The sequence below is a fragment of the Gymnogyps californianus genome, chromosome Z, assembly GCF_018139145.2.
Source record: "Gymnogyps californianus isolate 813 chromosome Z, ASM1813914v2, whole genome shotgun sequence".
Taxonomy (NCBI): domain Eukaryota; kingdom Metazoa; phylum Chordata; class Aves; order Accipitriformes; family Cathartidae; genus Gymnogyps; species Gymnogyps californianus.
This window is the reverse complement of record NC_059500.1, coordinates 64,942,925-65,055,757: the sequence shown is the minus strand read 5'-3', so window position 1 is coordinate 65,055,757 and position 112,833 is coordinate 64,942,925. Positions and strand designations below refer to the sequence as shown.

Here is a 112,833-nt window from a genome sequence, read left to right as displayed (position 1 = left end):
ATCTTTAGAAGATTTTACCAAGTTGAAGGTACAACTTGCCATATCTGACTAAATGCTGTAAGATGTGGCAGGTGGAAGTTAAAGCCGCAGCAGTCTCAGGCTTGCATTTTATTTGTAGCTTGGAAAGTAGTGATTAGAATAGCTTTTTAGTACCTATTAGTTTATCAAGTACAACATCTCAAATTAGTTCTAAAAGAATTAAGAGTGTTTGTATACAGAGTGTTTATCAGAACACATGAGCTTTCCTTAAATATTTTGAAAAGAGTATTCATCTTTGTGTAATTTGGGATGGGTGGGAAGAGGGTTGATAATCAGTCTGGTTTTCTGAATAAACCTTGAATTAAAAGTAAAACTGAAATGTGGATAGGTGTGCACACTTGCAGTATCTTTTCAGTGCACATGTTTGTTGATTTACTGTTTAATTACTCTGTTCCCTGTAGATACTGTCTGCATCTTGTTTTTCCATGCAGGGACTTGCTTGATTTATTTCCTCATGTTTCTAGGTAAAAAGAGGTTGCACAGAACTTCTGCTTGAACTTGCCTGCATGCAGTCCTGAAGTATAGTATCTCTTTGTTTTGAAAGACAGTGGCATTATGCACTGAGCTGCATTCTTCCTATTTTTTTCTGCTTCAGCTACGTGTAAATGTGCCGTAGGGTATTGAATTTATCAAAAGAATTAACCGAAATAAGACAAAAAAAGCAATAACCAGCTGACTTTACCAATGTAATAATTGGTAGTGCATTAAATAGTGCATGCATAAGTCTGGAACCCATGGTAAAGGCTCTCTGAAACATTTGGTGGCACACATTTGTGCTTGAAGTTCCCTTTTACAACAGTCCATAAATAAACTTAAAACATAGTACTGTTCAACACACACTGTATTACAAAAAAGGCAGACTTTTTTGCATTTCCGTTACGTGGAAATGTTTATTTCTTACCTGTGCATTCTACAACTTCAGTCTGTTTTTCTGCATGTTCAGAACTGCCCCTTTCCTAAGGGAATAAAACCTGCCATTTCTTTCATTTAAATAGTTTCTGAAGGTGGTAGGAGTTGTCACAAGCAAATGTTCCATATTGTTAATTTTTTTCCTGCTACATCATAAACCCCAAACCCAACAAAAAAACAATCAACAAAACCTGTCCCTAGAATGGTAATGAAATAATTTTAAGAGGAAAATAAATCATGTTTACTACTTTTTATGAGAGGGTGAGAAATTGAAGAACCAAGTCTGATGTCACATAATTTTGTCTGATTAGAAGTATAGAATGCCCATTGAAAAGAGAGTGAGGGAGAATTAGGATTAAGGAAAATGGAAAACTTCAGGAATAATCTTTGCAGAAAACTACAGGTCCTTCCTGAATATTCTGTTTTTCTTTAAGCCTCTTGTGACTCTTTAAATGCATGTTTATTTCATTCTTATTCTCAGCTGGAGGAAAACACTGACAAGGGAGGTTGGGGTGGGGAATGAACTGCACTGTCAGGTGCCTCTCTGTTACTTTTATTCCTGCATTCGGGTAATTTTATATTTATATGGAGAATGTGTTGAAAGTCTTACTGGGAAATAACTGTGTTACTACCTTCTTCACTCAAGAGAGTCCTGTTGTCCTCCAGGTGGCAGTCAGGATGAGCGTTCTGAGCAGGTTTCACTGAACTGATTGAAACCCGAGAACAACGTACCAGTAATTCCTTTTAGAATCTCCTACTCCCTACAGTTGTGCTAACCTCAGGTCCTTGAATGCTCTTTCCTATCTTTACCTCTATGTTTATATAAAAAATGCTGTTTGTATTGGAGTGTAGTTCAAGATTAAGCTGGGGGTTCTTGACAAGCTAGTGTTGCAAAATGCCATCAAGCCTTCCTTTCCTTCAATGGTACTTTGCTGCTTTTTCTTATTTCTGTCACATTGCAATAGTAACACACTTAATGCAGTGCCTAAACTTTTTTCGTCGTGAGTTTCTCATCAGAGTCTGAGAGTACTGCAGTCATGAGGGTGAAAAGGAAGGAAAGTCTGTAGAGGTGACTTGGACAACTTCATTTTGACACTGGATCCTGATCAGAACAGCAGTTCTAGGAGTGGCAAAGAGTAAGTAGCAGAGAGAACCTTGTACAAGTGCTAGCTTTGATAGACAGACTTTCTCTGAAACAAGCTCTGCCTCCATAACTAGCATAAATACCAGTCCCTGTAGACTTCACCCCTTTTTTTTTTTTTTTTTTTAAAAAGCATTTGGAGCTGCTAGACAGTTGGGACTGGGGAGGCTGGATATTCTGTGAACCAGTGTGTGAGCTTGTAGAATGGAAATGTGCTGGGACAGATGTCTACTCTGATCCTGTAAACCCAGTAAGGATGGTGTATATGGCTGGTTTTTGTTACTAGTCTGTGATCATTGGTGTGATTATGTGGTTTTCTGGACACATGACAGAATTCATCTAGCACTTTGGTTTTTCATTGCTTGTTTCTGGGATGCCTGAAATGATTCTAAAATTTTTTGATACATTTGAATATATGTAAAAAAATAACAACAGTACAAAACAGATGACCCTACACACCGTGATCATCCTAGTGCATCCTACTGCATTGCCACGGTAGGAACACACAAGTTGTTTTTAATATCCTTTATTTTCTGGGACTCGCACCAAATGATAAAAATGTGTGGTTTTGGGTTCCATCTCTTGGATTTCCGCACCAGCTACGTTTGAGTCCTGTACTGATAAAAAGTCTTGATTTTTTTCTCTTTACAGTTACCTGGGTGTACTGTGATACAACACGGGGGTGGGGTATGAACCTCATTGGTGTACAGCTGTGGTTGCAGACAGTAGCATCCTTGTGTTACATGAATGTTCTGTCACTACCCTGTAATTAAACTACATTCCCCCATGTACTTGGTGATCTGGATACAGATTTACGAAGTCAGTCAGGCATGGTGTCTTAAAGGTATGTGGGCATAGTCTCTTTGAAAATAATGATCATGACTCAAAATACTCTGAGGTAATTTAATTCTTACAGATGAGTTACTGGTGTATTAGTACAGAGGAAGGCTAAGAAATTGCACAAAGGACTGAATACTACTCATGAGTAAAAATGAAAGGGAAATGAAAAATGTTTTATTAAGTTTCAGGCTTATAGCAGTTGGGGGCAAGATGATCTCCAGAGTTCTCTTCCAACCTCAACCATTCTGTGATTCTGATTCTGTGAGAACAAATGAAACCACCAGACAAAAACTCAAAAGTTGAGAAGAAGCTGGTAGTTCTGGCACATCACAGGATGACTGTGAACTGCTAGTTGTAAGCAGCTAGGAAAAAAATAACCTAGGATGCATCAGGATCAGGAGGAGGTGAGGGAGCACTTGCTTCTCAGCCTGGCAGGTAATAAATACCATGCTGGGGGAGACCAGCAGGTGCATGCAAGAACAGAGCTGCCATCTAGAGCAGACCTGGGCAGGCTGGAGGAACAGGTATTGTGCAGTGCAGCTTGGACAAATGCTGAGCTCTAATAGCATTTAAAATGATACCTTAGAGAGTCTGAGTACCTTTCTTACTGGGATCATAATGGACCAGCACCACCTGGTGCAGAACACAATCCTTGGTAGTTTTCCAGACCAGACAGGATAAAGCCCTGAGCCACATGCTCCAGTCTTCTCGCTGATGCTTTGGGCAAGAGGTTGGACTCGGGACCTCCTATGATCCCTACTATTTCTGGTAGCAATAGGAGTGAAGGAGGCTGGGGAGAGTCTCTTCTGCATTCAGGATGTGATCATAGTCGTCAGTCTTCAAGAAGAATTGAAATAGTAGTGCATCCAGGAAACAATTTCTAGGGTAGTCAGAGGAACAGAGCAGACAACAGTAGTCTAGGGAAGTGTAGTTGGGAATTTTTTTCCAAGTTAGAGCGAGATTTGATTTTTATGGGACATAGATAAAACAACACTGACAGCAAGTGTTCTGCTTTTGATGCTAATGGGATGGTGGTTTGAGTACAAATGATGTCCAATTCTTGCCACTAAAGGCAAACGTAAATTAGTGGTTTACAGCCTTTGACCTGTAGCTGTTCATGGGCTATGGACTAGTTCTAAGGGATCTGCAGGTAGTAGCTGAGAAAAGCAGGCATTCTGACAGTATATTTAAATTGGCTGATTAAGGGCTGCACCTCCACTCAAAAATTAAGGGTGTAGGAATTGAAGGATTGTAAACAAGAGTTCATACCAACAGAAAGATACAATAGTATGTCCTCAAAACTATTTAATACCAGATTGATTTAAGCCCTTCACAATGTTTTGGCAGATAAGAAAGGAAACTATAGTGAAGACTGTATAAATAGCCTGTTTGAAAATGTCTTTTTAATTGTTGGTAATATGTGTTGGAATTTGCATTCTCCTGCAGATGAGTTTAAAAAATACCAGAGAATGGACCTGTCTCTACTCATCTCAGTCGGGACAGGGAGTAGAAAGCGAGCTCGCTGGACACTGTCAGTGTGTCAGCTGGCTTTATACAAAATCTACGTTCCTTTTTGATTTAAGACAAACTGTAAACCTTCAGTGCTAGGTTGTAATAAGTGGGTTTTTTTCTGCGTTAGCCAGTTCAGTAGTTTGACCGTGCTGTTTAGCAGTTCCAGGGAATTCCCTGGTGGCACGAGAGGGGGATGTTGTGATGTCTGTCACAACTTTGACCTCAGTAACACCATATATGGATGGGTCTTGGTCAGATGTGGATGTCTGTACATGGTCCTGTACATTAGAAATTGTCAAAGATTAACATACTGTTTAATTCTGTCATTGCAGATTTTACTTTCTGTGACTATTATTGTGTGTGTTTAGTTTCAGTCTTTGGCAATGACATGTCTTATAAACCCTGTGTTATTTGTGATTTTTATGGCATGATTGTTTCCATCTCTTAACTGCAGTAGCCAGTAAGCAACAGTGGAAGAAATCATATGCCTATGGAATGTGGACTGAGGATGTAGGAGTCTTAAATTTAAGCACATTCTCTTCAAATTTATCTGATCTTTGTATTTTTTCTGATTAACTTAAGGAAAATATTGGAATCAAGTGGGACAGTCATTCTAGGCTATAGTTCAGTAGTGCTTGAAATATTAAGTGTTTTTCATTTTATGCTGGTTTTCTTCAAAGTAACTGTATAGTACAGTCTTCGGCACCTCTGAGTGTAATGAGCTTGGCTTTTATTTCTTTTTATTAAGCAGAAATTAAGTGAAAATATTATGGTGAGGAAGGGTACTTAGAGGAACTACTTCGTGTTCAAGACGAGGGAGTCAGCTCTTTGTTCAGAGTTGACTGGACAAATTAATTGAGAGCCAAACACTACTGAAAATACCTGTCTTCCTCTTTATGCTTCTAAGTATTTGTAGAAATCTGACTCATCTGTCACAGCCTGATTTCCATATATAAATGAAGAATAATATTTTCTTTGAAACTCACCATAAATGTGCCCTGTTGCCTGCTGGTATTGTCTGAGAAAACTATGGACAGTGGCTGTAGTTGACTGATTTTAGTGTACTAGCTTGTCACTGTTACTGCAATGTAATACTATCAAGCAGGATTTCCTTGCACTGTTCTCTTTCCCCTCCTTTTTTAACTGAGTCAGCTAAAATAGGTTTTAGTATCTAATCCTTACTGAATAGCTCCCAACTTTAAAGAATGCTATGTTTTGCTCTTCCTCTACTATTCAAAGTGAGCTATGGACATAGTCACAGGAGATGGAATGGTTGCTTACAAAGATTTTTTCCCTGGAAAGTTGAATGAGGTTTGAACTGAAAGAAGTTGACTCAATTTTGGCCTTTTGGTGCACTTCCCTTTTACCACTAGTAGCAGGGAGGTGAAAACAGGCAACTGACTTACCAATAATTCTCTGTCTTGAGAAACTAAAAAAGTCCAATCAACCAACTCACTCTTTCCACTCCCCCTGCTTCAAAATGCTGTTTTTCTCCCTTTAAGACCATTATCATACATCAGTTGAAACTGTGAAACTACCCCTGCAGCTCTATTCCATGGGCTTCTCAGTCTAAACATACCAGTCCTATAATAAATTATATTAAAGGAGAGACGTGTTTTTCCTCAGGAGATTCTGTATTTTCAGGTCATATGCAGCATACTCAAATGTACTAAGTAAAAGCTATCGTACTTCACCGGAATGAATGAATTGCTTAGCATGCACTATAAGCTTTTTTGTAGCAGTTGGTTGTCTCAAACTTAAGAGATCACTTCTAGAACTGAACACACTTGCTTTATTCACATCTACTGTCTAGACCGGTGAATATGTAACCCACCCTGACTGAATCACTTTGGGAATTTTTCTTGTGCACAAAGACTGGAAGTACAATATATACAACTTAAGAATAGAAAGCAATGGTTTATTGGAAGGTGTAGATAACTGGTAGCATGTTAGTCCTAGCTAAGTGTTAATATGCCCTTCATAAGACATCTGATAAGTCATGAGGAAGAACCTGACCTCAAACCAGCAACAAAAATGCCCAGTGTCACCAGGTAAAGACTTGTTGTCCTGACTCCTTGGGAGGTACAATTATAGGTATCCAGATAGGGAGGGAGGAGCTCAGATCATTCTTTGAATCCTTTATGAGAATTTCAGAGACTTGGAAATAAGTAATTTGTATCAGAGACATTTCCTAAACTGTTTGTCCTGTCCAGAAATGTGATGACTTAGCAAGTACCTGCAGAGTCTCAAATTCAGGTTGGTCATGCTTGTTTCTGTAACTCCATCTCTCTAAGCTAGGGCTGTTTATTTTTATAAAGAGCAGTTGTACTTCCATATCGTATTCTTCAGTCACCGAGATTTACTTCAGTTTTGCAAGGTTAGAGAATCATTAGTGAAGTGGTTTACCTCTTAATGTTTTCCACTCTTGAAAAGTTTCACAAAGCGCTTCATAACAGCGCCAGCATACTTCAGAAGAAGGCCTGTTTATAGCTGCTACAGTGGCTGGTCCCAAGCTGCCCAGCTGGACAGTCTACAGTCCCTCTGGTTGTTCTAGGTAGAACCCTCAGTGAACTAAAATGTCATCACCAGCAAATGGAGTTCATAGTGCTCACAAGCAGCTGTTAATGACAACAGACACTAAATTCAGCATGTGTCAGGGGTTGCCAAGCAAAATGGCTGTACTTGTTGCTGCTGTGGCTGAGATGCCAGAGTTCTTGCTGAAGTTCTTGGTGGGCTGCTGCTTGTTTGTACCAGCTTACCCTTAGCTTTCTTTCTGGGTGCTGGTCCTTCAGTACAAGGGGGTCATAGCTGAACCTTCTGTGAGTTTTCCTGTACAGACAAGCTGGTTTCAGGATTGGCAGCAAAGCTTCATGTCTGAAGTGCCCTCACTTTTATCAGCATACGTCATCCAGTTGATTTGAGAGGCAGCAGAAAGTAGGATGTATACGAATGTGGTGTGTTGGCCCAGGCTAACAGCCAAACTCCTGCCCAGCTGCTCACTTACTCCCCCTGCTCCACCTCAGTGGGCGAGAATAAGGAGGAACAGGAATAAGAAAGCTTGTCAAGATAAAGACCGATTGCTTACCAATTACCGTTGCAGGCAAAACAGACTTGACTTGGGGAAAACTAACTTTATTGCCAATTAATATATATCTCTCTCTAATTACTGATTGAGATATTGGGAACCAAAAAGACAAACACTGAAACAGAGGGAAAACACCTCGTCTCCCTTTTCCAAGCTCAACTTTACTCCAGCAACTTCTCCTCCCTGCCTTGTTATCGCCGCAGGTTACAGTCACTGCCTTTTAAAGTGGCAACAAGGGGTGTGAGGAGGATTGGGGATGGGGGTGTTGTGGTCAGCATGTAGGGATTTCACTCTGCTCCTTCCTTCTCCCACCTTTCCTTTGCTGTGGCCCAAGTCCTCCACAGGCTGCACAGACTATCTGCTCTGGTGTGGGCCCTCTGTGGGCTGAAGGAAACACCTGCTCCACTGTGGAGCTCCTCCTCCTCTGGCCCTGGTGTTCCCTCTGCTGCAGCTCGCTCCTTTTTGTTCTCTCTCCCTCTGCCTGTTTGGCGTTCTTGCCCTTTCTTAAACACATTTTCCGTGAGGCACCACCAGCTCAGCTAAGGGGCTCAGCTGTGCCCTGCAGTGGCCCTGCTGGGCTGGCTGGAACCGGCTGTCTGGCACTGGGCAGCCCACACCTCTCCTCACCTCTGCAGCCCGTGATACCCAAATCCTGCCACTGCAGAGTATACCCAGCCTGGGATGGCATATGGTGAGGCAGGAGCCACATCGTTTTAAGGTAAGAAAGCTGACAAGTAATGGCCCTGCTGTCTTTTGAGGGCTCAGCAAGGAGCTTTGCTTAGCAGAGATTCAAGAGTTTGCAAATCTGGTAAGTAACACAGTTTGCCTTTGAAGAGGCTATTTTGGCTCTGGGAAGTTTTGTATTTATCACCTGTGTGGTGTTGTGCTTCCTACCCTTTAATTGGGAGAAGTGCGGTGCTTTTGCACGTATCGCCTTTGAAAGATGCTGGCTCCAGAAATAGCGTGAATCTTTCCAAAGCTGAACGTAGTGTGTGTGGGAAGAGAGGAATATGTCTACGATAAGCTGTGAGAAACTAGCTATCAACGGAGGTGGTGGTTGCTGCGGCTCTCCCTGCGTAGCGAGCCTGTCAGGAGTAACTCGGGCTGGTTGTGGTTGTCGTTGGGAGTCTCTGCTTGCTGTGGTCTTGGGAGGGAAGATTAGAGGAAATGGCATCTTGTAGTCCTGCTATTAAAGCCACATGGGATTTTCAGTAATTCACTTAGTCTGTACAAATGGGTTTAATTATGTTTCTCTGCCTTTGTAAGTAGTAAAAGGTTTGGGAAGCTTGAATTACCATACGATGATGACATTTTAAAAATTTCTGTAGTAAACCTAGAAAAGCAGCACTCTGGGGATAAAGCGTCCGTTCTTTGCCAGCGTTTTAACAGATTGCAATTACAGCTGATGGTACAGTGTTGCAATACTGTGAAGGAAGATGTGACAGGAAGGAAGGATTGCATAGTTCTCTATTCTGAAATGGATAACGGCTTTGTGGCCTTCTTAGGAAAACGTGTGATTCTTTTCTTGAGGAATAAATCTTCTCCAGAACAGAGATTAAGAAGATTCACAAATAATTACACTTAGCTGTGAAAACATTTCTGTGTATATTAAATGTGGACAGTTGCTCACTGCACAGCATAGCAGTTGGCACATTTCTTACCCCTTCTGTTAGGTTTGGACAGTTTGTAGGTCTGCCTCTAAAAAACTATGTCAAAGTGGCAGTTGTTGCACGTTATTGTTGCTTATTGAGTGATAAGGTAGTCATAAGCTTGGCCGATATATTGCATTGAAACTAAGGCTATAGTTACAAATCAACAATTTAACAGCATGGTTTTGAGGGTGCTGCTGCTGTGGAATTTTTATGTTATCCTAAAATGAAATTTAAGAAGGACATGGTTTTTTTCACCCCTTAAATGCAGCCTTGCATGGAGGTTGATGCTAGTAGATTTCTGATGACAAGTTATTAACTGAAAAACAGAGTTGTGTATACTCAGAAATTGTTAACAGAATCTGACTGTTTTCAGTGGGCTTTCCCCACACGCAAGCTAAATCAGTAGGGAATAGAAGGACACTCACGGTTTTTATTTATGTGTGGTTCTGTAATGGCTTAAGTCAATGAAAGTCAGTACCCAGCCCCTCCTCTTTACATTTAGGGGAATGAGGTGGTTCAGGTCATTGGCCCAGGAAAAAATCAACCTAAGTAGTGATGTAGGACCACGTTAGCTTATACAGGGTCTTTTGAGCACAAGTACTGGCATAAGATACAAGTCAGGAATGTCGATGACGTAAAGGAGGGACTGGGGCAGTGCCAGCTTTTGTTGGCTTGCATTGCTGTGGAATTGTACCTTTTATAAACTGACAACAATGCATCTTCATATGCAGAAGAAAGTTGTATCCTGCTGCTGACAGGAAAAAAAAATATTCTTACAAAGATAGCTTCCATTATATGGTATAGCTACACAACTACATGTATTTGGTGACCTTGTAAAGCAGTCAAGATGTGGCTCAGTTTGCAGAGTAACTTTAAAACCACGCTATGTATCTCCTATGACATTAACCTGCCAGGTCTGACGTCATAGCAATTGTAATGTTACTGTGCAAGGAAGCTGTAGGTTCTGAAGCAGTTAGAATTTCCAAATGTGAATACAAACTATTTTATTTGCTGTTGTGTATATCAGGAAAGCCTTTTTTCAAAGATGTGCTGCTGTCCTTTCAGTAGTTAGAAATATAAGATAGATAACACTTAAGAACTATGTTTCTATATAACTACAATAGTTTAAAAAAGCAATCTAACTTCATATATTTTAATGTTAATCCTTTTTTTAGCCACAAAACCTGTCCGCAGAAAATGTGGTATGGCTACCTTTGAACTTCTGTAAAAATAAATTCAAGTCTCAATCAGGTGGTCTTTTGCAGGCTATATTAACATTAGCATTAAAGTTGACGAGAATGTAAACAAGAAAGACTCAGTATAAGAGTCTTTGGTTTAGAAACCAAAGATGTAATGTTTTTATGCTTCCTTTCGCAATTACATTATGATTACAAGTTTATAGGAAAATCAAGTTATGCCTTTGGTATTGGAATTAGTCAATACTTTGCATCAAGTGTGGGGAAAGTGCCTGGTTTTCAAGGGAACAGCTCATCAAGATCTGACTGAAGTCTTTGTAGCAGGATAGGAAAAGAAGTATTGCTATAAGGATGGGGGAACCTGTGTAGCTTGGAGAGCCGTAGGCAGAGTGGGAATAGATGGCAAGGGCAGAGCTAAGGCGAGAGTTAGGTTTGATCTTGCTTTGACTAGGCATTTGTGAGGCAAGGTAGCAAATTTATCAGAGTAGCTCAGGCAATGCTACCTTCTCAACATAAGTCACTGCCATGTGCATTGACTTCTTCCTTGCCAACAGCAGCAAACAATGGCTTTTCAGGATGCTGGTGAAATGGTTAACGTGGACACGGCCAGTTTGCTTCTCCTGGTCATTACTATTTTGCCCATTCATACAGATCTCCCTGATTCACTCATTTCTGCCTTCAGTTGCCTGATGATTGGGCTGGCAAGGATGTTTAGCCTAGAACTGCTTTTGGTACATAACTTTCAAATTATTTAAAATTATTGGAAATGGCTGGACAAGTGAGATGTAAATAGAATTGTCTTACCTTTTTTTTTTTCCTTCCTTAAATGAGAATCTGACCAAGTTGTCCCTGAAATTTTGATATGTTTTGTTTCTTTTCTTGTGCAATTCTGGTACTCACGTATCTTTGATTTTTAGAGGTTTTGCATCCCAGTTGGATCAAAAGAAGATGTACGTGCAGCTCAATGTGGCAGCGTTTTTAAGTGCTCCTTGAAATTACGGTTCCAAATGCCTGAGGGTTTCCTCTGTGTGGATGATTTTTAGAAAATGTTACTGTCTCATGTTTTAGTGGTTGTTGGGGGGGGTGTGTGTCCCCACTTTTCTTAAGATATCACTGGGTCTTCAGCTATTTCATGGTTAAAACCAACTTTGTCAGTTCTTGAAGTAAAATTCTGTACGTGTTTTCCATCAAACCTGCTTTCATCAAGACTGCGCGATTAAATGCTGCAAGGTCAATTTGCAGACTGGCCAGTGAAAATGCGCCTCATTTTCCCACTTAACTACACAATTCTCTGTTCTGTGCCAAAGTGTTAATTTTTTACAGACACACTGTAATTATACAGTGATTAGTAACTCTATAGGGTGTGGTCATAGATAATACAGAAGATAAATGCTTTTCAAAACTGAGCTACTGTAAGGTAAGAATTAAATGTGCAATGAGGTTCCAATTTTTAGTAGTAGTTCTGCAGTGTCCTGTCTCATCCTGCCAACAGGGACAGTGCAAATGCCTCCCTTCAAGAAGAGGTAGCATCTGGGATCAGCCAGTCCTTGGAGCAGCCATCCCTGAATCACCAGCCAAAACAACAGTGATAGAGAGGAATGGGCAATGAAAGCAGTGAGTCTTAGTTTTGTAGGCAGTTTCTTCCCCTGTGTTTCAGGAATAGCAGCTTCACTTTCCTCCCACCCTCAGGACAGAAGAGTTTGTCCTTTTGGAGCATTCAGGTGCAAACTGGATAAAAGCATCTGTAAGCGTGGATATGAAAACACATTTTTGGCATGATTTGTATTATACTCTAAAGGTTTCCTGTCTTCTGTGGCAAATCACTTTTGATAAATCACATCACCTTTTGTGGTAAGATGTTTTTTCCCTTTACTACTAAATCATTACAAATGGTGGTAGCTGGAACAGTTACTGCCACTTTCATTAAGTGCCCTGTGCATCCTGGAATCTCCTAAGTGCTACAGCCCAGTCCATACCAAAACATTTAAGACTGTGGGAGCTTTGATGTAAGGATGTAAGTAGTCCTGAGGCAGTCAGAAGTATGACTCAAGGTTTTTAAAAGTTAAGCATTCATTTAACTGTTTTGTTAGGTCTGGTGCAACTTTTCATCAGTTCGAAAGACTGAGCAGCCATCTTTCAGTAAGTCAACAAAAACAATGTATTAATCTGTCAGCACAGGCAGCTATTGGACCAAGTCCAGAATACAGGTCCAAATAATTAAAAAAAAAAAATAAGGGCCTAGTTCTGCTGTTTTTTTCATGCTCAGTAAAGAAAAAAAAAATCTGGTTTGTCAAGGCGAGTTTAGGTTACAGTTTGGGTCTGTTTCTGTTGCATCACTGTCCTGGTTTCAGCTGGGACAGAGTTAACTTTCTTTTTAGTAGCTGGTACAGTGCTGTGTTTTGGATTTAGTGTGAGAATAATGTTGATAACACACTGATGTTTAGTTGTTGCTAAGTAGTGCTTATCTTAAGCCAAGGACTTTTCAGTTTCCCATGCTCTGCCAGCAAGCAGGTGTGCAAGAAGCTGGGAGGGAGCATAGCCGGGGCAGCTGACCTGAACTAGCCAAAGGGGTATTCCATACCATGGAACGTCATGCCCAGTATATAAACAGGGGGGAGTTGGCCGAGAGGCGCAGATCGCGGCTCGGGAACTAACTGGGCATCGGTCAGCGGGTGGTGAGCAATTGCATTGTGCATCACTGGTTTTTTTTCTCTCCCTGCCCCCCCCCCCCCTTGTTATACTCCTTTTCATTACTATTATTATTATATTTCATTACTATTGTTAGTATTATATTTTACTTATTAAACTGTTCTTATCTCAACCCACATGTTTTACTTTTTTTTTCCTTTCCTCCCCACTGTTGGAGATATGCGAGAAACAAAAAGGATGCTATTTAGTTAACGAGGCATGACCTTGAGAAGAGAAACAAGATGACACCATAAGTCAGTGGGTAAAGACATACCAAGATAAGCACAGGGGCAATCAAAGAGCTACTTGAACTGTGAGTGAACTATCCTAATTAACATACTAGAAAACCCACCCTTGAGTAGGGAGAGCCCCCTACCAACAGAAGCCCCTTCCTCACAGAATATGCGCAGTAAAAAAGGAGGACACTGCGACTTTAAGTGGAGATGAGACTTGCGAGAACCAATAGGAACGAGAGTAACTAAGCAAAACTGTAAAAATACTGATAACTGTTGCTTGAAAGGTATAAAATGCTTTACCGTGTGTTAACCAGGTATGCTAGCTTTGGAGTTACCACCTAGCACCCATCTCTGTGCAGACATGAAATAAACAAATATCTCGGCTCTGTGTGTTAATCGGCTTTTTTGCACACCGGGTGAAAGAATCCTGATTTTTGGGACACCACCCCCCCACTGGGAGGGGGGAGGGGGAAGCGGCTGCGTGGTGCTTAGTTGCTGGCTGGGGTTAAACCATGACAATCACATTTCTGTTTTATGTGTTACCTAGTAGTAAAATAAATGGAAGTTTTCAAAATATTGGTATACATGCTAATGTATTACAGTACTTACGAATAGCAGAGGGAATTTAGAAACATCAAAGCACTTCACGGTGCAGCCTTATACTGAGGTCGCAGATGATGGGGAGGCGGCAACATAATTCAAAAAATAAAAAGGAAATCAACAGGCTACCAGGCTGAATCTGATGATTAGCTGAAGAGGGTGAAGGCTAACGAGTGCTCTGAAAGTTGGAGTGGGTGCTGAGCTTGTGTGTTCAAATGGCTGCTGTGAGGGAAAGAGGCATGTAGAAACACAAGCTGGACAAGTCACGGCAGTAGGAAGGAGTCAATGAAGTGGGCATCAGCCCACCAACAGCTTGGCCTGAGACATAGGGCTTGTGCTTGTGGGATTTTGCTCTCAGCTGGCCTGCTCATTTACAGACTGGGATCAGCAGTGAGACATTGGATTTGATAGTTGTGGTAGGCAAAAAAAAAAAAGAGAAGCTTAAACTGTGAATGCTGATAGGTAATTACCACACGTAATTGTGGTGTGTGTGCAGGGTGAGGGTCTCAAACTGAGCTTTTGAACTCTGGAGTACAAACCTGCTGCTTGCTAGGTACAGCTGCGTGGGCTGCTTGTGACTTCTTGTAACACCTGAACTAAAGGGGCATTTCCTGAATCCTCCCATTAACGAATACGCATGAACCAGTGAGTAGGCTGATCGTGCTTTCTGCTTTGGCATGTGGGCTATCACATCGGAAAGCCAGGGGCTTGGGGATGGGAAAGAAGGTGAACATCCTGCAGGGAGAAAGATCTTGGAAGTGGGGAGAGATCCTGGAGGTGGGAGAGATACATGGAGACAAATGCTGGGGGAGCTTGGGGACCTTGGCTGGTAAGGTTTGGGGTTGATAATGGTGAGCAGCTGTGGAGCAGGGAGCCAGCACAACCTTCCCAGACCAGTGGCCATCTCCCTGATGGGAAGGGCTGTTGGGCTTGAGTGAGTGAGATAACCGATTAGGGTGACAGCTCAGATGTCACTGGTTTTAAAATAAATCTCTGTATCCAGATCTACAGCTTGTCTTGCCTGTGGTGCTAGTGTAGGATAAACACATTTATTGTCCATTATGGATCTCTTCCTGAATTGGGACCAAGACCTCTGGATGACATCTGCATTGATTAAGATATTAAAATGCAGTATCTGTTCTTGCAGAGTGTCTGCTTAGAAAGACTGTCAATGCTTACTGAGAAGCATGTTACTGGGGACTTTGGATTTCCATTTACTAGCTTCACGGTATCTCTCAGTTGCAATATTCCTTCTAATTCTCGTTTCTTTTATTCCTTTTTATGTTGCTGGTGGCTGCAGTTTTCTTCTAAGTCATGAATTGGAATACATTTGTTAGCTTTGAAAGGGATTATAACTTCATTTGTTTCTCTCAGAGTGCTGATGCCCTGAACAATGCATGAGGTGCATATGTGTGTGTGCTCCTCGGTGATGGCTGTTACCCAATATGCTTGTTTCACTGTGCATGTTTATGCAATTTAAAGACATTGTTGAATTGACTCGTCTGCATCAAAATGCCGCTCTGTACATCGTTATATAGCCGGCTGCTTAATGCCCTTTGAAAGTACTGTGAGATTTGTGCCAACGCACCCTAAAAATCCACATCTGTGGGAGCTGCAGGCTGTCCCTTTGCTGGGGGCAGCCAGGCTGGGTCAGCGGCCGCCTCACCCCGGCCGCCGGCTGGCTGTCAGCCCGTGTCCCGCCGGCCGGAGCCCCGCCAGGCAGGTGGGCTCGCCGCGGCGGGCGGGGTGTGCGAGGGGCGGGCGGGAGGCGGCCCCGGGCACGGCGGGAGGCAGCGGTGAGGGGTCCGGCGGCACGGCGGGGGCGGGGGGGGGGGGGGGGCGCGTTGGAGGCTTCGCCCCTCGGTCCCGCGCGGGTCCCCGAGGCAGTGGCTCAGCAGGGCGGGTGGGGCAGTGCTCCCCCCGCTCCGCCGGCCCCTTTCGTGGGGCTCCCGCCGCAGGCACCTCCGTCCCCCGGGCAGCATTTCCCGCGGGCGGCGGGGCTCCGCGCCGGTGCGGAGGCAGTTGGCGTCGCGGGCAGTCTGACACCACTCCCCGGGAGCCCTGGCGCCGGGGGCGGGGGGTTTCTGTCTTTCAGAATTACAGGAAAAAGCGTTACTTGTGCTGAGCCTGGTAACTTCCTATTTTGTTACATCCTTTCGCAGTCGCGGGGAGCCAGAGGTCCCTGTTAGGCAGAACGCCTGTTCTGAAGCTGCGGTAAGTGAAAAGTTTTGGTTGGTTGGTTGTTTTTTTTTTTTTTTTGCAGAGATCCCTCTGCTCATTTTGTTAATATGGAACGTGGGAAAGTGTGAAATTCTTCCCTAGAGTGTTACTCGAGTGGATCTTTACCAGCGGTGATGCGTGCTTGCATTCACATATCTCTAGATGTTCGTCACAGACTTGAGGTAGTGCATGCTTCTGTGTCTCTCTGGGCCAAGCAACTCCTTTCAGTTTCTTTCAAGTCCATAAGACAGTAAGAATTGAAGCTTCCTATTTAGCCGATTGTGTTTGTCTCTTTTTGGGAAGAATATGATACAGATGTTTGGCAGTGGTTTTCTTTGTGTGTGAAATGGTAGGAGTTAGTTCTCAAAATGTTTGCAATATATGCAGTCATCAAAGGCAGTAAAAGCTCTTTCCTAACTGCTGGCTGCTTAAATTGTATTCACTCAGATTTTCTCAAAGTGGCGTATCAGATTTAGATACACTGGCCCCATGCTTCTTGTGTACTTGAACAGTTTCTGCCTCCTAGGAAAAAATAATTTTGCATTACGTTTGTGTACACATCGTTTACATGCACTCAGGCTTAAACTGTGGAAGCTGCACTGAACTTCTCATCTGTAATGGACTGTGTGACTTGTCTTTTGAAGATGATTGTCTAAAATAGTTGAAATCTAACTTCTAGCCTCTGTCTGTGAATTAAGACACTGGGCAAGAGAATGTTTTAATGCTTGAAGAAAGCTTCATGTATTGGGCAAAGGAACAGAATGGTCAGTTCAGATTTTTCTGTCAGAGGCTAATCAGTAACAAAACAGCTCTCAAAAGGGATAAAAACGGGGGAGGGAAGGCTTTAGGTTTATATCATAGAGGTTGCAGTATTGAACATTAAAGATCTTGATTTTTCTATAATAATCATGTAAGTCTGGTAATTTTTTGCATTATTTGGTGCTTGTAGTGAACGTTTTCAATTAAAAAATGCTGTACTGGGAGATCTCAAAACGTGGCTGTTTTTAGTAGGTCCCATGGAGCCTGGTTTCACACTATCGTGCCATGTTTCAGCTAGCGGTTTTGACTAAGATATGAAAATATTGTTAATAAAGTTTATAGTATAGGTAGTAAACAAAAGAAAAACAGGATATATAATCTTTATGAGATGATCTGAATTAGCAGGGTAATATGGCAGTTGTCTTATGCAGATCAACACCAAGATAAATATATTTGGGATCAAAGAATACAGAGGATGCTCAACAGGACACAAAACTCTTGGAAAGTAGTAATGTAAAGACCATTTTAGATGACTGTGTCCTCTGTTGGGGCAAAAAACAGCTAACGTTCTGCTTAGATGTACAGTAATGGGAATAGGAGGTAAGTGTCTGGTAGTGATCTTATGTTCTATAACAAGGTACATGAGGTGTTTAGCATCCAGCAGTGAAAGGTGATAAGGAATAGGTAAAGGTTAGCTGTGCAGAGGCTTCCCTGTCATGTTATACATTCACTGCATTAATGCAATGGAGACTGTAGCTCACTTCTGTAAGTCTAGCTCTGACTATTCAGATATTGTGCCTGCACTTCAGGAAGGGTGTGAAATACTGGAGAACCTTCAAAAGAGGATATAAAAAAATAACCAAAGTAAATGGAAAACAAACCTTTTAGAGAGGACTTAATGTATATTCTTTACACTTATAAGGTTGAGATGAATATGGAGAAGGATATTTGATAGTGGGAGTGTAAGCAAACTTCTTAATCACTGTGAAAAGGAGATAAAATGGTGTGTAGGTATCGTTTATATTCCAAATTAACTCCTAAACCCAAGAAAAAGTGATGCAATAGTAGTATAAGTGCAAAACTCACTATTAGCTGAGCCTGTAATGAGTCTGAGTTTATAATGTTTTTTAGAATATATGATTAAATCTCTTTTTCAGAATGATGTATTATGTGTACAGGTAAGCTGTGGGGTCACAGTCATCTTTTCTGAGTGACAAAGTATGAAAGTGAGGTTTTGCTCTCATTTTGTTCTCTTCCTGTGTCTGTGGGAGCACAGGACTACTTGCATTGTTCTCTGCATTCTTCTAACGCTTGCAGCGCTGCAGTAGGACAGGGATTATAATTATATCCTGCGTTTTGGGGCTGTAGCTGATTCCATGAACAGTCCAGGAAAGTTTTTGTTTGCTTTCTTACAAAACACAGTTTTCTAATATTATAAAAGTGGATGTGCTTTTTACCCTGGAACATCTGGAACTGGTCTTAGTTTAAGAGGCAAGGCTGGACAGGGTGAACTAATGCTCTGAAGTAGTACAGAAAATATTCCTTCTGATTTTCTGACAGGTGTGTATTCTGTACAAACCTCAGGTTAAAACCACCCAAATCTGGCAACTGTAAGAGATTTGGATCTGGCCACCCTCTCTCGATGAGAGTTCTACATTTCTTTAAAGCTCAATGCATGGATCCTCCTGCCCTGACCATCCATTTTTCTCACCTAGTTGCTTGCCATGGCAGAGGCATATTGTTCTCCACCTTTGTTTGAGTGACTGTGCTCAAGGAAGGGGCACAGAGGCAACCATCCTATCTAAATAACATCTTAGTAACCAAAAATGTCTGACACAAAATAATCTCTCAAAGTAGACTCTTGTAACCAAAATAGACTTTGTAGTCCCTCAAACACTGAGCCTAAGAAGGTGGCTCCAAGACCAGACCTGTACATGAAGCCTGTTTAAGCCCTAGCTTGACTGTTTTCTTAGTGAAAAAAGAACAAGGAATGGCAGTGCCACTATGAGAGCTGCAGTTCTCTCTGGTAGTATCACCAACATTCAGTTCTAGTGATCTTGATGGCTTGGCCTTTCTTTTAGTGAGCATTATCAAATTGGATATAATCATGTAGTTAAAATGAAAAAAGTTACCAATATGTAAAAATAAAGAAATTAAATCTAGTTTTGTGTTTGTAGTTTTAAGCTTTTTCCCTAAAAATTAAGTTTTTATTATGAGGTATAATGTATTAATTAGGAAACAAATATTTGTTTTGCAGCTTTTTTATCTAGCTGAGCATTTTATACCTTAAGATATATTTAGAGGCTTGTTATGCTTGTTCAGACCATAATGAGTTATATTCTATTTACTAGATATGGATTAATTATTTTTCTGTATTAGTATCAAGCTGCATTTAGGTAAAAATTGTATTTAAATTCTAATGTACAGCATTTTATATTAAAACATATTAATATTCAATATGCTGTTAAATATTGTTCTATAATAAAAGACAGAGTTTATCAAAACATGTTTTGCATCTGTAACTCTAGGGTATACTAAACAAATTGACTGTTATCAGCAGTTATTAACTGAACTGACCTTTCCTGGTCACTATATCCTTCAGGATTTTGGAACAAAAGTATCTTATCCTTTTGTGCCTATTCTTTTTATTTAGAGACTGAAAGAGGAAAACGGCTTTCCTGCTTTTTCAGTTTCCAGTTGATTTGCAGCTTTTAAAATAACAAGTCATTGAACTTGATGAACACAGCCTTTGTTTCTACTTTTCCTTGCCTGCTATGGCATATTTAGAACAAGTTTCTGCGGTCAAAAGTTGGCACAGCATTTCAAGGGGCTCTGCTCCACGCTGCTCCTTCAGATGTGTCCGTAAGCTTAGTGGTTTCTGTTTTCTCAACAAATGTGTATCGTTTGAATTTATTTAATTTAAGTGATTTTAGTAGATTATGACAGCATTATGTTTTAAGATAGGCTGCCATAATTTCAAATTTAAATAGGTTTATTTTTTAAAAGAAAACAAGCCTAAGTCCTGTTTAAATCAAGTTCTCTTTAAATGTTAAAATTTTAAATCTTATCCTGGTCTGAGGTTCAGCTGACTATTTTTTAGCTCAGTTAAGGACTGTGGGTTATGAAACCAGTGTGCTCAGGATCTTTCACTACAGTGTCTGTCATTTTTCCCATGGATGAGCTTGTCAGTGCATGATTTATAGGGATTAGAGAGCTGGGAAAAGACATTAGCTGTCCCTCACATTTACTGCTTCCTCCAGTATGTTTACATGTCATTCTCTTTTCTGACCTATGTAGAGAAACCTCTGTTTTCCTCTTCTGATGCTCGCTGATACTCACCCTTGATGGAATCCTGACCAATCCTGGAAGCTGATGCTTCTACACCCTGTTATCTAGGAAGGAGACTGAAGTTCATTATTTGGATCGTTTGCCTGAAATGTCCTCTTTCCCTCTAGGATTTGTGTAAACGCTGATGGATTTGAATCTTGGAGTTCTGAAAACTGATGGTTATGGCTTTTCCAATTGCGTCTGTGCATAACGTCGCAGTCGGGTGGCCCAGTGGGGCTCAGCACAGGCTTGGGCTCCTGGCATTCAGCATTGGCTGATCTCGTATAGGGCAAAGTCTGTCTCTCCGTATGGTAGCTGACACAGCAGAGCTGTAGCAATTGCTACTAAAGACTAAATAAAAGACACCAATGGCTATTCAGCTTCTTTCCTCTTTCATAATTGTTAGAGGGGTGTCAGACTTAGTAGGAAAGGATGCCCTGTCAGGTTCCAGCAAAGATGATAGAAATTCTTGAAGATGACTGAGCTTATATTTTATGTAGGCTAAAGGCATACTGCCTTTCCATTTATAGACGTACCATGTTCTTTATTCATGGTGTAACAGCTATACTGCATGCAGAAGTATGAGTTTGTGGGGCTAAAAAAAAAAACCTTAGAATTGGATCTGAATGGAGAAAGCTTTCCTGTTCCAAAATGAGGGAGAAGGGTGATTAAGAAAAAGTCCTAAATAGAGTATGGGAAAAGTTACTTTGGTTAATCTTTTCCTCTGACTTCTTTAAATTTTTAAACCATAGCTCTTCCAAACAACTTACATTTCAAAATGAAAATGGAAAGACAGAGGTTTTGGTATTGAGAAGGCCTTGTTTCATCAACTGTATTACACAATTTTTTATTTATTTAATGAGACCTTCATTGAGATTTGCCCCTTCCTGCAAGAAATCTGGCTTTGGTGAATCAGTTTTTAAAATACTTGAAGAAGACAGTTCTGTTCATGCTATTTGTTTAATCATCAGAATTTAGCTTTTATTAGGTATTTTTAAGCGAAGCAAATCTGAATTTATGATGTGACTTTCACTCAGGAGTGTTCTTCCATCACTTTTACACGTGCAGTTTCTTAAGTGAACAGCCAAAGAGCTATTTACTCACGTACCAGTATAGTGACAACCACGTAAGACATCAGCAGGGTTGTAACCTGCTGAGTTGCTACTGTGGTCTCTGACATGTAGTAACTAGCAGCTGGCATGTCAAATAACCGGTTGCTACTTGGTATTTGAGAAAGTGGAAGGAGGTGCAAGATAGCATCAGGACTGAACCAAATTAACAGCTCATAGCTGGCAAAAAATGTCATGGAGGTCTCTCTCCCCAGTCCTCTCCTCTGTTTCACCGAGATGCCTGTAAAATCATGTAGCAAGTTGCTTACATTTGCTAATGTAGCACAAACACATTTTTTGCTTAGTTTTCTGCTATTTTAGCAAGTGGAAGTGACTTACTGTGTGATGAGCACTAGAAGAGGGGGGAAAAGGTAGGTATGGGTACAGGACGAGGAGCACTCACTGAGTGTGGATGGGATCCTCAGCTATTTAAGCTTTCTGGTGAGCATGTGGAACTAGAATTTTTCAAAGGCTTGTAACTTGGCATTGTGGCCAGATTTGCCATGCCTGATCTTTTAGCGCTGTGCTCCACTGTGGTGGAATGTGCGGTGGTATGTGGTATTTTTGGCACAAGCATGACTCAAAAATGTTTTTATGATTTTCCAATGCTCTTGAGTTCCAATTCCTTGCTAAAAAAGTGTGGGATTGCTGGAGCTAGTCAAAGGAATATGATAAAAAAAAACAACTTTCCTTGTTCTTGGAAATAACTATTTTGGCTGAAATGCAGCCTCTTCTGTCTCGTGTCCCCTCAAAAATAGTGAACCAGCATATGTAGAATATGAGCAGAAACTTAGAGCTTTGCCAAGTTGTAAGCAAAGACAGACAGTGGGAAGTCTTTGATAAACTTAATAGGCTTTTTCCTTTTTTCTTTTTTATATAGCAGATTGTTCTTCATTTCCCTGCTAGAGTTTTTCACTCTTTGAAGTGTTCTATGCTTTAACCAAGGCCATGGTTCCACTCATACTGTCTTTTCATTTTTCTGACAAACTCTCAGCAAAGACCTATGAAATAATTTAATTTCCGGAAGAAGGGTGGCTGCTCCCAGATAAAGTCAGTGTCCGTGTCAACTCATGGTAGCTTTTTTTTCAGCGGATCTTCTATTGAAATGAACTGTTAATTTTATTAAAAACGTTTTGTAGATTGATCCTTTCCCAGGCTGGAAGGGACTTTGCATGTCCTACCTGCGGAGAACCATGATCTTCGTTTTGTTCTTGGTATTAGCTGGTCTTTTTTTTTTTTTTTTTTTTTTTTTGAGTAGTCCACAAAGTAGGAAAACCTATTAGCACTTTTTATTTAGAGCAGTGTAATCAAGTTCAGTATTGACAGCTGCTCTGTGGTGACATTGGTTTTCTCTCTTTTTGCTCGATTCTTTTATAGTTGCATATATTTGAAATTATGCTGCTGCCTATATGATCTGGAAGCAGTTGTTTCTTGACATACTGTTATCTAATCTTATGTCAGCTTTGTTTTTTGTTACTCTGTAGTTATGTTCGGTGAATCTAAGGAAGAAGTCAATCACTACGGGAAATTCTTTAATTAGTCATGGCTATAATATTTAAACTTTGTATTCTATGGTTGATGCTGACAAGTGGAAAGCCTGTGTTTTGAACTATTGGTTTTATTTCATGAAGTCTTTACAGAATACGCAGTGAGCTTTTATTACATGTTGCTAGCAGTTAAGTCTACAGAAAAGAAAGAATAGAGCTTTATTATTTATGGTAAGTACCTTAAGCTCTTTCCTGTAAACAATTATATGTATGCTTATATTCACATGCCACACAGGATTTGGTATTCTCATGAATGAGTATATCCTCCAAGATTAAAGCCATATCCATAGAGCTGTTGCAAAAACATTTTATTTGATGAATAAAATTGTTTACTTTTTAAAGTTTTTAAAAAAATGCTTATGCCAGTGTAGCATCTGTAACTCGTTATTGATTTGTCTTTGGCTTACCATTCCTCCTCTGTCAGATAGTTTTGATTAGGTGCATCATCTTGTAGTGCTCTTGGTTATTTTGCTTGGCTTTGTTGATGTTGATAATCATCTTTGAAGTGTGTTGGTTTTCGGCAACTACTAGTCTCCTAGGTAATGAAGTACTGACTACATCAGTGTTTACCACAGCTGTATAGCAATCATTGGTGTGTGTTCCTATGAAGTTGGTAAAGCCTTTTTTAGAGTTATCATTATGATTTTTCTTCATTTTTGAATGGAATGTAGTTTTCTTGTAGCCATGACTTTGGGACTGATTTTTTTTACTTTGGTATCTTTCTTAAACTTTAAAAAATATAGTTAAAAGAATAAACACACACTTTAGTGCATACAAAATATATTCTTAGCTTTAACAGAGTGGAACTTCTAGTATCTCATCAACATTGCTATGGACTATATTCTAAAATTTAAAAATAACTATCTAAATATTTTTATATCTGCATCTATTTTTAATTCTGCACCTACTGGTGCAGAATACTTGGAACAATTGCTTAAGGTTCCTTGCTTTTACTGCCATCAATAGCGTAATTCATCTTTACTGCTTTGAGAACAAGAACTTACACCCAAGGTAATTAATGTAGTAATAGATTCTCTTTTTGAAATTGCTTTGTTTCTTGTTGGTACACATCTTGATACAGCTGTATTTTAGGAGTGTGTCACTGGGCAAACTCCTCCCTCATTTCTCTTTTTATCCCATGTGCCTTTTTTGGTTTTTTTTCTCCTGTTTTGTACTGTCATAGCCTCAAAGTTTACAAAATGCTTCCTGAGACAGACTGAAAATAATGTTGAAGATGAGTTCTGGCAGAAACTGAGTGGAAAGCATTTTTTTACTATGGTTTTCTCTTTTAGATTGCCGTAAAACTTAGTTTTGCTACAAAATAAGTTTTTGTGGAAGGGACCATAATGTAGGGCAGAACCCCTTCTGCCTGTATCCTACCTATAGATTTCTGTCCCAAACAGTGACCTGGTGCACACCTGCTTCCCAGCATTGTCCGAACCTGTGGGAGGAGGAGATGCCTTGTTTGGTCTGAAAGCTGCTGGTGTACCTGTTCTAGGGAGATAGCACTTGCCTCCCACTTGGAGCCCTCCTGAGATACAGGTTTGCATGGAGAGCTGAAATTCCAGCAGCTCCTCAGATAAATCTGAAAACCTGATGTGAAACAGGGACTCTAACTAACTGCAGCAATAGTAATGCCCACCTTTTGCTTATGAACATAGTAGGTAGAGACACTTGTCCAGTAAGTCGGAATATTGGGCCCTGGGCCCTCATCTGCTGGAGGGGATCTGAAACCTCTGTTTTCTGCAGGTAGATCTCCTACTTACTAGCCAAAGAAGTAGTCTAGCTGGCAACATATTCTGCCCTTCATGTTGCAGCTGGGCCACTTTACAGACAGGGGTTGTCACAGAGAAGGTGGTGAAGCATGGGCTGGATGCGCAGACAGGTGAATTGAAAACTGGCTTAGCAAATGGACCCAGAGGGTAGTGATCAGTGGCACAAAGTCTAGTTGGAGGCCAGTGACTAGTGGTGTACTCCAGTGGTCAATACTGGATCCAATCCTGTTTATCATCTTCATGAATGATCTGGATGATGGTGCAGAGCATACCCTCAGGAAGTTTGCTGATGACACAAAGCTGGGAGGAGTGGCTGATGCGCCAGAGGGTTGTGCTGCCATCCAGAGGGACCTCGGCAAGCTGGAGAAACGGGCTGCCAGGGACCTCATGAAGTTCAACAAGAAGTGTCAAATCCTGCACCTGGGGAGGAACAACCCCAGACACCAGTACAGACGGGGCTGAAAAGCTGGAGGGCAGCGTTGCAGAAAAGGCCCTGGGGGTCCTGGTGGACACCAGGTATAGAACATGAGCCAGCAATGTGCCCTTGTGGCAAAGGAAGCTAGTGATATCCTGGGCTGTGTTAGGAGGAGTGTAACCCGCAGGTTAAGGGAAGCGATCCTTCCCCTCTGCTCAGCGCTGGTGAGGCCATACTTGGAGTACTGTGTCCAGTTCTGGACCCCCCAGTACAAGAGAGACGTGGACATACTGGAGAGAGTCCAATGAATGGCCACAACGATGATTAAGGGACTGGAGCATCTGTCGTGTGGGAGAAGGCTGAGAGAGCTGGGACTATTCAGCCTGGAGAAGAGAAGGCTCAGTGAGGATCTCATCAATACCTGAAGGGAGGGTGCAAAGGAGACAGAGCCAGGCTCTTTCCAGTGGTGCCCACTGACAGAACAAGAGGCAGTAGGCACAGACTGAAACACAGGAAAACATCACTGAACATCAGGAAACACTTTTTCACTGTGAGAGTGACTGAGCACTGGAGCAGGTTGACCAGAGAGATTGTGGACTTTCCATCCTCGGAGATCTTCAAAAGCCGGCTGGACATGCTCCTGGGCAACTGGCTCTGGATGGCTATGCTTGGGCAGAGTGGTTGGACCAGATGACCTCCAGAGGTTCCTTCCAATCTCAACCACGCTGTGATTCTGTGAGTGATGATAACAGTGCCTGAGGCAAGGGGAGATTTTGATTTCTGTCATTTTTCCTCTGGAACCCTAGATTCAGCTGTACCTTTAGAAGAAATCATTCTACTTCTTTGCTTTCCTCCTTCTTACCCCAGAGTTTTGGGGTTTTTTGGCTGCCCAGCAGTTCAGTTTCAAAGAGCAAGCCAGAGAGAGGTGCCTTGCCTTTGCAGAGTGTCCTCAAGTCTGGTGCCTGGGATGCTTAGCTGGGATAAAAACAATGTGAATTCACCCTCTCTCGGGTGGATGATGAGCTGGGACTCTTGCCCACTTCCTGAACAATTGTTTTGTTAGGTGATGATCCACAAGAGATGTGGATCATGCCTTCTGCAGGCTGTTGTCTTCCTTTTCAAAAGAATTCATTCTGCTAAGTGAATCTGCTCAGAAGATGGCTAGGCAGGCTCGATTTCAAGTGGATCTAGATATATTTCTTATCAATTCTTTACACAGTCCTTGGAAGGTAAATTACTTAGGTGGATGGGATTGCCCTCAGAAGGACTTCAGGTGCACTTACCTCTCTCTTCTTTATAGGAAACGTATACACTTGTCTTAGGAAAACTGCATCAAATTTCTCCATCGTGCAGGAACGTAACACTTAGAGCAATACTTGAATGGAAGTGAGAAATGCTGAATAGCATTATTAACTCTTACACAAATGCTTACAAAGTATTACAGGGGCATCTTTACTTGAAGTATATTATTTTTATTTTTATTTTATGACAGCATTTCCTGTCCATAGTTACCAAAAAGGAAATGTTCAGCTGTTTGATTTGGATGTTCGTCCTGCTCTGCAGCTCCATAGCAGGTATGTTTCTTGATTATTAGCACCTGTCTTGCCATAAGAAAGTTTTCCAAAAGGTGACCTTCTCCAAGTGAAATTTCCAAGAGTTCTGAAAATGAAAAAAATGTATTTTAAAAATAGAAGCTAGTAGGTGATTGAATAAGTAGTGTACAGTATAGAGAGAAAAATTAATTATGGCACTCTTGATGTCCTTTTGTGGAATGTTAATTGTGATCATGATAGCCTGGATTTGGGTTTTTTTTGTATTTAAAGTATTAAAAAAGAGGTATTTTAAAACTTACTTTGTTACCTGTTTCCTTGTTGCACAGGATATAGAAGGGGAATCTGCATCTGGAAGTCATATCATAGTTCAGTTCTTGTTGAGTTGTAAAGGCTGGTAACTTTGGAGATCTGCTGATGGAACAAATTAATGTTTGTGTAACACATGAACACTTAAAATGCAGTTAATGTCTGCTGGTTTTGGACTGTTTTAAGTCAAATATTACCTGTTCAGAGATTCATGCAATGACTACTAATGTTCTTATTCGTAATTTTAAGTCACCTAACAATGTGTGACTATTAATTAATTAATTAATTGAAAATGTAGTGGTTCCACAGTCAGTTTAAGGCAGCACAGGTAACTACTGAAGTTGGAAGAGCAGGTAACTCTGCACTCCCTCTGCCTCTCATCTCCCTCTTCTTCTGCTGGAGTGCATGTTTGTGTGGCTAGTTATGAAGCGGTGAGGAATCTGATCTGGATGGAGGATGATGTTATTTTTTGCCAAGCTTTTATTTTTCATCTGTAACAGTTTGCTTTTGGTTCACAACACAGGCATTTCTTCTGGCATGCAAAGGGCACAACATAGGCATTTCTTCTGGCACAGCAGTGAATGAGTGGTTGAGGATTAAAAATGCTTCTTGTGACAACAGTGCCACTTTAAACTGATCAAGTTGAATAGTATGGGTTAGAACAGGAAATCACAAGGACAGATTGAAATAATGACTTTGTGACAATAATTGAAAGTTCACGTGCAATTTATTACATACAACTTAACACACAACAGTAACTTATTATATAATGGTATTTGTGTCTTAAATTGAGGATTACATGGAAGAGGGGTGCATATGTTTGTAGAAGCTTGCACAATCTATGAAACAGTGCAGGTAATTGCTTACAACTGATATACAGTAAAATTTGTGCAGTAGAGTGTAAAATAGCCATTAGTATGACTTTGAAACATAAGGAAATTACTTTGAAACAAAAAGGACACAAAAAGAAACATAGAATGCAATTTGCAGTTAATACACCCAAAAAGGAGAGAATTACCAGAAAACAAGGAAGAAAGTTTAATATTGAATTCCCTTTTATTCCTACATTCTAGCAAAGAAATTCTGTTGGTAACAAGTTGGGTGTTTTTTGGTTTTATTTAACAGATTTATTTACAAAATTTGGCTTCAAGAAATAAGTAGCAGCAAAAAAATAACCAGCTAGCTCCTTGCAGGAATCTAATGGGTGATTCTTGCACTGTTTGATAACTTTGTTGCTGGATTCATTCATGCAGCCTGCTTCTGTTTTCCTTTTACATGCATTTTGTATACAATTCCTGCACTGTATCTGGGAATATAAATTCTATGAGGGGTAAAAGTGCTAATGAAATACTGAAATATATTGCAGTTTAGTTGTAAATTTTAAACTTACCAGTTTGATGTATTTTCTGATATAGTACTTAGTAATGATAACATATAAATGGTATGCATACCTTTTACACATAGGAATGTTTTTTAAAAACAGATTTAAAAGACAAGAGTCTCTTTTCTTCATTTTCAGCTATTAAAAAACATTTGAGTTGAAATTTCTCCATTATTTCTGGAAAGGTATAGAAACATCATTCTTAGATAATACCTATGGTAATATAGTAATTAATGTGAACTGAGTTTCCAAACAGCAATATCTGATTCAAGTGACTAACTGAAAATTTTATTTGAACTCTGTATGAAAAAAATCTAATTAAATGATCTGTAGACAACAAAATAAGTTATCATTTTTCCACTGGTATTTTAAAAGGAATTAGGTTATGTGATATCTTTGATTTTGTTTTTAGATGAAAACTCTGTCAGAGATGCTGACATTTTTCCTTCATCTCCTGAAATTGAAAGAGGATCCACCCTGAAACTATTTTGTGTTCTTGGAAAACGCTACGCACCTCACAGAAATGCAAGCCACATCATCTGGAAATTGAATCATGAATTGATTGCTCAGGAAAACTATAACATTGTGAATGAGACTGTATCTAGTATAACCATCCATAATTTCACTTACAGTAAAGCTCATGTGAAATGTTTCACTAAGTACTTGGGCAAGGAACAACTTTTGGTTCACACTGAAGTTAAATCTGGCTGTAAGTAGAAATGCGGAAAAATGAATTTTAACATTTTTTAATAACTTACTGTAAAAATTTTACTTTTAAAACAACTAGTTGGTTTTTTTTTTTTAAGCTTGTGGCATTGTTTGACGCCTGTATTCAAGTATCTCCTTTTTTTTCTGACATAAAGCATGAATTGCAGGCCTTCCTTACTGACACTGGTCCATAACCTCTCTGACCCTGACTTTTGGCCAGCTGAAGTGGGTGGAGGTTTTCTGTTGAGTTCGGAGGGTACTGGGTCTGTCCCTTTGGTTATGTCTTTTGTCTAGCCTAGCCAACTTTAGCTTTCTCTGGGGAGGATTTCCTTTCTAATCCTCTGTTCCAAAGAAATTATAATTACAATCTCAAATGAAGAAGGTTACAGGATAAATATGTATACAGATTCTCTAATTTATTCAACGGATTGTCCAAATTATACTAACATATGCCTGAGGGTCCCATTCTAGTAAAAAAGCAATAAATGCAGAAAAATACATCTGTGGAATAAAACCCAGCAGAAGATACTGCCTGTCTGCAAGGTTTAGTGTGCCATAAGCTTGTCAATAAAAGAAAGATCTTTTGAGTGGTATATTAGGTGGCACAGAAAAGTACTATTTTGGAGAGAGGGCTTTTTCAACCAGTTTATTTCACTGGACGCAGTTCTCTTCCTTTCAACTCCAATTTCTTCTATCAAGTGAAGAAGTCTGGCTTTAACAAAGAAGTCTTGAAGGGTGTTACATTTTTATGGATGACTTCAGACTATAGAGATTGCAGAGGATTGTTTCCTTTCCGCTATCTTGCTTATAAGATAACAAGAGTCCAGAATTAGTGATCTCTTCACGGTCATATAGATATGTTTCCCAGGAAGTTGTCTTCTGCACTCTGAGGTTGTGCAGGTTCCTCAGATTAGGGGTTTTCATAGGGTATGTGGTTAGGCATTCTGGGAGGGAACCAAGAGGAGTTTTATCTTTCAGAGGATGCCTTTTCCTGAACTTTTGTGCTGTTTCTTTGTTTTCCTCTTACTCTCTGGACTGGCCTTGAGCTACAAGTGTGTTGCGGGGGTATAGTTAGAGGTTCAGGACAATGTCTGTAGTGGTTTGATGTGAGATAGTTAGAGAGTTACTGCAAAAATACCTTCAGGCTCACTTAGTTAAGTACTTCTGAGAAGCAGTTGGAGAAAATCTCCCTGTCCCCTCGGGGGAAGAAAGAGTGGTTTTGATTTTGGTTTTGTGAGGAGTTTTGAGGACAGTAAGAAATTATAAAATGAGGTGCTATGCAAGACACTTAGTGAAGTTTGCCATAATCTGCTTTTTGACCAACAAAATCAGTTGTGCATTAAAGTTACTTTTTTTACTGGACTTTTTTTTAACCTCTGTCATTGTAGTTCCACCAGACACACCAGGAAATATTTCCTGCATTTATTACTTTGATGCTGAACTTACCTGCACCTGGACTTCAGGCAGAGAAACAAATCTTACGACAAACTATACTCTTTACCGAAAAATGTAAGTATAGGATGTATTGGGAACTGGGTTACTAGGGTGAGACCACCAGCTCCCTTCCCCTCATATCCTGGCTTCTGTTTAAAGAAAACCTGGAAAACATTATGGAGTTCAAAGTCATGGCATTTCCTCAGTAAATTCAATTAATTTGGGGTTGGTAATGGTTGAAAAAAGTTACAATCTGATACCTTTTTAGTATGCTGTATAAAGGAAATGAGCATTCTCAACCCAATATTCAGTAGACAAATGTTTACATCAGAATTGGTATTTGCTTGTTTCCTTGAAGTAACATTACTAATTAGATCAAAAGCTGAGTGAACCTAGGTACAAATGGAGAATGGAGGCACTTTGTGAGAGTGTTACCCAGAAGCTTTCTATGTTACTAACTATCCTCGTTTTGGATGGGTAAAAAAGATTACTCGCTCCTCTACTTTAAACAATTCCCGGTTAAAACTATTAAAGCCCCTGTTGTTCTGCTTGACACCAGTAGAGTTTAACCTAGCGACCTTTGGAGTCATAAGGTTTCAGTGAAAGAATCCAGAGTTAGTTCTCCTTCTTGGATTGCTCACATCTGGGGATTTGTATTTGTAAATACAAATTATGTAGTCTCATGCTTTTTAGTGTTTTTGTGACCCCATTAGAGAAGCATAAATACTTGATTCTTTCAATTTCTATTAAATTTTAAATACAATTTTGAAGGCAATAGCACAGATTTTGTCCCAGATATACTTGTCAATCTGTTCTTCATAATAGTGCTGCTTGTAGTGCTCTTTTTCTGCTTGATGGAGACTCTAGGTAATATGGCTTCATGAGGAGTTTTCTAAAATGTCTAAAATTATTCTTGAGAACTGGAAGGAATTCAGACTCCAAAGGAGACATTTTCTTATTGTAAGTTATGCTAGCATATGGTATCTTTTTTGTTTAAATGGTAGGGCAGGAAAACATCTTTAGCCATTTTAGGCTTCCACATGCATTAGGTGGAACTTTCTTACTCCTTCTAGTGTTTCTACATTTTATAACTTAGCTGAGTTTGTGAAACCATAAACTAGAACAACTATTGAAAGTAAGTTTCAAGATTGTTCCTTCCTGCACCAGCACAAATTCTTTAACCACACAGTGAATTGGATTGCAGAACTATTTCCAGTAAAATCTAACCATTAATTTTAATCCAGATAACTCACCAGCTGAGTTTACCATATGACTACAAAAGCACTGGTACAAGGGGGCAGAGAGCTGTGGATGGAAACACAGCTATGCATGTTAGGGAAGGTAGGACTGCTTCCTTTGGCAGCAGTGCAGGCTTACACTAGCTTAAAAACATTGATGAAATACCAGCCTCAAACTGTTCTTTGAGTTACACGAATGATCTGCTTGCTTACTGCATAATATGAAATATTTAACACAGGCCCCATATGAGTTTTTATTTGTTGAAGAATTTCTCTGTGGGTTGGTAAAGTGAAACAGATTTTGTTAGTTTTGCATCCCACACTACTTATCATGAAAGTATATGCTGTAAAGACAGCATATTATCAGTGTGTTCTTTCAGGAAAATCTGTCAAATTTCTATTACCTTGTAATAGCTTGGCAGTGGTACAGTTTGGCTTTTTTCTATATTTAAAAGATGAATAAAAGCTTGTTATCACATGGTTCCACGTGGCATGTATTACTAGCTACATCTATCTGTATTTTTAAAGGAGGTCTTGTGTGGAGTTACATGATTTCACTTCTCTTTGAGATTTTAATCTAAAATAATAATAGCGTGTGGATCCCCCATTAAGTCATTTTTGCTCTTCATTACTGCTCCTGGAAAGTTGTCTTACTAATTGCAATTAAAACTAATTGAGTCTGTGCAGGCTATTTATATGCTTTTGCAGGAGCAGTGCAATTAGGAAAGAGTATTCGTTTGCACAAAGATACCATCAAAGGAGATGTTCACTGGTAAAAATGTCTTGCAACCTCAAAAACATAAATAATAATTAAATAGTAACCCAACAATCGGTTTGAGTTATTCTAAGAAAATCTGCTAATTTCTAACTCCTTTTGTTTTTCTCTTTTGTTTTTTAGGATGACAGAAGGAGGGGTGGCTCTTCCAAATACAGAGGACTCCTGCCAAAGCAAAATGGAGTCATGTTCGTTTTATTATCCAGATACTCCATATAGTAGTTCTTTTTGTTTTCAGGTGAAAGCTGAAAATGTTTTGGGTGAAGCCTCATCAGATTGTGTTCATATACCTATGGAAAAAATAGGTAATTAAAAAAAAAAAAGTAAAGATAAAGCAGTGTATGTTGAACTGACTGCACCTTCCCCAATTCTTTTTCCCTACTTAGAGCATTGTCCTGGTTTTGGCTGGGATAGAGTTAATTTTCTTCTTAGTAGCTGGTACAGTGCTGTGTTTTGGATTTAGTAATGTTGATAACACTCTGATGTTTTAGTTGTTGCTAAGTAGTGCTTATCTTAAGCCAAGGATTTTTCAGTTTCCCATGCTCTGTGAGCAAGCAGATGTGCAAGAAGCTGGGAGGGAGCACAGCCAGGGCAGCTGACCTGAACTAGCCAAAGGGGTATTCCATACCATGGAATGTCATGCCCAGTATATAAACAGGGGGGAGTTGGGCGGGAGGGGTGGATCGCGGCTCGGGCATCGGTCAGCGGGAGGTGAGCAATTGCATTGTCCTTCACTGGTGGGTTTTTTTCCCCTCCTTTTTTTTCCCCTCCTCTTTTTCTGTTATATTCCTTTTCATTATTATTGTTATTATTACTGTATTTCGTTATTGTTAGCATTATATTTTACTTTAGTTATTAAACTGTTCTTATCTCAACCCACGAGTTTTACCTTCTTTCCCAATTCTCCCTATCCCAGTGGGAGCGGGGCGGGGTGGGGAGTGAGGGAGCGGCTGCATGGTGCTTAGCTGCTGACTGGGGTTAAACCATGACAAGCATACAGGTTGGAGAACTCTGAAACAAATTGTGTAATCAAAACTGGTTTACATAGAAGAAAATAATGAAAAAAAAATTTTTCAATATAATAGTTTTGAAACTATTATTTGGGTTTCATTTGGTTTTAAATTGCTTTCAGTTTTGAAGTGCCATCTGATTTTAATTGTTAGCTAAAATTACAAAGTCTCTGAAATTACATTTAATAAAATGTTTCATCCTTCCCAATTTTTTTCATCAAAATTTGTATGCTTCCATTTTAGTTGAAGCAAGTCTCTTGTTATGTTTTAGTTGATGGCCTTTCCATGTAAAATTCTTTGAAGTGGTTGGTGTTACAGCAGCAATTTTCAGCAATTTCGTGGTCTTACTGAGAGGTGGTGAAAAATGATAGTGTGCTGTATTCATACTATGAAATGTCTAACTATAACAATATTTTTTTAAATTGATGTTTGACATATCCATTATAAATTACTAAGATTTTAATTGTTAACAAGTAAAGGCCATATACTCAAACTTTTTGTCAAACTACGTGGTACTTGGACTGTACTTTTGTATCATTGAGTGGTACTAGATGTCAGTGCAATATCTGGCTGTAAATGAATAGTGATATTATAATTTCTCCAGGTCCGCCCATCATTTATCTGCTATTCTACTTTCTGGTTAGGAATGATAAAAAAACACGATTCCCAGGAGCAATAATAATATTTTGTCTATCTCTTGTCCTTCTGTGCTGTGCTGCATTCTCCTCTGTTCATTTTGGTGTAGTTAATCAACAACGCTTTTAACTGAGTATTTTTTCTGCAGCACTTGGTCAGCTTTCCAGCCATATGCTCCTTTACTCCCTGTCTTCAGACCTGCTGTGGCTCCTTATTACTTTCCACATCCTCTGTACCAGCCATCTCTTTTCTCAGTGCTAATCCATTCTTTTCCCATCATCTCCTTCACACTTCTCTGCCCCTTGAATCAACTGAATTCTTCCCTCATCTGCAGTTCGGACTTGACTTTGGCATCCCAGCTCCGCTTCGTTTCTTTTCCCTGCTGTTGTCTCTCACTAGTATTCTTCAGTGCTGATACAGATGAAAGAAATCTGCACATCTGTTTGAGAGTGGGTTTGTCAGCATTAAATCAGTTATGTGTGCAACCTCTCTTACAGATAACTTCCCGTATGTAGAGTTATGTCTATAAAATAGACCATCATGTGAATACTCTGATAGGATGTACATTATTGGGATAATAATTAAGCTTCTTGGAACACACATAAATGGAGCAATTCTGAATTTTTATAGAAGCATTTTCCCCTGTTAATGTTTTTGTTTCTCCATTCTAGAGAAATTTGAACCTCCTGAAATTCTTTCAGTTAAAAAAACCACCGGTATAAAGCAGTTGCTTACAGTCACCTGGAAAATGCCTGAGAAGATTATCCATTCGCAAAATTTAACTTGCCAAGTTCAATACAGAAACTTGTATTCGAACTCTTCGGTAAGCTACATCAATTTTCTTCTGAATGTTAGCTTCTTTGTGACTAATTTCTTAATGTTATAAAAGGCTAAATAGAAAAAAGGCACAAGTAGTTGGAAGTAATCATGAAAACCTTGTAATTTTAGTGGAGCATAATTAGGTATGCGTGGTCTTAAGATCATTGTTTTGTTGTCTAGGATTAATTGTTTTCTTCCTTTTGGTCAATATCTGTTTTGGTATATACCATACTTCTGATTATATTTCTGTGAAAGGCTAAGGGATGATCTTAGGCTAAGGGATTACGCAGTCAAAATATTTTATTTTCCTGTCACATTCTGGTGTTGAAAACAGCATTTAATCCCAACCACAACAGTTGAATCAGATTAAGATGGACTAATGATGCATGAATTTTCAAGTGAATTAAAGTATAAATTTTGCAAGATGGAAAATAGGGGAAGTTATTTTTCTGAGTTTGTCTTTCTGACACTTAAATAGAACTGTTACAGAAAAAACAGTATTTAGTCATTTGCTTCTTTCAGATGGCCTATTCCAGTGCTTCTTAGTATGGAACTGATTCTGTTTGCAGTCTTACTGTTCCCTCTTCCAAATTTAAGAATGGGCCAGGTTCCTTGGCTTGTTTTTTAAGTTCAGTAAACTGAGATGTCTGCCTTGACCTTACTATGTTGTACATTAAATGTGTAATTCTGGGAGAGAAGAATTAATCAGGGTAACTAATAGTAGTCCTCAGAGCTTTAAAAAAGTTCCTGATACTAAAGATGTTTCTAATTAGCATTGTCCTCACATTCTCATGGCAAGCATCTTTACTGTAGATATGACACATTAGTTGTTGGATTCAGGATATAATATTTGGGTTGATCAGATGGGCAGGATGGCTCAGGCCCACCCAGGATATTAGAAACTGTACTAATATTTATTTAAAAGACCCGTTCAAGATGTTTATCCCTTTGGAGTCAAGACACTGGTGTCCTTGTGATGCTTACATGCATATGAGATCCTTCCCAAACGTTGAAAACAGTCACGTTTTTGTGAAGTTACAGCATTATTGTGTATTGTGTCTATTTGTCAGCACCTGCATAAGAAATCACCTGTCTACTTTTTCACTGTCAAATACAGTCTACATCTGTTTTCTTCCTCAGAACTTACCTGCATTTTTCCACAGACATTCTAGAGAAAAAATAGTAGCTGTGATCAGTAAAGACAAAAATTCGGTGAGTTTAGTTCTGTAGGATCTTAGACAGGCATGATTCATAGTTTTGTCTGTAGCCAATCCAGTGGCCAACAGACAGCCTCAAACCATCAGTTAGATATAGGAGCTGTTTTCCTGTCTGTCAGCACATACATGCAAAAAAAAATTGTTTGAGCAAATGACTGATATTTTCTTAACCTTTTAAGCCTTCCTACCAAAACAGTCTAAGTAGTTTGCTGTGAACTGTTTTTACTGAGTGAAAAACAGATGACCTATTTTTCTACTTGCATATCGTAAGTCTCTAATTATAATTAAATATTTGTAACAGCCTTTTGGCAAGTAACTAAAAGCTAGTCTGGGGTGTCTGCAATTCTATGTCAGGTTCTGCAGGAGGCTGATGATAGTTTTGAAGCCCTTTTTATTGCAGGTTGGCTAAAGAGTCTGTCACCTAGCAGTGGTTTGTAGATTGCTGAATTCATTCTTATAGAAGCAGTTTTCTATTTTTGACAGTGAGTTTCTTGAGATCAGAGTTTCAGTTTCATTAGGCAGTGCACTTCCCATTATGGTGTTCAATGGAATGGGTGCCTGCATTTTGTATTGTTTGACAAGAATTTCTTTACGGGTTTTTGGCCCTGTTTTTGTAAATCTACGTGACATTACAGTAGACAGTTTGGGTCGCAGGAGGGAATCTTCCTTACTCTAAAACTTACCTTTGACCTTGTTAGAATTTAGCTAGCTTGAACATTTATTTTAGCGTCTTTCTGTTTCAGTCATCTGAAATTTGAGAGGAGGAGAGTTGTTAATTATTGATTAATTTTTGCAATTTGGAAGAGAAGACATTAATGTTGGTGTAGTGATTACATCAATCCTTCCGTACACAAACGCTTAAATCTTTCTGTAGTTCCTGTTTTCTTCTGCTTCCTGTTGTCAGTCCAGTTGAGTTGATGCATCAACTCCAATTCCTGGTTTTCATGTCTTCTTTCACCTTTTGTTTTGGAACAACAACCTAGCTTCTGAATTCCATCAGTGGGATGTGAGTGGGCTCCTTTTAAGATGAGGAAATTAGTCACCTTGTCATTACTTTTCCAAGAAGATATTGCATCAGTTATTTCTCATGCTCTTGTCTTCCTTCACCATTTAAAGGCTCCATCTTCTTTTTTTCTTTTGGTACCAGAATTTTCTGTGTTTTCATTGGTCTCTTCATTTTAATCATATGCTGATAATCTTTGGGATGACTTACAGCCACACAGTTGTATGGCCAAGAGCTAGAAGACCCTCTAACTCAGAAAAGATGAAACAAGAGAACAAACAAGTACCCAGCTGGCTCACAAGCTGTAGGTGATCACTGTTTCCCCAGGGATGCTTCTGCTATGAGGTGGAACCGTATCCAGGACATTATGGTGATACTGGCTTTAGCAATACCCAGTTGCATCCCACCAGTGGGAACTGCAGTCATCCAAGACCTCCTGTGCCAGCACAGCTGCTCTAGAATTGTGTGTGAGCTGCCCGCAGTTCAAGCCACAGGTTGGTCAGTACAGACCTAGTTTTGGCTCAAGTTTTTCAAACCCAGAGTTTTACAGGAAGAATGAAGATGCTACACAGAAAAATGAAACATGAAACAAGTAATTTTGGGTTTCAGAGGAGTGAGGTGGGAAACATGAAAACTGCATCCTTTGTATTTTTTTAAAAAGTCAGTCATATATCTGCATGCAATTTTATAGCAAATAGTTTTTGTTCATGTATCTACTTTCAGGAATTTGTCACTGTCCCACTGAATTCTACAGAGAAAACAGGATCATGTAATCTCACAGGTCTGTGGGACTCCACAGAATATTCAGTTGCCATTCGGTGTATCAGTGGTGTGTCAGTATTCTGGAGTGAATGGAGTAGAGGGAAAACAGCAAGCACAGAAGAGAAAGGTAGGCTATTTAGTAAGTTTTTCTTTGGTTGTACTTTCTGACATTAGGATTTAATAATGGAAAACTGTATTTTCAGCATATTATCTGTTGAATGTAGAATTCTGTTGTTTAAACAGAACACGTGTATTTTCTTTAAATATAGAAGAGGGAAAACAAAGACGAGCAAGGAGTGGAGGAGATTTGAAAGCTGATACAAAAAAGATAGGGCTAAGGAAGAAAATGGGTGAATAGACAGACAGTGAAGAGAGGAAAAATTAAGAGTATAGATGGAGACTGAACACTGCTAAGTAGGATAGTAGTAGAAATGTGATGTAGCAAGTATGTCCAATAAAATGAATTATAAGTAGAGAAATTAAATTGCCAGTTATAAAACAAGACTAGAAAATCTCTAGAACTTAACAAATAAAATAAAGCAGAAGGAAACTTATGGAAAGAGAGAAGCTGTACTAATTAGGGGAAAAAAGGCACAACATTACACAAGGGAAAACTTCTTTTTAGTAAGTTGCTCTCAGACTGTATTTTTTAAACCTTTTGATTGTTTTTACCATATTACACTATCTTTTTAATATAACAACAAATTTCAAGACATTTTTGTGTCTTTAAATAGCTCCTTCAGAAAAAGTGGATTTGTGGAGGGTAATTGAGTCTTCACACTCGACTGGAAATAGATCTGTACATCTGATGTGGAAGGTATATACTCTTTTTATGAATCGGTAGTCATATTGGTACTGCAGCTGATGTTGCGTTGAAGTATTTTAGTGTTGTAGGACATATAACTGCCAGGGGGTTTTGCCGTCATCAGAAAAAAACTTCACTGAACTAAAGCAGAATTGAAAAGGCTTCTGTTTAGTGAATGGTAGATGAATAGAGTTTTGTAATCTGTGCAGAAAAGAACGGTTTAATTGTGTTCAGATTGCTGGAAAATCTGATTGAAAGTCCTTACAACTGCTCCTAAATAATACGGCTTACCAAAGTTGTGTTTAAATTCACTTTAATCTTCTAGTAGAGCGACCAGAGGCTCTTTGCATTTCAAATCTCAGTATTTGACTTTTGAACCTTTCCTTCAATGAAATTGTTGCAGCTGACTGTCCTGAACATGGGACTGAAGAAAGTACCTTGCTTTTCTACAAATAGTATAATCATTTTGAAATTTGGTCTGTACTCTTTAATACACTATATACTTTTGATTATACAAATAACACTGTGAAACACTTACTACTGCATATTTTTTTAATAGCCATTAAACAGCTTTCCACCTTCTGGGAGAATTCTAGGCTACAAAATACAGTATTTTCCAGAAAAAAATACTGCACTTAAAATGACAAACATCTCTACTGATGAGAAGATTATTTTACTTTTAAATGAAGAGGCATATATCATATCTATTACGGCCTATAACTCTGCTGGAAATTCTCCTGAAGCTATTTTGAGGATTCCACCCACTGATGAAAAAAGTAAGATTTCTCAATATCATGATACAGTTTTCTCATTAACAAAAAAATGATCTTCCTGACATCTGTTTAAGTTCTGTTATAGTGAAAGCAAAATTGTGCTAAGGACTTTTGTCGTAGATCTCTCTCTATATAGAACTGTATTATGTACAAAGCTGTGTAGGCCATTACTTTTACTAGAACAATATTATCTGGTTGTCGTGTTTTGCTATAATATATCAAGTTTTTGTTATAGACGGTTATTGTTGGGGTTTTTGTTTTGTGATATAGTTGTTAAGCTATCAGCACTTTCTGATGTCTTACTAGAATTTCTATTTTGTTACTTCCTGAGGGTTTTTTGGTTTTGTTTTTTTTAACCTTGGGCTTCCCAAATAAATTTACAGTCCCACCCAGTTCTGTCTCATCCATCTACTAGGTCATAAAATTGTTTACCACAGGGCATTATTGCAGTGCACTTAACAACAGTGTTCAAAGATGTGATTAATAGAAGTCCCTAAGATGTGTCAATGGAAGCAGAGAGAGAAACATTGTGTTTATTGTCGTTTCATATGCATTCCCAAAGTACCCCATCCCACACACTGCCAGGGTCAGGAAGCTGGTCTGCTCTAGCACAACAGTTGTGTTCTTTGGCTCTTAAGCTTAATTCTGATATCTCTGAGAACCTTGTATTGCAACATCCTGCTGCGTACCCATGATCCGGAAGAGAGGTTGCATTTGACACACTTGAATCACTTCTCCTACATCAGTTGTTCATAAAATAAGTGCAAGTGTCCTCCTGGAATTGCTCAATCAAATTCCAGTCTAATCAGAAAACTGGATATGTAGATGTGATGTCATCTTGTCCTGGAGGTTGCTGACTACCTCTGTCCACTTCTGTATCCCACAATAAATGTTTTTCTGATTTTTGCATGCTGTGACATGCTCTTTTTTCCCCTACGTACATCTCTTTTCCCTCTGCTTCACCAGGTCTTTTCTCCCTCTGCTTTGCCAGGTTGGGTTTTCACTCAGACTTTCATTACCTCTGTTCTGCAGGTTGATGGTTCACTTTTGTTTCACTGGCATCCGTGACCTTGCTGACTTGATTTACTGTTTTGCTATTGCCTTTGTCATCTCAATCAAAACTTGCTTATCTGCACTACCTGTAAAATTGGTAGTAAATTGGTTTGTAAAATTTTACAAACTGTAAAATTCAGAACCCAAAAGAGAGACTGGTCTTTGATTCTGTATGTGTAAATCTCCTTGAGTATCATCTCCTCAGTCCCCTCCTGCCCCTTTTCATTGTAACAATTTTTGTATGCTTCATTTTGAAGTATTGTGAGTACATGCATGTGAACATAGGTATAAAGTAACTTTTTAAACTTTTTTTAATCTTGACTAAGTCCCATACCTCTTCTAAAGAAGCAGTCTTGGCTTACTATAATTGAATTGTTTTCTTGCTGCAGTTTTTATGAAGATAGAATTGCTGACACTTTCTGTTAAATTTTTAGCTTCTCAGATTATTGAAACAGTGAGGACCTTTACAATGAATGAAGAAGTGGTTGTGGAATGGATAGCCTCCGAACCAGCAGTAACCGAATATGTAGTTGAGTGGTATGAGGAATTGGAGACAGATCCTTTTGGTAGATCATGGCAATATGTATCAAATTCTACAAACTGGAAAACTAACAAAAGTATGTTCATTTATCACTTACAGCTGTAACAATGTACAGATATATATGTATTTATGTATACTAATTTATAGGTAGACCGGAAAGAACAAACAAGGATGAACGCATCCAGCTTTCCTCAGACCATTTTAAAAAATAACACTATTATTACATGCTTTATTGAAATCTTTGCATGTTATTTAATAATAATTTTAACTCTCTCAAATTTTCACGCAACATGGAAGATGGTGTTTGCTTCCATATAAGATTAGGCTACAGATTTCACGTTTAACCACTTCTGTGGCTTGATCTTATGCCATGAATCTTCCAGTAGGGAGGCCTATGACAGATGTACACTATTTTAGCAGAGAAATCTAGAACAAAATTAATGAATTTGAAGATAGGAAACGATCATGTGCCTTCATGTGTGTTAAAGAGAGAGCAACAAACCTGAAGGAGCATTTGAGGGAGAATTCTACTTTAAAATAAGCAAGTGGAGTGATTGGTCAATCTGGCATGTTAAGTATCACATAATCACATTTGTATTATGACCTAAGGCATTTCTAAGAGGTTTCAGTGGCCTTATGATACACTGACAAATAGGTGAGGATCTGCTCACTTTTTTGTTTTAGAGGCTGACTTTTTTTTAACAGATAATCCCTCTAAGTAGTAATGTTTTGGCTACGTGTATATAGTTTCAATGAAAAAACAAACAATGTGCAGAGCTCAAGAGATATGTGCAAAGGCAAAACTGTGAATGTTGATGCACATTACCTTTAGCTAATGAAATGCATCTGCTTTTCTTTATACATTTGGATTTTTTTTTTAGAAACACAGGTATAATGGTGAAAATGTTTAATACGATGTATGTGATAAGTGAATTTTGGATTATTAGTTCTCTGGTTCTCCATTAGTGAAATTAAATTCATCAAATTTGAAAGTGGTTCTTGTTCATATAGGAATCTTTCTCAATCCTACATCAAGGAAAAAGAATTTCCAAAGTTTTCAGAAAACAAGTACCCTGCATTTTCTAAAGTGAAAAGGAACACTCAGTTTGTTAATGATGAATATAGCTAGCTTGCCCACAAAATTTGTCTTAGTGGCTCAGACAACAGTGATTTAAATACTGTTTCTGTGCTACAGTAAAACAAATTCAACAAAAATCTGCTTGAAGTAACATTCAAGAGCAGTTTATTACACATTGAACTGAGATGGGTGAGTCTTGAGCCTTATGCTGAAAATTGCACTATTTCAGCAATTTACTGTGAGGAATAAATGCTGTTTATAGCTGTTCTCAATATATAAAACCCCCCCGACTTTCCTCCTCAGCATTATTAGCAGATCTTTGTTTACCCTAAGCACAAGTCACTTTAGAAATGTCAAGGCAAATTCAGACTTACTGTTATTCAGGCCTGATTCTGGCATTCTTTTGTGGAATTATTTTAAGGACGACATGTGGGCCATCATAACTTTTGCTGGGTTGCAATAGGTGTAAGGGACTGAAAAAGCAGAAGAGAGACGATATAATGCAGGGATCTGCCAATAGCTATTATTGCTGAACAAGCTGCAGAGCTTGAGGAGGAGTGGTCTAGGAAACCCTTTACACTGGTTTCATCCCATGGGCTGTAAAGCCACAGATGTGTCCTCTTGGAGTTGATGAGACTTGCTTGTAAGTAGGGGGTGCACCCTGTTGATTATTTGGCTGCTGGATTGTTCAGAGTTCAAAACTTCACTTCCAGAAGCTTGAACTATGTCTTGAGACACATAAAATTCTACTGCAGAGGTTTCACTTATACAATTGTACTTTTCAGTCAAGCTGGTTAGAAGCAGATCTGCAGTTGGCCTAACTGGAACATCACCGTAGAGTTAAGAGCTGGGGTTCCATTGTGCCTTTTAAGCTGTTTGATGCATGAGACAAAACTCTCTTCTGCAGAGCAGTACACCTAAAGATATGTGAAATGAAAAATATTCCTGGAAGTATCATTTTATACTGGTTATTTGAAAATAAAAACTTTCTCCAAAACCTTAAACTGTTACAAGATAAGTGGCTTCATACAGAGAAGCTGTATAAGGCTGAAGTATAATTACCCATTCAAAGTATTTCTTGTGAAAAATGAGTCAGAAACCAACTCTCTTATGAATACTACTAAATAAAATTCATTGCGTTAAGGGCAGTAATGAGCATTCAAGGCAATATATATATATATTGTGCTTGCTAAAAAGCTGAAGAAAATAGAGGTCTGTAACAGTATATTTAGAACTGCACTGTGATTTATTCTACTTCCATTGAATTAATCTCACATAGGGAATTGTATGTAAATATTCCTTTTTTTCCTTACAGAAAACTTTAAACCATTTATATGCTATAACATCTCAGTGTATCCTCTCTGTGGAAATAAAGTAGCAGCTCCATATTCCATACAAACTTATGTTCAAGAAAAAAGTACGTATTTTAAACTAATAATGTTGTGAAAGGTGTGTTGTAATCTGTGTGTCAGGGTGTATTGTCTTTGAGCAATTTGGTACTGGCATTACTGAAGGAGAGGTGTAGATGCTGAAAAACACCAGGATTCGGGCTTCCTGATTTCTGTTCATAGATCAGCTACTGAATTGTTCAGTAAAGAAAATTTGTATCTTGTGATACAGGTACATAGCTGCTTGAATCCACTCATTTGTTGTAAAGTTTACGTACTGTATACAAAGCACTTGGAAAGAGTATAGCTACAAACATGAAACAGTTTAAACTGGCTATCTCTTAAATATTACAGCTTCAAAGTTATGAGCAATGCACATGAGGTTGTATTGTATGAGTAGAAAGACTTTGTCTAATGTAATGGGCAAAGACTGGGGATGCTGGAGACCCCAGTTGAATCTCAGCTCAGCCAGAGATGTCCTGCATACACAGTGACCTTGCACCTGAGTTCCCCCATGAGTGCATAAGGATGTTTTACCTCTTGATGTCTCTCTGATGTTGTGAGGATAGAGCCTTTTAGTGATCTTGAGGTATTCGGATGCGGTAACGCTGAGAACTATGCAAATGCCAAAATAGATGAGGGGAAGTATTATCAGAAGAAATCATGCATTAAAGAAGGTGAGAAAAGTTAAGGGCTGTATCAGAGCACTAAGATGACATATTTACTTGTACATTTGTTGCCCCTAATGTTACTGGTATGTGTGAAGTAACAAAGATGGACAACATTGCGGTACTTAAACTATTTCATTACTTTTTCTAATTTATAACGCTTCTGTGTAGAGCCATCAGAAGGACCTGTGGCTGACACAGGCATTCCAGGGAAAAATGAAGTTACAATAAAATGGAAGGAGATTTCAAAGGATAAAAGAAATGGATTTATCACTAACTATACAATATTTTATAAATCTGAAGATGGAAAAGAATTGAGTAAGTATACATCAAACATCAACGCTTTCAACAGGGTTGTGACAATCTGGTGTCTGAAGATAGTTATTTTCATAGTTATTAGCACACTTCGTTATTGTATGTTATAAATATATCTGAAAATACTGGTACTAAAATATGGCTTACATGAAGATTAAAAAATTTTTTAGGTTTAATTGAAATGATGGGCTATTCTAGTGAATAGTCCCTGCTTTAATACTACATGTGTATTCTTGCTCAATTTCTTTGTTTTGAACTTACTTTGTACAGCACTGCTTGCTCTCAATTAATCTTTTTTACTATTAGTATTGTACTGCCCATGGTAGTACAGCCATGACTGTTGACCACATCATCCGTTCTGCTTCTCAGATGCAAATCTGATGGATCTCCAGGTGATAAATTTAGTCAGTGTATGGCAGCACTATCATTCCTCTTCCCTTTCCAGACCAGGATGGAAACTCATATATGAGAGGCTTTTTGCAGATTGTTCTCCATTAACAGTAAAAAAATCAAATTTGCAGGATTATGCCAAATTAGAGAGTATTATTTGTCAGATACTTGCCTTTTTCCCCTTTTGCATACGTACTAGTCTCTCTCAATCTTCAAATCTCTCTTCCATCATGACACACCTCTGAAGCCAATAGAAAAAGTCATGACAGAAGTAGAGGCGCTAAAGTGGAGCTAAAATATATTGGAGAGTCATTGATCTTATGCAAATTCATGAATTTGACCCTTGTGAGGGTTCAGTGAATTTATAAGTTCCATGCATGTCCTTGGAAGGATGCCTTTCCCAAGCCCTCAGCTTCTGGAACAGTACAGTGGAACTTCTCTGGTAAAAATGTTTTTACGGTCAGTTTTATAATAAAAGCAAAATAGCAAATGATAGCCAAGAAGCTAAAATAAGCTGTCAAGAAATAGTTTCTTTGGACATAGTTTTTAGACTAATTTCTTCAAATGTGCTTGATTTTCTGTGCTTGGTATTGCTTTTCTGCTCTGGAGGCTGACTGCATAACTTTTGAGCGTATTCTTAATCTCCTGCCTCAGGAGTAGTATCCATACAAGGTGTCAGTATAATCCTATCTATTCAGAACTTCTCTAGCCTAAATCTGAGCAGAATCTTTTATGAGAAATGTTTTGGAGGCCTAAATTTGTTCTTCCTGTATAGTTTATGAAGAATGCTGTTGGATCATTCAGTGCTTCAGAAATGGTTCTTTTTCCTTCTTTGTTTTAGACATCACTGTTAGCAGACACCTAACATAATTTTTTTAAAAAAGATATCAAACTTACAAATCTTGTGTTGTATTCAGTTGCTTCTGGATATCCAGTTTGGAGCCAGAGCCAGAGTATTATTGGTAATTTTTTAAATTAGAAAGAGGAAGCTGATTATTTCTGTCAGATTCAGTCCTCTGCATGCAATTTTTCATGCCATGTTGGTTTCTGAGTAATTTAATGCTGACTGCTTTGTGCAGGGTCATCCTCAAGATGTGCAGTCTCATGTTATGGAGCCATATATCTCCATATTACTTCTAACATAAAGCAGACTGTGCTCATTTTAGGGATTCAGATGAGTTTCTTTAGGAAATTAGTTTTAAATAGCAACTCAAGGGAGTTAAATTTAAATGGCAAAACCCTACTGTACTGATATTTTTTGAGGCTTCTCTGATGTCACATCTTTTTGATAAGAATAGAACATGGAGTTTGTGCCAAGGTGACTTCACTTGATGGCCTTTTAACTCTAGAACTTCACTTTTGCCTCCTTGATTTAAGAGAAACTCAGTTTGCTTAATCTCAGGGCATGTTGCAGCATATCTATTTCCTGAGTGTTTCTTGACTGAACTGAATGATGACATGAGTTGGCTTTGACTTGATGCAACCAGAAAATGTTTTAGTGACTTTAATTTCATAATATGAACATGCTTTTAATACTGTTTGTAGACATAGGATGTTATGATATATACCCTGCTTAAAAAAATTTAAAAGTGAAGCACATCATACTAATTTCAGTAACAGAGAAGGTATTGGAAACGTTGAGTTCTATGAAGAAAAGTATTTTTAAACTTGGAAAAAAATTTCTGTTGATTTTGGCTTTCCTCTGACTTTATTGGGGTGATACCCAGTGCTGATAGATTCCATCCTTTTGGATGATCAGTGTCTAACTGCATGTACTAGAAATATAGTTAAATTTTATGAGCTGCAGAAATATTTTAAGTTCTTAATTTCTGAGCCGAGGTTCCAGGAAATAAGTTCTTAACGCACTGTTTTCAATGATAAAATAAACTACAGGAGATCATAATTTGCTTATCTTTAATATTAGCAAAAAATTGTGTATTTTTAAAAGTAAATACATAATGGTTTATGGTTTTGCCCTAAACTTTTAAGTAGCGTTGATAAACATTGTTTGGTAATTTAAGTTTTCTCTCTTAAAGGACTGATAAGGTCGCTTTGTATTTCAAGTATCTTTAAAATATTTTGTGATCTATCTTCGTAAAAGATGCTAAATAAGTGTACAGTTCTCTGGTACAACACTATTCTGTGTGTTTATTGACACAAATTTTCTCCTAAAAAGATGAAACTGTGAACTCTGACGTTCTGCAATACAGACTGAAGTCCTTACAGGCTAATACGCAGTATACTGTCTATATCATGGCAAGCAATGAAGCTGGTGGAACCAGTGGAGAGCCAAAAATTTTCAAGACTTTGAAATTCAGTAAGTAATATTCCGGGTTAGTTACTACTATTTTAAAAATAGGTTTGGGAGTAAGAAGTATAGGACATTTTTTAGGCATTTGTTGATTTCTTCTTTTTTTTTTAAATTAGTGTTAAACAAAACAACGAAGAATTACCAACACTAGCTGAATTTAACTCAATTTCACTGATCATCTCACAGACTAAAACATCGAGATTAGAAGTCAAACCCCAAAATCTTTATTTTGCTGTCAATAAAGCTGTGGAATACTATGGATGTTTGTGGGGGCAACAGTTTTTATGCTGTCAATTATGGGATGGGATGTCTAACAGTTTATTAAAAAGCAGACATTTCAATCTGAGATACACATCTGTGCATTGCATTGCATCTCGTCTTCTCTTCTGCTATATAAGCTTAACTAATAAATGAGTACACAGGTTGTGGCCAGTGTGTGTGGGGAAATATCTTTTCCTATTTCTTACTGTTTGTTTTAGCCAGATTTTACCAGGGAGGTTGGTATGATGGCTGCAGGTCAGAAGTTCAGACATTTCCTCATTTCTACTTCTGGAAGAGTGTTTTCAATACATACATAAATTGTCATAGTGGTGGCCAAACTGAAATATAAAACAGTGCATGAGCGATCCTTAAACTTGTCATGGGACTTGAAGCTAATTTATTTTTTGCCTGTAAATTCATCTGTTAGTTTGCTACTCAAATGCAAGGTAAGATAGACTATGCTGAGGTCTGGTCTCTATTGCTGTCAGTACCTGCCTCTGGTAGGTACTTAGAAGCTAGCTCAGAAATCTGTGCACTGTTTCAGTCAGAGTAACTGTATTTTTTGTGTATTTAAAACCTATCTCCTGCATTGAATTTACTATTTATTTTGTAGTAACAGGTAGAAGTTGCACTATATGGTGGTTTTAGGTGACTCTAAAACAACAGGTGCCCAGGGAGGTGGTAGACTCTTCATCCTAGGTGACTTTCAAAGGATGACTTGGTATGACCCTGTTGTGGTTTAACCCCAGTCAGCAACTAAGCACCACGCAGCCACTTCCCCCTCCCCCTCCCAGTGGGGTGAGGAGGACGAAAAGAAAAAAAAAAAGTAAAACTCGTGGGTTGAGATAAGAACAGTTTAACTAAAGTAAAATATAATACTAAAAATAGTAATAATGAAATATAATAATAATAACAGTAATGAAAAGGAATATAACAAAAAAGGGCGGTGGGGGGGGAACCAGTGATGCACAATGCAGTTGCTCACCACCCGCTGACTGATGCCCAAGCCGCGATCCACACCTCCTGGCCAACTCCCCCCAGTTTATATACTGAGCATGATGTTCCATGGTATGGAATATCTCTTTGGCTAGTTCGGGTCAGCTGCCCCGGCTATGCTCCCTCCCAGCTTCTTGCACACCTGCTTGCTGGCAGAGCATGGGAAACTGAAAAGTCCTTGGCTTAAGATAAGCGCTACTTAGCAACAACTAAAACATCAGAGTGTTATCAACACCATTCTCACACTAAATCCAAAACACAGCACTGTACCAGCTACTAAGAAGAAAACTAACTCTATCCCAGCCAAAACCAGGACAGACCCTAAGTAACATGATTCTGTTGGACAGGGTGACCTACAGATGTCCCCTCCAATCTGAATTATTGTGTGATTCTATTAAATAAAGGAAAATTTAGAATGCAATACATCTGTTCCTGAGATATCCTGAGGAGTCTCATCATGAGCTGCTTTTCTGGCTTAGTAACTGTGACTTGTTGGATTAAAAATACTCATCTTTTGACACATTGTACAATGAGTACCATACAGTATTCTGAGTAATTTTGGCTAGTTTTGACAGAGCTCTTCAGAATTGTGCTAATTAGGTGACTTGGATGTTGAAAATTAGCTGTCTTAAGGGAATACATGAAAAAATGATAAACATCTGTGGGTTTTTTTTTCCCCTCTAAAGATAAAGAAGATGTTATTTTCATTGCTCTACCCATTGGATTAAGCATGTTGTTTCTGTTAGGCCTTTGGATAACATGCATTTTGAAAAAACACGCGTGAGTACATTTTCTACCTTCTAAAACTGAATGCAATTAGTTAATTTCAACTTGTAAAAGGCAAATTTTTTATATATCTTAAATGCTTTTGTTGGGTTCCAAACCTATGTCAAATTAAGAAAATAAGTAATTGCAGTAACAAATAACTAAGCATACAGGTTATCTTGTAACTGCAGTTAATGTGCTATAGTCCAAAAAAAAAAATTAATTTTAGAAAGTGCAGTAAATCAGAACAAAAGAAATAGGAGAAACAGATTTACATTGTCACCTATGTCAGTTTATGGAAGATGCTACATGCCATTTGCAGTTCCATGGTCAATTAAGTGAGGGGAGCATACTTTAAGTCAGTTACTGAAAAGTTAATAATGCCAAAAATAAAGTTTCCCAGGCACTCGTAATATATCTCTCGTACACCACTAGAACACATTTCACGTAACCCCTATCACTTATCTTAGCTACGTTAATATTACTTGCATTAGTTTGTGACGCTTCCCTTGAGCTATAAAGAAGTCATGAAGAAACTAGAAATTATATCATGTGAAAGCATGTGGATGCTTGATCCATGAGTATGGATCCATATCTATACACAGTTCATAATCCTTTTATCTGCCTTCAGAGATGTCTCCTGCCAGATTTGAAATTGCTTCCTCAGAGCATGGGGATGCTATAACATCCCAAAGATGACTGTGAGGATTTTTGAAGGTTATAAAATGTGCTTTTCTTTAACATGAAAAGTGACTGGGTTGTTTGGCTGAAACTAAATAAGAAGGTTAAAAATCTTAACTATTTTGGGGTGTTCTGAGCTATTAGAACCAAGATTGTTGTCATGCAAAGCATCAGGTAATAAGTATAGCTGAAGTATTAAGTATAATTTCCAGCACTTTTACATCTTCATCTGTGTTGTGTATTCTGAATTTTTACAATAGTAAGAAACTATGTTTTGATTCTGGAGAATACTTTGAGATGTGAGTACTTTTGAGGTGGTGGATGCCCCATCCCTGGCAGTGTTCAAGGCTGGGTTGGATGGGACTCTGAGCAACCTGATCTAGTGGAAGGTGTCCCTGCCCATGGCAGGGGCATTGGAACTAGGTGATCTTTAGGGTCGCTTCCAACTCAAACCATTCTATGATTCTATGTAGCTGAATGTTTATGTTCTTGTGTAGATGAAATTGCAATGTGAAAAGTCAAGCTATGGCCTGGTTGTCGTTCACTTACATATATACCCAATATCAATGAGTGATTAATTTTGTCTCCTGTTTACTACTCCATTGGACAGTTATAAGTTACAGAGTCAGCATAATTTATCTGCTGTTAACGTAAGAACTCGGTGTAGCTCTAGTGTGGTGTAGTGCTTTGGACACTTTCCTAGAGCAAAGTTTACCTGAGGTGGCTTTTCGCTGAAGAACCACCCTGAAACATGATCACAACAGGTTTTGTATACAGCCTTATTTTGGCATGCTATTATTTGATCTACTATATAATAAAAAAAAAAGACTTTTGTGCATTAGTAGTTTTTCTGCAATGTCTCTATAACCCAAGATTTTTACTTGTTGAGATCTTTTGTAATGAAAATTAATGTGAGGGAAAACAATTTTAATGAAAAAGATTGTGTTAATATAGGAAAGACTTCCTTTGTGAAAGTTTGATATTTTAGCAGTATTTGGGCTTTCTGGAGATTGTTCATTTTATTTTTAATAATCTATTCCTTTCATCATTTCACTAAAATTCCTTTCTCAATGATAGGTTTAAAAAGGTTTGCTGGCCTGATATACCGAATCCTGCGGAGAGCATTGCAGTGGAATGGCCTCTTGATGCATCTATGGTAATAATTGCAATTTTATGTATTAAAGAAGGGATTAAATGGAGAGAAGTCCTTCTCTGACAGTCATTTTATGACTAAATAAAAAAAACCTGTTGAGTTCCATTCTTCTGTTTAAGTGCTATAAAATGCTTTTCATTGTATTTCAAACTAATAGAAAAGATGCATCTTTAGAAATTCATTTAATTCTTATATGATAACGAGAAATAATGTTTTGAAGTTATAAAGTGATTGGTGGACATGGTTTATTAAATAAAGTCAATTAAATTTGCTCAGGTTATGGAGTCTACTGAGTCAGATTTTCACATCTGGATATCTCCTCCCTTCTCCACAAAAAAATGCAGTGCAACATATAATAAGATTTGGTGTATTATTGTACTAACATTTCTGCCTTTTTTTATTGTTGGATATTTATTCCTTATTAAAGTTTTGATGTTTATTTGAATGAAATGGAGTTGATCAGATTTACATAGAAAGTATAATCTGTGGAGAATGGGATTTAAACTTTTGTTTGAAAAACAGCTGGTTAGAGTGGAAAAGATGGAAACAGTCCGAGCCTGATTCTGAGCCTTCATTGAAACTCCTTATTTTATTAAGCATAGAAAACCTAATATGAAAGTGTTTAACAAATGGACAGAATAACATTGTCATTTTTAGTACTCATTCACATATAACTGCATCCCAGCTGAAATGCACATGAACTCTTTATTAATGCACTTTTAAAATTAAGAGTCAAACAGAGCTCAAATGGCAATATTTCATATATTAAAAAAATAAACTAGTACCTTATCTATCCCTATATAACCTTCCAGTTTATCTCTTTGTACTGACAGAATAATTCTTTTTTGAAGGGAGTGACACCTGAGGCTAAAACCATAGACTTCGAAGACATAAGTATTTTGGAACATTGTTCTCCTGGAGAAAGTAAGGAAGGATCACTACTAATGAATTGTGGAGACCATGTTTCTGAATGTCCTGATATTAATACAAAAGGCATGATTAACAGAAATAAAAAGATACTGTATAATGAAGAAAATGAAGTTGCTAAATGTTTTTCACCATCCATGCCTTATATAATTACTGATCAAGATATCAGAAGTCAAATGCCTTCAGCTTTGATACCAGCAAAGGAAATCCAACCCATAGAAATGCTGGAAGATGATTTATGTGAATCCCAACAGACTTCAATTAAAAATGAAGAAAATGGTGATGAAGAAGTTTTAAAGCTGGAAGATTTCAGTGAAAAAGCACTGTTCAATCCATACCTTAAAAATTCTGTTAAAACAAGGGAATTTCTTATTTCTGAGAACTTGCCAGAACACAGTAAGAATGAACCCAAAAGCCAGTCAACTGTCTTACCTCCTTTTCAACAAAATGTCGCAGGACAATCCTATGTAACTCTGGACATGTTCGGGCTGGCCACAGCTCATTAGCATGAGAAAACTTTCCTTTGTAAAGTCCCCTTGTGAGATATATCTTGGCACTGCTGCTCCTATGTATTCATATGTTCTAACCTGGCTGATATCAGTTAATTTGGATGAAAACACCCCCTTCCTTTGAACAGCTGTGAAGTAATTTTTTGCACTGTGTTTATACCCATCAGTGTTCACTTTCAGTGTGGGGTGGGTTTTTTTGTTTGTTTTTGGTTTTTTACCAGATAGATGTGGCAGTAGTGAGGCAAAGGAAAGAGCTTTTCTTATTTCTTCGTCGTTCTCCTGTATCAGTCTGCTAAAACAAACTGACCTTTACTGCGAGAGCATCCAGCAGTGCAAGCAGCTCACCGATTTCCCGCCAGGCAACCAGTTCCCATGGCTGAGCTCTGCTGGGGAAACCGTGACTGACTTGAACAGAGCCAGGATCTGCCAAATCCTTCCTTAAGTCGCATGGAGTAGAACTACTTTCCTGTTCTTATTTCCCTCAATTGTGTTATATCTGGTTTTATGTATAGTGTTCCTTCTGTTTTGCAATACTTGGTAGATTTCAGTAATTGTCTTTTTGCATCCTGACTCTTGAATCAGTGGTTTGGCTCATAGTTCCTCTGTCTTTAATGAGAGGATATTTGTTACGTATATGCTTTTGACTTACTGCATTTTGGAGAAGGTAGGGTTACACTGGCTTTGTCACTTCCTTCCCTTTCTCTTGTGTTTTTAATCATCTTCTGTATTTTGTGCTGCTTTTGTCTGTCCTGTTTCTGTGCTGCTTTTTAAAACTCTGCTGCAGGATATCTTCTTATCTTCTTGTTCTTTTGCCTCTAATTTCTCCCAGTTTAAAACTGTGTTTCCCAGTTGAGGTTTTGATACTTTGAACTGAAAAATAATTCAACTAAATACAGCATCTTGTGTTGGAATAAGCACTGAGTTTATATTTAGGAAATTATTCTTCTGGGAGGTATTGAAAAAACACTAAGTCCACAAAATAGCCCCAGATATCTTCCAGTAACTGATTCAGGATTAGAGATTTCTACATGAAGGCTATAACTTTTGTCACTTGTTTTATGATGTTGATAAGTCATAAAACTACTTGTAGTTTCCATTTTATACAGTGGCAATTAAGCAGGAAACTCTCCGTCACACTATTTTTTTTTTAGCAGGAAAGAGGCTATTACTGTCAAACTCTTACCGAAATATTTACTCTGTTAAATGACAGGTTGAAAAAAAGAGATGGAGTGTCAACTCATAAGTAAAATGTGTTAAAAGGGGGTGTTCAGTATGACATGTGGCGCACAGTCATTTTAAGACTTTGAACTATTTTCACAATATTTAAAGGCTTGACATCATCAGTCTTGTTTGCGCATAACTATAGACTTCTTTAGGGGTGAAAAAGATGGAGGAGTCATGGGGATAGAAAAAAGAGAGACAAATGTGAATAGGAATAGAAAGCCTTTCCTTTCTGTGAAGGAGGAGGAGTGGGAGAATGGAAAACACATTGTCCAGCATGAATCAGGAGGCTGAGCCTTACCCTGGATGTATTGGCTACTACTTCCATTGTGTTAGGGAAGACAATTTGCATTGCGTTATGTTGGGGAAGACAGAGTAAAGTTTGCATTTAGGCTTTTTATCTGTAGTTTGGAAGCTGCTTTTACTCATAGCAATATTTGTTTAGTTTCCAAGAAAGGATGAGAAGACAATTTCTGCAAATGTTCCTTGTACAGCAACACTGGTTTCCACGCCCCCCAAGTTTGTTAGATCACTTTCCCAACTGCAGTGCCATAAGCCAAAATGTTATGTATGTTTGTTCTTAAAAGCCCTTGCTTACTTAGATAAGTCATGTTCTGAAATGAGCGTGGGACACAGCTTTCGTTGGGTCAATGCTCCTGCTGCTTCACTCACTTTCAGACTTCTCACTCACAGCTACGTTGCCGTTTCCTAGGTTTCAGAAGTCACTGACTCAGTCACAGCAGTTTTTTTCCCCTTACATCTCAGTATTTGTTTTAATATCACAAGATTTAAAAATAAACAGATACAGAGATATTTCAGGGCCTGTCTGGCAATTGTTTAGTAGCCGTATGAAAGCTGCATACTTCGAGTTGCGTGATTGAGTCAGGTAAATAAAAACAATGCAACCTCCAAGGGATCATTAGAAAGGGGAGGCTCTTGCTTGAGTGGTTTGGGTAGTGTCTCCCTGTAACATCTCTTAGATTCTGGAGGGTAATAACCTACTTTTCCATCCCATTTTATTTCCTTCTCTATTGCTATTCTGCTTTTCTCTCCTCACTGCTGATTTCCTTGCTCATTATTTTCTCTGAAAAAGAATGATGCAATAAGTGGGCTCAGTACATCTCAGAAATTAGGTCTGCCTTTTGCCCGTGCTTTGGAACGTGACCTTCTTGGGCTTGGTTTGTTTTGCATTCAGAGTTGTACTCTTTCTGACCTTTTACAATTTGTCTTTCAAACTAACGCTGTGAACCATGAAAAAAATAAAACTGAGAGCACATGGAAGAGTTTTTATCAATTTATACTAAATACACCATTGAGACATTTTAGATTTTCATATTCATTTAGAAATGTAATCCTGTTTTGAGAGGGATCCACAAATAGATTAGGTATTTGGGCAGTAATTCCACTTTTATAATGTCAAGTGGCAATGGCAGGTTGGACATTACAATACTTTAACATTTTTGGTACATTTTTTTTATAGAACACCTGGTGTCATCATTCCTAGAGAGCAGTTTTCCTAGATTTCATTTCACTTCACCATCACTGATCTGAAAAATGCCCATTTCTACCCCTCCTTAAAATGCAGAAAATTAATCTCTCAGGTGTATGGATCTTTGCAAGGTTAATAGAGATCAGATTGTGGCATAATTTCAAGAAGATATTGATGCATCTTCACAGTTGTCATTCTTCTGTGTATCATACAAATAATTCCCTTCTGACCTTAAGGCTTATGCTCTGCAAATTATGAATAGGTTATGTTTTTCACTTACCAGATTTTTAGCTAAATTAAACATTCAGTCTTTTGTTACCTGAGTTTACCTTTAACTCCCCAGAATTTCAAATTCTTTGAACAGGAATCCCACAAACTCTTTGCTATAACATAGTAACCTATTATAGGCAAATTTTCCATACCCCATAACCTATGATATTTCTGTGTTCCTCATGCCCTTTGCAACTGTCCAAATAGGGGGAAAAACTATTGTAGTGGTTGATGCAGTGAAGGGAAGGAAGCCTTTTTCTTCCAGTTAGCACTCGCTTGGTCAGTGTGTGCTCCTCCAGAGATGATGTGATTGCTGCTGAACAGCTGCTGTAGATGGACTGGCAAGGGGTCTGACCTAGCTGGTGCTATTTAATGTTTATCTTGCCACAACGTGTATTTTATTACAGATAACATGTTGTCTTTTCCTGTTCCTGAAAGATTGATTTATTATAAATAGATCTCTCTTTTTGAGATAGTTGATGACTTCTCAAGATAGATGTTTCAACTTGTGTTCACGAGTGAGAACTTACTCAGAAGAGTTGCATCGCTACTCCGAGTTTGGTATCTCACGTAGCAGAGGTAAATGTTTGCATGCAGCAGGGCCCTAATCTGAGCACAGAGTGGGGGGGGGGGGGGCTCGCAGCTTCTATTCTTGCTCAGCCAATGGGTTCATGTCACCTTTGCAGTCATTTCCACAGTCCTGGTACAACTCCTTTTTACCAGTTTTGCACAGTGATGCCGTAGGCTTCATGTTTGTATGTTGCTTCGAGATGTAACACTGCAAGATGGGCAAAGGAGTCCAGGAAGGCTGGACATTCTTCAAGATGATCTTAAAGGTGCAGGAGCAGGCCATTCCTATGTGCTGAAAGATGAGCTGGCGGGAAAGAAGACTGGCCTGGCTGAACAGAGAGCTTTGGGTGGAACTCGGGGGGGGGGGGGGAAGAGAGTTTATGACCTTTGGAAGAAGGGGCAGGCAACTCAGGAGGACTACAAGGACGTCGTGAGGTTATGCAGGGAGAAACGTAGAAGGGCCAAAGCTCAACTAGACTTCATCTGGCTACTGCTGTAAAAGACAACTAAAAACTGTTTCTATAAATACATTAACAACAAAAGGAAGGCTACGGAGAATGTCCATCCTTTATTGGATGCAGGAGGAAACATAGTGACAAAGGATGAGGAAAAGGCTGAGGTACTTAATGCCTTCTTTGCCTCAGTCTTCAATACTAAGACCAATTGTTCTCGCGGTACCCAGCCCCCTGAGCTGGGGAGCAGAATGAAGCCCCGATAATCCACGGGGAAATGGTTAATGACCCACTACACCACTTAGACACACACAAGTCTATGGGGCCAGATGGGATCCACCCAAGGGTACTGAGGGAAATGGCAGAAGTGCTCACCAAGCCACTTTCCATCATTTATCAGCAGTCCTGGCTAACAGAGGAGGTCCCAGTTGACCAGAGGTTAGCAAATGTGACACCCATCTACAAGAAGGGCTGGAAGGAGGATCGAGGGAACTACAGGCCTGTCAGTCTGACCTCGGTGCTGGGGAAGGTTGTGGAGCAGATCATCTTGAGTGCCATCACACAGCACACACGGGGCAATCAGGCCCAGACAGCATGGGTTTATGAAAGGCAGGTCCTGCTTGACTAACCTGATCTCCTTCTGTGACAAGGGGACCCGCTTAGTGGATGAGGCAAAGGCTGTGGATGTTGTCTACATAGACTTTAGTAAAGCCTTTGACACCGTTTCCCACAGCATTCTCCTGGAGAAACTGGCTGCTCATGGCTTGGGTGGATGTATTCTTCGCTGGGTAACAAACTGACTGGATAGCTGGGCCCAAAGCATGGTGGTGAATGGAGTTAAATCCAGTTGGCAGCCGGTCACAAGTGGTGTTCCCCAGGGCTCAGTATTGGGGCCAGTTCTGTTTAATATCTTTATCAATGATCTGGACAAGGGGGTCGAATGCACCCTCAGTAAGTTTGCAGATGACACCAAGCTGGGCAGGAGTGTTGATCTGCTTGAGGGTAGGAAGGCTCTACAGCAGGATCTGGACAGGCTGGATCGATGAGCCGAGGCCAATTGTATGAGGTTCAACAAGGCTGAGTGCCGGGCCCTGCACTTGGGTCGCAACCACCCTTTGCAACACTACAGGCTTGGGGAAGAGTGCCTGGAAAGTTGCCCGATGGAAAAGGACCTGGGAGTGTTGGTCAACAGCCAGCTGAAGATGAGCCGGCAGTGTGCCCAGGTGGCCAAGAAGGCCAATAGCATCCTGGCTTGTGTCAGAAATAGTGTGGCCAGCAGGACTAGGGAAGTGATCGTCCCCCTGTACTCGGTGCTGGTGAGGCCACAGCTCGAATCCTGTGTTCAGTTTTGGGCCCCTCACTACAAGAAAGACACTGAGGTGCTGGAGCATGTCCAAAGAAGGGCAAGGAAGCTGGGTCTAGAGAACAAGTCCTGTGAGAAGCGGCTGAAGGAACTGGGGTTGTTTAGCCTGGAGAAAAGGAGGCTGAGGGGAGACCTTATCGCTCTCTACAGCTGCCTGAAAGGAGGTTGTAGCGAGGTTTGTCTCTTTTCCCAGGTAACAAGAGATAGGACAAGAGGAAATGGCCTCAAGTTGTGCCAGGGGAGGTTTAGATTGGATATTAGGAAAAATTTCTTCACCAAAAGGGTTGTCAAGCACTGGAACAGGCTGCCCAGGGAAGTGATTGAGTCACCATCCCTGGAGGTATTTAAAAGACGTGTAGGTGTGGCACTTAGGGACATGGTTTAGTGGTGGACTTGGCAGTGCTAGGTTAATGGTGGGACTCGATCTTAAAGGTCTCTTCCAACCTAAATGATTCTATGATTCTATAGGGTGCATTCTAGATGTAATCGACTCTTTTGATGTTAATTATTTCCTAGGGCAGTGTGGTTGTTTAACCCCAGCTGGCAAGTGAGCACCATGCAGCCGCTTGCTCACTTCCCCCCCAACCAGTGGGATGGGGGAGAGAATCGAAAAAAAGTAAAACTCGTGGGTTGAGATGATAAAGACAGTTTAACAGGACAGAAAAGAAGAAAATAATAATGATGATGATAATTTAAAAATTACAATAATACTACTGAAAGAATTAGAATATACAAAACAAGTGATGCACAATGCAATTGCTCGCCACCCGCTGACCGATGCCCAGTTAGTTCCCAAGCAGCGATCTGCCCCTCCCAGCCAGCTCCCCCCAGTTTATATACTGGGCAGGATGTCATAGGGTATGGAATATCCCTTTGGCCCGTTTGGGTCAGCTGTCCTGGCGGTGTCCCCTCCCAGCTTCTTGTGCGCCTCCAGCCTTCTTGCTGGCTGGGCATGAGAAGCTGAAAAATCCCTGACTTAGTATAAACACTACTTAGCAACAACTGAAAACATCAGCGTATTATCAACATTATTCTTGTACTAAATCCAAAACATAACACTATACCAGCTACTAGGAAGAAAACTCTATCCCAGCCAAAACCAGGACAAGCAGACAGGAGCTGAGAACTTAATGGGATCTGAAATTTGATCCTGTTACAGACTTTTTGTAGGTGCACCCATGCATACCACTCCTAAACACAAAAATGACTTTAGAATTATCTTAATGCTTCTCAACACACTCATGTCTTGCTTGTTCTGAGCTTCTTGCCAGCTAGTCTTAAATTACTTGTACAGGCATTTTGATTTCCCCCCCCGACCCCTTTATTGTCTCTGTAATGGTTGCTAGACTTTACATGAAGATGTGTTCAGAGTTACCATGCATTATGCATATACGCCTGTCTTCACCGCATTGGCCTGTATGAGAAAACTTAAGCGTCCTTGTGAGAACAACAAAATTACATATGCAATGGAAAGCATTTTCTGCTGTTTCTATGCACAGTATGATTTTTCCAGTACGTTGGACATTCGCAGGTAAGGAAAGTTCAAATGTTGCATTCACTGTTTGCTTCCTTTAGTTTGTGCAAGCAGCGTATCTTCAGATGTAGGCTTTCAAGAAGAGGAGGAGGCCCTGCTGCTGCTGCAAGTTGGTGGAGCTTCAGCAGAAGTGACGCAGTTATGTGTGTATGTATCATCTATGTAACTACATTGATTCCTCTGAGAAACTGCCTGTTGAAGTGTTTGTGTACATCTAAATATCTTTGTGTACACGTGTGTCTGAGCCCAGACACAGTGAGGTATCATAATTAATCTAGTGTTTGTGCAGCAATACCTGCAGAGAAGGAAGTTGTTTATGTAATTTATATGGCTGCTCAGTCTCATTGATCAGCATAGATGAGAGTGCAAGCTGGTTCACTGCTGGGATCTTCTGTTTTATGTTATGCATAGAGTCTAGCATAAGAGCCCACAAGATCCTGGCCCTTGACCAGAAATTCTAATCTATGTTTTTACTGTATTTGTTGCTGTGCTTTTAGATTGACGCTCCTTGTTTCAGTGTATGCATTGCCTTCACGTCTGAGTTTCCCATCTGAGGAGGTGGCTGGCTCCTTCCCTTCGCAGTTCAGTGCAAACCAGCACTTAAGCAGTCTGGATGATCAAGAAACTTGAGACACAGGCAGGCTCAAGTCCAGAACTACAGTGACAGTGTAGGTATATCTTCTAGTGCTCCCATGGTACAGGTAATTACTGTGATCAATAGTAAGATAATAACTTTGAATGCCTAGTGATTGCAGCTGTGATAGCCGAGGCAACTGTGATGGACCAGTTGAGTAGATCTCTGCAGGCACAGATCTTAGGGTATTAATGTTGGGCTATGTTTCATACATTTCAAAATGACGCTGAAAGGCTGGGTGGAACAAATGCCGGAGATCATACTACCTGCAGCCTCAGACGAACTGTGGTGCATGCAATGTGATGTGGTCATGAAAGTGAGGTTTCAGCTGGTAGTTTTTGCAGTTGAATGGTACCAAATCCTTTGGCCTTACATTGTCAGAGGTGAGAAATATTACAAGAAAGATAATGAATTAACTCTGAAGCTCTATTTCAAAGAAATCTCAGATTTTAATTTGAAATCTCCCTTGAGGAATTGGAGTAAGAGGGCTTTGTTATAATAGGGGTTTCAGGTATTAGGTTGTAACATTTTAACTTTGCTAACCTAGATGTCAAAATACAAAATATTGAAGATTCAACAGCACAATGTTTGGGAAGTTGTTTATGTAACAAACAATGCAATTCTAAATCTCAGTGGTCATACAAAACAGTGGTTTTAATAACAACTGTCACGCTCCTTAGGATTATAAGAGGTAATTTGTGAATATTTATTCAATAGCTTTATGTTTTACTAGCAGCTATTCTGAAATATTCAGGTAAGATACTCTGCCAAAGGTTACCTGCAAATAACACATAGCGCTTATATACCATGAATGATTTGAGACTATATAAAACTTGCTTGTAAACAGCTGAATTGTGTATTAATTTGAGCTAGTGTTCCGAGTGGCTTCGCTCTGGTTTCAAATCTACTGCAAAGATAGTGAAAGACTTGTTTTGCTGCGCTGTGTTAATGTTTGCCATATTGATAGCAGGAAGCAGGGCACATTCTCAGTGTAGGTAAGTCTTGAGCCTATAAGTATATGGACTTATTGCAAGTTCAGGTAGTTGTTAATAGCAACCTCTTCTGCCTCCTGGCAAGACAGAAGTAAAATATACAGTGGTCTTATGCTGTGTTTGTAGTAGGGGTATTTATCAGAAAATGTGCTACCCTTGGCTCAAAACCAGAGCATACCTAAAGCAGTTGTTTTGTCCTGTGTACAAAGGATCACATTTGTAAATGGAGCTGACTGAAAAACATTAGGCATTCTTTTTGTAGTACGAACTGTTCTTAGTCATAATGTTTATTAGGCATATTTATTACAAAATACTAACTGTACCCTTTTTGTGTACATGTTGTGCTTCGCAGTCTGATAACTTAAGAGGGAGACTCTAAGCAAAATACTGCCTCTTTAATCCTTTATGTCTTTCAGTTTTCTTCACAGTTTTCCTACTTAGCAGAAATTCTTTTTTCAGTATTTGACAAAAATGTGATTATTCTAGTCAACTTGAATTAATTTGCCTGCTCTTTTCCTGGGCTTTCCTATGATTATTTTGTTTGCCCTTTTTTCCAAGAGTAAATAATCATTTTACTGCCACCTCACTATTTAATTCAAACCATTGTTTTATCTAGGTCTTTTGAACTCAGAACATGAACATGAATAGTAACAATCCAAAAGTTGGAACAGATGTTTGGCTAACGTATTCTTCTGTGAAATTAGATTTATTTTTTTTTTTAAATGGAATATCAAAACATGGACAGGAACAGATGTGTGTATGTATAGTGTAGATTTGTTATCCTAGATCTGTTTAAAACAGGATACTTGAAAAGTAAACACAGAATGATTATTTCATGCTGCCTATTCCTATGCTCTACTTTCTTCAGCTCTTAGAAGGCAATGCATTTGTAGAAAATGCTCTCCCCAGACAGAAAGGGGGAATAGTTTCAAACCAGTCATGTATCTAAGTTTGTCTGAGAGATTAGTACTTCAGTGCAGGCTGCCCTGAGCTGCGCCAACTATAGCTTAATAATGTCCGTTCCCAGGGCCCTGAGTTATTCGGGTTATTCGGGTGAGCTTTGGGAGCGTGGAGGAGGGTGGAGGGTTACCTTGCTGCTCATTTGCTGCAGGATGAGGTTGCTGGGAGAGCTGCTGCAGCCCGGCGGGTGCTCAGTAACAGAACACTCCAGCTAAGCCTGGAGTGGCCTTGTGTTTCCTAATTCAAGCAATCAAAGAAACTATGCTATAATGCGGTGGTTTATATTTCAAAAGTTCTGTTGTAACATTAACTAGCCCTATTGAGTAATGAGGTCAAAACTTTCAAGTTTGAGTGTCCACCACTGGCATTTTTCTCAACCTCTTAGATTGTCTTGATTTTCAGGCATTGCTCAGCCCCACACTGATGAGCTGTAAGTGCTTTATCATTGCTGAAAGCCTGCTGAGCCAACTTTTGTATTGATTTTGTATTGATTGAAAGCCACTGTAGATTTCAGTGTCTGATTTGACAGAACTGAAGTTTTGAACTGAGTACTTATTTCTCAGAAAAGCAGCCTTATTTAGATTTCCTGGGTCTGTCATTGCTATCCTCTGAGTGCAGTGCTGACCTAGCCAAGGGTAACTTCTGCAGATTTTTCACCATTACGTGAGCAACTGTATGTCTAATGGAGTTTGATGAAGGAGTAACATGTTTCATAATCATGGAAAGATTTCGCAATAGTATTCAGGGATGTCAGAAACAAGGAGCGTAAGATTTTAATCAGGGTAAATGCTCTTGGATGCCCACTTAGAACATCACTGAACTAAAACCAATATTTTATTCTGAAAAAAAAGAGCTTGAAAGGCTTTCTAAAATGATACTATGGCAAATTATGTCCTAATGTAAGAGAATGCAAGAAATTTCTTCTTATCCTTAATTCTACCAAATGAGCACAGCATGCTTCTGAAATCAGTCTTCTCATAGTCAGTGTCTGCTAAGTCTGGCCATGGCCTTTAGGTTATATTTCTGTTACTGTCTTTAACTCAAGCAGTTAGTTGGGGGGGGTTTGAGCTGGGAGGGGTTTTAGTTTTTGTTTCCTTTTCCTGTTTGGTTTTTTTCCCCTTTTAAGAGTAGAAATTTATGCTAGTGTCAATAGTTTATGAGCTACAGACGTTTTTATTTACAAAAAGTGCTTAAAAATCCTCTGAACACAGGAAGAATTAAACAGTGGGGGATAGTGTCTTTGCTTTTAATGTAAAGCTTTTTCATAACTAGCATACTGCCCAGAAACACACATATCCCACTGCCTTCATGGCTTGCTGCCTTTGCTGTCTGCTTCTCTGTCCCATGAGCTTACAGCTCCTTCAGACATGCTCCCTGCATTTGCTTCCATCTCCAGCGATTTTTTTACAGTTTTATAGCTTGACTCATGAATAGGCCCTGAGTTTTGCTTGTCTTTAGGGACTGCATCTCTCTTCTGCTTTTGCTTTTATTTTCAGAAGGGCTTAATTGCTTTTACACTTCTGATGAAGGCTATCTGCAGTTTATGAGCCTAACAAGGTTTCATGCCGTCTGAGCTGCGAGAGAAAGGAAGCAGGGGAGTGTTGAATCATTTTGGGTGAAAATGGACACGCAGGAGTTTACATTTTGCTAATTTTCACCTTTCTTCCAGTGCACAGGGCTGGTTCTCTATCTGTAAGTACTGTCTTTATAAAGTAAAGGATGATCCTGGATATAAGTTGTGCACTACGTCTCCTGATATACTGGGGTGCGAGGGAGAGGAGATGCTTGATCTCACATAGAGGTGACCCCATCCTTTCCCCCCATCCCTCTTCACCATCCCTGTACACATTCCCACTTCCCCAGCCCCATGACCCTAGGGACATGTAATTTCCTTGTGCCACGATGTGTCGCATCGGTTTATGTGACTGTCTCAATGCAAAACTACCAAACAAGTTGCTGCAAAGTTACCTAAGCCTTGCATTTGCTAGTAGGTCTGCTAGTCTCTAGACGTGGCCCAGGTTCCTGATTTGAGTTTAAGGTAGGAGTGAGGTGGCTCTCTCCTCAGTGAAAGTGAGCTGGCAATGCTGAATCTAATATGGGATAGGAGTGTAGCTGTACGGGGAAAATCCCTCATGTGCCCCTGCTTGCTTTGTGGTGAGTGTTTTTTGTTGCCATGTCCTCAGAAAAATTCTTGGATATGTTGTCTCCAGCTTGTGGTTGTTCTGCTCCCACTGCTGAGGTTTACTCTTGTAAGGACTGATTTTTTCTTTAATGATAGGGCCAGCTAACTGGAGTTTCTCTCTGGACAGAAACACATGTCGTGTGAGGTATCTCTATTTACCCCAGCTTTTGTGGATGAGTCTCAGTTTCACTGCCTTTCAAGGAGTTTGTGCTCTGGCAGTGTTTATTTTTGGTGTTTCTTTGTTGACATTTTTATTTAAATTACTCCACATGTTGCACTTTCACAGAGTCTGACCTTTTTCCTGCATTGCATTCAGGCTAATTTTAAAGGCTGATACGAGTTCCTTTATTTTTCATACTTACATAATGATTCAATTTGCTTTCACTTACAGCTGTGTATCTATGCATTATCTATCTAAATGGCATTAATTTATATTAATAAGTAAAATGAAAAGGCTCTCTGACACAGACAGACAGGAGTGTTACTAGTTTCACTTAAAGAAGGAAGATATCCAGCAAACAAGTGAGTAAAAATGCATGCAGCAAATGGAGCATAATAGGGACTTCCTGAAAGAGCCGAGCGTGCCCTGAGCAGGTCTGGAGGCATCTGGTTTTGTCCTGGGGCTATCGGCAAGTGCTTGTCTAGACAAATGTCTAGGAGAGGAAGATGGGGAGGGAAGGAGGGAAGCCTCTTCAGGTGTCTCTGACTCAACACAGGCTAAGCTTCACGTAATCCATGATAAGTGGCAGTCGGAATATGTTTTAAAGGTTATTACAGCACCTCTATCTAGGAAAACTTGTCTTAGTACCAACATGGCACCCTTGCCTCGTCCATAACCGAGTCCTGCAGTGGTGGTGGAGAGTGTGGCAGTGTGCACAGTGGGGCGGTCCCCGTGGCTCTTTGGTGCACATGCAGCCATGCATGTTCTTTCTCCAGTGCTGAATCTCCTCAAAATGGGAGAAAGCTGCATCTGTTCAAGCAGGAAGAGTTTTGCTGCCATAGGTCTCGTCCAGAAATGGTCTTCAAGAGCCCCGTGTTTGTTCCCATAAGTGCATTGGAATGTATATTGGTAACAAATGAGGGTCAGTAGTGATTACTTGTCCGGATGGTGCAGTGCAGTGATTCAGGCTGTAGCAATGCGTGAGAACAGGCTTCCTAGTAGCAAATCCCAGCATGTGAGCCTGCAGGGACAAGGAGCCAGTAATCTGGGCCTGTTTCATGTGGACTGGCTGTTGTGCGGCCCTGACCGACAGAACGTGTGCCAGAGGGCACTGGGACACTGACCTGCCTGGCAGCATGCGGGCAGCTGAGCCTTCCCATGGGTCTGGATCTAATGTCCCGCTCAGGATTGTGGGTGATGGAAGCACGAAACAAGGGTCAGACCTTTTGCTGACAAAAAGAGAGGCAGGAGAGAAGCCAAGGGGACTTGCTAAACTGTCAGAAAAGAAGTATTTAAAAAATACATGAGTAATTTGGCCGTGAGTAGGAGCTGGGGCTGGAGCAGTCAGCCTGCCCAGCCATTAAAGGCGACATGCTTCTGCCACCTCCTGGCATGGCCCCAATGGGCTGAACGGGCCCTGGGGTGCTGGGGCCAGGTTGGGGTGCCCAGGACTTCCCAGAAACACACCTGGAAGGCCAGGAGTGGGGCCATGCTCTGCTGCTGAGAGCAGTGGATCTGTAGCACTTGGGTCCCCAGATGATGTCCAGCCTCCTGTCCACAGCCCCAGCACCAAGGTGCTCCCTCACTGGTCCCAGTTGGCTTTGCCAGCCTGTGTCTGCTACTCGGCTGCATCCTGGAGGTAATGAGTGCCCCAGGCACTCGCAGCCCTGAAGAGCGTTTTCTGAGGAGCTTTATTTGGGATTTTGGTGCCCAGAACCACGACATCATTGTGTGCTCAGGATAACAGGCTGTGCCAGCAGTTCCAGAGGACCAGCTGAGTGCTGGTGGATACAGGTGGATGGCTCCTGCAGAGCTGTCCCCTCACTGAAACCTGTCACTGGCCCGACCCAGCTCAGTGCCAGAGCCCTCAGCGTGACTTACTGACTTGTTACCGTAAAAGGAAAGCCAGTGTGATGCCTAGCACACTAGTGCACAGGATGTTTCCATTTTGCAGGCGAGCCTGGAGTCAGATTACCTGCTCTGAATTTTGTCCTGTACCCTCCCAGTTGGGTCATTTGTGCTCAGAGCCTCCCTGGCTAAAAGCCAGGAATTTCCTAGCTATTTGTAGGGGTGGGAGGGATATTTTGGCTCTGCTAGTTATTTCATAGTAGTTGGAGACTGCTGGGAAGACAGGAAGGCACTGGATCGCTCTACCATGAACAGCACAAATGTCTGGAAAATACACGCAAAATGCTTTTGCGGAGAGATTCAATGTTACTGAGATTATCGGTGGTCAAAACAAAGCCGTAATCCCCCCGCAGCCCTCCAAACACATCACCCCGAGGTGCGCAGGGCTGTCAGGGCTCCTGTGCATTTCTCTGTTGCTCTGAGGCTGTTGTGCTGTGTTGCTGCCCAGTGCCCGTCCTGGCTGGACAAACCCGGGCTGCCCCTGGGCTAGCATGTGGTTAGGCACGCCCGCAGCTCCTCTGCGGGCTCTGCTGGCCACTGGCCACGGGGATGGAGAGCTGTTCCCAGGATCCTGGTGGCTTCTGACGTTCTGATGCGTACACTGCACAAGTATGTGTTTCCTGTGTAAAGCAGAGCATTCCCATCATTCACGGTCCAACCTTATCTCCTTTATTTTAAGTGACAGGAAGCAATCTTGCTCTGCAAGCAGTGAGGCAGTCCGTGAAGATGAAGCTGCTGCCTCCTTTTCTGCATGCGCTGTGCCCTGCAGTTGTGAAGCACAACTGCACTGATGCTCAGCAGCTACAAGCTCAGGTGAGGAGGACATGCAAAATAACCATGCTCCTGTAGGAACTTCAGTGGCCTTATGGGAAACAGGGATAAGTGAACTACTGTGCAGTGAACTAATGTTTTGGAAAAGGAGTTTAGTGTTATATTTGCACCTAATTTAACACCAAAGTGTTAACTGGCCTGATGTGTCTGGGATGGCTCTTCTGTGGCAGTGACAGAAATGATTTTTGGTGCTGGAGGTGATGTGTAATGTAACGCCTCATCCCCACCCCCATACCCCCCTCAGTTTTATGCGGGTCTGAGTCTGCCTACACAAATCAGAACTTTAGCCAGGAAGGGGAAGCTGTCTTTCGTCAGGTGCCACCCTTGAAGCCTTTTGCAGATGTGACTGTCCTTTGAAGATCCAGCTGTGCTTTTTCAGTACTGAGATGTAAGTTCAGTAAAGGCCTGTGAGGATCATCCACCCATTAGAAACAAAAGAACCAAACCCAGGTGAGACTGAGGGCAATGTCAGACATAGCCAAGTCTGTGATTCCTTTCTTGGAAATGAGTCTGTGTGAGTAGACAGCATTATACCCTGCCCCTCACACCCATAGCGTTCCTTAGAACTGGATTTTCGGACCCTCTTCTTCCCATTTTCAACAGACCTAAACAAGCCTGCCTGGAGCGCCAGTCTGACATCTTCAGAGCACAGAGCCGCAGGCAGACGCAGCCACCCCGTCCCTGGCAGGAGCCCAGAGCGCAGAACATGCACACCCATGGCCAGCAGCGGGAACAGACCCGGGTCCCTGGGACAGTGTCCTGTCTCACTGCCAAGGTCAGCCAGTCACAGCTGACACCTATTTACAGGTGCATTCCCCTGCTGCTGAACTTGCCCATATACCCAACCAGGTAGCCTTTTGTCCTGGTATACCATGGTCATGTCTCTCTCTCTCTGGGAACGTCTCTCCTTTTCTTGCCTATTAGGTAGTGCCCAGACTCTTTTCCTTCTGTGGTTACTACTTAAGTCAGCCTTACAAAACACCAACTCCAGCACACAAGGCAAGTATGGAATTTTGTTTTGTTTTCTTTCCGTATATTATGCACTAGACAAATGCAACATTCAGGCTCAGTTGGGCAACAAAGACAAAGACATTCAAAACTGACCATAAAGTAAATTGTAGAAAGCAGAGTTTATATGACAATAAACATGCAGCTTGCAAAAGAATGAAGACAGCGTACTGGTATTAAAACACATTTCCATACAGAGACAGCTTATGCAGCAATTTACAAGTTTAACCTCTGGCTGGAATACGCAAGCCCTTTAAAGCTGGCATTCAAATTACCAGTAGCTTAATCAGCCATACTTAAAGTACATAGTAAAATTTGACTTTGTGTTTACATTCACTAGCCATCCAATCCAGCATCAAGGCACTTTCCTTGTTAGTATGTCTGTCCCTGCGTCCCACGCCTCTCCTTACCTAGATGCATATATTGGCACAGCAACATTCAGTGACCAGTAACCTTGACCATAGACTCCTTAACCCCAAATAAGAGCATGTGGTTACTAGACAATCCATCGCTGTATCAAAGTGTCAGGCTATACGTGACATTGTAAACAAGACTGGTGTGTTAAAAAAACCACGGCAAGTTGACTGGATCCATTAATGAATGTGCTTTGATATGAAGAAAAGCAATAGGTGTTACCAGTTTCAACACTGCAGAGAATGCTCATCTACTGCGCCTGCAATCGCCGGAGAACAGCCGGTGCGGGGTGCAGAAGATGCTTCAGTCTGAGCAGGAGGACGTGGAGCTTTCCCGCTGTCTGTCGACAGTTGTGCCGTATGTGTTTTTCATCTATTGTTACAGAAGTGTGCTTCTGCAGAGTATCAGTGACTTTATTGCATATATCCCCTTCAATGTTGTCTTTGCAAATAAACACAAGTACTGGCTAAGGCTGCATTCTGAGAGGTACTTACTGCCCACCCTCTCTCTGCACTAAAATTAAGAGGGAGGGGAAGTGGACAATTGTTGAGATCTGGCCCTTAAGTCATTAATTTCAAATTTGTTTCTGTCAAGTCTTGTGGCCTTAAAAATGCATCCTTGTGCATTAAGTCAGCACTGCTTTCATTTTTAGGAATGGCTCAGATTGCGCAAGTACTACAAAGGAAACAACAGCGAAAGCAAACACATACGCATTTTAGCTTCATCTTTTTTTTTTTTTTTTTTTCTTTTTTTAACTGATCCTTTCACTTCTAAGGAAGAGAAATGGGAATTTGTGAGTCCAATGCAAGATACTTAATTTTACCCTTCTCCAGACTTTTGCACTTATACCTCCACTTTACTGCAGTTTTCTGGATCAAGAGCTAAGCTGAAGACTGGGGGGTTGGCTGTAATTCCCAAATGGCTGTTTCATGACAAAAGACTCAACATTTGTTATAAACTGCTTCCAAATAACATTAAAAGCAACTCTTGGAATTTAAAATGGCTATATATATCCATCCTAGCAAACAGACAAGAGGTTACAGAGAATTAATGAAGTTTTACAATCCATCAGTCAGGAGAACTTTTTAACATAGTTAAAGGAATGTATCCAAATAACAGTTAATCTCAGTTACAACAACTGTCTCAGGGAAAATAAACTAGTACATTTAGTCTCATTTAATGCACATAAATTACAATTTAAAATGTGTATGTCCTGGAGAGGGGCTGACTATTAACAATTTGAGAGTCTTTGGAGTTTCAGATCCCACTGTGAAGTCAATACCATAGCACCATATATTGATGTGGGTCTTGGATATTCAAGACCTGGCACTAATTAAACAAGTTCAACTACTGAAGTTAAATCGGCATGGTAATTCCCACATACTGGGCACACTAATGTAAGTTTTAACCATCGGGTGGTGCTCGTGATTTACAGTCAAAGCTGAAGCTGCAAACCCCACCCCAGGCCATGGGGCTTCTCCAGTGCCCAAGAATGGGACTCAGCCCTTGCATGTAAACTCCCTCTTCCTCCCAAGGCCAAAGTTTTTTCCAGTCCTGATAATTAGCATTTTGCTAGGCTGCTGTAGCACAGATGATAGGCAATTTAGTTTACTACAGTAGGGCGTATGAAACATAATCCCAAGACTTTCACTACAGTGGGAGAGGATATTCCCAGACTAACTGCCCTGAAAGTGAGCCAATACACCCCAGAAACAACCCCAACAACCTCCTGTTCTAACAGAACCACCACAACAGAACTATGGAGATGATATTCACTTTTCTTGCAAACAGAGGAGCAGTTAGCCAGCCCGCAAGTAAGAGATGTTTCAAACATACTACTACAGAAAAAATACTTTGTATTTCTACTAGCCACCTTTCCCTGCCACCAAAGTAACAAGGTCTTTACAACTATTCTCCCACCCCTACCTGAAAAATTCCAGTCCAGGAAATCAAGATGGACATGAAAGTGTCAATACTGAAGTGTGATTTTATTTTAATAATGCCTTTATTTTGTAAAGTGCACCATAGTGGGGGGGGGTGGGGTGGGGGGTGGCAGGGAGAGAAAGCTTTCCCTTTAATTACTATGTTAGGGCCAAGTTCAGAGAATTTCAGTGGATTGCTATAATTACATTACAGACACTTTAAAAACCTGTATGCAATGGTTTGATACAATTAGACTGTTATGATCCAAAGTACAAAATCAAGTTAAATCCTGAAGACTGCATGATATAATATTTGGCACATAGGTTTATGAACAAGCTGTAAACCTGTCATTTATATGTATTGTGACTTCTACAAGCTGTTCACCCACCAGTATCTCCTGCTTAGTCTTTAGTATTTTAGCCCTAGATAAATGCACAAGCCTGAAAGAATAAAACTGCTGGACAGACAGACTTCTCTCTAGGATACTCCTGTACGATTCTGTGAGTTTATTACCACTGGCCCATAAACAAAAAAGAAAGATGCCAGAAGTGACAGGCCAGAACTCTTGTTAGCACAGACCTTTAAAAATGAGCATCTCCTGACACTGTTTGTTTAATGTTCAAAATAGTCCATGATTAACAGCAACAGAGAACAAAACGCCTTCCCTTCATGCAACAGAAAGGCAAATAGCAACTTCAGGAGTAACTGAAGTCGCTCAAATATGACATATGCTATCAAAAGTTAGTATCACTGGATCAGAAAAAACAATTGGAAAAAAAAAAAGAAAGAAATCATCAGCATGTTTTTGAAAACATCCAGGCCTTTGAAGCAATGTTCGGACTAAGTAGCCAGGTTGTGGCCCGCAATATTTCAGAGATGAGCAGGAGGTGGATTAGATGCACGTGGCTGCAGGCACACTGCTCAACAGGGACTTTAGCTTTTACTTGTGGTTTCTACAGTCACTATGAAGTTTGCATAGAGAAGACGACCTATCCCCAGGTAAAGTAACTGCTATTATTTTCCAAGAGGAATGTGTTCTGACGAAGGAATGCTCCTTCAGCCTCTGAGAAAACAAAAGACAGTCTCTGCTGTCTCATGACAGCATAGTTTTCATTATGCCCTTGCCCTCTGCAAGGGAGCTTGAAAGTGCTGAGGTGGAGTGGGGAGAAAAGGAAGGAGACTGGTTGGAAGAAAGGTGTAGTTATAGTAAGCTGCAACATAGCCTTTTAGTTTAAAAAAGTGCCCAGATACAAAAAACACTGTTGGGAGAAAGGAACTCTGGAATACTGAAACGTTATTAAAGATTCTGCATTCTTTATCTGTTTTAAATAGTCCAGACTTCAAGAGGTGATCTTATGAATTTACGCTAGCATTGAATTTCTTTGTAACAAAAGCAGAAGACACATGCAAACATTTATATGTATACCTGTCCTTCTACGCAAGCTGGCAGACAAGAACAAGGGAAGCTGAAATGATACTGACACCTGCCTTTTACAGGGCCTTTAGCAAGTGCTCTGCAGAACAGCAGCACCAGAGGTCACAGCACAAAAGGTTTCAGGTGGTCTTAAATACATAGTTCTTTTGCTGAAGGAGAAATAAAACCCTTGTTTTATTCTCACAACACAGCATTTAGTGTTTTGAATTAAGGTTTTATTAGTGTCAGATTAGAAAGCTGACTAGACTAAGTTAAGGTTAAAAACAAAAAAATCTACAAGAGTGCCATAAAATTTCTAGTTACCATTGGAGAAGGGGTTTATTTTAATGTAATTTCATTTTTCTTTAAACTCTGGTAAAGACAGTCTCCAAATTATCTTCTTCAATAAAATGCAAACTGTATGAACAAGGGAAAAGTGAGACATAAGAAAAAAAGCAAGGAATTTTAACAACCACGTAAGTGTTATTTGTGGCTCATGATTGCTAATAGATACATACTACCAGTAATGTTCAAATTCAGGGTATAGGTTTTGTTTCTTCTTCCGAGAGCTTCAATGACTTCAATGTTTTGTTTTTTGCTGCTTTCAGTTTCAAGGAGCTCCTGCAGCATTAGCAGTGAGGTTACAGCACACTAATTGTTGTAGTCAATCAGGAAGAAGGTCATATTCCCTTTCTCCTGGGCAGTTAGAAAAATGGTGAACTTACAGCTCAGCACTTGCCTCTCAAGCTGTATACAGCAAAGGTGCACTTAAACAAAGGCAATTTATATCAGCAGGGAGGTATGGTATAATCAGACACCTTAAAATAACTGTTAATCTGTGTTTTCATTAGGGTTTTAAACTTTTGAACATGAGACTGAATTGCTGTGCATCAAGTTGCAAGGCACATTTTTAGGCCAAATTATTATATAGTTAATGTGCACACATATCTAAATGTAGGCAGAATATCAATTACTATAGTAGCATTCAGAGTCAAGCAATCATGGTGTTTTCTTATTTGCACACCATAGCAAGTTCTATTTAATTTTTATAATTTTTAAATGGGGATGAACATGATTTGCATGTCTGGTAAGCTGGAAACAGACACTGGGCCAATTCAAAATTCAGAAAGTCAATCAAGCTACTAAAAAGCATATGACACAAGTATTCTTCCATGTTAGAATACTAAGCTTCAGTCTTACTTTTGCACAAAGATACTCCAAGCAACTAAAGCAGACTTTTTAGGCTTGTACACTGTCACAAATCAAAGTATTTCTTCTAGGAGGTCTATTGGCTGATGTGATTAATTGAAACTTGCCATTTTCGATCATATGTAAATCTGATATGACAAGACAAAAACACCAAGGTAGCACAAAGGCTTGTTCAGCTATCCAGACATAAGATTTTATGTAGTGCATAAAAGTAAGTCTCTAGTAGGTCTGGACTGCAAATTTTCCACAAAAACACAGTCCTTATTGTCCTTTGTGTACTTTGTCAAATTACTGTTCACTTAATTTCAATATTTCTATCTGCATTCAGATAAAAATACCTAGCTTAATTTATCAGAAACACAGGAGGAAGTGTGAACAGGCACTAATGAAGGCCTAAACAGAGCCAGTCTCTTCTCTCACTGAGGCATATAGCCCCCTTGTCTCACAGTCTGCGGGAGGTAACTTTTTGGCATTTCATCAACTGACAGTGGATTTCCTTCCACTGTTTCAGGTCTCACAGTTTGTCCTTCAGTACTTGTCTGTAAAACACCTGATAGAGCAGCTTCCTGGGTATTTTTTTCTAGCCCAAGACCCAACGGCTGTGAGCTCTGACCTGAGATCTGCAGTTGTGCAAATCCAACAAGATCCCCCTCATTAGCAGGAGTTATTTGCTTTGTTCTTTCAAAGCATGGCCTGTCTGTGTTGGTTTCATCCTGACCGCCATTTTGTTTGAAATACTGCTGCCTCTGTGTTGTACTGTCACCTCCTCCAGCATGATCCTCTGATCTCTCTTCTGAATCTAGCAGTGGCTGAGTCGACTCAGACCTTGAAAAGACTTGTACAGGTGTTTGGTCTCTGTAGCCATTAAGTACTACAGTTGAATACTGTACAGTGCTTGAAGTGTTTTGTGTAGTTTCACCTTCATCACTGTCAGAGACGCTTTGCCTAGGAGAAGACATGCACGAGGATCCTCCAATACCACTGCTGTGCCCTTCTGAAGTACTTTTTTCCTTTTTAAGCAAGTCAAAGGGTTTTAGATCTTGTTCTGAAAAAGACTTCTTGTCATCAGCTTCTATTTCTACGACGCTTACATCTGTAAAGCTGCCTTCTGGGTACATCTGATCTTTGGAACTAAAGTTATGCTGAAAGAAAGAGATGGATGTTGCCTAAGAGGAAGGTTATGTTAAAAATCAAAAACCCCAATAAATATCTGAATTTTTATTCTGTAATTGTTTCAAATTTCTTCATATAAGTCTTGTCTTTACTAAGTTTGGCAATATCTCCAAAGTATCTGTTACAAAATGAATTTGTTTCCAATACAAAGTCTTAATTATGCAGCTATTCTAAAACTGTAATGGGTGTGCAAGCTTTGCTCTAATTTTAATTATTCTTAAGAGCTGTAAACATAGAACCATTTGTTGTGCAGCACAGCAACATTCTATATCAAGAGCCATACATATGTTACTTCCAATAATGTATTCAACATACAGCACTTCTTCATAGAAGCTACCCCCAGTTTATTGAACAGAATTTGCTATGTCATTCATGCCACACGGGGCATAAGTTTTGCTGCCATCTCCTCATCCATGAGAAACTTAGAGCTTTCTCTCATTCATGACTTCACTGTGCAAACAAGTCACTTCAGGGTTTTAAGAATGGGAATCATGAATTCTGTTTCCTTAATCCTGACCTCCTGTGTATGAGTAAAATAATTAGGACTTGACCCTTCCAACTTGTAAACTGAATATAATTCACAATGTTAAAGCCTGCTCTATGCTGTGAACTTGTGCCAAGGGCCATGTATTTCTAACACTGAATCTGTTGATGCAATAAAGTCTTCTAACCATACCATATCACAAAGTCATGAAACTTAACATCCAAGTTTTTTTTTTCCTTGAAATCCATGTGTGCTAGAAGACAGAAGACTCCCACTGGTTAGTTTATTTGAAACCTTGTGGACTAGGAAGATACAGGATGCAGAAGGACGAGTATTACCTTAGCTGGAACTTGAGGAGACCACTGAGCAATGTTACTCTTGGATGGATCAGGGACAATAGGCCAGATATGCTTTTTAATTCTGTAAAGGATTAAAACCAGAACAAAATTACAAGATGCACTCGCCAAATTCCTATGTTGATAGCAAGTACTGCATAATCCAGGACACCACTCCCTTACACAGCAATTTTGCAAGAGTATTTATTTCCAAATAGGAATGCTTCCTGCACATCTTCACATCTTTGTAGGAAGCTGTACTACTTAGCAAAACACAACACTGCACTTAACTCCTCCACACATTAGATGTAGCCATCCAACAGAAGGCAAACCAACAAATGGTAATGGTGAGGGATTTTCAAATTTATAGCACTCTAGAATCTACAGAGCAATCACTTAGGTAAAGTCTATGATGCATGTCACTATAAAAATACACTGTTGCTTCTTTAAGATAACTATATCACAGCTGTCAATCTAAGCCAACTTCACAGCTAAAAATAAAGTATTTGAAGAAAAACTTGCTTGGTCTTTTGTAACTCTGAAATCTTAAGAATGTAGTAACTGTTACTTAACAATAGAAGTTTCTGTAGATAAATCACCCCTAACCAAACTAACTTTGAAACTGATGCATCTATTCTGCTCTTTATAAGTGGGCTCCAACAACAGATCCTCTGTGGGAGAACTTTGAAGAACATTACAAGATGGGCTTTTCAGCTGACATCCATTAAGAACTGATTTTAGGAGCAGCAGGGAGGTCAGAAGGAAAAAGGGCACAAAATGCTGTCTAATTAGAAAGAAAAGATAGCTGACTGGGGACATGGGAGAGGTGCTACTCCTTGCCAGGGAAAACCCTTCAGCAATAAGCTCTCAGCTAAAGCCACAGACAAGAGCTCTGGGGTAGAGGGAGCAGGAGGAGGCAGGATGTTTCCCCGCAGACAGTAAATAGGCACACAGTTTGACTGAGGTTATGCAAGGTAGATAAATATCTGCCTAATTTTTTTGGCTGTAAAGCTTAAAGTTTGCTAACACTAATTAAATAGCTCAAATACAGCCAGCAAACAGATCTGTGGTTCACAAACTAGGGACCATCATTCTTAGTCATCATATGAGAGTAGAAAACAACACAGACAGTATATTCTGATCAAAACCTAACAAACCTAATCCTGACCAACTCTAGCAAGAACAGCAGGAATCGGAATCTCCTTGCAGGACTGAGTCATGGAACATTTAGTTTGTGTGCTAAACATTAACAGTAAGAAATTAGCATCAGAAGAGGCCCCGATTTCTCAAGGAAAATGCAAAAATGTTTATCACCAATCAATTTATGTGTGTTTTACCTTCTTTTTCTGATCTAACTGCAGAATATTTACTTGTTTGTACTGAATTATTGCCATCTCTCTGTTATGCCCAGAAATATCAGAAGCATAGAGAAAGACTTCATTTATACTTACAAGTCACGTTTGTTGAAGCAAAACAAAACTCCAAGAAGCACAATCAACAGGAACGCTAGACACACAGGTACAACTATGGCTTCAATTTCTCCTTTCCCTGAAGAAAACGAAGAGAGGCAGTTATAGCCCACTTTGGCATTTGAGGAACTCAGCAGCAGCACACATTCCCAAAGGGACAGGGAGAATCTGAAACTGAATACAACCCGCAGCCTCAGTCTTAAGCTTCTCCTTCAGAAGAACCTTTTCACCACATGAAAAGAGCCTGTTGGTGAAAACATGAAAAGCTCTGTCTCAACAATCTAATGCCTTGCATCAACAAAAAACACAGGTTGCTCTAGAACCGGTAATACTGACAGAGCAAGTAATTTCACAGTTTACGCAGATACGACTGTAACTTCTATGTTATTTCATCTGTGGCCCAAGTGTTTCAGTGGCCTACTGGCTGCCATAACAACATCATGGTCAAATAAGTAATGTAAGCAAAGTCACTAGTCATCCATCAGTTTATTCTGTACACAAAAATATTCTCTGCCCACAAACACTTAAGGCTCCATTATTGTTATGTATTCCTTCCAATGCCATACACATTAAGTAAACCTTACAGAATGCTTAGGGAAGAGCAACACTATACAGAAAAAAGAACACAAAAACCTGCTAAATCTAAAGTGCTTTCCACAACTAAGTTCAGTTAATGTTGTTGCTCTTACCATTACAAATAGGAAGCACTCTCTAAAGCTGAACATAGAGTAACTTTAACTCTTCAAAAAGAGTCTCTGTAGAGAACTGTAGCAAACTTTCATAGTGATATGAATGAGAATGCAGAACCTGAGGAAGGGTTCTAAGAATGGCTTGTGCTGACTGGCACCTAGATTAGCAGATCAAGATCCCAGCACACCTATGCAGCTTCTCAGGACACCTGCATCAGGATAAAGGCCAACCTACCTTCAGATTAAAACAAAGACTCTGGACCTTAAGACCACGGTAGGAGCCATCAGACACCAGAAGAGAAGACAAGGGCACTGAGTAAATCCTAATGACTCACACAAAGTTGGGGCAAAAGAATACTATAACCTAAAGTATACACAAAACACATCCAAAACCAGCAAGTTTGCCAACGTAAAAGCAATCCAGGAGACCTGCAGAGGAGCTTGTCCTCTGTACAATCAGAAAAAATCCTGACTAAACCACCTCTTTATGACTGAGTACCAGATAGGCTGCCTGGATATCACACACCTTGTGAGTGCGACTGTGACTGAAACTTTTTTCCTTTAAATAAAATCACCTTCCCCTCCTATAAGATCTTGCAGAGCCTTGCTGTACTGTTGCAACATTACTTCCTACTTCTACTAATCGTGCCACTCTTCCTTACCAAATTTTTGTGTAGTAAATGTAAAATCAGGACCACTCCTGCCTCCTTCATCTGTGTATGCCATCATCCGCACAGTATACAGTGTGTCACTGGTTAGAGAAGAAAGGGTATACTCTGTCTTGGAAGGATCCACTGTCACAGCTAAAGACAGGAAAAAATTTATAGTAGTTTTCTGTACAATTTATTAGATCTCCACAAAGTAGCATTAGGACATCATGTCTTCAGATGTACAAGAGTTTTAGTAGAATGCATGGCTGTATGAAAAATACAACAGACACAGAAAGACTACAAACTTGTACAAGAAATGCTGAGATTCATTTGTTTCTGTTCAAGTGTTTGAATTTAGTCTCTTCATGATATTTTGTGTTAATTTCCTGTGGGTTTTTTTTCCCCAGAATGTAGCTACAAACTAAACTAGTAGTGGGATTGAGGTTTAAAGGTCTCTAATATGCAGAATACATGGCTAACTAGAAACAGCTAGTTACTAACTAGAAAAAACATGGTTAGAAATAGCAAGAAGTAGGGTAGGCATAAGTAATTGGCCCTTCCAATTTAAGTAAATCTAAAAAAGAAAAACTTTTGATAGTGCTAGCTCCCTGTCTTATGCCTGCAGGTCATACACACTACTGAGAACTAAAATGCACTTCAAACAAGATATTTTACATCAGTAATACATTGATCTAGAGCTTCAGGAGTATTAAAAATCCCTTTTTTTTAAGGCTTTATCATAGTTAAATGCAGTCAACTCCTTTACATCTTGAATGGTCTAGCTTCATCTTGCTATACGCCCATCTCATCCTGTATTTAGATAGAAAGATAGGAGCACAACACTGACAAATCAGCTTTCAGAAACTAAACTCCGTACGCTGTTATACACAGACTGAGTGTTCTGAATTCTTTATTAGGGACTTTTCTGTTCAGTATGGAGGAGAGCTATGCCTCAGACATCAGCTCTATGTCATCAGAACAGACTGTCAGCTACACTCAATTTTGTATTTTTTTTTCAGGAACATGTATTAGGCAGGAGACAGACAGAATACTTTAATGCCACAAAGCACTTCTCTGCTTTCTGTTACCTGTTTCATTTCCATCGATAGTTTTGTAAAATATGGTGTAACTTCTGATAAATCCATTTTGTTCATCCACTGTGAGATGGTTCCATGTCAAAACAGCTTCAGCTTTTCCTACTTTTTTTGTCTGCACGGTTGGTCCTTTTGAAGGACCTGTAATGGGAGATGAAGATTAGTTTCTGTTGGGCACCCTTGCACCACAGAAGCAGTGTATTAATGAGCACTGAATTGCTACTGCATAAAAACTTCAATGGAATAGCTGGACTAACTTACCTGCAAAGCATTATTTTCAGACAACATAGCAACTCTAAAGGTATTTTAAGAGAAACCTCCAGGAAAAAAAGATATGAAAAACAGTAATCAGCAGACCACATGAAATCTTCAACTGAAGTTAGTCTTGGCTTTACACTTGAAATTTAAAATAAATCAGCATAGAAATATTACTATGCCAATAAAATAAACTCATGCCAAATTTTCTGATAAAGGTTGGAAAAAGGGAGTCAGCCACAGACATCTGTTTAACTCCTAAATACTGTATATAAGCAGAATGGATGTTAATAGAAGGGACAAGATCAATTATGTCAGATGACCCTCAATTGTAGGACCATTTTTCATTATATAGTCCACATTAAAGCAAAGATCTCATTATTTTTAGTGAAGAAGGTCAGTTTATGTGCTCCAAGATTACTATTTTGTACTTACGATCCTGCTGAAGATAAGCCTTCACAGACTGTCCACTTCCCTGACCATCAGCATATAGAGGGTACACAGTTATCAAGTAACACTTGAACGGCTTTATATCACCTAATAAAAGGAATTTAAAATGTGCTGTTTCACAGACAGTCAAATTCCTCATCATCTCTCTCATTTACTTCAGATACAGGGTTCTGGGTTTTGGCTGTTTTATTAGATGCACTTGTATCTAATGCAGCTGGGTTTTTTTTCTAGAGCTTATTGATATACTGCTTCAAAATATTAACTAAGGAACAATATAATGGTTCACATTCAAATGTTAAATTTAATAAACAGCCTTCATAGACGTCTGTGTTTTTCTAATTTATTTTAAATAAAAAGCCTTTGTCTGCAGCACCGAACCCCAAAATTACTGATTTGAGCTACTGATCATAATGTGAAAAGAACTGTAAAGCTGATCAAGTTTCATTGTTTGAACTGAAAGAGGGATCAGAGAATTTCATTTTGAAGGAACTCAGCCTTTTCACTATTTTAATGGTTTCTAAGAACAAGACGACTAAAACCAAACTGCAGATAAAACCCTTGCTGTTACATAATATAAATTTCAAAATGCAAGATTAGATACAGTTTTATATTTGACAAAAATATACAGATACTTCTACACTCATGATAAACTAAGAAAAGTCCTCAGCATTATCCCAGATTGCTGTCCTACAATAAAATTCTAGTCAGCATGAGGATGTTCCTCACTTTGAGAATACTTACTAGGTTTTTGGAGTGTTCTACAGAGTATTTGTAGAGCTAAATACCTTTTAAGTATGTTCCTTGAACATTTCCTGCTTCGTTCTGCCATTCTATGATGCAGTCTGAGCTGTTGGACACCAGACACCATTCGATCACATATTTAAGAACATAACTGTTAGGAGCAGTCCACCCTACCCACAACTTGCCATCTTTAGGTAGCGTCCTAACATTCTTCACAGGAGCTGTGATGAAAGAAAACAGAAGAGTGATAAATATTGACAGTTCTTCCACTAGATATTCATAATAATAGCTATTTTGTCAAATGTGGATACTTTCAGGTTATTGTAATGGTGACAATTTGACAGAATCTAAGTAAATGCAAAAGCCATTTTCTAAAATTTGGAAGCTTACATCTGAATCCTTGTATCAGAGATCCAAAATAAGCAGTATTAAGCTATTTAAAACTGGAAATTAGACTCAGCTTCTCTGTTCTCAAACACAGTAAGTTGCCTTATTGCACAGTAAAGAGATGCTATGTTTCTTCCAAAAGAAAGGGTCTATTTCAGAGAGAAATCACACCTTGAGACACTTCTAAATTCCCATTGTAACCCTCACACTCATGTACCTTACCAAGTACTTCTGGCTGCAATGCTACTCTGTTTGAAACATACCCTTAATTAGTTCATCTAACAGTTTTAGAACCTGTGGCATTTACACTAAAAGCAGCATCTGTCTGTATACTTATTTTTTGCTTCCTGTCCTGGTAGTGTTTGGATTGTCTAAGAGAAGGCTGGAAGTAAGGAGAAATCAGCCTGTAGTTACTACTACTGCACAATGAAAGGAACAGGAATAATAAAAAGGAACATGAACAGTAGGGAAACAGTGGAAGCAGATGACAAAGCAACCAGGCAAGATACTGAAAATGTGGGAGAGTGAGACTGGGACAAGAGAAGGGGCAGGAGGAGATCAGAAAGCAGAAGGAAGGAGAACAATGGTGAGATGGTATATACATGAAGTAAACGATGCTTGCTTCCCCAATCCTTTGATCTTTTTAAAAAGAAAACAAAAATACCTGCTATGCTAAGAAAAGAAACAATAGGGAATCTAGTGCACAGTAGCTCTAAGAATCAAAAAGAACAGCAAAATAGCACATATGCTTCAAATGAAACTGTGAGTAAATCCACACATTCCCTAGTATACAAATGGTAGCATAATTATAAGGCCTAAGACTGTAGATACATTCAGTAATACTTTAATTATATGTCCATGTAAAAGGTATCATTTTACAACACTGAAGATTTCTTATAACAAAAGCCACGCAGATGCATTTGAAAGAGACATTACTAGGACACTAACCTTTTGAATTACTTGCTGGGATAAGTAAAACTGATGGAGGGGATGCCCCGACTCTGTTATGGGCAATCACAGTCACTTCGTAAGTTCCATTTGGCAGCTTTAATGTAAGGTTGGTGGTATTAACATTGTATTTCTCTGGTGGACTGGAGAGAGATGATTTAGCTCTGACAGTCACTTCATACTGCAAGATGACTCCATTGGCTTCAAATGGCTCCAATGCCTGTTAGCAACACATCTTTGATTAGACTGATACTGAACAAATGTGACTTAACCTTTATTATCTTTGATGCACAATTTAAAAATCTGAGAGCAAGGTAAGTTACGTAGATCAAATAGCTGCATATTTCAGGAAAGTGCAAATAACCTGCATTCATTTCTGTAAAGCAGTAACTTCCAGAACTATTTCTGGTTTAAATCTTCTTTTTCTTGGCTCACAATCCTACCTAGTAGTTTAATAAAAGCTATTCTGTAAAGATCACAGAACATGTGTTAATAAAACCTGCACTTTATGTGACTTTACAACACAATGACATAAAAGGAATCTCACGTCTTAAGCTGTGTTGAACCTGAATGCAAAACAGCCCAAGTAGTTTTCTTTTATTACACATGGAAAAATACTTGTGTCTGTGTTATAACACAGAAAAATACTATGTTTCTGTGTAACAGTATTAGTTCAGATAACTGAAGAGAAAATTGTTGAAACTGTAAAGTAACACCAGTTTTCCAATTCTAAGCTAAATGATGTCAGAAGTGGCATGTGGCATATGAGTCACATCAGAAAATGATGCCGTGTCAATATACATGTAACTTCACACAAGCCACCTAGTAATAGGGAAAAAGTAATAATAAAAAGACAGTTAGATCAAATGCGACAAAGTTCACAGACCAAAAGAAAGCAGGAGGTGGGGACTGACCATAATTGCATTCACTTTCTCAGCTTTGGACTAATCAGCCAACTAGACACAGCAGCCTACTGCATGCAAACATGCAGTGCTGTATTTAATAAGTTTGGCCTCTGGAGTGTCTCTAGGCTTAATGGATTTTGCAGCTGAGTACCCCTGTCCAGATAGTGTTACAAAAGTTTTAGGATACAGCAGAAGGCATGACATGAAGATTTACTGTGTTCAAGTGAAAGTTTCCAATTCCACAGACTGCTTAAGGAAAGCAAGTCAGGAATCTGACAGTCGTTTCTGTATACTCTGGATCACAGATGTGTGTCAGTTAACTGATGGCCTTTACATCTGTACTTTTGATTTTTTGTAACTCATTATTATAATAAGAATACTAAAGTCACTTCTCGTATCAATAAAACCCGTACTATCCCAGCTATCTACTAAAGTTTGTTGAGGTAAACTTTGTCACTTAAACACTCATGTTTTTAAAAGAATGCTCAATTCCTGCAGTTTATCTTGTTGCTTTACCTTCCACATCAAATGCACAGTCCAGGAAGCTGGTGAGCGAGATGCATCAATGATCCTCCATATGGGTGGTCCTTTAGATGGTTCTGATGAAAGAAACAATGCTTAATAGTAGAAATATTTTTATTTAATCTGTTTGAATTCATCCTTTGACTATCACTAGATAATTACCTTTTTTTTTTTTTAATAAAAGCATATGCAAAAAGTGTTTCCTTAGTTCCTCAAAGAAAATAATGCTTGGTATATTACATGGAACACCTGCATGGAAGATTTCCTGAAGGGATGAGCAAAATACCAGTTCTGCTCTAAGTGTACAGTATCAAAATAACTGAGAGTCACCATTCTGAGCATCTGCAACAATGGGCTGAAGATGACAGTGCTGAGTGAGGCACAACCAAACCTACACCATGCAGCCTGTGTCCAGAGGCACAGCCCTGCACATCTGTATACTGCAAACCTTGCTATGGTCTGTAGCTCCAACACTCTCCCTACCCCTCCATATCAAGTCACCTAAAAAGGAGAGTGCAGAAAAAGTTAAAAACAAGACAAATTTCTCCTGCCAGAATTCCCCAAGTTTCCTATATCCTTTACGCTAAAAAGGGTAACAGAACTGCAATACTTTTGTACAATACTTTCTGGTGTCAGTACTGTAAAAAATTCAAGTGATATTTTGACTACAAATTTCATTTCAAAGTAGAATGATTCAATCTATTACAGTGCATAAAGCAATAAAAAGTGGCCAATCCTGTGTGAGGGCCTTAGCCCTAACAGAAAGATGATCTTAAAATGCATTTACATTTATAATCTTGCTAGACTGTATCTTCTCTGGGAGTTTTTTTTATTGCATTTTTTATATTAATCGTCAGGAATTTTCAGCTGTTTTACCTCCAAAAAACAGTATCAAGTCTACAGTGGGCATCTTGTCTTTTATGCTTTACATCAGGAGGGAAGGAGAACTGCGAATTGAGGCAAAGGGAGCTCTTTCCTAACAATCTCATTTGAGTACCCTGATTTCATGCACATGAAACAGAAGCAATTGTCCATCTTGCCTAATATAGATCATGAATGCACCATGATCTGCCTTACGTTCATTTCGTACTATAACACCTTTGTTCTGAGGCTAAAATAAGACATGGGTACTTAATCACTAACAGCAATATTTTTGCAAAGACAGTCACCACAGCAGAACAGCAATGCAGTCTAAACAGGCAGGCAGTCCTGAAATCCTCATTGCTCAGGTTGAGATAGTAACCACAGAAAACAAAACCATAGTGTCATTAAGAGTTGAAAAGAAGTGACTAGAATATTTACAATATCTCCCTAGAGAAGGTACATTTTGTGTAGAGCTGAAGCAATGTCATTAGGTACACATAAACTCCATTTTGTTTAAACAAGTATGTTATATACTACAATCTTTTTCTTACTTCTCCAATATAAGAAGACATGTGAATTCAGTCAAAACTCATCACTGGGAACTCAGTTTGGATAAATGAGGAAGGATTTCTGATCCAGTGCAGTTAGTTAAGCTCCAAGCACAAAGTGGTGTTTTGACAATGAAACCTGTATTGGTTTAACTCTGTTTAAAGACATGCACTGAAATGCTGCACTAAATAGACTGCTTAAGAAGAGGGTGCCTTGGAAGGCACTAAGGAACAGACAGGATATTACAGAATGGAGACAAGGAAGAGTGCAAGCAGGAAAGGCTAAAGCACATTTAAAAAAAAAGAGATCAATCAGGCTGACTTAGAAGCTAAACAGATATCACAAAGTATTTGTAGTAGTCAGAGGGAAGAACAGATTCCCTACTGGGTATCAAGCACACAACCAGAAGGTCCATTCATTGGCTCCATATAGGGTAGGATCAGTATAGACCAGAAAAAAGCCAATCTTGCAGGCTATCAAAGTAGAAACGAAATGGAAACAGGACCATGCTAAAGCAGTTTCACGCCTCACAACCCTAGAATTGGAAGAGTTTCTAACTGATCATAATGAAGTTCCTGGAAAAACAAGACATAAAATCCCCGCATCATTTAATTCTCTTTAAAGTCAGAAATCAGCAAGTGATTCCCAATGCTGCTGCTACTGATGATTCAGGAGGAAACCAAACAAGCTTTTAAAATCAAATCCCTTTGAGGGTGATTTACTAATTCTAGACTCCCCAGAAATCACAGTGTGTTTATTGTAATATACACAGCTATGCGGCAAACCTGCTTTGCTGGATATAAAGACCCTTGGCTACAGTCACTATTTGGAAGTACAAAGCAGATGTTTCCTGATAAGGATTAGGCAGTAAAACAATTGCGGAAAGATTTCAAAATTGCCAGAATGCTTGCATTACTCTTCAGCATCATGACTGTACATTTGTGCCTTTGCATTTAAGGATTCCATTCAAACTTCACTTGATAGTTGCAGTACTTAACACTTGGAAACATAACACTTGGATAAAACCATATGGAAATGTAGAAGTATACCTTCCTGAATATAGTAGTGGTAAATACATCTGTACCTTGGTAGCTTGCTACTGAGACAAACACCAAATCTTTTGAATGCAGAATTTGCAAGCAGATGTGGAATCTTCTGGGATATGGGTCTAACAGTTTTAGACAAAGCGCAACTTCTAAAGGTCAGTTTTATAATTCGATTGAGGGCAATAATAAAGGTTTTAGTAACTTAGTGTCCAGTGTCTGCTTGTTTCATTTAATCTTTGCAATAGGCAACTGTACAGTAAATATCAATTAATAAAATTTTGGTACAGGTTTTGCCAAAATTGCAACCTGAAGTCCCTTGTCTGAGTCTGATGCTTGGTAGAGCCTGACATTTGGCAGAAAAAGGATGAGGGAACTACAGACCTCATGAGCTCCTTTCCAACTTAAGTTATCCCGCTGTCCTATAAATTTGCAAGTGTATGTAGGCATTTGCAAGAGGTGACCACAACTCTGAAGTTGTCTGTAAGCAAACTCAGAATACAAAATTATTTTACTCTCAACTTATTCCTACAATAGCAAAAAATGCTAACTGATTAGCAAGCACTGCAGAAAGAGTGTGACTATCCTGTTATCGTTAGGAAGGGCAGCTACAACAATTTGTTAAAATGCTATTCTACCAGCAGAAAACAGACTGTATTTACATTTGCCATGTATCACAACTAATGGCACAGGTATTCCTCAACAGCTTACTGCACACTGAAATCAGTTCATTTTACCTTTAGCAATAAGCAAGACAGTCATGTAGGGTGTTTTGATACCAATAGAGGTTCAGATTCAAGAAGATACCAGTTAGCACCTCCCAAGCATCTATTAAAGATGTTAAATTAGTTCCAGTTCAGTCTAAGTGGGCTACTCAGATGAATGACAAAAGGAAAACAGACCTCAGAAAGGTAAGCTGTACATCAAAGCCTGTGGCTTTTATTTGGAGAGTAATTAAAGGGCCAAATGCATAGGTCTAGGTTGTGTTTGTATATACACTGCATGTATTTTTGTTCTGTTAATGGAAAACATAAGAATCCACTATCCGAGAACAGGATTTTTCATACTGTAACAAATGCATGGGTGTGATTTTAATGTCAGTGTTCCAATAATTACTGCTCACTTATTGTTGTGCAACTTTATTTTGTATGAGTTTACAGTTGCTGCAACAATTGCTAAGTCATGCAATGCTGCAAAACAAAAATGCCAAACAAAATAAAAAAATCAGTAACAGAAAACGCTAAACACACTCAACTAATGGTTTTGGCACAATTCAGTTGCAGAAGGCAGTCTCTGTACTTAAGAACAAACTTGAAGAAGAGCCTCTCTAGTGGGGAAATACTGCAATGACTTCCCTGAGCTGTGAAGTATATTAAATTCATAACACAGTGAGTTGTAGTTACTTTAATGCCACACTATATTTCAAGTAATGCATGTGTTCATGAGCAACTGGAAGCAATCAATGAAGTTAAAAAACATGCTGTGGAATGCAGAGGACACAGATCTTAGAAGACACTGACTGCAGTAACAGTCTCAGTGCCACTGTCCTGAAGGAATATGAATGAGGCCAGGGTGAGGCAGCACACCTGCCGAACACACAGTTCAATGGAAACAGACAGCGTCATAAGAGCTGACTGGAGCATCACAAGGAGTTGAAAGGCCAGCCAGGTTGATGAGCTGGTTGTACTGTGAACAGATTTGGTGCCTGGCAACAACTCTGCAACGCTGAGGATTTGTTTCACAACGTAGTGAAGGCTGATGCTTGACTGAGGCTCTTATGCAGTTTTTTTCCCAAGGCTGTGAACTTAAAGCTTAACCTAGTGGTTCACTATCTTTCGTGTATCTTAAGTAGTAATCAGTTTATACTTTGAAGTTGTATATATCCTGCTTGCAAAGTCCTTTTGTGCAAGACTAAACATGATCCAAATACTGCCCCCAAAGAGCTGATGCTACTAAGAAGTTTTCCTCGTTACATCACGATAGTAGCAATTCAGTGTTCACTCCTACTGCAAAGGGACACGATATTGGAAGTCCAGATCTACAAGATGACAACTCTAATGATTATGTTATCAAGAACGGAAATTGCATGGGAACAGTGATTTTTGTGATTAAATATAGCCAACATAAAACCATTTTCCACACAGACTCAAATCTTGCTTAAAGTCAGCCGTTTATAGATGGCATTCTCTTTCTTACGCCTCCTACAGTAACAACCATATCAGTGACGAACAGCAAGACTCCCGATTGCTGTGCACAGAATATTGTAAACAAGTGGGTACAAGACAGTGCAGAGGCAGCTGTAAGTGACTCTGACAAGCAAGAAAGTGTTGTAGATGCAGAATACCTTGGGAAAAGTTAAGAGTAAACCAGACTGTTTTATTTAGATGCTTTGGTGCATAAGAGGCTACACTTCCTATATGCACATTATTTCATATCATTGCTTTATTAAGTCTGTGAAGAAGTCTACGTACCCTGTATGACGAAAATCTTCTGTTTCATACTTATTGATGCTTGTTCACCTATGACTAACTAATGGCCTCCTAAACACTGAGTTATTCACAAACTAAGGCAGTCTGTCTACCAAAAAAACCCCCACAAACTTTCACACAGGCAGGATAGCTTCTGTTACAGAGGATAATCTTCAGAACAAAAAACCAAGCATAAAGCCTACATCTCTTCTAAAAGATTTTGAGAATATACCTTTCTATGAAGAAAGCTATGAAGAAAGCTTTTCTTCCCTACCTCCCATTTTAGCTGTTTTCAGGGAGCACCTCTAGACTAGCTTTACGGGAAGCTATTCTCATGCTCCTTGGAATGCATGGGTCAAGTTGGTCAGTACTGAAAGCAACTCAGGAGAGCCTTGTTATGTGTATAATCAAACAGCTCAAGCAAGGATGCACAATTTCAGCTGGCTATTGCCAAATTGCTGAGCACTCACATTCTGAAAGTCAGTGACCTACTTTCATATATTACTTACTATCTTCAGTGGTGACCCCTGTTTTCTCTTCACTCCAGTCACTCCAGTAGCCCACTCCATCTTCCTTCATGCAACGAATTGAAAAGACATACTCTGTGTAGGGTCTGAGTCCTTGGACACTGAATGAAGTTCTTGGTGAAGCTGTATCTTCAGGAGGAACCTGTAAATGGAAGAAAGATTTTAGAGGCACTGATCAAAAATTGTAAAGCTGAGTTCTGTGCTACTACATCTCCCATCCAAGAGGGCTCCCCACTGCATACACACCCGATACAAACAACATAGTTTTTCTCCTCTCATTTCCAAAAGCTTCAATTCTCAATCCTGGTTTGGTAAGGGATCAGAGTTGTGTGTATTTACCAGGTATAATACAATACATACACTAGAATAGGTAAGCAGCTATCTCAGGACAATCTCATATTCTAGTTTCTTTTTTAACTAGTTTATGTCTACCTCTCCTTCCTTCCCATATAATTCCTCTACTTACTGATCTGTAATATCCCACCTCACATTTCAGAACTTTGCTAGGTTATCTGCTTGATTATTGATTGCAAAATATGTGTGCTAGAAGCCTTCTAAAAGCTACAGAATCCAGGATCATTGCTTCCACTGATACAGAAGTGCTTCTTAACTGACATTTGAAATAGTTTGTTTTAGAAGAGTTTATGCTTTTGTTAATAAATGAGTTTATTTTCATAGGCTCTTTTCTTTATCTTAGATTAGCAACTGAATGCCAGAAAATATTGTTTTGTGAAAACATTACTGCATATGTACAGAAACAGATGCATGATGTAGATAATAGATATATGTAGGTACACACACAAACTCCATCACGTTATTCCACTTGCAATTAAGGGTTTTTTATAGTAAGCAACCCTGCAAGAGGAATGACTGCAGATCAAACACACATGCAGGACACTCAAGAGGTTAACCCTGAGTGCAAAGAATTGTCAAAGCAGTCAAATTTTACCACAGCTGAGCAAGTTCAGTTGTTTTAAAAGTTACTATTTCAATGGTCTTGTGTACATGTTAGAAGGACAAGACAAGCTAAACAGACTTAATAGGACAATGTATCAACAGATCCTGGAGTTGCAGAATAAGCTATGCAGGATGGTGCTCTTTAAAACATCAATACAGGTGACCTTAATAATTAATCTCTGCATCCAAAGCTTGCAAAGTTCCTCCAAAGGAATACACTACATTATTCACAAGCAGCAGTGTTATGCTAGCTGCTTCAAACACCATATTTTGGTAAGTCAGAAGCTGTCTTCCTTCCAACAAGTCATGAAATTCAGAATACTTTTGCGCCTCTGTACTGAAACAAAAGATGGGAATATCTTGATGAAAAGAGCGTTTCTGGAATACTGCTGCTCAGAGAGGGCTTAAAGAAAGGCAAAACTGAGAAATATGTCCATAGACTGATGTAGAAGGAAAAAAACCACAACTCTTGAGGACATGAACATATTATAGTGCACTACAGGTAAGGCATATTCCTTACTCTTTTCCAGTTCCTTGACTGCATCAGGCTTAAGCCATGTATGCAGGACAACCATACTGTATAGAATCATAGAATCATTTAGGTTGGAAAAAACCTTTAAGATCAAGTCTGGCTGTTAACCTAACACTGCCAAGTCCACCACTAAACCATGTCCCTAAGTGCCACATCTACACATCTTTTAAATACCTCCAGGGATGGTGACTCAACCACTTCCCCGGGCAGCCTGTTCCAATGCTTGATAACCCTTTCGGTGAAGAAATTCTTCCTAATATCCAATCTAAACCTCCCCTGGTGCAACTTGAGGCCATTTCCTCTTGTCCTATCACTTGTTACTTGGGAAAAGAGACAAACACCCACCTTGCTACAACCTCCTTTCAGGCAGCTGTAGAGAGAGATAAGGTCTCCCCTCAGCCTCCTTTTCTCCAGGCTAAACAACCCCAGTTCCTTCAGCCGCTTCTCACAGGACTTGTTCTCTAGACCCAGCTTCCTTGCCCTTCTTTGGATGCGCTCCAGCACCTCAGTGTCTTTCTTGTAGTGAGGGGCCCAAAACTGAACACAGGATTCGAGGTGCGACCTCACCAGCGCCGAGTACAGGGGGACGATCACTTCCCTCGTCCTGCTGGCCACACTATTTCTGACACAAGCCAGGATGCTATTGGCCTCCTTGGCCACCTGGGCACACGGCCAGCTCATCTTCAGCTGGCTGTTGACCAACACTCCCAGGTCCTTTTCCGCTGGGCAGCTTTCCAGGCGCTCTTCCCCAAGCCTGTAGCATTGCATGGGGTTGTTGTGACCCAACTGCAGGTACAGCAAGTTCAAAAAAGCATCCCAGCATTGTGCAGTGTTTCCCAAAGCTTGAAATTACATTTAGATCAGTAGTTTTGCATGTGCATGGGAAGATGAAAGTTCATGAATGTTCTAGACGTTGCATGTACAGAATAAAAATTCAAAATAAACATACTGCAGCATGATTGGGAGGACAGCAGAGAAGTCCACAAAGAAGAGACAAAGTCACTGTACTGTAGATTGTGCCAAAAAGCCTATATCACAGCCTTCACGATCAGGCCAGATAAACTACCTTGGGAGGTCACATAAGGCCTAAGGATAAAGTGAATCCTCTGAACTGCAGCAGCGAGAGAACTTCTGCAGTTTGACAAATGGCTGGCTTACAGCAGAAGAGTGACAAGGGATATTAGTGGTATTACCTGCATCCAGTTTGTGTCACCAGTGATCCTATAGCGAATATTGAATTTCAGCTTCATCACAGCTTCTGAAATCCGATTCTCCCAGGAAAGCTTCAGAACAGTAGGTAGTATTCCTGAGTTGACTGATAAGTTGTGTGGAGACAGAGGTTTAACTAGAAGAGAAGGAGTTACAGTCAACTCTACAGCTGTATTTTATCACGCCTCTAGCAGTTGGTACACTATGTTATAACACTACCATTAAAGCCTTTCACAAGCTCAAATGGCTGCTACTTCACACTAGCTTCTAAAGCAGACTACTCAACAAGAACTTGCTATCTGAATTGTAATCACATCTCTCACCTTCCCTACCTTTGTCCAGCCCAGTTCAAGTTCTAGTCAACAATATTCTGGCAGTGTTAATTTTTATAGTGAAGAAACATTAACATACCAATTCAGCAATATGCACAGAAGCAGCAATTATGTACTACTAAAACTTTATTAAGAAGCATATAGTTACCAATCTCAACGGGATCAAGAACAAGAGGATCAGATTCAGCCTTCCCAAGAGCGTTTGCTGCTTCGACCCAGACCTCCAGGTTAACAAAGAACTGAACATCAGAAATTGTACAAGAATTGTTTACATCTTTTGGTATACAGTCAGGGAAGTTCTCTTGTGGCCTAAATAAAAGCAAAGGAAAAACAAGGTATAAGCAGTAAGTTTGGTTTCATTCAGAGAATCTTTTAAAGTAGGTCAGAGTGATCAATCAGTTCAGCTCTTATGTTTCCCCTCTGCCATTATCTTTGTAAGCAGAGGGGCAGGAAGAAAAGGTGAAGAGATTAGAATGGCTTGTTCAGCCACAAATGCATGATTGCATTAGAACAGAAACTAGAATAAAACCTCTTGACTTCAAGTCACACATCTTCAAAAGCACAAGCCCCGGTATTGTAATTACAAAGTTGTACAAAAACCTGGCTTAGCTTAAAAAATAAAGATCAAGAATTGATATATTTAATCAAAAGCAATATGGCTAGTAACTAGACACATATTCATGCATTAAAAGATGTAGTCAGTATTGCCTGCATACCCTTCAAGAGTACAGTGTTACAACTGCAACACACCATCATTTCTGTTCATCATCTTCTGCTACACTAACAGCAGATAGTCCTAGGGGCATCAGGAGATTTGCAAAGCATTAAGGTTTTCTATCTATCCATACTTTCTACTACACTCGTTACCAAAACACTTTAGCAGAATGGGGTAGATGGAAAGCTGTAGGCAAGTCATTCCTGTTTCCAGAGGAGAGCAACAATTCTGTCCACTCCATTTTAAACTACAAGAGACCATCTGAAGAGTTTGAAAAATACTTAATTTGCTTTCCCAGGAGAAATATTTTTGCTGAAGCTTTCATGTTAGGATTAATCATGGACAAACACAGAACATTCTGAGTTCTTAGGAAGTACAGAGTAGATAATACTCTACAAAATCCAGTCACTATATGTTGGTTTCTCTACTTAAAATCACAGAGTGGTCTGGTTTGGAAGGGACCTTTAAAGGTCACCTAGTCCACCCCTCCTGCAACGAGCAGGGACATCTTCTACTTGTTTAGAATGGGATAGAACAGTCACCACAGAAAAATGCAAAATATATAATTTGGGTCCAGCCACCTAATGATTAGGTGTAGTCAAGCCACACTAATCATGTATCTGAAGAATGGAAAAATATGAGATAGCTGTTACTCCAAAACAAGTGCAGCAACAAAACTTCAAGTCTGACTTTAAATGTGAACTTCTTTAACTGTTCCCTTCCCCCCAAAATAGACAGCAATGCTTCAGAAAACTGGATTTAAGCTAAGAACTACTCTAAAGTATTAAGGAATTTCAAGGAAGTTTGGTTTAGCCTACAAATAGTCTTCAAAATTATTTAGATGTTCTGCAGAAGGCTACTTACCATCTGTATTTCAACCTAAAGTGTGTGTCCAGGAATGTATGCCTTCCAGGGTTCCAGGTACAAGTCATAGGATATGTGAGTTTTGACACCTGATACACAATGCAACTTAAGTTCTTGGGCTTCTCTGGGGGTACTGTACAGAAAAAGTTAGCAATAATTACACATTTCAATCCAGTAAGAATCATGCTAAGTGTCCCATTAGAGCAATTTCAGTGAACATCAGAAGTATTTACAGTCAGATTTCTAAAGGAGGGGGCAAAAAGTGCCAGATACCATCCAGCACTCTAAGTCAAGAAGCTTAACCAGCTGCTCTGAGAAACAGTAGGCTGTATAAGGGACAAGCACCTGACAGTAAGGAACACCACAGAAGATTTCTCATTCTTTGAGGCAGAAAACCTGATATCAACCATCTCTCATCTAAATCTATTTTAATTCACACAGGAAAAAATGCTAGTGAGCACTACAGCTGGATTGGCATACGCTGACTTTGCCAATAACCTGAGCTCTAAAGCAACTGTGATACATCTATTCTCCCCCACCGGAGCTATGGAAGAAGGATGCTTTAGCCACAAACACCTACAAGATAGGTAAGGGCTCTTCATCAATGCACTTTAGTAGTGTTTAAGAAACTTTTTCAGAGTGCAGCTGAACTATTTTTTTTTTCCTTCTTAAATTCAAATCATAGCATACAAAGAGTTTGTTTCTAGCTTTTAGAATATCACTATTTACAAGAGTGTAAGGTACTTGAAGAACCTTATTTCCTTTCAAGCAGAATGCTATTTTCAACAGAACTGCCTTATGAACCTTTTAGTTTTGTTCCTGAATAGTTGTATTCTTCTCAAATCTGCTGTTATTCTCATTGTTCACAGAATTTTTCCTTCATTGACAGTATGAAAATACAGTAGCTTTAAATACAAATGCATCTCAAGGTTCATATGTGAATTATAACTGTAAAATGCTATCTGCACTGTCATTCAGTTTATCATCTTAGGATATTTTATCTGGCCTCACCTTTCCATATATTTTGCCTGTCACATCTTCTGGTAAGAAATTTACTCCTCAGAAATTGAAATAGCAAACATTGTTTTTCTGTGAAAGCATTTTGTAGCTCATGCTAGAACCACATTAGTTTAACTTGTGAACTCAAGCCAGCCTTTTGTATACAGACCATGCAACAACTGCAATACCTTTTGCCAACACTAGGAAGCAACATAATTCATCAGCCATTCATACTCCAGTATTAAGGACACTTGAACACTTTTATAAACAGTCCATCAACTAATTAAGAAGTAATATATTAAGTTATTCATGTCACTTTCTCAAGACCTCAGTCTTGTCTCAAAGAGCACTTGCTCAGAACTATGCAAGTGCTATCATGCTTGAACAACGAAAGTTCCTTAAGGCAGTTCAGGTTAGCTTTAGTGATACAGATGGACTAAATATTTCTCAGCCCATTACTGAAGAAAATATTTCATAGTGTTATTATGAAAGCAGGACATACAGCCTTATTGTAGTTCCTTGAACACTGAAACAGAGGCAAGTAGTAAGGAAAAGTTAGTTTATTTCCTAGGATCTTTCAATTAAATTCACATCTTTCTGTAATTTAAATCTTCCTGCTTCAACATTTTTGTATTGTTTTCTGTTGTTCTGTTTTCTTCCTATTTCAACACTGAAATACTCCAGAATATTTTCTGGTTTTTAGAAAACTTTATTCTGTGCATATTTACCAGCTTTGACGGCATGTAATTTGACAACTGTTTTATACAATTATCCAGGAACAGAGGGAATGGAAATAAGTGTCTCAAGATGTACACACTTTCTACTGTTTGCATTCTCTTCCCTGTTTCTCAGAAGCAATTTTCTTAAGACCAGAATAAAAGGCAAGAAAAATGGTACTTACAGCCTACTGTAACTGTAATTCCATAAATGTTCTGCTCAATCTGTCCATCTGCTAAAATGTTGCATGTCAGAGGAGTAGCTAGTGAAGAAGTGTCATTAAATGTGACACTGGAAACTGTTCTGTTTATTTCACGATACTGTTCTTTAGGTACCACTCTATTTTTAATTTTCCAGATAATTTGATTAGCATAGATATTGCCAAAGTCAAGACAACTCTCATTCAAAATGCATAATGCTGTGAAATTGGAACCAAGGGCCAATACAGGAGACTCTGGGATGATGTGACCACATGACTGAACAAGTCCACCTGAAACTAAAAAAAAAAAAAGAATTGCATCTTTATTAAAAACTACAGAGCATTCCATAATCAATATTGCTGATACAGCACTAGTGTAATGTTAAAAATACTACCTGTGTCTAAGCAGGAAGTGAACTAGTTACTTGACAGTTATAAAACTGAAATGCATTATTGGACCACCAAGCAGATTTAAGGGGCAAAACCAGTGTAGTGTTCCCTAGGCTTTGCAAAAGCATTTTACCAAGCAAGAAAAGCTCTATTAATAAACGGGGGCCTTTAGAGAGAGAGGAGAGTCAAGGATTGAATGTTATTATGGTTTGAAGGAGGAAGGTAATATACTTGAGGTTATTCTTGCAGTTAAAAAGTTATTTTCTGTTGAGAAAGTTAACAACAGAAAATTGGGATAAGTGTGCACCTTTGTTGTGGTGGAATAGTTTTAGAAGAATTACATGCAAACAGTTAAACACCTGAGTTGTCAATTTCAAAAGCTTCTGTGTGCATACTACAAGCATATTTGGGAATTATTGTGAACTCCGCACATTTGATAGTACTCTTTTTACAAAGGAACTTCAACACAACAATAAAATTGTGACCATTGCTATAGAGGCACATAAATAGAAAAGCGTCAAGTTTTAAAGATGAAATAGATGACTGAAATACTGCCTTGAATCAACAGCCACACTAAACATCTTGAGGATGATCATTTGCTACACAATAGCAGTGGCCCACAGCTCTAACTTGATCATAGAGCCTACGGCACTAGTTCACTGGTAGCTTATTGCTTTAACAGTCTTTAGTCTGACCAAGACATGCTTTCATTTAGATACCACTTGGCATAAGTGAAATTAAACTCCAGTTTGCTACAGTGACCGGCTCCAGTGATGTCAGTGGAACCAAAGCAACCTTCCACTGACCAAAGTCACTCTTCACTATCTCTGTACACAGATGAGCAACGAATAGAAGCAGAAGTGAGTATTGGTTTAACATGCATTATTTTACCATATTATTAGAGCATAGACTAGGTCTCTCTATCCTAATATACCTTGCTTTCTGCCCCCACCTGACAAGTATCTGGACAAAAAGCAAGTATGTGCTTCAACCATTGGATTAAAAAAGCTCTACAAGTCTCTTGTGTTTGAGACACGGAAGTCTTACCTTCAAGAGAACAAATATTCAAGAGCAGATACAAGCCATGGGCCACCCAGTTCCACCCAGAAAACATGCTGCACAGAATTCCTGTAACAGAGAAAGATTTTTTTCTTTAAATTTAAACTATTACTTTTCACTTTAGATCACTGTCAAATTCAGATTTGTATTTGATCTATGACAATTTCTCAGGTATGCACATTTACTTCCGTGAAAGAGTATCTTCTCACTCTGGAGAAAGAATGGGCACATTGTTTCCATTTTACTCACTGCCGTAACAAAATCCAATGTCTACTTAAGACAACAGATGCAGTTTAAAGCCTCTTCAGTTACAAATTTAAGAAATGCATCAGCTTACGGTTTTCATGTCATATATGGAAATAAACTTCACTGGTACTTCTGTGGGAGGTTCTGTTAGACTAGAGACCATAACACTGTGGCTCAGGTTTAAAAACAGAACCCTATGAATTTGATTATGGCTACCATACTTACCTAGCTTTCAAGGGCAGTGATATAAATGCTTTGCACAAGGTTCAGAACAACTCACCACAAAACCATGTGTCTCATTCACAAGAGTGACTTAAAATACATTTAAGAATTACGAAGCACAATGCTTCCATATCAAGAACTGTTGACTACTATAGAAAAAGCATTAACTAATTCTTCAAAACCGTTCAAGGGAGTCTGTAATTCCTCAAAAGCTGCAGAGTTTTTTTAACATCTTATGTCCTTTATTTCTGTATTGCAGCAGAGCTCACTTGTTCTCCATTTATGACAATTCACAAAACAGTTTAGAGAAACTGAAGCATTCACAGAGTAGCTTCCACTCCAGTTGTTTTGAAGCCACGAAGTCTCTTCTGGATTTCTCAACTTGCAGTTAAAGCAGCCCTAAATTACTAAAAGCAAGTGACCATTCTCTACTAAGCATATGAGCTATATTATTTTTAGTTACATTTATGCATCTTTACAGGAATAGGTAGATTGGCTTAGTCAAATAGGGCATTTAGTCCACAACCTGATTTCTAGAAGTGGACTTCATACTGTTCTTATAGCTAGAAACTAAACATAGAATTTCTAGGTTTACTAAGATTTGAGATGAGATTGCCTGTAGCAACTCTGCTTCTGAAGTTTTATTTTCACTGACCTGACAAAACATCTTTGGAAACAGGCATTCTGAGCTTTACCCCTACAAAAGGCAACTCACTAAGAAGTTTAAAGCAATTCCACAGTATTCCCTAGAAAGGAAAATTTAAAAGCTACCTCTACTATTATCAGAAGGAAAAGAAACTGCAATTTATGACAGGAAGTACTCCTTTGCTTTGATTGCATGTAGTTTACTTTATAATATTGACAGAAAAACACACGGCATTTCATATAGGTCAATAAAACTAGACAAGACATTTAAGCACCGAGGTATCAATACCAAGCTAGAACTTCACCTAAGCCTTTTTTTTTTTTTTAACAAATCAAGGTAAACAGTACAAAGAAAATCTCTATTCACAAGAATTAGAAACCAACAACTACATGAAAGCCAATCTCAAACCTTTACAGTAGAGTCTTTGTAGGACTCACTAATGTAGATGTGTTTCAGTTAGGACTAAAATAATAGCCATCAGAATCACTCAGCAGTATCTTTATTTGCAACTATACTTGTGAATTCATTACTTAAAGACCACCAAAATTTCCTATATAGAAATTTTATATAGAAATATTGCTGATTAGAAGACTTGACAATTATGTTAACAAGCCTTTATATTTGTCACTAGAGGTTGTTTTTTTTAACTGAATAACAAGACTTATTCATAATCAGACTATAGCTGTATAGAGTTGAGAATCAAAAAGCTATTCATGTTTTCTGTGTTACATTCAAGTACTCTCACTGGGCTGGATATGAAAGCCATTATACAGTTTTAAGTGCAATACATCGTTAGATATTTATTGCAAGCATACAGTAAGAGAACTAAACCAATTGATTTTTGCTTATTATGGATAGTCTTCCAATATCTGAAAAATAAGGTCTCTATCCACCCATGCCTTTCTGCATTTTAAAATCCCAACTGGTTTCACAAATTTTTATAAACTGACATGGTGAATACAACCAAACCCAGAAGAGTATTCTCTTTTGATTTAGGTCTTCAGACACTGAATAAAACCAGCACATACGAATATATTCTAGTGTCCTGACTTACTCTAACATTTATCAGAAATACCGCTTGCTACCTAAAGCCTGTGGTGCTCTATTAAGGATAGACCTTAAGATTTGTTATTTTAAGCAAGATTCATTTAAAGCTATTTAAGTTGAACAATTTGAGTTGCGGAAGATCTGAAACTCATGAGAACCCTGAGGGCAACTACAAACTAGGTGGAAAGAAGCAGCAGCTCCACCTCCCTGCTAATTGCCAAAAGCTGCAGAACAACAGCAGAAGCAGCTTCCACACTGAAAAAGAAAGAGTGAAGCAGATGTAAAAAGGCAAAAAGGAAAGTTTTTAAAAGAATGTTCAATACAGCATTTCTCTCCCATTTGGTATCATGATTGCTGCCACATTAGAATAATGGCAGTGTCAGCTAAGCATTACATCATTACAAAGTTATTGGTTTTCTTTTTGGTAATGATTTATTTCAGGTTAAATGGTATTTCCACAAAACTATTCAAGAACTGCTGGTGTTAAAATCATATTAAGTCATATTAAGTACGGCTCAGGTTAATAAAAAAAATACCGTGAAGCACCGGAAGGAACATAAAAGCCAACACTTAAAAAGCAATAACCAACTCAACAGAAGTAAACAATATAGAATTATCAAATATTCTGCTCTAAAGTATATTTTTTTTCATAAGGAATCAAAATAAGATGACTTCATCTTTTTAAATAAATGCCATTTCTATATTCAAGTTGTATTCCAGGTCTGGAAGACAACATTTTAGTTGTACTGAGCAGATTCATTTACACATGGGAAGCTGAAGTCCAAATATCTACTACTTTGCACTTTGGAAAGTTTAGTATCTATTTTGAGGGAGCAAAGAAACCCTCCACAGTTTATAGTACTTATTCCACTGCACTCAGCTCCTGAGTAGCAAGAGAACTGAGACTCATGCTCCATCACCTGCAACAGAAAGTTAAGTGGAAAGCCCACCCACCTACTGTACAGGAAACAAGCAGTTGTGGCTATAGTGTCAAAATCATGCAGTTCAGCATATATCTGCTTTTAAGCTGTTCTGATGTATTTTACTTTTTCCCCCCTGCTGATCAATGCAGTTTGAAGAAGACGGAAGCTACACACCTCCAAACCCACAAAGAGGCTATTACAATCCCTTCTAATGCGTGCTATTTTTTAAAAACATTAGTCTCTCTGGCTCTTACAAGACTGATTCTTAACTGAAATTTAGTTCTAGGGGAAAAACCAGAGTTACACTAAGCACTTCCATCCATCTTGCCTAGATGAAAGCCATAAAAAAAGAAAAATATGGTGGGGTTTATAACTAACAAAACAAGGAGCCATACTTCAGATCAGTGTGAGGAAGATACCTCTATGGAAACTAGTGTTTTCTAACCTGAGCATATAAAGATGCTCAGCTGCAGACGGTACAGAAACCTTGCATATAAGCTATACCAAAACTTTAAAACTAGTGCCATCATTCAAAAGAAATGCTGCTAAACACCAATTGTTCACCATTAACTACTTTAAGTCAGACTAAGTTGCAAGTCTGGACAACAGAAAACTCAACAGTTTCAGCGATTATGCAGCACAGCCCAAAGTTTTCTGTTTTACAGACTGGTGTACTGTATTAGGAATGTAAGGTGAAAGTTCAACTTGATGCTGAACTAACATTGAAGCAGCTAGTCAGTTCAGAAGCTTTTTTTTTTTTTTAAAAAAAAAGCCAAATCAACATTTTATCTATATTATGCAGTTGTTGTGGAGCACTAAGTGAAGAGGAAAGGGAGACAAAGCAACATGCTAGAAGTTTGTCAGGTTACTTTCACAGTTAAGTCTGCCAAAGTGGCAAAGGATCAAAGTCCATCAAAATACTAAACAGTAAAAACACAGTCAATTTAGAACTGCTGCTAGTGACAGTCCTTAATTTGCAGAACATAAGTTATCTTGAAGAGAAAAAACCTGTTAAAATGCTGCGATCACTTCAGTAAAGACAGACATCTGAAATTCATATGTCACAAGAACACCCCATTCAATTTCTAAATCATACGGGACTTCTATTATTCTTCACAACCTGCTACCATTTTGAAAGGAAAGCACTAAGCCTTTATGCCTGAACCTTAAACTGCTGTTTCAGGCAGTGTCCTATGAAAAGCTAGTAACAATCCTAAAGTCAAGCTTTATATGCACAAAGTAGCAACAGCATTGAGTTTTATGACTAACCTGTGAATAACAGTTTTTGAAGAAATGTCAGGCATTCATGCCAAATGGATATCATTACTTATTTTGAGCAACAGAGGGAAGTCTTACAAATTAATCTCATTTCATAAATCATGCGAACTACCCCAAAATGAATACAGGTATATGTCATATGATGAGTTATCACCTCTTCACTTCAGAGTGGTGACAATTACTGTCCAAGTGACCTACAGATGACAATTCCAGTTTAAGAGACTACAGCCAAAGTAACATGTTCTTGCCAGGAAAGCCAGCTTGCAAGTCAGGAAGTACAGATAACACCACAACCACCACAGGAAGGTGTCAGGTCTATAAGGCTCATCATCACATCAATCACAAAAGCCCAAAGGTTGCTGGCAAATGGATTTCCAGAAATTCCTCAAAAAATTAAGAGCTAAGCTTACAGCTTCAAGTGGTAATCTCTCACTAAGAATCCACATAGCTCAGGCAGCCAGAGCAAGTCATACTGCACATAGCAACTACTGCTTGAGGTTTTTATAACAAGCCAGGTAGTACTTAGAGCCAATCTAAAAGCTGTAACTATCCTCAAGGAATTTTGATTACTCAAGCTGTAACTGCTTTCTAATTAGGAGTATTTCATCTGCAAGCTTCCTTCCTTCCTCCAAGCTTACTTCCTTCTTAGAAATATTTATGAGACTCAAAAAACCCCAAACACCTCTAAGAGAATCACTTTAAAATCTTACATAAGATTATATGCACAGAATATTCTGAAATTAATTTTTATATTTAAAATACCTATACACAAATGATATTTCTATCCCTTTCACCAAATAGGTAAGTCATTTCTCCACATTACTCATTCCTTCGCTTCTAGAACAAGGCTTCTCCCTAACTCTGGGGTTTTAGTATAGCACTCAATAAAAAAACCCAAACAAAGGGGCACAGATTAAAGTGACTGAAATACCTCATTAGAGGCACCAAATATTTGCTTGCAAGAATTGAGTTCTTCCTTCTGGTACCTTCTTAAACTGCAGATCACTTTCTCTGAAATACTTCAGATTTTTTTTGCAGCTAGCAAGTAGCTTTAGTCTAAAAAAACCAAATGAATTTATACAAAATAATGTCTTAGCATTCCATGTCCTCATCTTGAAGTCAAACCTTCAAGACTGACAACCACCAATGCCGGTTCTCTAATTCAGACAGTTCTTGCTAATACACGAATCATTCTAAAAAAATTACTCAAGATGTTTATTTATTTTCATACAACTGTGCTAGCGCTCATCCTCCAGAGAAGCAGCATGGGAGACAGCGTATCTCCATTTTGTGTACAGACTTACAGATGTGCATGTATCTTCCCCTCCCACCCCAAAATGTATATATAGGCTTTACTTGAAGAGATCACATTTCTAGACATGTAAACAAGATCGAAATATTTATTTTTAATGCTTAACTTCTAGGAAGTAATCTCAAATTTTCATCAACCTCTCCTACTTTCCTATTGTGATACATCAACATACAGATTAAAAGTTTGTTGAGTTCAGAAGTTACATGCTTTCAACAGATACCTTTTATATATCATTATTCCTCTGAATGTAACAGTACTTATGAAGAGAAGTATAAATGTTATATTCTATAAGGGAAAAGAGGGTGAAAGAAAAAAGCCCATAACTCCCAAAAGTATCCAACCTCTTCAGGTTGTAGACCTTTTTTTCCCCCTTCTCTGTGACAGGACAGATCACTAATGACAAAACTATAACAGCACATAATCCTATTAGAAGATTTCTCCTTCAGAAATGCCTCAGAAGTAACAAGCAGCCACCAGCTGGCAGTCACCTAGTCAGCCTAAAACAAGGATGAAAACTGAGACTGGGATTTATTCTCCTCTGCACTGCCAGCACACTTGGCACACAGCTTTCCTTTGTGCCCCAGTTTCATCATCTGCAAGATGAAAATAATGACACTGTTCTTCTTTAGGAAGACCAGAGATCCACTGCAAGGGTGACTGGAGCTCAGGGGCACATCGGAAGTTAGCAGATGACCCACGCTGCTCACTGTACCCGCTCCTCCCTAATTCCTCAGGGAATCCCTCCAGTAGTTGGACCAGGTGTAAAACAAAGCGTGCCTTTCTTTCAAGGCCAGCAGTTTTCCACCATCTGGTCTACAGCCAACAAGAACAGACCACTTGTGGTGAAGGTAACAAAACTCGACACTTTGCAACAAGAAAACGCCTGCCGATAATATGGCCAAGCTTACCAGAGAGTTGAAAAAGCTCGAAAGACACGAGACCAGTGAGGGTCGCAGCACCTTTATTAATTAAGACTGTTGGCATTTACAACCGCCGCACTAGAGAAAAACCCGGATAATCTTCAGTCTTACCCTCCCACGCCAGCAGGTCAGTAAAGCCGGACCAGGACAGGGGAAGGGTTGCGGACAGGGCACCCTCAGCAGCTGGTACTACGCAGGCCGGCAAGAAAAGGGACTCGACAGCCCCTCAGGCCCGCATACGAGGAGGCCCCAGGCGGCCCGGCAGCGGGCGAGGCCATATTGCATTTTAAGCGCCACCGCCGGGCCAGCTTCGTCAGCGCCCGCCGAGGGGAGACGAGACGCCGCTGCGGGGAGCGGGCGGCGGCACCCGTGCCCCCTCCCAGCCCACCGGGCCGGGCCCCGCTCGGGGAGGACCGCTCACGGCCGCGGGAAGACCGCAGCCGGACGCCCCCGCCGCCGGGGATAAGGCGAAGGATCGTCTCGGGAAGCGAGCGGCGCAGGGCTGCCATCCTCCCCCCGCCCCGTCTCCCAGTCAGCCCTGGCCGAGCGCCCACCCGCCCGCCCCGGCGTCCCCGCCCGCGGCGCACGGCCCGGCCTGCCGAGCCCGACTACGGCCCGGAGGGGAAGAACGGACCAAAGCGGCCCCCGCCGGCGGACGCCCCTCAGGGAGAGGGGCGTACAGAGGCGGCGAGGAAGCTGAGGGGGGCCGAAGAGAAGGGGGAAAACCGCCCACGGCCGCGAGCCTCCCGGCCCTTACCTGCCGCTGCGGCGCCGCCGCCGCCTCACGGCGCCCCACGCCCCGCCGACAGCCCCTAAATAACGGCTCCGCCGCGCCCCGCCATCGCGCCGCCGTCCCGCACGCGCGGCCCCGCGCCCGGTCACGCTTCTCCCCCCCGCTCCCCCCACCCCCGCGCCCTTCCCTCCTCGACTCGCGCCGCCATTGGCGTGCGGGGGGCGTGACGTCGCCGAAAGGGGGCGGGGGGCGGAGCTTCCCGTAAGGCGCCGGCCGGTGCCAGGATCGCGGGCGCGAGGGGCGCGCGCGGCCGGCGGGAAAGGCGGCGGCGGCGGCGGTCTGTGGGGGGAGGCGGGTGCCTCCCTTCCCCCGCCCAACCGCCGCGATCTGCGGGGCGCTCCTCGCCCCTCTCCCCTCGGAGAAACGCTCCCCGCAGGGTTTTCCCCTCAAGGTGTGTTTCAGGGTGTGTGAGAACAGGCGAGGGGCTGGAGAGCCCCGCTTCCCGGGGAGGGGGGCGGGAGCGCAGTCACCTCCGTCGCCCTCTGCGGCTGTTACCTGCGCGGTGGGCGGCAGCCGCGGGACACCGAGCAGAGGCGAGCCGGCCCTTGCCCGGGCCGCCGCCGGCGAGGCCTCTGGAAGCTTCTCCCGGCCCTTAGCCTGCTGGGCCTGCGCTGCTGCCGCGGCGGGGGTGTCCTCGGGCAGGCCTGAGGAGAGAGCAGCCTTCCCTGCGTTTCGCAAGGCTCCCCTGGGAGCGCGGGCGGCTGGAGATTACTCTTATCAACAGCAGCGGTGTTAGCAAAACGCTGTTATCGCGAGCAGTCCCCAGAAAACGTGTTTGTGGAAGGCTGGGTTGCTAGGAAATGGTCCTTAATATAGATCGTTCGTGTGATCAGGATCCAGGGAAGCCTCTGGGTTCCCTCCATGGTTATCCTTGTACATTTCTTCATTCAGTAACCCTGAAAAATGACACTTGTAAATGGTCATGTGCAGTCATGTGCTCTAAGATGCTCTCTTCATTCCAGATTAATTTTTTCCAGTTCACGAGTGAGAAGGAACACATTTCAATGCCTCATCCACAAACTTCACACTGTGCTAAGAGTGTCGAAGTAGGCCGTTTCTAGTTAGCAAAGTACCAGACATCACTGGTGCACGCCCAAGTTGCTTCCTGCCATACACTTTAGGCTTTTGCCCATTTATTTCTTAGATTATCTTTGGGCTCGAGTGGGATACGAACTATATTATATTTTTAGTTACATCTTTAGAGGAATAGACAGATTGGCTAGACAAATAAGGCATCTAGTCCAATATCCTGTTTCAAACACTGGCTGGCATGAGCTGCTAATGAGAAAAAATTAAGAACTTTGGAAAAAGGTAGTGGAAGATAAGCTATTTCTCATGTGTTTAGTACTAGCCTCTGATGATGTTTGGTTTACTTTCTGAGATGGCTTAATATCCCCAACAAAAATATTGTTGTTACTAACTCTGAGAATGTTGTGTATTTTATGCATAACAGAGTAAAGCTAGATGGGCACTTCAGAGGTCATTTAGTTCCTCCACTTCCCTCAGGACAAAATCGGCTACACTTAAATAGTTTCTGATACCTAACCTGCAGATTAAATTTATTACTTCATGTCCTTACTCACAGCTGATGCTCTTTCTAGCAATCTTAGATGCTTGTAGTGTTGCTGTTTCTCCCATTGGTGGTCTCTACACTTAATAGACCCAGTCCTTTCCATCTTCTCTTATAGGGTTTTTGATGTTCAAACTCTTCTTAATGTATCAGGACAACTGACATCTGGGGAATAAGTTTCACAGTTTTTTCATTATGAAAAAAAGTACTTCAGCATTACAATTTGTCACTTTTGCTTTCTCTTCAGATTACGGTTGGTGTGTTTGTGCTTGTGTTGATGTAGAATTACAGTTTGAGAATCATGTATAATTGGTAGATTTTCAGTCTGTATGGATACCCCTGCTTCAGTACCCTCAAAAAAATCGGTGTTTGGCAGCAAAGGATTAAGGGGAAGCAGGCTCCAACTAGAGGGACCGAAAAAATAATGTGGTTTTTTTCTCTTATTTTAGCATATCTTGTGTCCTGTAAGATCATTAGAGTTCTGCTGCTAGACAGACATTCCAGGAGTAGACGCTCAACTCTCCCCCCTTCCCCCAGCCAACAGAAAGCCTCTTGTGACATTCTCATTCCGAAATCCGATAGCCTGAAGCGATTCCTGGTTTATTGCCAGAACTTGTAGAACAACACCCCCCCTTCAAAACCAGTCCCGTCTCAGGCCTTACTTACATATGACATGTATTGTAACTCTTCAGATAAGCAAGAGGTCTTGTATTTTACCGGCTGTTTGTAGACTCAATGTAAAACTATTTCCACATAGCTGAAGTTGCACAGAAGAACAAAACAATTCGTTTGCAATTGTAGTTAATTTTTCTGTATTGGCACAAAATATCATTAATATAGTAACAGTTTAGTTGCTGTATTCAGTATTGTGTGAGCTCTTCTTCTAAGATAATTGGCTTTCCCAGAGATTTTTTGTAGATTTGGAAAGTGATGATAGCATGCTTGCCTATATACCTTTTCTCCCCTTCAGAACCTTTTGCAAACTCTAGATGCATGGAAAGATACCTCAAAAGTATAAAGAAATAGCCTTATGGACAGACTGAGTCCCATTTCTCTATGGTATCAGTCAGTGGGCACAAGTCAGTCCTGTATTTTCCACCAGCTCTAACTGCAACGGTGACATGGATGGTGGGGTAGCCACTGCCCTTGTGGGTGACCTGAAGACAGTTGTAATAGCCCCTCTTGATCACTTAGTTGATCTTGTTGATCTTGTTAGTCCAGTAATTTTCAGTCAGGGCTGCTGTTTGGCTTGCCTTATGCTACTCAGAGGAAATAATTTGACGTCCGTGTTGCAAATGGAAATAAGTAGAATTAAATGTGGGAAGAGATATTTTTCTTAAATGATCACCATCTACCCCAAATGTGGTTGGTATTAATCTTTTCCTTCTTTCACAGGCAGGACTGAGTGCTTTGGGCAATTATGCTACATCACTCAGTGGGCTGAGTTTTGTTTTTATTCTTATGAAACCTAGGGCTTTAATCTGACAGGAGGATTGTTCATGTTGCAGTGATTTCTAGTTCTGTGTCAGCATCTTCTCTAGTAATAAATGCTTCGTTTTGAATGTTGGTGAAGGTGAAACTCAGCTGTGGTCACAAACACTGGGCCAAAACCTCTGCTGGCGTAAACAACATGGTCCATGGGAGCTGTGAATGCTTACATTCTGGCACGGGGTCTTGTAGCCTGGAGTATAAAATAAATTGTCTGGACTGTGGCCTTTTAAAATATACAGACTGTACTTTCAATAACACACCAAAAATCTGACTGTTCTTATAACATCATTAGACATTTTCTGGTGCAAGCAGGTAAAACCAAGTTCATAGCATTACAACTGCCATTTGATAGAATCGGGACATTTGGGATCCCAGGTAAAGAAAACAATTAAGCCCTTCAAGCATGTTGTGGAGTGCCTTTTCTGCACATGGACAATTTCCTGAAAGACTTTTTAGTGTGACGTACTGATTATATTCTTCCCTACTGATACACATTATACTGCTGTATACTGTACTATATATGCAGTATTGTACTGATATATAGGTAATATAAACACCAGTAACTTAAAGTTTCAAATACCAAGAGAAATTAAAAATTCTGGCCATATTTTAAACATGTTCCTGCAAACCAGCATTTTAATCTTCACATTGAATTAAGCATTATAGGAAATAAGTTAGTCTGTTGTATTCACTAAATATGTGAGGCAAGAATAAAAGGAAATTAATTGTCAGGAATTGGAAGGTCTTTGAGATGAATTATCATTCTGCACATTTACACTGCAGTTTGTGTTCCAACACAGTGCTCAGATCAGGGCTATATAGGACATTTCCAAGCTCCCATGATCCACAGCTAGGATATAAGTAGGTGGAGCATGCCTTCACACCCTCTGTTTTTTCAACCCCAGGAAGAAGGGGATAGCCTGGGAATATGGAGATGGGCAGTAACACTTGAAAAACATTCAGTGATTGGCAAAGGTTTCTGGGTAGCTGCTTGACTGTGGGAGCAGAGATATTTTTAGAGATGCTGTTAGAGATTGCCTAGGAACAAACTTGTGCTACTCTTTATGGATCATTTCATACAAAATAAGCAATTTTGTAACAAGTTGTGGCAAAGTCTGCAGTCAATGCAAAATCTACTGAATCCTACAGTTGATGTGCCACAGAGAGGAAAAGATCTTTCTGGAATGTATTGTTATATTGGTGTAAGGACATGAAGCATCCCATAGAGACATCAGGGGTGTGAAAAGATTCCTCAGTCCTGGATACACGTGGTTTTGTTGGAGATGGGTCGCTGTCAGAACAGTGATTTTGGGACAGATCTACAAAGTCATGGAGAAGCTGAACAAGAAGACCCTTTAATGGCAATGTTCTGACCCATGACAAGTCAAAGACATTTTCTGTGAGATGGCTGAATCACTGTATGGAACTGTTCATCTGGGAGGTTCAGTGACACATCCAAACCTCTTGCTGAAGTGATGATGTTATCTCAGCTTGTATCACTGTCCTGAACTTGAAGTTACGAATATGGGTGTTTAGCGTCTTTACACTCAAGATAGATCTCCATCTTCTGACATTCTTTAACAGTAAGAAGAGTCACTTTTTTTTCCCCAGGAGTGGAGAGGACTAGTCCTTTGGCCTGGGTGGCCAGAACAATAGCATACTTTTGTGTTGAAGCCATAGTCTTGTAGGTCACGAAGTCATGGTAAAGTCCCCTGAAGAAGAAGGGAAGAGGCAGGATGGGAGGCAGCAGCAAGGAAAAAATGGATGATGTAACTGTTGGAAATTATTTAGTGAGGGTTATAGCATTTCCCAGCTTTATAACTTACCAAACATGATCTGCTCAGTGGCAGCAAAAAACAGGCTTGGTAATTCATTACTTCCTTTTGAGGGAGATTGGAGGATATTGCTTTTTCCCTAGAATAAGTAGGTGTTCGCGATCCTTCTGACAAGTAGAAGTTCACTGAGCCAAGCAGCTACTATTGCAACCAACCAAATATGTACAACCTATGTAAAAGCAAGTCCACTTGATACTTCATGGCACTTGTTGCACCAAGCAATGAATGATGCATATGGCAACAGGGCTATCCTCATTCTCTAGCATCGCTATACCCAGTAGGTTGCTAAAATCTGAGACTCAGGATAAGGTCTTGCAAAATTCAGTCAGGGTCTGTAGAGCTGTAAGTGGGCTTCAGCAGTTCAGGAAAATCTTGTCATCATTGGAAGAAGTTAGAAATGGGGATAGTTGACTCCTCCACATGTGATAAGCTTGACAGGGAAGCTTTGGGTTGTCAAAGAGGACTTGACCCAATTCTTTTGTTGTGATTCTCAGGAAGAGGAATTGCAACACCATGAAGCTCCACCAGGGCATGTGGAATAGAAGGAAGATTGGTTATAGGCCATTGAAAAATAATGGCACATCTGACAGACTGGTGCGGAACCTAGCAATCTGCTTGTTTTTCTGGGATGGAAATTGTACAGCTAGTGTCATTTTAGGCCTAAGCTGGAAGCTTTGACTGATGGAACATGTTGCTAGGTGGTGTGTTTTTCCAAAAGATAGTGGGCAGGACAATCAGAAAAAAAAGCGGTCAGACTTTCACTGGAGGAACAAGGCCAAACATGAGACCGGAAAAATGAAGAGGCTTCTGAATCAAAGAAGGTAAATACAAAATATCAGTGAAGATAAAAATACTGAAAAGGATGAAATTAATCAAACATAGAAAATGCTTACGTTAGAATTAGTAGTACAGTGAAATTGCAGTTCACTGCAAGGAAGTGCTGATTCAGACTGGTAGCTAAGATGAGCCGAAGGTGTTACGATATGCTGCAGTCACTTACGCCACATGTGTGAGCTGCCCATGAGTTTAGTACCCTTTCTGCAGCTGCTAGAGTTCAAAAGCCTTTGGAGTGATTCTGCATGCACAGGCCAAAGTGCAGATGTATCCTTGGACAAGTGCTTAAGGCAGAACTCTCAGACAGTGGACAAGAAGATCCACTAGGAGTAGCAGAAGATGATTAAAAAGGAGAGGAAGATGTCCTCAAAATGAGTGGGATTGTCTTTCCTACTTGGCCACAAAGACTTTCATGAGCAGTATGGCCGATGACAAATATGCCGGAAAATGTAAGTCAGTCCTTCATTGCCAAGGTAATCTAGTGTTTGGAAAAAATAAGTTCATGTGTGAAGAACAGCTGAGCTGAGCCTGAATATGGGCTGACAGAAGTGATACTAGCAATAGAAAAAGGCATTCTGAAAACTCAGGACCATGGTTAAGTCTCCTTTGTTATAGGATGTATATTCATAGCCAATCTGTGTTATATAGATGTAATTGCGTATTCCTTTCACATGTCAACCTCTTAAAAAACATGTAAGTGGCACTTTCTGTCCTTTGCAGTGAGCAAGGGAACAGTCCTAGTCAGACAAATTGTGACTGGCCATGGTTATTCAGGCCTTCCTTGTGTTTTGGACAGGCTCTAACAGGGTTCCAGTTAGTGCAGAAAAAAATCACATGACGTGCCTCTTCAGGTTGTATGATAATTGGCTTACAAGGCACAGAATTTCAAATGGAGCTCATGTTCTTGGTCCTCAACTGCAGAGCATAGCAGGGATGGAACAGGGGGTGCCTGACTCCAGGCTCCACACTGTGGTTGCTCCATCACACAGTGGAGCTCTCCATGCTAAGGCTAAAACTTGTCTGTGCGAAGGCTGGTCTTAGGTAGTGGAATGACTCTAAACATGAAGAGCTATCACTGACCTCTTCATCCTTCCTCTAAGTGCAAGGTGTACTTCTTAACTTACATAGGGAAACCAGGATCGCAGAACAACACAACATTAAAAAAAATTTCCATAACTTAAACAGTGAAGTACTAGCTAGAACATTCCTGTGCACAAAGAGAAGCTGTAGTAACAAACGACAACTTTGTGCTTTAAGTTGCTGTGTTTCATAACTGCTAGTCATGTGGTTTAATACTGGAAAGTAGTCAGCAAGGTGCTTGTGGTATAAGAACCTGTATGCAGTAGAAAATAGTTCAGGTTGACTTTCTTTAACAACCATAAATTTGCTTTCTGTGAAGTCACACATCGGGGCAACGCCCAGCTTCTGAAGACCTACCTTGTTGTAGCATGCTCTGTATGGATTAAGCTGTTGTTATGGTTAGAAGCATTTGCTTTCTGATACTACAGCTTGTGACTTCTCAGTGTAGGATGTTAGAGACTTATTGAAGAAACAGCGTATATGGAGCTTCCAGAGAAGAAATCTGCTACAGGCAAACTACTGACAAATCCTTCTTGTATTTTTCCACACTATGCCTACTGTTAGACAGAAATCAATACAGTGAGATACCACTTGATTTCCAGGAAGAGAGCTTTCAGCAATGATATATAGTTAATTGCCTTAAAGTGACACATTTTTAAAAAGGGATCTTGACAGCTTTGTGCTTGAAGTTTTCTGCTTGAGCTGTTACAAAACACAAAAGGCTGGAGCCTATTGGTACAAGTAAAGGCTGTGGGACTCGTGGGGAAGTACATTCTCATCAGTAAAACTGAAGCCAAGTTCTGAAGCCAAGACACCCCCTCATTCACTGCTGCTTTATAGTTAAATTGACTGCTGCTATTCGGAGCAGTTAAGGCTATGCGTAGAAAAATATATTCAGTTCTGAGTATTTTACTGATAATGTCACCAAAAGTGAGTGCATTCATGAGAGAGAGTAACAACTTCATACGATGAAGGAATGAAGACTTCAGAACTGGAACAATTGAAAAAAACTAACAAAATTCAGCATGCCAGGTATATTTGTGTGTGAATGTGTAACTAAGAGATACAAGAAGGAATATAGGAACTTGTACATGAAATTGTAGCACAAAACGGTTGTATACAGAATGAAGTAAGCAACAGAATGAAAGAGAACAAAGGAGAACATAGGCTTTTGGTAATATTTTCCCATTGCTAAGACATACTAGACTGTGGTATAGCTTCCATCAGCTACAGGTCTTAAATAATTTATATCTGGAGTGAACAATATATTTAGGTACCTAGGAAACTTATGCATTCACTGGACAATAAATGAAGCTAATGATTTGTAGTAGCCAATTCATACTGCAACTTTATTTATGGTACAAAGATACAGATAAAGATCTTCGCCCCATATGCTTCACTGCCTTTGAGGATCTACTTTGCATTTTACATTTCTGGTCTCGCTGATCTATATTCTCTTCCACTTCCTCTATTTTACCATTACTCTTTACCATTTATTAAGAGTTCTTCCTTTCTTTTATCTCCTTGTGCTCTTTTTCTCCTTGTCCATTGCCAACCTTACTTTCATATCTTTTCCTCTTTTCTCTGCTCCCTTTGGCATTACCTTAAATCCAGCTGTTATATTACAACTTGTCCAGAATTAGTCTGTCAAAATAATTCCTTCTAAGGGTCATCTTAGGGAGAAGGTTAATTGGATAAGAGTATTTGTGTGCCATATTTATACTATCACTCAGCTATATAACAAACCAAATTCAGCCAAAAATCTGAAATTACACAGAGTTCCTTTTCCTCTTGTCTCACCACCTGCAGTAACAAGTGCTTTGCAGTGTGAATTTAGCAAACAAAAATGATGGTGGTCATGCATAAGGCATAGCAAAATCAAGCCCAGTTTCTCTGTACTGAAACTCCTCTGTCGTGCCAACAGCAGTGAAAGCTTGCTTTAAGAGATAAGCCAGAGAGATAAGAATCATAGCCTGAAAGCATCTCCTACACTGAGCTGTGAAGCATTCTCTCTAGAGCCAAGGCCCCAGTTTAGAAATTGTCATTGTTACTTGAAATTCTGGTATGAAT

At 39.8% G+C, this 112,833-nt stretch overlaps 2 protein-coding genes across 3 annotated transcripts; one reads left to right on the top strand and one right to left on the bottom strand.

Annotated features, from left to right (window-relative positions):
* The first annotated feature begins 8,188 nt into the window (after positions 1-8,188).
* IL31RA (interleukin 31 receptor A) lies at positions 8,189-54,996 on the top strand. Its single transcript, XM_050913570.1, has 16 exons — positions 8,189-8,244; positions 26,543-26,624; positions 28,703-28,999; positions 30,387-30,507; positions 32,569-32,750; positions 34,763-34,914; positions 37,854-38,019; positions 38,627-38,709; positions 39,257-39,473; positions 40,958-41,140; positions 43,458-43,559; positions 44,370-44,516; positions 47,080-47,220; positions 49,158-49,251; positions 50,995-51,073; positions 51,904-54,996. The coding sequence occupies exons 1-16, from the start codon at positions 8,215-8,217 to the stop codon at positions 52,501-52,503; spliced, it is 2,676 nt and encodes an 891-aa protein (XP_050769527.1). The 5' UTR covers positions 8,189-8,214; the 3' UTR covers positions 52,504-54,996.
* A 15,465-nt stretch (positions 54,997-70,461) lies between these two features.
* IL6ST (interleukin 6 cytokine family signal transducer) lies at positions 70,462-103,979 on the bottom strand. 2 transcript variants are annotated; one of them, XM_050912492.1, is made up of 16 exons: positions 103,918-103,979; positions 96,555-96,635; positions 95,103-95,414; positions 93,203-93,335; positions 91,772-91,932; positions 91,276-91,427; positions 88,576-88,735; positions 83,137-83,219; positions 81,716-81,935; positions 80,425-80,601; positions 79,625-79,726; positions 78,929-79,075; positions 77,853-77,993; positions 76,484-76,580; positions 75,036-75,117; positions 70,462-74,182 (listed from the first exon to the last, which is right to left on the bottom strand). In XM_050912492.1, exons 2-16 carry the CDS (start codon positions 96,619-96,621, stop codon positions 73,457-73,459), a joined length of 2,760 nt encoding a protein of 919 aa, XP_050768449.1. In that variant the 5' UTR covers positions 96,622-96,635; positions 103,918-103,979; the 3' UTR covers positions 70,462-73,456. The 2 variants fall into 2 exon arrangements, with proteins under 2 accessions (XP_050768449.1, XP_050768450.1); XM_050912493.1 differs by lacking the exons at positions 70,462-74,182; positions 75,036-75,117; positions 76,484-76,580 and adding an exon at positions 76,605-76,745.
* Between the last annotated feature and the right edge of the window lie 8,854 nt (positions 103,980-112,833).

Coding starts and splice junctions, on each gene's coding strand:
- IL6ST (XM_050912492.1), bottom strand. CDS start 96,621: ATGTTTTCTGGGTGGAACTGGGTGGCCCATGGCTTGTATCTGCTCTTG. Junction 93,336..95,102: donor AATTACAGTTACAGTAGGCT/GTAAGTACCATT, acceptor TTTTCTGTACAG/TACCCCCAGAGAAGCCCAAG. Junction 91,428..91,771: donor TCTTGATCCCGTTGAGATTG/GTAACTATATGC, acceptor CTTCTCTTCTAG/TTAAACCTCTGTCTCCACAC.
- IL31RA (XM_050913570.1), top strand. CDS start 8,215: ATGGTGAGGCAGGAGCCACATCGTTTTAAG. Junction 26,625..28,702: donor GCTCTGCAGCTCCATAGCAG/GTATGTTTCTTG, acceptor TTTTGTTTTTAG/ATGAAAACTCTGTCAGAGAT. Junction 51,074..51,903: donor GGCCTCTTGATGCATCTATG/GTAATAATTGCA, acceptor TTGTACTGACAG/AATAATTCTTTTTTGAAGGG.